This window comes from Triturus cristatus, chromosome 4_1 (assembly GCF_964204655.1).
Source record: "Triturus cristatus chromosome 4_1, aTriCri1.1, whole genome shotgun sequence".
Taxonomy (NCBI): Eukaryota; Metazoa; Chordata; class Amphibia; order Caudata; family Salamandridae; genus Triturus; species Triturus cristatus.
The window spans coordinates 1,245,026,911-1,245,171,089 of NC_140585.1; positions in this window are offsets into that span (position 1 = coordinate 1,245,026,911).

The window sequence follows — 144,179 nt, forward strand, 5'->3', positions numbered from 1 at the left end:
TGTTCCTTATCTAGGGGCATAGCTTCCCCGCCGCTTGTGTGCGCCACCCAAAATTAACAAGGAGAACACAGACACCTAACCCCACCAATACACATATTTAGTTTATGGCATCACGGCACCCTTGTGTTATGTTGTTTTACTGTTTCTTTATATCTGTCAAAATTACCTGCAACGTCCCCCATGGGGGGGAGGGGGTGATTGATATGCTGTTCAAGACTTGCACATAACAATACTTTGTGTATATGCTTGGAATGGGGATTTTTTCGAGCCACAGACCTTGAGACGAGATGACACTCATGCTAGCTTTCTGTAACTCCTGGCTCTCCCCCTCGATTTGCTCTGTTTGTATGTATTGTCTATGCTGCTTGTCTGTGGTCATATTAAAACCAAATAAACAGATTTTGACAACAAAAAAGAAAATGAAAACTGAATAAGGGATTAAACCTTGGATATCTTAACATATAAATAAAACTCAGCGAGTATGTAGAGCATAATGATGTAACTGATTCAGAGAAAACCTGTCAGATGTTTACATAATAAATCAAAATCCTAAGGTTACTAGACCTAAATATCAGGGATAATGGAGGTACTTCCTAAAAAGATTTTACATTGAATTTAAAGATCTTAATCAAAATAGGCTGCCCAGATTCTCTCAAACATCTTAAGTCCCCCAATTTGTGAAGGATAGGCTTGTTCGCTTTTTTTTAACTAGTTTCATTTTCCGGGCCCATTCATGGATAGATGGTATAAGATCTGATCTCCATCTCTGAAGCAGAAGTGATCTAGCTACGGCCATTGCAATATATAATAATTTAACAAGCTTGTCTGGAAGAAGGAGGTCTGGGTTAAAGCCAATTATTATTAGCCAAGTGCTCAATCCTATTGAAATATTGCATTCACGTTCCTAATGAGAGAAAATATCCTTCTGAAACCTCTGAATCAAAGGGCATTGTAATATACTGTGTGCCCAATTGGCTGAAGGATGGCTAGAGCAGCGGAAGCATTGCACTGATTGGTTGGTATACATTTTAGATAAGAACAGGGGAGTTCTATAGAGCTGCCATTTACTAAAAAAACAACATCCTTCGCCAATTGGCTCCCCTTAATGTACGAAAGTTAAGATTGTTAACTGCTGACCACAACTTGCTGAAATATCCAGCTCCTCGTGTTTAGCCCATTTCATAATAGCCTTCTGCTCAAGATCAATACCCTTGATTGAGGCTAAACACTTTTTCCATTCCCCAGGTTTCTTAAATGCAGTGTCACCTAATAATTAATCTACTATGTATTTCAGTTAACATTTCTGAGCCAGATCAAGTTTACTGAGGAATTTACTAAAGATATTATATGACCCAAGAAGAAGGAAGTCATTAACAATTAAATGAGACCTTTCAGCTATGCTCAGCCATCTATCATTCCTCAAAAAGTCTGAGATTTTCCGAAATCCAGCATTGGCCCATTTTTTTGTTACTACTGAAGATTCTCTGATCCCAGATAATGGGATAGGGCCGGATAGCGGGGTTGAGGAATTGATTAAGGTGATGGAATATCTTCTATAGAGAGCCTGTCGCTTTTGGAAAAACCACTGTAAACACTTATATTGTACCAATTTGGGTGATTTAAAAATTATTAATGGGGAGTGGATCTGATTTTCCTTGCAAATTAAGTTCATAAAATAGTTAATAAAAATATTTGATTGTTGTTGCGGCTTAAATCTGGCTATATATTGTGCAAAATATGCAAAGTAATAATCCCTAACATTCGGGAGAGCTAATCCTCCATGTTCCTGTTCTTCATATAAAGTGCTAAGTGCAATTCGCAGGACCTTTTTTGCCCAAAGGAAGGTCGGAAACATAGACTCTATTTTAGTAAAAAAGGAGCTTATTAAAATGCAGGGGATTGCCGAAAAGAGGAAGTTGAATAGTGGAAGGACAGACATTTTAATTAGTGCAATCCTACCCAAGATGGTAAATGGAAGAGAGCTCCATCGAAGAAATAAATCCTGAACTTTTCGTAGAAATGGGGCAAAGTTAAGGTTATATAAGTCAGTTATTTGCTCAGAGAAATAAACACCCAGATACCTCTTAGGTTTAGTATTTAAGCAGGAAAGAATATTGGGGTGTAAATCCAAAGATGCTCTGCCACACTGTATAATTTCGGTTTTCTTTTTATTAATTTTATATCCACCTAATGTTTCAAATTCCTCCCAGATCTTAAAAGTTTTTGCTTGGACCTCCTTCAGGGGCTTTATAATAAACATGATGTCATCGGCGTTTAATTTAAATTTTGCCATAGTTGGAACTGGGGGGCAGAAATCAATACTATTCCTGATTGCAATTGCTAATGGCTCGATAAAAAAAGGAAATAATACCGGTGACAATGGGCAGCCTTGTCTAGTCCCCCGTTTAACCTTGACCTGGCCGGCCTCCGAGGTGTTAATAATTACGTTGGCTTCAGCGTTAAGATATAAATTCTGAACCAACCCCGTAATTTTAGGAGGTATGACGAAATTTAGCACAATAAAAAATAGGGTCTCCCAGACGACTAGGTCAAATGCTTTTTCGGCATCTAAAAGGAGGACCAGTGCCGGCATCCTCTGAGTCTCAAAATAGTCTAAAGCTTCTGTTAAATAGTGCGTATTTGTGCCCAACTGCCTACCCGCTATAAAACCATATTGGTCAGGGTGAATCAAATGCGAAGCGTTTTGATTAAAACGATTAGCTAAAAGTTTGGTGATTATTTTATAGCCAGAGTTCAATAATGTGATGGGGCGGTAAGAATTTGGGTCCTCACTGTCTTTTCCCTTTTTTTAAAAACTGACTATATGAATGACTCTGGTATCACCCCTCCTTCTAAAATTGAATTAGCCAGCAACAAAAAAAAATCCAAGATGGCACTACAAAAAACTTTAAAAAATTCTGCCGGGCGGCCATCCGGGCCGCAGGCTTTTCCTATCGTAAGACTTTTTATGATCCCCTCCAGCTCGTCTTTTGTAAAAGGCCTTGCCATGGCGATTTTTTCAATATCCGAGAGTGCCGGTGATTCATTTCTCTGAAGGAAACCTCTCAGAGATGTAATATCGACAATCTGTTGTTGGCCATATATAGGCCTATAATGTTGTAACATTATATTGCCTATTTTTAATGGGTCATCAGTGAGGGAGGCAGTTGAAGGGCATTTTAATGCATTTATTAGATTAGTAGCAGCCTGCTCCCTTGCCTGCCAGTAAAATGACTTTCTTCCTAGATTTTTTGTCTATGATTCTGGTAGAAGGATTCGCCTTTAAGATAGTATCTTTCACTAAGGTCACGTTGAGCCTGATTGAGTTGCCGCTGGTTGAAGACTGTAGCGCTGCTAAGAAATGCATCGAGAGACCTTTATACTGTCTGCTCTAAAAGTCGCTTTTCTTTCTTAAAAAGTTTGGTGTCTTTTCCAATGGCCAGCCCCCGAATAAAGGCCTTGAGTGAATCCCAAATCATATTTAAAGGAGCAGATTCATGGTTGCGTACAAGGAATTCCCTAATCTCGGTTTCAATAAAAAGCACCCAATTCTTTTCTAATAGATATTGTCTATTTAGCATCCATCTTTTAGGGGTCCTAATATAATCCCTTAACTGTAACTCGAGAACCAGCATCGCATGGTCTGAAAATCCATTCTGAAGGAATCGCTGACGGCTGAAACTCAATCTCCTAGATATAAGAAAGAAGTCCATGCGTGATGAGGTATGAAATCTGCCTGACAGACAAGTATAGGTGATATTAGTTGGAAATGTCACCATCCAGGGATCTAATAGGTCTAGAATCGCGCCATAATTTTGTATAATTTTTAAGGTTTTAGGTTTCAGCTGTGTTTTGGATAGAGCAGAGGAATCGATTTTAGGATTCATAAAAAGATTAAAATCTCCCCCCTAGGATCAATTTGCCGGGTACTAGAATTAGTGATTGAAAAAATTCCTCATACGGCGTTGGATTATCCTCGACTGGGGCAAATATGCTGGCAAAAGTTATTAATCTATGCCCTTCTTTGCAAGTGACCCAGCACCATCGTCCGTTCTGGTCTTTTGCAGAATTGACCACTTCCGCCTGAATCTTTTATTTCGAAATATCGCTGTGTCCCAATGGGATGCTAAAGATGAAGAAAACCCTTTATAGGATGCCCAAGACCTAAACATAGAGAAGTCAGGTACTTTTGCTGCCTGTATATGGGTATCTTGTAATAAAATAACTGCTGGGATTTCGGTTTTAACACACGCCTCAATTGCCCTCATTTTCTTTTTGTTGTTAAGGCCATTAACGTTAAAGGAAGCCCCTTTAAAAATCTCCTTTCTAGCCATTGATAATAGAGATGATGTTCGACCACCTTAAGAGCATTAAAATACAGTATACCACCGCACTATGGAAACAATAATGAAGAATGGCCCCATTTGCAAACTTACTGAATATGAATCTGTTGACATAAAATGGATGTATATGTGTATGGATTTGAAAAAATGGACTTTGTTTTCCCCCTATGCTCCCTTTACCACCCTTGTGACCCCACCCACCCCTAGCAGCCAGAAAGAACAGAACGCCGCCACTGCTCGCCTCTGGAATGCTTCACCCCTCCCCATTTACTGGCACTATGACTTGGTGCCCAATGCCCCCGGCCTCACATCCCCCTCCCCCCTCTTCCTAGAAACAAAACTCAACAAAAAAGATGCTAAACAAATCAGTAAACAGGCAAAATAGAAAGGGGCTTTCCAACCTGTTTAACCTATCCCAAAAAGTCTTTTTAATTTATTTTTTTAACTCTAATCAGAGAGCCTGCCCACCAATGTTGATTTACATTGAGCCATATCAACCCGTCAATATCTGCAGGATCGTGAAATCTGGCTTTGGAACAGTAATTACCAGAACTACCAGAACTTTAAAAACCCTACCAGCTAGGGGATCTGCCCCGCTTCCCCCATCCCAAGAAAAAAGAAGATAAAGGACACCATCTTTACCTATGCTGCTGAACAAAGCCAAGAAAAAGACAGTGGAAGACAAACCTGCCCCAGAGAAATATGCGAAAACAAGCAAAACTCCAAATAAAGATCCAACCCATCTGAGGCCAAACATTCAGGAACATTTAAGAGCAACTAGAAAAAAACACATATTGACATACTATCATATCTTAAGACTGAAAAAAGTATTGGCACTTAGGAATTGCTCATAGAGATCTGTTGCAATAGTTCCTGTGCTTCTGAAACATCACGAAATATGTGGAACTTTCCTTTGACTAACACTTTAAGCTTGCTCTGTTGAGCAATCATGGCCTGTGCCCCCTATTCCTTGAATAGATGTAACATTTTTATGAATTACTTCCAGGTTGGCGACATTAATAGATGAGCAACACAAGCCTACTGTTAGGTTGCAGGAGTATGACTTTTTGAAGGATAGGTCTGACCTTTGGGAATGAGGTGTAGGGAATTTGCAGAATACAATAATAAGGATTACGGCAAACATGCATGCGATTAAGGGTACGCTGTGCTCAGACAGAGGAGGCATGCAGAGGATTGAAAGTAAGTAGAAGGTCATTTAAAAGAAAATGACAGACAATAATTATACATTTTAAGGAATGGTCGATTTTCCTATCAATACAGGGGAGGATTTTTTTAAGACTGTATGCAATCTGAGGATGCAAAAACTGTAAAAGGAAACAGCATTATTTTGACAGTGCTGTATTCATTACTTTTAATAAGCAGTAGGATCAGGGAAACATTATATTACCTGAAAGGCTACCGCTAGACTACTGCTTCAGCAGGAACAGCTGATAAGCTTCAGCGCTGAAGCGTAAAGTAATGGCTGGCCACATACATAGGGAATTCTTGGGAAGCTTAGGTTGTGCTCAAAGCATTAGTACCTTCATGGTCAAATCAAGATGACAGTATACGGGGTAAATAAAGCAGACATTGAAAAGGAGATTCTGCAAACGCTGGACTGGAAGTTTTCTGATGTTCCCCCTTAAAAGTTTGGCTCAGAGTATTATTTATTTATTTATTTTAAATATTTTTTTATTAATTTTCAAACAACTCAACATCTAGTGCAGCATCGCAATATCCAGTCGTACAACTGACAGCGCAACATATTACAAGCCGCTTCTTATTGTGGTTCCCACCCCCTTCCCGCCCTCCGCCATCGGTGCGCCTCCCTAGCAAGATTCATAAACAATTAGGTTGCATCAAAATGTAGTACAATAGCAATAATGAGCAATAGAATGCATTATAAGGCATACATTTGTATTAGCGATCACTACCCACCAATCGTAACTTGGTTCATTCTCCTTGCGCCTCGGCGCCAGTCGGACCCCTTCAGTCCTCCACGTCCGATCCCTCCTCCGAACCTATTTCTGGAGCCTGCAGTGTTGCAACTAGGGCCTCCCACGCCCTTGCCGCCTCTTGCGCTTTGTCACTATTGGTGCGTAGGGCCTGTTGTAACCTAAGTGTACCTTCACTCCGTGCCCACTTGCGTAATTCCGCCCGCCATCACCGCACTCCTGGTCCCCTCTCTGACTTCCAATGCAGTGTGATTTCCCTCTTGGCTAATACGAGGCCCAGGTCTAAAAATGTACTTGTTACTCTCGTTTTAGCGGTATGTGGGAACCAGTGCAGTAAACAAGTACCCAGATCTAATTCTAACGTACGATCAGTTATACTACACAGTAGTTCCAACATTTCTGTCCAATACGTTCCTAGCCTCGTACATCCCCACAACATATGTCGGAAGTCAGCTCCCTCCAATGTACATCTCGGGCACTGAGCGGCCGCCCCATTGAAATATTGATTAAGCTTGGCTGGTGTCAAGTATGCCGTATGCAGGACATAGAATTGTATCAATTGAAACCTAGCATTTCTCGTGCTCTTCCAGGCTCTTCAAAGGTAACTGAGTCCATGCTTTTTCAGGGATTTCCCTGCCAAGGTCCACTTACCACTTCCCCTGCAACGTGCGCAATGGTTCCAGGGCCTCAGTCAGCATGCGCCTGTAAAGGCACGTTATGGCCTTAACAGTTCCTGCTGCCATTACCACATATTGGCACACCAGTGTGGTCTGCGGTTCTGACAGGCCCGTCCCCCATTATCGCTGTATTGCCGAAACAAGCGCTGAATGCAGCAAATAATCCCGTCGCGGGAGTTCATAGTTATGTTGAAGGGTCTGGAATGTCAACAGGGTTTAGTTTTCGTAGAGGTCTCCTAGCACTTGTATTCCCAACTCTTCCCAATTGGCCAGTGCCGCCCAATCCCCACCATGTGGGAGGGCCGTACACATACCCAGTGGTATTTCCGGAGCATACGGGCGAGTGAATCCAGCTCGGCGTTGGCTCCGATTCCAGCACAGCCGCAGCGCCCTCTCTTCAGCGGTGAGCAGCTCAAGACGCATCTTCTGCTGAAGCACTATAAAGGACAAGACATAGCGGGGGATCACCCGCCCCTCGGGACCATCTGGGCCCCGGAATTCCCGAGCTACAGCCTGAGTGAGCCACTGCAACTGCGCTGCCAAATAGTACCACTCAAAGTCCGGCACCGCCATACCTCCATCAGCTCTCGGGCGCGTCATTGTTGCCATAGCAACCCTCCGTCTGCCCGACCCCCAGATTAACCCTACAGCCATAGAGCGGAGTTGTCGGAAGATGGATCCCAGCACCCAGATTGGCAATGTCCGAAAACAGTACAACAAGCGCGGGTGCGCCACCATCTTCAGGAGAGCCACCCGACCCGCTACCGATAATGGTAACGTACTCCAAAACTCAAAACTACCCTTAAGTCCGTGTATGGCCCGACCCAAATTACCCTCCAGCAAATCCTCAGTGGTATGATAAACGTTGGTGCCCAAGTAGGGCAAACAGTGGGTTTCCCAGCGGATGCCCGCCACCTGCGACGGGTTCAGCGCAGCCGGGGCCACCGGAAACAAGCAAGTCTTAGCCCAGTTCACCTTCAGCCCGAGTACTGCCCAAACACATTGAGCAAGTGTTGTACGCCCTCCAAAGCCGTATTCGTACTAGCGAGAAAAATCAACAAATCATCTGCATAGAGAGAGATAAACTGCATATCCCCACGGAGGTATAAACCAGGATAATGCCTCCCCAGTCGGGCATGGGAGGCCAATGGCTCGATGGCCAAAGCAAACAACAATGGAGAGAGCGGGCATCCCTGTCGCGTGCCCCGCCCTACCCGGCACGCGGATGAAATCGTCGCGCCCGTCCGCACTCGCGCCGTCGCTGACTTATAAAGGAGCTCCGTCCACCCCACGAAGGAGTCCCCAAGTCCGAACGCGTGGAGGACCCGGTACAAATACTGCCACTCTAAGCTGTCGAACGCCTTTTCAATGTCAACTGAGAGCACCACCGCAGTCGGGGTCTCGCTATGGTCCTCACCAAAAATCCGCAAAAGGCGCTGTATATTAGTTGCGGTATTACGCTTGGGGATAAAGCCCACCTGGTCAGGATGTACCAGGTGCATCATATGGGGAAGAAGCCGAGTCGCAAGTATCTTACTTAAAATCTTGTAGTCAGTTAACATTGATAGTGGGCGATAAGCTGATCTTGACAACGAATCCTGGCCTGGTTTCAACAATGGGATAATGATAGCCTCGCACGTGGATACTGGCAATCTTCCCAAATCCCAGGCTTCCCGATAAATCGCCAGCAATTTGGGGGCCAGGATATCAACATATGTCGAGTAAAATTCAATCAGTAGACCATCTGCCCCCGAAGTTTTCTTACGCGCCATATGTTGTATTGCACTACGAATTTCCCACACTGTGATCTCCTGCCCCAACGCGTCCCCCTGGTCGGCCTCAAGATGCGGAATTCGTACTTCAGCCAAGAATTCATCCAAGCCATCACCCGCTCCCCGCAACGTACTCTCGTACAGGTCCGTATAAAATGTCAAGAACATCTCATTAATCCCTTGCTGGGTATATTCCGGTGTTCCAGCTGGGGTAGTCAATGCCGAAATGGGCGTACCCCTCGGGGCCGGGTTGGCCAGCCACGCCAGGAGGGAACCCACCTTGTCCCTCTCTGCATATGCCCGTACCAAATACTCTTTATGGTCAAAGCAGCGCATTCTCTCTACCTGCGTCGCCATTCCTTCTCTTGCAGCCAAGAATTCGTCCCGTGCTCCCGGGTCCCCCGGATGGGCTATCTCTGCCCGACGCAGCCGCAGTTCCACTCTCTCTATATCCTGCAAAAGCGTCTTCCGCACTCCTGCTGTTTTAGTGATACATAAGCCCCGTACCACCACCTTAAAGGCGTCCCACTCTAGGCCCAGAGTCGAAGCTGTCCCCTCATTCTCGAGAAAATAATGCTCTATGCCCTCCTGCACCTCTACGCGGAACACCAGGTCTTCCAAAGCCTCTGGGCGCAAGCGCCAGGTAGGGATTGCGGGCCGTCTCCGAGACCATCTCAACGCCAGGAGTAGCGGATTATGATCCGATATTGTCTTCGCCAGGTACTCACTATGGTGGACCAGCGCATGAATGTCCGGGTAACACAACACTGCGTCCAGCCGCACATGCAAGTCATGCAAGGTAGAGTAATAAAAATAGTTCCGCTCCCCCACATGGTGCACCCGCCATGTATCTATCAGCCCCCATTCGGTCTGCCAATCTCTCCGGAGTTTCGAGAGCTTATGTATGGGCGCCTGGGGAAGTGGAGGATGTGACCTGTCCATCTCAGTATTTGTGACTGAGTTGAAATCGCCTGCCAAAATCATTGAACCGGTCAGGAATTACGCCAGTTTCCCTGATATTCGGGCAAAATAAGCCTTCTGGTCCACATTAGGAGCATACACACTGCACAAAGTCACGTCTCTCCCATCCAACCTCCCCATAACAGCCACAAATCTCCCTTCAGGATCCACGACCTGCTGAGTTGACTGGAAGGGAACCCCCGCCCTCCCCCAAACTAGTGCACCCTTAGCAAAAGCAGAATACGTTGTATAAAAAAGCTGTCCCCTCCACTGGCACTGCAATGCCCGGCCTTCAACTCGGTCCATATGAGTTTCTTGGAGGAAAGCTATCTGTACTCCTCTATGCACTAAATAAGCATGAACCCTGTGGCGTCTCAACATCGTATGCATCCCCCGTACATTCCAAGTAATACATTTGAACTCAAGCGATGTCCCCATTGTTCGGATTATCTCTATTCCAGAATTGCACTTGCAGCATTGGCTCACCGGTGGCTCTAACTACCCCAAAAACCATCCCCAACTTCCCTCCCAACAATGAAACAGCTAGTACCCATCCAAACTATCCACTAACAGTCCCTCTGGTAGCCACCAGGGATTCACTCTAGGAGTGAAACTAAGGGGGGAGATCTATCGCCAAGAAGATCTGGTCCGGAGCCTCACTGTGTCCAACCGCCAAACCCACTTTAACAAAAGGAATTCCCCTCTCCCTTGGGAGGGCCCCTAGTCGAGGCGGCCAACTGCACAGCGGAAATTACCACTCCCCCAAACCCTCCTAACACCGAGTTTCTCCCAATCAACCCATCTAAAGGCTACAGAACCAAGACCAATCAACCCCCCTTACTGGTCACTGAGGACACCTCACAAGTTCAGGCATCATCGATCTCGTCCGCCGTTCCCGGTGTGACATGTGGTCGATCAACACTTCCCTCATCCGTTCCATCAAAATCTGTTCCTGCGGATCCTTTTTTCGAGTCGGTCACCTCCAGCCATGTTGTGCCGCTCGCCTGTGAGATCTCTGTCACAGCCTGCAGGGCTGCTGACCTCTCTCTCTCCGTTTGTGTCGTGGAGGGTTTCTGTGTCCCAGGACGTTGTCTTCTGGTACGCCTTGTACGGCGCGGTCGCGGTGCCTCCGTTGTCGGCCTTCCAGCGCCCCCCGCTCCGTCTGTCCCCACCCGGTAGGCTTCCAACCAGCTCCATGCCTCATCAGGGTCATTATGGAATAATGTTTTGCCATCCAGGGTCACTCGCAAGCGCGCCAGGAACATCGGGGAGTATTGAATGCCCTCGTCTCGGAGGGCCTTCTTAACCGCCAGAAAAGAGGCACGAATGCGTTGTACATCAAAAGTGTAATCTGGGAACAGTGACACGTTATTATTGTCCACTCTATAGGGGCCTGCGTGCGTGCTTTCTGGAGCAGGAGATCCCTGTCTTTGTAATGGAGCAAGCGGGCCACCACAGGCCTGGGTGGTCTCCCAGGCGCCAACGGACGAGCAGGCACCCTGTGCGTCCTCTTCAGGGTGTAAAACGGCATCAAGCCCTCTGGCGCAACCTCGGTACGCAGCCACCGCTCCAGGTAGTCTATCATGCTGCCTCCTTCCACGCATTCCGGAAGGCACACTACCCTTATGATGTTCCATCGATTACGCCCTTTGGCATCTTCAGCCCTCCTTTCCAGCACTTGGAGCCTGCGAGTGATCGGTCCCAGTTGGACATCCATCGCCTTCTGAGCCGGTTCTAAAACCTCCAGGGTGGCCTCAGCTTGCTTCACTCTGTCGGCCAGCTTCCCATGAGCTGCCCGGAGGAGTCCCAGCCCAAGCAACACCTGAGCAATGTCCTGTTGGAGCGCCTCTTTTGTGTCTGTAATAGCTCGGAGGATCTGGTCTACCTGCTGTTGCAGCAGCCCCTCCGGAGGCGGGTCAACAACGTCTCGTTTCCGCTGCTCCACCGCATCATCCCCTGGCTCCGGGGGAGACCCCCCTGCCGGCACCGCGGCTTCCCCATGGGAGTCAAACTACCTGGTCCTCTTCCCCAGTATCACCTTCCAACACCTTCCTGAGTCCGGTGATGCGGGTCCTCCGGCCAGATGGGGGCACAGGGTCTCCCAGCCACCAGCCCTAGTCATCCGTAGCATTCCCGTGGGTTCTACAGTCGGTCCCTGCGTCCAGTAGGCGGCCCAGCCGGGCAGCCCACTCTTAGGCGAAACCTCCAGCCGCCAGACGAGGGAGCAGCAGGCCTAACAGGACCACAGCAGCCTTATCAGCAATTCCTCACACTCGAGGTAGCTCAGCGTAATTCTCCGGTTTACAGATCCAGTTGCCTGCAATCAACTCCTGAGCAATGACTCGTGGCTCGAGGTCGCTTCAAGCCAGAGGGGGTAACCACTCCTGCTCGGCAGTGTCGCCACTCCCTCAGACACCACGGCGCACCCAGCCGGGCACGCCCCCTGACCCAGGGCACCTCCTGGGACCTCAGGCTACTCCTGTGCTGCCAGCCGGGTAGCCGCGCCGCTCACAGTCCCCACAGTCGGCCTCAGAGGTCAGCCCTCAGCTCCCAAGCATCGCCAGTGCCATAGTCCATGCACACTAGGGTGTCCAGCAGGTCCGCACTCCTGTTCACCTTCCAAGCTGTGGGCGGCACCCCGAGCTCACGAGATCAGGGGCCCCCAGTGCCGTGCTGCGGTCCTCACCGCTTGTCTCAGCTTGCAGGGCAGAGCGGGGCATCACAGCAGCCGGTCCCAGATCTCAGTTTGCTGTCAGACGGCCAGGAAGCAACTATTGCATTCGCCTCTGCCGATCATAGAGGCCCATCTCGTCACCGGTATCAGTGTAACTACCGGTCATGGGCTTCCAGAGCCGAAATCCTCATTCGTCCCGCGAAGCCAGGCCGCTAGGCAGAGCGAGGTCCTCCCCGCCTTTCCTCCACTGGTAACTCTGTGCTCTGCTGCAGTCGGGCGCTCCCGGCACCCCCCCAGGGGCCGCACCACCAGCAGCTGCCACACCGTCCCTCTAGCTTACAGGGGAAGCAGACTCCCGCTGCGGCCGTCCTGCACTGATGCTCTCAAAACGCGAAAGTCCCCACCCCTCCGGGGGTTCCGTCTACACCGCTCACACTGGGTTCCCCTCACAGGTCCGACTGTTGAGATGGCCGCCATTTCCGACTACGCAGATCGGGTCGCTCACCTCCGATCGCCGTGGCTCGGTGTCAGGCAGCAATAAAGCCCTTAATCACGGGCAGTGCAGGTCCCCGCATCCGGTGGAGGCCCCCCGGGTCACAGGGAAGCCAGTCCCGCCCCCGTGCAGGATAATCTGTGAGGTCGGCGCGGAGCCCTCTACTCACGCGACCGTCCTCATCGGCATTCAATCCAGGCCCTGTTGGACCCGGCCTCGTAGCATGGCTCTACTGGTCCCCGCACCACCTAACCTGGTACCTGCAGCCCCGAGCCCACGGCCTAGCCGATCCTTTCCACCAGAACACACGCACCCGACCCGGACATCCTCGTCCATGGCCTCTCTCCCTTCGGCCACCCCGGGCCCGCGTGCCCACTACATGCACCAAGATGGCCGCCCGGCCCCAGCGCGACCCGGGCCTAGCGGCGCCACTCCGGCTGGAGGACACCACGCTTGCCAGGGGATGAGAGAGGGAGGAGCAGTTTCTATCGCACCTCTGAACTCCCCTGGGACGATGAGTTTCGATCGGCCCTCCGGCCTCCCTGAGAGCTGGCTCCACGCCTGCTGGGTGTCTGGGACTCCTCCCGACCCGGCCCTGAGAGGATCAAAAGACAATGGCAGGAAACCCCGACAAGCGACCCCCAGGTGACAAGACCCCTGCCTGCACAGACTCCGGACATCAAAGAGGGGTCGACCTATAACAAGGGGTGCTCTGAGACTGTCCGGCAGATTCGACGCTGGAACAACGAGAGCCTGCTGACGCGGTCGCGGCTCCTGGAACTTAGAACCCCCTGAGCCCTGCTGAGTGACTCGCGGCTCCCTGAAGATCGTAAGACCTCCGAACTGTACCTGAGCCCTGCTGAGTGACTCGCGGCTCCCTGAAGATCGTAAGACCTCCGAACTTGTACCTGAGCCCTGCTGAGTGACTCGCGGCTCCCCGAAGATCGTAAGACCTCCGAACTTGTACTTGAGCCCTGCTGAGTGACTCGCGGCTCCCTGAAGATCGTAAGACCTCCGAACTTGTACCTGAGCCCGCTGAGTGACTCGTGGCTTCCACAGACTCCACTGGTCCCGCCGGACCCCAACGACAACAAGCCTACCCCCCAGCTCGAGGATTGTGAGCTGTGCGCCGGGTACGTCCTTGCCTGGCAAGCGACGGGATTCGGGCCCATCACCTAGAGATCGTACCGTGAACGACGGACGCACTACCGACAAAGATGGTAGAAGGAAACGTCATGATCCCCGCAGAAACCAACGCCAACAGGGTGTTCCAGGTGGAACAACTAGAAGAATACACGCACAAAGAACTAAAGCAATTCTGCAAAGAACTTAAAATCGCTACCACCGGTCTCAACACCAAAGAAGATTTGCAGAAAGCACTGAAAGCTTGGGTGGATGCCGGGGCCTCCCGCCCGGAAGGCACGGGGGAGCGCCCCGACGAAGCCGAACCCCCCCAAGGCGAAAGCAGCAGCAATCAGGTGCGAGGCATCGTACCAGACGGGGGCCTATCCCCGGAAGAACTCGCGGACAGAGAGAGAAGCCGCAATCACGAACTCGAGTTAGCCAAACTCAAAATCGAAGGCGAATTAAAGTTAGCGGAAAAAAAGCTAGCAGTAGAGCAAATGCGCGTGCAAGGCGAGCTAGAAGAGAAGAAGCTCCAACGGGAACACGAAGGAAGGAAGCTCCAACTAGAGCACGAACGCAGCTTGAAGGAAATCGAGCTCAAGGCCAGAAGCGAGGAAGGGAGGCCCCCGGGAAACCGAGAGGCGGCCTCCCCAGCGGAGCAGAAGGTCCACATCCCCAAGGACGTGGTCAAAGAATATTATAAAAACGATGACATTCAACAATGGTTCAGGGCCTACGAGGTCGCCATGACCTCCCATCGGGTCCCGCAGAAGGACTGGGGGGCGGGGTTGTGGGGACGGTTTCTGAGCGAAGGAAGAGACACCCTGCTCGACCTACCCATCTCTCTGCAGACCTCCTACAGCCACATGAAATAGGCTCTACTCACAAGGTACGGTCTCACCCCTGAGATGTACTGTCAGCGATTCCGGGACTGCAGGAAAATCCCGGGCACCACCTGGGTGGAATATGTAAACTTTTTCAGTCGGGCCTTCGATGGGTGGATCAAGGGCAGCAAAGTCACCACCCTTGAGGAACTCACCAACCTCATGTTGTGGGAACACCTGGCTGCGAACTGCTTTGTGGAACTACGCCAGCACCTGCTTGACAGCAAACTCACCGATCCCAGGAAGCTGGCGGTGGAAGCAGACCGCTGGACCAACACCCGGGTCCCCCGGGGCATGGTAGGAGAATACCCCCGAGCCAGTCAGGGACCACCCCGCCAGAGAGGAGGAGGGAACCAGGGAGGGCAGCGAGAGTCCCAGCCTAGCCCCCCAAAGACCCAACCTCCACCTTTTCCAGCGCCCCCCCCACCAGTAACCGGACCCCCCGGGAGACGGGGACACCGGGTAACCGTCACTTGCTTTCGCTGCCAGAAGCCCGGGCACTACGCCAATGACCCAGAGTGCCCCATGGCCACCCAAATCACCCCTGCAAGACAGATAGCCAACATAGCTCTGGGGGAGGAGGTTGAGGAAACCGGGGAGTGGGAACCCGCAGCTATGGCCCTAGTATCGCTGGGAGATAGAGAGATGGTCCCTGGTAGCCTCCTGCCCTCCAACACGAAGAAATACGGGCAGCTCGTCAAAATCAATGGCCACCAAATAGAGGCCCTGCGGGACACCGAGGCAGCATCACCGGTGTCCTCAGGCACTTAGTCCCCGAGGAGCAGATCCTCCCCAACGTCTTTTGCCCGGTAATTTCCGCAGATAATAGAGAGAGTATGTGTCAGGTAGCCCTGGTGCCGTTTGAGTGGGGTGGGGTGACAGGTAAACTGAGGGTTGCCGTAAGAACGTCCCAGCCAGTCGACTGCCTCTTAGGGAACGACCTGGAGAGTTCTCCCTGGAAGCACGTCGAGCGCAAGGCCCACCTAGGAATGATGGGGCTCCCCGAGTGGGTGTGCGCCACCACCCGATCTATGTCAGCTCGACTTCCCCCCCTGGGAGAAGTCGAAGACGCCCCGACCGAAGAAGTCAGAACAGTAACCCCCGAGGGTCCTCCCGTCCCCCCATCGGAAGAACCAGTCGCCAGTGACGAACCCTCACCGTCCGACACCGCCCCGGTCCCCGAGTTAGGCGATCTACCCGAATTGGCCCAATGGCGCCACGAGGGCGGGCCCACCCGGGAGGAATTTTGCCGGGAACAAGCCACTTGTCCTTCCCTGGTCGGACTGCGGCGCCAGGCCGAGGGCCAAGCCGCAGGCGACCAAACTGGAACGCACCGAATTTATTGGGAAAATAACATTTTGTACAGTGAGCAGAAGTCGGTGGAGCTGGGATCCGGACGGGTGCTGGTGGTACCCCTCCGCTTCCGAGACTTCCTCCTGGGCTTAGCCCACGACGTCCCCCTCGCCGGCCACCTGGGTCAAGACAAGACCTACAGCCGTCTCGTGACCCATTTTTACTGGCCTAGAATGAGAGCAGCTGTAGAAGCCAGTCCTTTCCCACGTGCCAAGCTAGTGGGAAGAGTGGGGGGAAGCGCAAGGCTCCCCTCCAACCCTTCCCGGTCGTCAGTACCCCCTTCGAACGAATCGTGATCGACATCGTGGGGCCCCTGGACCCCCCCACCTCCCAAGGTCACCGTTTCATCCTGGTCCTAGTGGATCACGCCACCCGATACCCTGAGGCTATCCCCCTACGCACCGTCACGGCCCCGTGGTGGGCCGGGCCCTGATGGGGATCTTTTCCTGGGTGGGTTTTCCCCGCGAGGTCGTGAGCGATCGCGGCACTAATTTTATCTCGAAGTACATGACGTCCCTGTGGCAACAATGTGGAGTGTCCTATAAGTTCACCACCCCGTACCATCCCCAAGGGAACGGCCTAGTAGAGAGGTTTAACAGGACTCTGAAAGGGATGATCACCGGCCTAGAAGAGCCCCTCCGGCGTAAGTGGGACGTCCTGCTCCCCTGCCTCTTGTTCGCTTACCGAGAAGTCCCCCAGAAGTCCCTAGGGTTCAGCCCGTTTGAGTTGCTCTATGGACACCCCGTCCGAGGTCCCCTCAGTTTGGTTAAGGAAGGGTGGGAGGCGGCACCCCAGACCACCCCACGAGATGTGTTCCAATATGTTCTGACCCTCCGGAACCAGACCAGGAAGTTCAGAGCACTGGCCGAGGCCAACCTAGAGGCAAGCCAAGAAGAGATGAAGCGCTGGTACGACCAGAATGCCACTCTGGTCAAGTTCCAGCCGGGCCAACAAGTATGGGTCATGGCCCCCGTGAAGCCAGGCGCCCTCCAGGACAGGTGGACCGGGCCCTACAAAGTGATTGAGCGGAAGAGTCAAGTCACATACTTGGTGGACGTCCAGTCGCCTCGGGATCCCCTTCGGGTCCTTCACGTGAACCGCCTCAAGCCTCACTTCGTGCGGACAGAACTGAGCCTCCTGCTGGCCACCGATGACGGGGCCGAAGATGAGTCCGATCCCCTCCCGGACCTCCTGTGTGTCAAGGAGCAGGATGGCTCCGTGGAAGGAGTGAACCTCTCCCCAGCTCTCACTGCCCAGCAACAAGAGGACTGCCGCCAGCTCCTAGGACAATTTGCCGACCTCTTCTCCCTGATCCCCCGAGTCACCGACTGGTGTGTCCATGACGTGGACACCGGGGACAGCCCGCCGGTGCGACACCGAGCATACCGGGTCCCTGACCGGGTCCGGTCCTGCATTCAAGCTGAAGTCTCGAAGATGTTGACCATGGGGGTAATCGAGCCATCTGACAGTCCCTGGACCAGCCCCGTGGTCCTGGTCCCGAAGGCAGCGGCCCCCGGTGTCGCCCCCGAGCTCCGATTCTGTGTGGACTACCGGGGGCTCAATGACGTCACCTGAGCCGATGCCCACCCCATTCCACGGGCCGACGAGCTCATTGACCGACTCGGGGCAGCCCGGTTCCTCAGCACATTCGACCTCACATGCGGATACTGGCAGATTGCGCTCACCGAGGGAGCCAAGGAGCGGTCCGCTTTCTCCACCCCAGATGGGCATTACCGCTTCCGCGTAATGCCCTTCGGAATGAAAAATGCCCCGGCCACCTTCCAGCGACTGGTGAATAGAGTCCTGGCCGGGCTGGAACAGTTCAGCGCGGCCTATCTAGACGACATCGCCGTTTTCAGTTCCGAATGGAGTGAGCACCTCCAGCACCTCCGGAGGGTGCTAACCGCCCTGCGCCAGGCAGGCCTCACAGTAAAAGCCAGCAAGTGCCAAATTGGGCAAGGATCAGTAGTCTACCTGGGGCACCAGGTCGGGAGTGGCCAGGTCGCCCCTCTACAGCCGAAGATCGACGCCATCTTGGCCTGGGAACCCCCCACCACCCAAACGGAGGTCCGAGCCTTTCTGGGCCTCACTGGCTACTACCGAAGATTCATCCGGGGGTATGGCAGTCTTGTCGGCCCCCTCACAGAACTCACATCCAAAAAACAGCCAAAGAAGGTGCAGTGGACGACTGCCTGCCAGGAGGTGTTCGATGCCCTAAAGAAGGCCATGTGTACTGCCCCCGTCCTCCAGGCTCCCGGCTACTCCAAGGAGTTTGTAGTCCAAACCGATGCCTCCGAGCATGGCATTGGGGCCGTCCTGTCCCAGGTGAATGACCAAGGCCTAGACCAGCCCATCGCCTTCCTCAGCCGGCGGCTGTTGCCCAGAGAACAGAGATGGAGCACCATTGAGCGCGAAGCCTTTGCCGTGGTCTGGGCACTCAAGAAACTACGCCCCTACCTGTTCGGCACCCATTTCAAAGTCCAAACCGACCATCGGCCCTTGCGATGGCTCATGCAGATGCGAGGAGAAAACCCCAAGTTACTGCGGTGGTCAATCTCCCTCCAGGGGATGGATTTCACCGTAGAACATCGCCCTGGTACGGACCACGCCAACGCTGACGGCCTCTCCCGGTTCTTCCGCCTCAGCGAAGAGAACCCCCCAAGATGATGGGCAGTTCTCTCCGGCTTTCAGCTGGGGGGGACGCGTGTTGGACCCGGCCTCGTAGCATGGCTCTACTGGTACCCGCACCACCTAACCTGGTACCTGCAGCCCCGAGCCCACGGCCTAGCCGATCCTTTCCACCAGAACACACGCACCCGACCCGGACATCCTCGTCCATGGCCTCTCTCCCTTCGGCCACCCCGGGCCCGCGTGCCCACTTCATGCACCAAGATGGCCGCCCGGCCCCAGCGCGACCCGGGCCTAGCGGCGCCACTCCGGCTGGAGGACACCACGCTTGCCAGGGGATGAGAGAGGGAGGAGCAGTTTCTATCGCACCTCTGAACTCCCCTGGGACGATGAGTTTCGATCGGCCCTCCGGCCTCCCTGAGAGCTGGCTCCACGCCTGCTGGGTGTCTGGGACTCCTCCCGACCCGGCCCTGAGAGGATCAAAAGACAATGGCAGGAAACCCCGACAAGCGACCCCCAGGTGACAAGACCCCTGCCTGCCCAGACTCCGGACATCAAAGAGGGGTCGACCTATAACAAGGGGTGCTCTGAGACTGTCCGGCAGATTCGACGCTGGAACAACGAGAGCCTGCTGACGCGGTCGCGGCTCCTGGAACTTAGAACCCCCTGAGCCCTGCTGAGTGACTCGCGGCTCCCTGAAGATCGTAAGACCTCCGAACTGTACCTGAGCCCTGCTGAGTGACTCGCGGCTCCCTGAAGATCGTAAGACCTCCGAACTTGTACCTGAGCCCTGCTGAGTGACTCGCGGCTCCCCGAAGATCGTAAGACCTCCGAACTTGTACTTGAGCCCTGCTGAGTGACTCGCGGCTCCCTGAAGATCGTAAGACCTCCGAACTTGTACCTGAGCCCGCTGAGTGACTCGCGGCTTCCACAGACTCCACTGGTCCCGCCGGACCCCAACGACAACAAGCCTACCCCCCAGCTCGAGGATTGTGAGCTGTGCGCCGGGTACGTCCTTGCCTTGAACCTTTTACCAGAAACTGTCCCGCTACCCCCTATCCCTTCCGAGACTCATTGAGCCCGCGCTCTCCTTGAACATATTTGCAGTGCTAACCTGTTTGATAAAGAGTGATTCCTAAGAACGCACGGTGTGGTGTTTCTGTGTCGTGTGGTGCCAGAAGTACGATCCTCGATACGGGATTCCTCCTCCTGAGGAGTCTCCCGCCAGTGCCCGGCTACGATACTTTGAGGGTGGGTCTCAGGGTAGTCAGGACCCCCTTTCCGGGCTCCTCTGAGGTCGCCGTCTAACAGGCCCCCTCAGAGTATTATTTATAATAGTGAAGTGGAGTCCATTTTGAATTCCCCTGGTTATGGTAAAGCCTAAGATGGGAGGGTGTATAGCTTGATTAACATATGGCTGCTCAGAATGGATAGCTTGCCCAGACAGTGCAAGTGTATTACCTGCATTCTTGTGCTTGGAGGGTGGAGACCCGGACATTGATTGAGGAGGAAGTAGGGCTACTTTTAGCAGTTCTGTTAAATTAGTTATCAAGGTATTGCTAAATAGGTACTTTCTGAGCTCTGTTTGAGAGATGAAGGCATGTGGTGGGAATACACTTTCTGTTGTTCAAGGCGACGTTTCTAAGCCTGGCTTGTTCTTTGTCTGCCCCTGATTGCTGCTTCAGAAATGTTAATGCTAGTCAAGTACAGAGATTTCCCACTTCATTGTCCTCATATTGTTATGGCTGTTCCCTTCTGTTGCTGGGACCTCAACATTTCTTGCTTGTGTGACAAACAAACAAAAATTACAACAGAAAGAACACATTGAATGCACAATAGGTCGCATAAAACAGTTTGCGCAGGACCACTACTTAAAAATGGTATGCAAGCAGCCAGTATAACAAAAACAAACTACAATAATTTATTACATCTCAAGAATGCAAAATGGCCCTAGATAAGCAACTTAACTGTAAGGTCTTTGTGGCAGATCTTTAGGTCCCAGGTCAGTAAAGGGATGTATTTTTCATTAAATGCTTTGCGCATATATTTACATGAATCTGTAACACGCAACTATATGTACTGTGTAATATTCACGTTAAAGTTGACCATAGTTAATGTAAGCCTCAATTTAAAATGGCTCATGATCAGTTGCCACGTTTCCCGCCTGTCGTGTGTTTTTCTCTTTCTCATTACAGGAACCAAGCTGGACCACCCAACGATAATTGAATGTACACATTGTTTTTGTTTTTGTGTAAATATTTATCTGTGTAGGTTCCTCGGAGAGTGAAATAATGAGCAAGCACCTGGGAGTGAGAACATCATGACCGAATTGTACCATCTCGCTACAGATATCATCTGAAGGTCCTGCAGCAGAGACTCCATTGTGTGTTAGCCATGGAGATGAACTTGAGTTTTCTTTATTATGACATGCTCGATCTTGATTGTTCCCTTCATGGGAAAGGTGCAAAGATGTAGATGTAACATTTTTGACGAGAGGAAGATTAAAACTAATGAACTGTGGAGTTAGAAAGGAGATGCTTTCCTTGCTCCCTTTAGAGATGATATCCTGTCTTCTCGCCCAAAGGAGTTAGACTTCTGGGCAAATCCCTTTCCCGCTTACTCGACTGAATCTTTATGTGATTGATTTGATTCTGCCTTTAGAAGCTTCTCATTCTGACAACTTTGTCCTGACTTCACCCCAAACTTCTTGACTTTCCTAGTTTAGCTAAATAGGGAACTTCCCTTAATGGGAAGGCTAGTCTGCTTTGATATACTTTATGATAACTTTAAAATAGTCTGGGTACGTATTTGTGATTTTGAATTGATTTGAATCATATTGACTAATGCATTCATGCACTGATTACTGATTTATAAATAATTTGAATAATCTGAATTTGTAATTTGCTGATCTGCTAATAAACCTTCATGTTTTTTTGTGACGCAAAATGTGCATCACATTATTTACATGTAATTGATTGCATTGATCCTCAGTCTAGAACTAGAAGGCCATCCGCTTGAGTTCTGTTTGTACTTGAGTTTGCACCAGAAATCTGCATGGTATAAAGCAGTGAAACACCAGGATTAGCTATACACAGGGGCTCTTGAATTCTGCGATTCTGCGGTTGTTGTGTTTTTTGTAAAAGTATAGATTAGCTGCATTTGCCACATAATCTATAATCTGCTGCATAATCTGTATATTTTAACAAAAAATGTGTTTGTAGTTCAAATGTATCAAAAGTTACTAAAAATGTGGTGACTTATGTTCATGCGTACAGGAAGGCCCGGTCATATTTCATTTACTTATTGCTGTATTTGGGTGCTAAATGGGTATTATTAGTAAGTTGAAAACTTTTCCTAATTAGTGTTTCCATCTGTAAAAATGCTAAAACAATGAGGTAAAACTATTACAAAATGTGCCGCATTACAGAGCGTAATTTGTTTCTTGGCACATAATTTAGTCAACCCTGCCAAATACTTTTATCCTCATCTGCCACATAATTCCAGTGGCCCTGGCTATACATCCTTCCATTCAAGTACAAGGGAATAAAAACTCCGTTCGCATTGTTTCAATTATGTAAATACAGCCTGATGTAAGGCATCCAGAGCATTTAAAAGTCCCCTCCGCTCTTTTGTAGACAGACACGCACCACACTCACTCCGCTGAAGAAGTTATCCATTGTTGCCCGCACTCCCCTGCACTCGCACAGCCTCAGGCGATGATGTTACTGCGTCACGCTTAACCGTGCTACACTATGACGTAGCTAACCCTGGGCGTAGTGGGCGTAGCAGGGCTATGCGGAGGTCCACGGAGTTGCGAACAAACACTGTGGAACTCCGCTACGCTACGCCAGCTGCCTCCAACCCCCTATATTAACATTCTACATCCCTTAAAAGGAAATTAAAACCGCTTACCTGTACTGTGGCATCCCCAGGCTGCCCTCCTCCTCTTCCTTGCCATCTGGGTAATGCTTGAGAAAATTGCGCATGCGCGGGCGCCTGCGCATGCGCAGTTTTCTCAAGGATTACCCAGACGGCGAGGAAGAGGAGGAGGGCAGCCCAGGGACGCCGCAGTACAGGTAAGTGGTTTAAATTTACTTTTAAGTAATGTAGAATTACTTGTTAATATAGGGGGGGTGGAGGCGGGGCTGGCCAACTCCGCTTCACTGCAGTGTGTGTGGAGATTTGCCTTCTTCGCGTTCTCTGCGGAACCCGGAGGAGGCAAATCTCCGCACACTCCGCGGGCAGAGCGGAGGTCTCCGCCCGGGCTTAGACGCAACACCAAATCCGTCGACGTGTTGCGTTTTTGGACCAAAACACACTCATATTTGTTTCACCAAAATAAATTCTGTTTGCTGAATTAGTTGAAATGCAAAACTTGAAATGCACATCTAAGAGCAACACTGCGCTTCTTAATATAATAATTTACGATACACGAGGCTCCAGCAGGCACTTGTCTCTTGAGATAGGAATATTAGTGTTACTATTGACCAATACAATCAACTGAATGCCTAGTGCTGTGAAAGACGGGACAGTGATTCGAACCTGCCAGGCGTTAGACCTGTAAACTTGAGAATGACAGATCACTAGAGCATGAACATTAACATGCCGAGCTATCTGGCAGGGAAATTCGAAATGCAAGCTTTACACAGATGTGTCCAGTGCACATTACCCCATTGACTAATGTTGGTGTGATTTGAACATATGAAATGCATCTCTCCTACACTTCTTTGGAGCAGGTGTATTATCCTGCTGAGCAACCCTACTAGGATTGGTACAGATCACATGTACGCTACATACAGATCTCAACAACTCAGTGGAGCTGAGGCATGTTACTCTGCAGGTTACACTCGGATCTACGCAGCAGGCGTTCAACCGACTGAATGTGCCATCACGTGGACTGTGACTCATGCACAGGCATGCCTGTGTGCTTCTGAAGACTTAAAACCGTATGAATCGTGTGTCCTTTGAGGAGTCAGCAATCATTTCACCACTTAAAAGGCAAATTTGTATGTCGCGCCTTTCGCCAGGACTCCAAGATGATTTCGAAAACAGAAGGTCTCAAACAATCCTATCGGAAAATGTCAAGTGCTATACATTTTTGGACTTTGTAGCACCGCCTCTAAACTTTATTCAGCCCTCTCAAAGACCCTCTGCCGGCGAGCTTGAACCCTTGCGTCCATAGGTGCCAGCATACCTCATAGACAGCCTGACATCATGTGACTGACTCTGACCCCACCCGACCACCTTTCAAACACCGTTTGTGTCAGGATAATGTTTACTTGCTTTCTAAGCCAACGCTCGCACCTTGTCAAGCTCAACAACTCAACCTCAAAAACAACTCCAGTCTGATAAGTAGTACCCCAAGGATCAATGCTGTCTCCCACCCTATTCATGCTTTATATAGAACCCCTTGCAATGATCCTGAAGCAAGCCAGAATAGCCTACCATCTATATGCCGATGACACCCAACTCTAAATGAAAATCTTGTCATTCAAAGACATTCAGCACCTAAATAACACTTTTATTGCAGGTTACGCCAGGCTGACCAGCAACCACCTCAAACTCAACCCCAACAAAACTGAACTTCTCATAAAACCTTTCCCTTAGGCACCTGGCTCGACAACTTCACGGCATTAAACTGCAAACTGTCTAACTTCAACTCTGATAAATCCCTGGGGATTACATTTAACTGCCACCTAAGCACGAATTACCATATCAAGGCCTTTGCAAAAAGAGCTTTCTGTCAGCTGAAAAACTTTGTAAAAGTCAAACCCTTTATCCCCATTGAAGATTTAAAGATGGCAGTGCAATCACTAGTCCTAACCAAGCTGGACTATGGAAACGCGATGGTCAGGGACACCCCAAAATCCTACCTAGCCCCATTGGAAGCTACTCTCCACGCTGTAGCCAGACGTATATCAGTTGTAAGGCTCTTTGACCACATCACTCCCACCCTTAAGCAACTCAACTGGCTGCCAATTGAGTCTAGGGCCATCCTAAAAACTACCTGCATAACTCACAAAGTGCTCTACTCTGAAAAACCAATCTTCCTCACAAGTAAATTATCAAAAGCCGTTCAAAAAAGCCCTCTACAAAGCTCAAACAGTCTACTCCTGATTCCCCCAAAATTTAAGAGAGAGAAATCTCACACCCGCTTCTTACTGGGAATGCTCTTAGAACCTGGAATCCCTGCCTCAGGACCTGCCGGAAAATCAATCCCTCCCTCACGTCAAGAAGAAACTGAAGCTTTTAATCTTCAACAAATACCTAAATCCACCCCCTTGAACCACTCTACCCACACCCTCTAAATAAATCTGTGTAACACTACCTCAGGGAAAACTGCCTGTAATCCGTCTTGCCCTCACAAGGCCTTACCCAAACCACCTCAGAGCTACATCGTCTAGCTCAAAGACTGATCGTTCTTGCTCAACTGTTTTTACTGTTACTATGTACTTTTCCTTTTACCTACCCCTCCGGCAATATCGTACAATTGCTGCAATGCCCTGCAAAGCGCTATATAATTATGTGTACCGTAACTACCTCAAAATTATATTGGCATCTTTCCCTAATGTTCTTGTATATCTTGTCAGATACTGTCACCATGTATCTATATTCACTCCAAATGTATCTTACGTACTGCTGCATATGCAATTCTGTATATCTCGTCACTTTCTGTGGCTATGTATCTGTATTTACTCCAAATTAATCTAAGATATTTGCTGCTTGTGCGAACTCTGTGAAGAGCTCTGATGCCCTCGGGTCAAGTCCGCACTATATATAACTCAATAAATAAAATAAAATAAATACATTCACATTTCCTTACAGTGCTGTGTTGGGATATGGAATGTCAATTCTCACAAAGGACTGAGGGGAGAAAAAGTAATGCATGACCCAAGTGGTATTGGCCATGACGTGATTGAGTAGTTAATAAAAGGACCCGAGGCACGCACTTTATGGTCATTTGGTATACACCAGCACATGTGGTGGTGTCCATTCATTCTAGATAAGCGCTGCGATTATACACACAGGCCGCGCTTATCAAACCCAACAAATTGGCAACGAGCGGGTGTTGTTCATTCCCTGCTCATGTACCCGATCTGGCCAGTGGCTCACTTGTTGTTACGCTGCTCCTGGAGCTGATTATGACCTGTGTATCGCTTCTGGCGGCCGGGAGTGTTCTTGTTGTCTCCCACGGCCTAGCCAGGCACAGCACGCTGCCTCCCACCAGAACCAACTGGTGCCCTGTACGTCACTGCTGCTGGCGCCAGGAGCATTCCCCTCTGCTTTGCTTCGCCGCATGCCACGGTCTGCAGTTGCTCGTGTCGCTTTGAGGCAGGTTGCATTGACCGTGCTGCCTGTTCTTGTCTTTTGGCCCCATTCACCACACCGGCTCTGGCCAATATAGGCAAATCATCCTCGCATCATCGTGCTGCTTGGAACATTGGTTTTGCTGCCTCCTTAGAGGAATGAGGTGAAGCAAAGAATGCCAGAAGGGTGGTTGTCTGACCGACATTAAAAGGAATGACTACTTTGGGTAGATATGAATTCCGGTTCATTAAGCCAACATATCAAGAAAGATAGTATTAGGTGGATTGGCATGTCTTGACAATGTTATGGCAAAGAGAAAGACTAAGTTTAAGTTCAGAGGTCTCAATGGACAAAAAATTGACAATTCTGCAGTGGCTTAAAAGAGCTGCATATCAAGAAAGTGAGGACTAAATTCAAGTCCCACTGGGGCATCAGAAATGGGTTTGGTGGAAAACAAATGTAAATCTTTCAATAACCTCATAAGAACGGATGATTTGAATAACAAAGACTGATTCAGAAACCACAAGAAGGTCCAAAGAGCCGATAAGTACCACTTAACAGTGCCCTTGCTGGGTTAGGGACAGAATAAACAATAAAACTTCAGACAACTTTGCCAGTAAAGGGTCAGTTTATCGGGTGCCGCACCAATCCACAAAGTTGTCCCAACTGATGGTGTACACTGATTTTGTGGATGAACACCTCACCGCCAAGATGACATCGACAACCCCAAAGGAGGTCAAAGGAGGACAACTGTCACCCCTCAATCTCCAACTATGGCGATGCAACCCAGTGCCCTAGGATGACTTAAGCCAGGTCATTCCTGATTTTCTTCAGAACTCGGGGCAGGAGACACAGTGGCGGAAAGACATACAAGAGTCCAGAGTTCCACTCTGTGCAGAAGAAGTACAAGCTACAGCTGCTTTAGAAAGTGCAGTATGAAGTGCTGACATTGTACATGGAAAGGTCAGGGAATGGAGTAGAGTAGTCAATCATTATTGGAAAGCGTGTTGTTGTCCCTCATCCCCTATCTGAGATAGCTCAGATCGGATTAATCGCAATATTGTGAGGTAATATGTGTAGGTTAGTTAAGAATCCTGAATGCAGCTGACAGGCACATCAGAAATGAACCCTAGTCTGTCTACAAGGCCCTGTATTCCAGGGAGAGAGTAATCTTCTCCATATTAAGGAAGTCCCAGTCTCACTCCAGTCCAGCCATGCCACGAGGGCACTCTTTACCACCCCCACAGGGCAGGACACATTTGGAGCTCTACCCCTAGAGCCAACACCACTTGGTTACCCCTGGGAGATGTCAGGGAAGCTCGACTAGTCCAGGTTCACAAGAGGGGGAGGTTCAAGGATGCTAAACAATTCACTAACATAACAGTAAATAATTTAGCATACAGGTTCAATCAGTTGACTTGAGTTACAGTGCTTGGGTTCTTCCACAGGTTCGGAGACATATATATTTACTACATCTGGCGTTGATTCCTTGAGGAAACCCTGATCACCAAATAGATGAAAGAAGCATGTGAAGGTTGGGGTCAGTGATCCGAAGTATGTCTTATATAAAATGGCTGAATACACTTCAGGACTTGAATCGTTGCCTTTCTTTAGCATCCTAATACCTATGAAAATGCCCTCTATCATAAGAGGGTGTCCAGGCTACTTGCAATGTCTGCTGTCACTGTAGATGTTAAGTGTTCTCCTGTATAAATTCTATTTCCATCCCAAGGTCTGGGTCTCCAAAGCGCAGGTATTGGTAGAAGCAGCTGTGACCACGATGCCCTCATCACCACATACTATTTCCCCATATGGATCTCTAAGTTCCATAACTCCCTCTCCATGACTTGGGACTTCTACTGAGCAGCCAGGAGCCTGGCTCTCAGTTTCCAGATACATAATATTTTTGATTAGGGGAACCTAATATATATTCCTCCTTGTCCTTATGCTAGTCCTCTATTGCTTCTTTAGGGCCTGTATCTTATGTGAGAGGCTGGTGGACAGTGTGTGTTTTTGTGTTGATTCAAATTCCCATAGTTTGGATTCTAGCAGTGTTCTCTTACCTGCCCTCAGCAGCAAATGGTGGGCTTCTTCCTCAATTAATTTACTCCTGAGGATAACCTTCAGGGTGTCCCACAAAGTGGCCATTGACGTACTGTCTCTATCGTTGTCACCTATGAAATCTTGTATGGCATTCTTTAGAACTTGCTGAAGGGCTGCAGGAGTTTGCTGCTCAATCTCCATGTCCTAAGTCAGACTGAGACCATGTCTAGTTGTAAGATGAATAAGATCAAGGCATGGTCTGTTAACGCTGTATGTCATATTGATTAATCACTAGTAGACTGTCTTGACTCGTCTTTTACCTGAAAGCGGCATCCCCGGCATAGGAGCTGTGAACTGCTGAGTAGAAACTGTAGTCTATGGCCTCAGGGTCGATAGATATCCATGTGTCTGTCAGACCCATAGTAAGTAGCCAATCTGTAAATGCCTGAGAGAACGTTCCCCCTACCCCGGCATCAGGATTGGTCTATCCTTGGTATTTTCCATAACAGTGTTGAAATCCCCTCTGATCACTTCACTCTCCGCTACAGCTAGGATCAGTGCTTAATTTGTGCCGGTGGTTTCCGGTGCTCGGCACCAGCACTTAATTGTAAGCACCGGCTCTAGTGCCAGTCCACCACATAGTGGCGCTGTCTTTTTAAATTTTGAGATGAGCATTACAACCCTGTTTATTAAGTCAATACATTAGAAATTAATGATATTACTCTCTCCTGACATTATTATAGCTGAGTGTTGCCTGAAATAGTCTGAATTGTCACACTTGTAGGAGTGTGAGGGTAGGTGTTATGTCGGTACTGCCATTGGCAGCGCTGGCAGGGTATGGGTGGAGCAAGTTGCAGTGGCCTTCTGAGAAAGGCCCTGGCACTTCGCTTTTTACAAATTAAGCATATTATAAACAACACATATGGTGTTTTTCTATTGTTATTGAATGGATGCTAATGTGAGTCTGTGTCTCTTGACTTTCAAAATCACACACCCTGACCTGCCTATTGTATTTCTCTCCACTCTTTTATTCTTGTCCAAAAAATTGGATGAGTAGAGAATTGCCATCGTTGCTTTCTTGCTTAGACTAATGAGAAATATTGAACCATTTTTTTTGTACTTTATTAACTCAATGTAGGGATATCTGGATCCCAGGATATCCTCCAAAAATTAGCTTGGACTACCTTATCACTGCCACGTAAAGTGCAGTGAAACAGGTAGTTGCCTGACTACGTATGAGAGATGTTGAACCACTGTGATTTTATTTTGCCCTAGTAACATTTAGATAGATGTGTCTTCTGGGGAAGTCATATGTCCCCTTGCACATAAGCCAGAAACATGTGGCACCCAGTAACACAGAAACTATTCCTATATCCTTATTTATGAATACATTTATACACTGTAAGTTATAAATGTCAAGGTACGGTCTATATTTATATACAATTTTAAACCATAGGTGGATAGTACTACAACCCTTCACCAATTCTTACAGATTTTAAGAACTTGAGCAATTGACACAAATTAGATGAGGTTTTTGGGCAAATCCAGAGGTCTAGTCAACACGTGTTTTGCAGCTCATGGGCTGCTTTGTCGAGGCTGAAAATACCAAACTAGATCATATGGAAATGTCTGATATATTTCATTCCATTGTTACCAATTCGAACAGATTTGAAAATGATGAGAGATTACTTCAATACATGTTTATTTAAAGTCGCAGTACAAGAAATAGTGATCAAAGAGAGGAGAGAGGAACAAAGATATCATCAGAGGTAACATCGTACAAAATACCCATGTTTATATACTGGTTGTTCGAACAGTATAATTATTGAGGCATGTTTGGTGTAGGTTTAGTCAGAAGACCTTTGGCACAGCACGTCAACATCCCCACCATGTGAGTGGCCTTGGCATTATTTTTCTATGGCACAGTTGCAGCGAGTTAGCATTAATTATTTTTCCCATTGAAAAACAAACAATTGCTTACCTCTGTGTGTGGCAACACTGAATTGACATAAATGAGAGTTTCTGTACTGTGTAGAAAATGAGCCAGCCTTTAAATGAAATTATGTCCATGCAACAGCATATGACTCGACCATTCTGCAATATAAAGAAAAGGAAGCAATTGCCAATATGCACTGTGAACTCTCATAGTAAAATGTTCGTATTTACAAACTAAAAGATTATAATGATTCAATGTACCTTAATTATGTGCAGTGGAATAATTACATCATGTTGTCACTGAGGGTATCAAAAGTGGCAACTGTAATATTCTTCATTAGATTTTGCATATCCACTACCATTGTTTGTAAGATCCAACCAATGGTCCCTATCGTTGATGAATTAGCCACAATTCTCACTCATGATTAAATAATGTAGATACTTTTTTTCTGGATCTGTATTAATTAACAAATAAGGTTACAGATGTAATGGCATATGCATGTTACATGTTGCACTCTGGTGGCCAAATATAGACTCTAATTATGCAATAGCAACATACATTTTCATTATCAGTCAAGGGTAAACACTTATATGAAGTTGCAATATAGTAATGCTTATCAATTACAGTGAGAACAGTTATATATAAATTGCATTATTAAATTAAGTTTCCAAACATTTGTAACATAAGATACTTATCAGTAGATAATTTGAATCTCTTTATTTCAGAAAGTCCTATTCAACCTGTTTAGGGAGTTTGCATGTATTTCAGAATAGCACAGAAACACCTATCACGCGGTCCTATAATCGAACACAGAAATATAGACGCAACATAAACTCTACAGCTGAACAATGCTGTAAATAAGATCAATTAGAAAGCATCAGGTTAATACTGGAAGAGCTTCCCAATATGATACAAAGTAGCAATGCAATCAAAATGAAAGTGTCTACTATTAATACCTACAGGATACACTGAGCATTGTGCCAAAAGTCAAAAGTCCTGGAACTAAAGAGCCCTGATTGTAGTTTAGAGTGGCAGATGGGGGTCTTAATTTAAAAAGTGTTAGTAAAGATTACAAAAACATAAACCATTCAGATTGTAATTACATTGAAAATCAAAACACATTAATCCCACAACTGTTTTTTTTTTTAAACAAACACATGGTGAAGCTTCATACTATAACAACACCAGACAACAGATTTGAACCCTAATTATCTGGATTGAAATCTAACTTTTAACTATGAATATCACCAACACAGCCGATGCAGAGCAACAGATTATTACAATATCTCTGGAAAATCTAAACATAGCATATACTAAATGTCACAGGGACAGCCGGGACTACGTCAGTAAAGGGGGTGACTGGTGGTCTCCTCGAGATCTGAACGGTCATGTGCTTTCTATCTCCCAGGATCCGTGGACCACCGAGGATTCAGACCCCTCGAAAACGGGACTCTGTGCCTTTAACTGGGACGCCTTCCATGACAGTCCCGCCCTCTATTCCAACGTAGAGGAACAACCGCCAATAAGAGGACGGGAGAAGAGAACCAGGATGTGTGACGACACCGGAGGGAGAACGGAGAAGGAGCACGACGGTGAACCGGAGGAGGAAGACGGGATCGAGGAAGAGGAACAGCCGAGGAGAAGCAGAGACCGCAAAGAGGATTGGAGACCGGAGGCAGGAGACCTCGGACCTCACGCTCCGCCGAGCCACGCCCCAGGAGGAGGTGCGTGGCTTTCCCAGGTACGGGAACGCTACGCGGGTTGGGTCGGGAGGCGGGAGAAGGGAGCTCGCCACTGAACGCCAACGCTCACCACCTCAAAAGACCACTAAAACCCCCCCCCCCCCTTCACTCACTCCTTTGTGTCACGAACGCTGGTCGAGAGCACTGCAGCACCTGTGTGTTTCCCTCACCCCCGTCCCTCAAGTAGAAAGTCAAGGAAGAGTAGTGTCCTAACCCTCGCATCTCTCTCTTTGTTTCGCATGGCCCGGAGGGAGACCTTGACCCAAGAGCCAGACGCCTAAGGGGAACGAAGTTCTACAAGTCACGGACGAAGAACCGAGGGCCAAGACCCGAGATACCGACACCTGGGGACCGGAGACACCCTGTAACACTGTGAATCCTCAATAAACAACCACAGCAAACACTTCAGCGTCAGTGTCCTCATTGCAACCCGCTTACAGTGGTGGAGAATGCCGGCATAGAGGACCCATCTGTAACTCCGAAGATGGACGCATTGATACAGCATATGATTAAAGGGCAAGAGAAGCTGGAATGGGCCGTGGAACGTCAAATGGCCTCCGCCAGCGCAGATCGTGAAGTCTTTAAGGACACGATAGCCGCGCAGCTTGAGGGACTACAAAAAGCGGTAACCGACCCCCTTAGCGCCTCAGGACGCGAGATACGGAGCCCTAGTCACCCCACACCAGCCGGGATCTCTTTACAGAAATACGTGTCGGGGGAGGACCCGGACGCCTTCCTCACAAACTTCGAGAGGGTCGCCAGGGCATGTAGCTGGCCACTGGAGAAGTGGCCCTTCTTTCTAGCCCCTCTACTGACCGGAGAAGCACAAGCAGCTTATCAGGTGGCTAACGCTACCGGAGATGCCCCATATGGGTCCATCAAGGCGCTTATCTTAGATCATCTGGGCCTTGATGCGGAGGCCTACTGGGTAAGATTCAGGAGAGAGAAGGGGGCACCCGGGGAAAACCCAAAGACCCTGTATTTCCGATTAAAAATGGCTGCAGATAAGTGGCTGAGCCCAGGTACCAGCACAAAGGAGGAGATCATGGAAAAGATTTACTTAGAACAATACCTGGAAGCCTTACCTTATCACACCCAGAGATGGTTGAGGCAGCATACGCACCTAACCGCGGAACAGGCCATTGAGATGGCCACCACGTTTTCCAGGGCCCAGCCGAAAGGATATGTTGGGGACTTGGAGAAAATGCGGATCACCGCCTTCCGGACAGAGAAAAAAACGAAACTACAGGAACAGCCAAAGTCCCATCCCCAGAGATATGAAGTCCCCATCCTGAAGGGTCCTCAGTGCTTCGACTGTGGGGAATGGGGTCATATAGCCCGAGCCTGCCCCAAGAAACGAACAATGGAGGAACCAATGGAAGTAGTGTCCAAATCAATCCTCTACACCGCAGAGGTGGGGTCAGCCTATCATGTACAGGTACAGGTAAACGGTACTTCCCTCCAGGCACTCCTAGATTCAGGATGTAGGCAATCCGTTGTTCAAAGCATATGGGTATCACCGGATCAGTTGGTACCAGATTCCTCGGTACACATTCGGTGCGTTCACGGAGACGTCAAACCTTATCCCGTGGCCGACATCCCTGTAGTCCATCCCTCAGGGGCCCAGGGTCTGGTGAGAGTAGGGGTCCTGGATAACCTCCCAGAAGACCTCATCATCGGAACCGATAACCCGGCATTCCAAGATATGTTTCGCCTAGTTCTAGGGGGTCTACAGGGAGGGAAGAAGGAGCAGGGCACCAGAGAGAACCCAACGGTGAAGGCCCTGATCACACCTGAACCCTGGCTGTTGGACCGTAGTTTTAAATTCGCACAGGCCAACGATGCCACTCTCTTCAATGCCTGGGAACACGCCCATAGGACTCTAGACACTGACACATGTATATATCCCCGCTTTCTTATTAAAAACGATTTGCTTTATCGCCAGGGAGGTCCCTCAGAACCACATCAGCTTCTGGTTCCCCAGTCCTTCAGAGAGCAGATTCTGTTCTTTGCACACACCCACCTCACGGCAGGTCACTCAGGCTCTGAGAAAACCACGCAAAACATACTGAGACACTTCTACTGGCCAGGCATATATAAGGATACCAAAGCCCACTGCCAGACCTGTACGGTCTGTCAGAGAAGAAACACCCGGATACCCCCAGCAGTACCCCTACAACCGCTCCCAGTGATAGGAACACCATACGAAAGAGTAGGGATGGACCTTATAGGACCGCTGCCCTGGACAAAAAAAGGCCACATGTATGTCCTAGTAGAGGTGGACTACGCCACGAGGTTCCACGAAGCTTTTCCGCTAGGAGCCCCCACAACCCGCAACATCGCCGACCGCCTTGTGAAGCTATTTTCTAGAGTCGGTTTCCTGAAAGAAATACTCACGGACCAAGGCACACCGTTTGTATCTCGCCTGATGAAGGAGGTGTGCCGGCTACTCGACGTTCGACAAATCAAAACTTCGGTGTATCACCCGCAAACCGACGGGTTGGTGGAACGCTACAATGGCACCCTCAAAACCACCCTCAAGAAGATGCTCAACGTAGAAGGAAGAGAGTGGGACCAGCTACGACCATTGGCATTGTATGTCATAAGGAGCCAAGTGCAAAGCAGCCTAGGTTGTTCATCTTTTGAGCTACTGTACGTTCGCCAGCCACGAAGTCTGATGGACATGACGAAAGAAGCCTGGGAAAAGGAAGAGAGCCAAGAGTCCCGAGAGATGCTGGAATATACCCAGGGCCTACAATCAAAGCTGGGAAAACTTTGTGACCTGGCATACTCCAACCTGGAGAAACAGCAAGAAAAACAGGCATTGTTTTACAATCGAGGGAAGAAATGGAGAACCCTAAACGTGGGCGACTGGGCCTTAATACTGTTGCCGACCTCCTCCCCGAAGTTTCAGAAAGAGTGGAAAGGTCCGTACAAAGTGATAGAAACCATCGGGAAAACAACATACAAGTTGCAGATTACACCCTGGCGGACCCAAGTATGCCATATCAATATATTAAAGAAATGGATAGGACCAACCCCCAAAACAACCAGCCTAACGGTACCCACGCAACAGAAGGATCAGGCAACCCTTCACCACCTGGTCATCAACCCCGAGATAAGCCCAGACGAGGCCAGAGAACTGAGCGAGGTTTTGAAGTCCCATGCCTCACTCTTCTCCAACATCCCGGGGAGGACCCATCTCGCGGAACATCAAATAGAAACCGACCCAGGGAAGATCATCAAACTGAGGCCGTATCGAGTCCCTGCAGCCCGAAGAGAAGCGATACGTCAGGAAGTCCGGGATATGTTACAACTGGGTGTAATACGGCCGTCCCGCAGTGATTGGTCCTCGCCAATAGTGATGGTACCGAAGCCGGATGGAAGCGTGCGTTTCTGTATGGACTTCCGTGCTCTCAACAACATCTCCTCCTTCGACGCCTATCCCATGCCTCGTATTGACGAGCTGATCGAGAAACTAGGAGAGGCCGTGTATATCACCACACTCGATCTTACCAAGGGCTACTGGCAGGTGCCCTTAAGAGAAACAGACCGCAAGAAGACCGCATTTTCAACTCCAGACGGCCTTTACGAATTTACGGTCCTCCCCTTCGGCCTCCATGGAGCCCCGGCCACCTTCCAGAGGCTGATGAATACCATCTTGAGGGAACATCAGAACTTTTCGTCAGCATATCTAGACGATATCGTGGTGTTTAGCCCTGATTGGAAAACGCATCTCCAGCATCTACAAACCATATTTCTCGCCCTGCATAATGCGGGCCTTCATATAAACGCAAAGAAATCAAGGGTAGCCTTTCAGAAGGTGAATTACCTGTGATATGTCCTGGGTCATGGTCTCATTGCCCCCCAGTCGTAGAAGGTTAAAGCAATTAGCGATACCCCTTTCCCGTCCACCAAAAAAGAGATGAGGGCGTTCCTGGGTCTGATCGGCTACTACAGGCGATTCATCCCTAATTTTTCAGAACAGGCTGCTCCCCTAACAGACACCCTTCTGAAGCAAGTAAAACCACACATCTTCCAGAATCCCACACCAGAAATGAGAAACGCATTCAGGGCCTTAAAAAACATAATCACTTCCAGCCCGATGTTAGCCTCCCCTGATTTCGCCAGACCATTCATCCTGCACACGGATGCATCAAACCACGGCCTAGGGGCAGTTCTATCCCAAGTGACAACAGATGGGATAGAACATCCCCTGTTGTACATTAGCAGAAAGCTGTTCCCAAGGGAGATGAGATACCCCACAATTGAAAGGGAGTGCCTCGCGATCAGGTGGGCCGTAGACAAGCTCCGATATTATCTGGAGGGGAGGCACTTTACCCTATATACAGATCACGCCCCACTTCAATGGATGAGTCATAACATCTCCAACAACCCCCGGGTGCTACGGTGGTTCCTCGCTCTCCAGCCCTTTTCCTTCACCTTGAGGCATAGGAAGGGGTCCGAAAACGGCATCGCCGATTATCTCTCACGGACATCCCCTCTCCCTGAGCGGGAGAATCCAGGGGTGGAGGAGTGTCACGGGGACAGCCGGGACTACGACGGTAAAGGGGGTGACTGGTGGTCTCCTCGAGATCTGAACGGTTATGTGCTTTCTATCTCTCAGGATCCATGGACCACCGAGGATTCAGACCCCTCGAAAACGGGACTCTGTGCCTTTAACTGGGACGCCTTCCATGACAGTCCCGCCCTCTATTCCAACGTAGAGGAACAACCGCCAATAAGAGGACGGGAGAAGAGAACCAGGATGTGTGACGACACCGGAGGGAGAACGGAGAAGGAGCACGACGGTGAACCGGAGGAGGAAGACGGGATCGAGGAAGAGGAACAGCCGAGGAGAAACAGAGACCGCAAGGAGGATTGGAGACCGGAGGCAGGAGACCTCGGACCTCACGCTCCGCCGAGCCACGCCCCAGGAGGAGGTGCGTGGCTTTCCCAGGTACGGGAACGGTTCGCGGGTTGGGTCGGGAGGCGGGAGAAGGGAGCTCGCCACTGAACGCCAACGCTCACCGCCTCAAAAGACCACTAAAACCCCCCCCCCTTTCACTCACTCCTTTGTGTCACGAACGCCGGTCGAGAGCACTGCAGCACCTGTGTGTTTCCCTCACCCCCGTCCATCAAGTAGAAAGTCAAGGAAGAGTAGTGTCCTAACCCTCGCATCTCTCTCTTTGTTTCGCATGGCCCGGAGGGAGACCTCGACCCAAGAGCCAGACGCCTAAGGGGAATGAAGTTCTACAAGTCACGGACGAAGAACCGAGGGCCATGACCCGAGATACCGACACCTGGGGACCGGAGACACCCTGTAACACTGTGAACCCTCAATAAACAACCACAGCAAACACTTCAGCGTCAGTGTCCTCATTGCAACCCGCTTACACTAAATAAAGAACTAAATGCAAACATGAAACCCGTTAATGCAAATGAAACATATTTAGGTTACTCAAAGATGCCACTACTATACTAATCACAGAGTCACTTTTTATATATCAATTTACAAAATCTCTTATACTTGAGTCTCACTCAGATCTCCAGATTTCATGTTCTTACTGTTAAAAAACATCGTAAATGTATATGCTGTACAGTAAAAGTTTAAATAGAAGGAAGCTCAATTGATCCAAAAACAAAATGTGGATAGGGTAAAAACCGATTTCAGAATGCAGAAAATAAGTTTACTGTTTACTCCCAACACCGGTTCAGATTACGAAAACAGAAATGTATTGCTTTGCCAAAAGATAGAAAAAACCTAGAAAAAAATCCCATCAAGCTTGAACTCTCATCTCTAATTTAGAGATTGTTAACACCATTAGCATTCCAAATTCAAATCCCTTATTTTAACATATGTCCATTAATCAAATTTATAAAGTCTGACACAGGGGTTCAAAACCTTGGTGTCCAGTCTAAAGACACGTTCACTAGCATAGAAAGCATACCAATCACTCATGATTGGGACACATATGTGTAATTAAATAATTTTGAGCTCAAAGTTACACATAGTCCTATTAATTCATAGAATACCAGTGTAAGGTAAGCATTTCAAAAAGTATTTGAACATAAATCCCAAGTCTTCATTCATTAGGAAAATGAAATACCACATGAAGCAAAAATTTGACATTTTCTCACATATTAAAAGCATTTTATTTGTAAGTTTTATCAGGCGACACCATATTGGAAAAGTTCTAACCTTATTTAAAAGTCGAAAATTGTGTACTGGGACTACAGGAATAGAATAGCAAGGGCTCAAATGCCTCTGAAAAACACAACAGTCCTAGTAGGTCAATACATATTCAGGCACATGCATCAAGCCAAAATGTGCTCGCAAAATTAGCGAATAGCAATTTGCGAGCGCATTTTACCGTTTCCCAATGCATCAACCAAATAACCACAATTCGCAATAATACCGACTCGCTAATACCGGGAAACAAGAAATAGCGAATCGTTATCAGCGACAATAAGAAAAGCGCGAGTAAATAAAGAATCGCAAAAAAAATTCGATACTCGATGCATCAAAACTCGCAAATAGGGATTTTCGAGAAAATCGCTATTTAGCAAGTGCAGATTAAGGGGAATCAGAAGCAGGTGGTAAAAAAAATAAAAAATTTCACTAAAGCTGATAAGCTGCTGAGGGCTATTTAAACTGACCAATGATGCCATAGAGGCCGCACACAATGGCGGCACTCTACGTGTTTGCGAGGAGGATGAGGATCCATGCAGCAGGCCAGGGCAGAAGGAGAATCCAGGAGAGGATATTCCGCCTGCGCATCACTCTGTTGGGACAAACTGATGAGGACATATATGATAAGTACAGGATTAACGCTGCTATGATACTTTACCTCATAGCTGAATTAGAACCACTAATGCAGCGCCAGACACGTAGGACCCATGCTATCCCTACCCATGTCCAGGTGTTATGTTGCCTGCACCTACTGGCATCAGGAAGTTTCCAGGGGGTAGTGGCAGTAGCTGGAGGGGTATCACAAAGCTCCCTCTCACGTTTCTTTAGATCCTTCCTGGCTGCCATGATGACTCTGATCCACAACCACATCACCTTCCCCACAACCCAAAGGGAATTGAACCAAACAAAACTCGATTTATATCGATTAGCCCCGTTCCCTAATGTGATAGGATGCATAGATTGCACCCACGTAGCCATATGTCCGCCAGCGGTCAATGAGTATATCTTCGGTAACCGGAAATCGTATCACTCCATCAATGTCCAAGCAGTGTGCAATGGGAAAAACATCATAACCGACATCGTAGCGCAATATCCTGGGAGCACCCATGAATCATACATCTTCCGACACAGTGGCATACACACACGCCTGCTCAGGTGGGAATTTGGCGAAGGACACCTGCTAGGTAAGACAAAATACTTATGCACACTAATTCATTCTGAAATGGCAATGCATACCTGACACTAACACATTGCATACTACCCTGTAGGTGACAGTGCATACGCCGTGAGGAACTATATCATGACTCCATACTTGAACCCAGGCTCCCCACAAGAGCAGCGGTACAACACAGCACACACCAGGACACGTAATGTGATTGAATGGACATTTGGATTGCTCAAGAGTCGCTTCCACATCCTGCACAAAACTGGTGGTGCGATGCTGTACCAGCCGGAAACCTGCTGTAGGATAGTGGCAGCATGTGCAATGTTGCACAACATAGCTACCAGGAGGGGCATACCCATAGAGGCGTACGACATTGAGGACAACCAGCCCTCTGTACACCCACGACACCCGCATCCTGCAAGCTCAGCGGAGGGGCAGAGGAAACGTGCAGACCTCACCCAACATTACTTCAGAGGTACGTAATAATGAGACAAAAATTAGCTATCTTGACCTGCACAGTTTTAATTAGCACGTGACCAGGTACTGTTGTGTGGCTAAACATAGACGTAGCTTAAGGGTACATTCACAGCATGTACCAAGGCACAAATAAAATAAGCATTTGGACTTCCTATGTATGTCCTGAACATGGTTACGCCACCATGGCTAATTGTCCGGAGGTATGTTTGTGCTTAGCGCTTCCTCCCACGCACACCGAGACGTCTTTCGCCTGTATCGGCATCCCCACCCATGGGTGCAAGTGTAGGTGTTGAGCGACGTGTACTACACCTCCTGCCAGTGCTGACTGGCGCTGACATGCTGCTCAGGCTGGATGCCCCCTCACTTCCCGCATCTCCAGTGACATTGCTGAGGCCACCAGCACCAGCCTGGAGCTGTTCAACGGATTGGTAAACAATGGGGTAACCCAGTATCCCTCAGAACCTGGGCAATCTTATGTCAAAGAAACAATGGTTCTGTTGGGTGAAAAGAGACCTTTTTGTACAAATAGTACGAATCATACGTTATTAAAAAAATTACAATTACTCATAGGCAACACACAAAACAAAACAATTTATAGGGTAATTAGCGATTTTGATATAAATTGCATCATTCATATATATACCCAAAAGCATTTAGAAAAGCCGTCAAGATACAAAGTGATAACAATTAGTGACAAGGTGACAATTGGTGCTCAGTGATATAGTGCATGCTATGTACAAAGTGCTTTAAAAGGTTGGAAAAATATTGGTGGCCAGAAAACAGGTATTTATAGTAGATCTGCGAAATAAATCAATTCGTTTTGCGCAGGCTCTAGTCACTGGTCCAGGGGATAGTGTCGACGTTTCAACCCAGGTACTGCACTACTATAAAGTCAGTGCGGGTCTTCATCAGGACGGGGGCAAAAAGATGACGGCCTAATTGTGATACAGGGTTAAGTGTGATGTGATCACACCTGAACCCTTCGAATAATTGCGAAACCTGGACATCCGATGTGAGTCTCAAGATGGAGGCATTCCAGTTCTGTCTTTGTTGAATTTAGATGTGGAGGCGGCTGTCTCACACCTACACCCTTCTAATCACGGTGAAATCAAAACATCCAATGTAGACATCATATAGAGTATTCCAGTCTTTGTTCAATGCATGCACTGAGGCGGCTGGCCATTACTGATTCGGGCGCCTCAAACGTTGTATCTTAATCAAACGTTGAGCATCGGGCGGCAGGCAAACGTCCTGGCTCGTCCGCAGGGATGTCCGGGTTTCGCAATTATTCGAAGGGTTCAGGTGTGATCACATCACACTTAACCCTGTATCACAATTGGGCCGTCATCTTTTTGCCCCCGTCCTGATGAAGATCTGCACTGACTAGGAAATAGCGATTCTTTATTTGCGATTCCTTAAAAATCGCAATTAAGGACTCGCTATATCTAAGCTTGATGCATGTGCCTAAATATCCCTTATCAATATTTAAACCATACCTAATTCATTGTGCGTGTATCCATTTTGGATCAGCCCATCTCAGCCTTAGTTCTCTATCATCTCCTCGATGGAAGATGTGCATGTGCTGTATCCCCCAAAACTTTACATTTGGAAGATTATGTGCATCATGTATTGTATAGAAATGTCTGGCCACTAAACAGTTTTTATTCTTGTTAAGAAGAGGTCGAATATGCTCCGTCAATTTCAGGACTCTTTTGGTGAAGCATAAAGGCATTTTTCGCATATAAAGTAAATAATATAGACACAAAAATATGTTTTGCAATAAATGAATTCTTCGATTTCGAAAGTCTAACATTAATCTTTTGTAGAAACGGTTTTTTATTTGTCTTTGGTAAATCTACAGCGTATGCATCCTCCACATTAGTGGAACCCACTGGAACTGATAGTTAACCAACATCTAGATTTTTCTTTGCCATATTTAAGGGTGTCACAAGGGCTTAAAATCCATGATAATGAATCACTTTTTCTTTATGTGATCATAGTTTTTTTTGTAATACCTCAACTTAAATCAGAGACAAGTTTCAACAGACACCGTTCCTTAAAATGGAGGACTGTTTATACATTTCCATGCTATAAACTATGAGACACCGTAAGATTTCATTTTTTTTAGTATCTTAGGATTCTTTAGCTTTAAGCAATTCAAAGCAAATAACCTTTTTACATTTCATTTTAGCATCCTTAAGTATTTTGTTCACAGTAGCCTCCCTCTCTACATGTAAGGATCATGTTGTCTTCTTCCTTATCATATTCTTCCTGGATAGTACAGTTTCTTACTTTTGATTCTCAGAAATTCTGTTTGCGATCTAGTAAGAAGAATGAAATGAACTGGTACACAAAGTGTTGTAATTTGCTGCTTCTTTAATGGATTCTACATTGTAATCTTTTGTTCTCCACATATAGTTCTGGATCTAGAAAGACAATATTTTGGCTCAAAACTCAAATGAAAATCGGGCATTATAGTCAATTAATGAAGACATTAATGGTAAGTCAATAATTGTTTCTTAGTATCATTCAAGATTCGTTATTTATTCTGTGCTGTGTCTTCAGTCTTCCCAGGCATGCTTAAAACAGCCCATGAATAGGTAAGCATGAGAGGGAACAAACCTAGAAAACATTGCCATAACTGTCAACTGATGATACATTTGCAATTGATACAACAAGGTGTTCCTGATGACCAAGTCCATTAAGATTTGAGCATGTTTATAGTAACTTGCAGATCCAGTATACAGGAAAGATTTAGTGGCTGCTCGTCCTTGTTTGTGGTCAATAATAGTATACAGGCTTTGCACATCCATGTTTACTAAAACAAAGCTATCTCCCTATGGGATATCACAGATGAGTTTAAGAAGATGTTTAATTTCTTTTATGTAGAATGTAAGATTTGGGACAAAAGATGCCAGGGAATGGATAGCAATATATTCAGAAATCCTTTCAGCGCATGGATCTGTTCCAGAGATGATAAAGTCACAGGGGCAGAATATGCCCCCTTTGTGAATTTTGGGTAAGAAACAAGTTATTGGAATGCAAGGGAATTTGATGTTGAGATGATTATATTCACCCTCACCCATCAGTTTCTTAGAAAGGTGCAGTTTTAGTTTGTCTTGCAGTGATTTGTTAACTTCAATCAGCTCTCATTTTCCCCTGGACCTGCTCTCATACGAGTGGAGCGCATGCCTACTAGGATTTGCAGGATGAGTATCATGTGCCGATTCAGCAGTCTTGTTAACGATTCCTAATGCTTGGTCTCTTGAACTTTCACCTTCAGTTCAGGATTCTTCCCTTAGGCTTCAGTACATATACAACTTGGATCTTCACAATTGTATTGGCTCATCTTGCGTGGTCATTACATGGTGAGGGCAAATTATTCTTCCTGTACATTGACAATCAGCTGTTGCTCTTTGACTCCAGAGAATTAACCAAAGTGAACATGCTGAGGTGTAGGACAACAATGAAAGAGTACGCATCTCTAATCAAGCCTTGCCTACTACAATGCCAGGATGTGCATTTCGGTAGGCCTGCTTCAAGACCCACCTGTGCTTTGTAATTCGCACAGATGACAGGATTGTTAAATTGAGCTCAAGCCAATACATAGCTCAACGAATGGAGCATTCACTGTTGAGATCTGTGTGTGATCGGAAGGTCGCAGGTTTGAATTGTGAGACTGAGAAGTTAGACTCTCAATCTTTCAAAGTCTGTAAAATTTCTATTGAGTAATAATAATTTGGAAAAACGTTCCATGAAAAGTGCTTTGGATAAAATCACGATATAAATAACAGACTGTATTATTGAAGTGTCACCTCACAGATTTGCTTCTGGGCCATTTCACTTGGCGATAGATTGGCTTCTAGAACATGAAGACAGGGCGAGTGGTGCAGTCAGTATTGGTTGGTGAGTCTGTTGAAGATGACGATCTTAAAATGGTAGTACAATCACTAGTCCTTTCAAAACTTGACTACGGTAATGCCATCATCACAGGAACCCTGAAATGCCACCTCACCCCCCAAGAGCAGTCCTCAATGCGGCTGCCAGGTTCCTCACAGGTACTAAAGGGTTTGATCACGCCTCACCTGCCCTCAAGAGCCTCAGTTGGCTTACCATTGAAGGAAGATGCATCTTCAAGACACCTTGTATCACTCACAAAGCTCTTCATACAAAAAAAAACAATTCCCCAAATACCTTGAAACCAAACTTTCCAGAGCAGGAGGAGGCCAGGAATTGAAAAGCTCCAATTCTCTTCTTCCCATCCCTGCTAATCTGATGAAGAAATCCTCCCAGGCATGCTTCTTCTCAGGCAATGCTCCTAGGATCTGGAACTCACTCCCTAAAGATCTCTGCTGCAACCGTCCTTCTCCTGCTTCAAACAGGACCTCAAATCTGTGTTGCTCAACAACTCCTTCAACACATGCACAAACTGAAATACAGTCCCCTAACCCCTTCGACTTGATCCTCCGAGTCATTTCTGACTTGCTCAGTATCCCATCTGTCTCAATGAGATTACCTTAATGCTGTACTGTTATATATCCTGGTGACAATCTTCTAATACCTTTATTATGCAAGTTTTTTTTGTGCCCCTTTTATGACTGACCCTGACCCACGCAAATTCCCTCATGTTCATTTCGAGTAAACCATTATCATAGCATGTAAAGCTCTCTGATACCTTCGGGTCTTACTAGCACTATACAAAACAAAAAATAATAAAATAATAAATAATAATAACATTACAAAAGCTCTTGTGCTACTTGGCTGCTGTACATTATAAAGTACTAAAAACATCCAAATTCGTGGTAAAAATGTTTTTCAACGTCAAAACAAATATTGCAGATTTTGCCCCCCACCACCCATTCCCAAGATTGAAAACACAAATGTAACAAACACTTCTGGGGATAGTATAACAAAGGATTACCAGTGCATGTTATCACAAAGAGCCAGGAAAGATGGCTAGGTGAGGCAAACAGTAAAAGATCTGCTTCCCTAGCTCATAAGCAAACAACAAAGGTTGATGGATAAACTTAACCTTTAATAGAGGGAGTGAAAATGATAAATCAGAGAACCAAGGAGTCAGGAGATTACACAAAAAATGCCAAACAAACATTGTGCAAATTAAAGATAAGGTCCTGCACACCAGAAACAAGACAAAAAGGCAGTGGTGCACAGTTTGAGTTACAATAAGACTGCAGTGGTAAATTGAGTGATCCACTATAATCTGGAATTGGCAGTTATATCCATTTAGTGTACTCAACAAGACTTGAGGTGCACTGTAAAGCATAGGCATCTAGGGGCTATACTTTAAAGAGGCAGGCTGTAGGTCGATGAGTGTCCGAGGTTCCCATGCAGCAGGAACATAGGAAGGAGCATAGAAAGGAGTGTGACCGATGGCTAGTTGCATTGTTTTCTTTCCATTGTAGTAAGATAAACAAGGGAACCCTAATCCTTGAACCTGGGGTGATATAATGTATTAGGAAACACTGGTTGCTAAGTGGCCAATGGGGTCCGAAGTAGATGCAAAAATTGCATTAGAAATTGATTAATATGACTCAATTAAAGTGGACACATATGGTAATTAATGCCAAAGGGAGCATCACGGAAGTATGTTGCCAGGGACACACTCAAATTATTTTCAACAATATGCAAAAATTGTTCAGGTGCTCACATAAAAGTGACAGCAAGTGTGATGTGGTGAGTGGGGGTGACTTTAAAGTATATACATCGCATTGACAACATAAGGTGGAAGCTCTTAATTGGCAACTTATAAAAAATGCAAGGAGTTCCTTGTTGTAGGGGGTCGACGGCATTTTGATCTCAATGACTTGAGATCATCTTCTGGACAGAGCATATGTGAGCAAGAAGAATCTATAAAAAAACTTTACAGTATGTTAAGTTATGGTCCCTGGGTTCATGTTCTATTATAGTACATTATTTTAATCAAGTGATGTTGTGCTCCCAGTGAAAACAATCTGCACAACTTGGCTAGAAAATTTACTGCTAAGTGACATTCAAAGTCTGAATCAGGCAAAAATTAATTTATATGAAAAATCTTTTAGAAAAGGGAGAGATTTTGCAAAAGAATAGCATAGTAGTAAAAACCGCGTGAGAAATACAAACGCGTGCAAGAAGCGGATTGTAGTAGAAAAGATCAGGATGATTCAGTTGGAAGCGCTCATTAATAGTACCAAGCGCCTTACTGAGACAACCAGTCAAAGGCGGTATTACGGAAGATTAATTCATTCAAGGTGGACGAAGTGAGTAGCTTCTGGCGGTATATAGGATAATTAGCCGATGACAGGTGGACTCCTTGGTGGGCGTCTGAAAAAGGGCGGACTGGCCCAGGTGACTGCAAAGAAAAAGATCACTAATGAGGGCTTAGGGGGGAAACGAATAATTAGCGCAAGCTGAGGTTAATGATAAGCAAACTTACATGGTAATGAAACCTGGAAGGGTGGTCGAATTAGGAGCTTAATCGCTGCGGCAGATAACCTGCAGGGGACAACTCTTAAGTCAACTCGTTCAGTCCTAGTATCCGAATCTGAAAGGTAGGGAGTGATAATTAAGGCAAAAGTGTGGCAGGCATCCTGAAAATTGCAGGGGCGGGCGCAGAGCCAGAGAGTGGCCACACATACTTGAGGCAAGACCGCATGAGTCGGTCTGTGCTGGCTGGACAGGCCGTTGCTCCAAGATTCCAGGCACGCTGAAGAATCATAGCGTTAACAGCGTGCAAGGTGCTGGTTAAATGAGCTGCCGGTGAGCGCGTGTCAGGTTTCTGGGCGGCGATCACGCTATCTGCGCATCGAAGCGGAGAAGCCCTGGGAGAAGAACTATGTTACCCAGAACGCCGAGTGAGACGCGCCGTGCGTCAGGCTGCGTCAGTGTCAGAAACCGGAACAAAAACCCAGGACGCCGGCCCTCGCGGCCGATTATTCACGCCAGGTCCGTGACTTCTCTGGACGCCTCCAGGTGAAGCTCCACAGCGGTAAGAGTGTCGGCTGACACAACTCAAGGACCGCTATCCCCTGGCACCCGGAGACGTATTTCCCTGGTGAGCTTTTGACTCCCCTGTTGGCGGAGACCGGCAACTTCCGCGGTCTCGTGCAGGGGAGTGTCGGCGCACTTAGCGACGCTTGGGCGGCATGAATTCACCCTGTTGGTAGAAACCAAGCGTGGTTTTGTGCAGGGTGATTGTAGCGCCCGCGAGGCAGAGTCAACTACCATAAGGTAACCCGGTATGTGTGTGGGTATCTATAACATTGGGCCAAAGATACGCGACGTGCATTACAGTTGGTAGTATATACCCTAAACGAGACATTGCTATTTAGAGCTTTCCGAGCGAGAGCGATATTCTAGCGGAGTACCGCAATTAACTAACCGGTACCTTACAGGCTACTCATCTGTGTGACGGAACACAGTTCAACAGCGACCCGATTAGTTCGCTGTGTTGGGTAGAGTCAAAACCATGAATACAAAAGGATGGTATGATTACCAATTGAAGGAAACAAGTTGGTTATTCCTTTATACTCTCCTTTTCGCTAACAGGCAAGATCCTGTTATCCAGCAACATCCTGCAATATTGCCAGTACTTTGTGTTGCTACGTTTCTTGTGTTTGTTTGTCTGTTTGGTTACTGCACACAGGAGTCAGAGCGTCTAGGACACCACGAGAGCATAATCCAGACTGGGCCCACACTGCATCAACCAGAACCTCCTTGGTGAAAGGTTGCACTAGTGGCGTCTTGATCTCCTCCAGTGTGCGGACTTCTCTTCTTTTCTTTTGCAGGTAGGAAAGGGTAAATGAGGGGGTTTTAGGGGGAATAGCGAGTAGTAGAGAGTGTGTTGCAGTTCGTCCACTTATGGTCTCTCCTTGTTTCCCTCACAGGTCTCCCTCCCCGCTGTCCCTACCCTTTCCTCCCCCCGCTCAATTGCCCCAAAAGTCTGTGTGTGTTCTTACGATCCAGACTTGGGCCAATTCAGAGGTGGGCCCCATTTGAGCATCGACACAGCCCCGAGGAAACCGGACCGGAGAGCACGACAGCGCGCATGGCGTGCAGCAGCTCGATTGGGTCGGGAGGGTGTCAGTTAAGCCTGTATGTTCCATGGAAAGGCATGCAGTGTTGAAAGGCTGTTGAGCCTAGTCAAATGGGTCAGGGTGTTGTAGATAACCCCATGTGTGCCTAACAGGGCGCGCACTGTTGTAAGTTAATGCCTCAGAGTTAGAGAATTAAGTAAGGCAATCGCCACAGATGGAATGGTAGCTAGAATTATGGTGAAATTAGGTGAATCATCATTAAGGTAAAGCAGCATTTGAGTGAAGCAGAGTAGATATAGAACATATGGGTGAAGATCATTATAGAGGAATTAAGAGTCAAGGCAGAGAGACATATTTAAGCACAAGTAAGATAACAAAAAATAATAATAACTAATGAAAATAAATAATAATATTGGCTCCAGAGAGAGCACGGTTATTAAATAAGGTTCAGTGGAGCATTCATGGCGGAATTTTATACAAGACAAAGTCTACTGCACATCTCACGTTTGTGATGAATAAACAGTGGTTAAATAATAGCGTTCCATTTATCCATTGAGTTTAGTCCATGCTCAATAGTGCAACAGTTAAAGATCCATTTGCACTCCAATCTGTTCAGAGTCTGCTGTTGACTGCCACCTCTGCAGTTGGTGCGTAAACTGTCAATAACTTGCCATGAGAAATCAAGTTCAGAAAAGTCCTTCTTCAAGAAAATGTTCCACAAGTGGTGCTGTGGTGATCCTGCAGCGAATCCGGCTCATGTGTTGTGATATCCTGGTTTTTATCTTATGGGTCGTCTGTCCTATATACAGTAGTTTGCATGGACATGGAATGTAGTATATCACATTCTGTGAATTACAATTGGAAAATAATTTTAGTGTGTGTTTTACATCACCATATTCAAGCACTTTGGTATTCTCCGTAGTCACATGCCTTGCAATTATAACATTTGTAGTGACCCTGTAGTAGTGGCCTGCTAAGCTAAGATTGAAGGGAATTGTCTCTACATGTGGGTTTGTGAGCCCTAACATAATGGTTTTTGATATTACGGCCTCTTTTGAAGGGAAAAAGGGGGCTCCTGTTGTCAAATCCAATGGTGCAAGAACTGACCAATGTTTTTTAATCAGTTTGGTCAGCTTATTGCTCACGGGGCAGTATGTGGTGACACGTGATTTTAGAAGTAGGTGCTTTCTGTTTAGGTTGCAGCAGGTATTCATGGTGCGAGTACCATGCTCGTTTCATGGAGCGTTTGACTAAACGTTTGGGATAGCCTCTGTCAGTAAGTTTTTTTACCAAGGGTCTCAGCTTCTCTGAAGAAATCCTCTTTAAATTTCCAGTTACTGCGGATTCTGAGGAATTGTCCGTATGGTAGTCTGTCTCTGAGTGCTCTAGGGTGTGAACTATTGTACTGGAGCAGTGTATTATGCTCAGTTGGTTTTCTGAACAATGTGGTGTATAGTTCTCGATCCAAACATTTGACAGTCACATCTAAGTAGTCAATTTGTGTGTTGTTGTGACCTTACGTAAATCTAAGGTCAGGCACAAAAGTAATGTTATGCTGTACTGTCCCCTAGCCAGACCATGAACACGTCATCTATGTATCTTCGCCATACCCAGATGTTTGGTAGGTATGGATTGAGTATGTTGAGAATGACGAAGGTCTCTATATTGTCAACAAACAGAATTGCAAAGTTTGGGGCAAAAACTGCCCCCATAGATGTGCCTTTGCACTGTCTGTAATATTTATCTTGGAAGAGAAAGTAGTTTCTTTTCAGGGCTATTTCGAGAAGTGAGATAATTAAGTCAGTAGGGACTTGGTATGGACCAGGGTGTTGGTTGAGGTGATTCCTAATGACATCAATACCCTTGTCCTGGGGAATATTAGTGTACAGTGATTCAATGTCTAGGGTGAAAAGTAGTTCATTTTGAGGGTCAAAGGTTTCCGATTCAATAAGGTTTATAAAATGAGTTGTGTCCTTCACATATGTGGTGGTGCATTGGGCCAGGTCACGGATGAAAAAAGTCAATCTATCTGCCCAGGGGTTCAAGGAAAGAACCGCAGCCTGACAGGATGGGCCTACGTGTTGGGGCTTCCATGTTTTTATGTATTTTGGGCAGTTTATACAATACAGGGGTCCGTGGAGTCTTATTGTTAAGAAATAAGAATTCATTCTGGCTGATAAAGCCTTGTTCTTCAGCTTTTTTCGTGACATTCAGGATGAGATCTCTGATCTCCTGGAGGGGATTACGGGTCAGGTGTTCATAATGTTTAGTGTTGCCAAGCTGACGTAAAATATCATTATCGTAGGCTGTTTTATCCTGTATGACTATTCCTACACCTTTGTCACAGGGCTTAATGACTATCTTGTCAAGTGCTTTCATTTTGGTAGGGCTCTGTTTCTCTTATAAGCTAACACTGTATGGAGTAAACTTGCATTCTTTCTGAAGTCTATCCAAGTCTTTAAGGACTAGGTGTTAAAATTTTATGACCTCAGGTGGGATAGAGCCACTCAGAGGGTTAAATGTGAATTTAGGACGTAGTCCGGTAACATCTGTCTTGGTGGTGTTGTCTTGTTATGGAAGAAGGAGCTAAATCTTACTTTTCTAAAAAACTGAAAGATTTTGGTCTGCATAAGGAACCAGTTAAGTTTTTCAGTTATGAAATAGGACAACCCTCTGCTCAGAAGAGCAAAGTCCGTGGAAGCCAGCTGGTGTTTCGTCAGGTTGAAAATAGGGATTTCTTCCATGCTGGGTGTAGGCGTGGAAGGCACAAGGTCTAATACTGGTACCCTCATTGATAGAACTTGCGTCTAGTCTGACGCTCCTCCGGTGGGAATTTGCACCTGGTTTTTCCTCTGCCCCTACTTCGGTCCCCTTCAAACGGTTGGCTCTCCCTAAAAAATTAGGGTTGTGGGTAGAGGTAGGACCTGCTCCGGGGTCAGAGTAATCAGAGTCAGCTGAAGAATCAGAGAAAGTTACAGGTTGTCTATTTGTTTATCACCCCCAGGTTGGGTTTATCTCCCCCAGGTTGGGTTTCTCTGATGTTCTTGTGGGGAGGCGGTGAAAAAATCTTACTGTAAATTGGGATAGGTTCTCTCCTTGTAGTTTTTTATGTCTTTCAACACTTTTGTTGATTTTGTATGATGCTCAAAGCTTTGAAAATCAAGTATGGTGCGTTCTAGTTTCTCTTGGACTGCTTTAGCATCCGCTAGGCTGTCTAATTCTATTCCAAAGCAGTGTCAATCCCAAGCACCATCCAATGGCGGGAGCACTTGCTACCAATGTGTGCAAACCCGTTCTTAAATTTTGTATCTTGGGGAAAGATTGCTGGGATGTTACAAACCTGCAAGCCTACTGGGATGATATCTGCTTTCAGATATTTACTTAGCATACGTGCATGCAGTTCCGTACATATATGTTTCTTCTTTAGTCTGTCTAAGGCCGTTAATTTTTCGGTGGCCAAATCTGTGGGGGTAGTGATAGTAGAAACTGTAGTATGAAACAAGGAGGGACCGCTGAGTATTCTAGCAATATACTTCTCAGTATAGGTAGGAATAACAGGTGTAGACATAGAGGGGCCGATTCCGATCTTGCTCGGAAGGGCTCCAAAGGCGATCCGGCCGGAAAAAGTACGAGCCGTACGCGTGTTCTCCGCCCGACTCGTACAGCTGTATGAGCGAGCAAGTACGATGCGAGCAACGCGAAATTCGCAGACCGAATCGTTTCCGGGTCCGAACTGCTCCGTACGTCTCGTCCGTAAGCAAACCGTGCCGTAAAATGGAGGCGATTTCCGACCGAGCCAGTATGATGCACGCGTTGGACAGCTGGATCGAGCTGAAGTTTCCGGCTCGCAAAACGTCCAGGAATCTGCCTTTGGGGGTCTGCGTCAGACCCCCCGTCACCCGCAGCCTTATGACTCGGACACAGGGGGAGACTCAAGGGTCTCCCCAACACAGGCATGTATGGTGCGGATGGCACCAACGCATACCCACAGTAGGGGGCGCCTTTGTGCGAGATGTACCCATTCGGTCAATGCGAGCACATGTACGCGTTGTACGACCGGCTCCCATTAACTTCTATGGGAGCACGACCGAACCGAGTCCAGCAGCATGCGGCCGCATCGTACTCGCTCGGGTGGACTGCAGGAGTCCGGCTCGGTCGGAAAACACTCCGGTTCGGAGAGCTTTCCGACCCAGATCAGAATCGGCCCCAGAGTGTATAAGTAGCTAGGATGGGATCGAGGTACTTCTTATGTTTAATGTGGAAAAGAGAAAATACATATGGAATATTTGCAAGTAAGAAATAGGTAACATACTTCCTTGCTGCTTCCTTTGTCATTACTTACCATATATGTCCACTTTAATTGAGGCATATTGATGTATTTCTAATGCAATTTTCGCGTCTACTTTGGACCACTTTGGCCACTTAGCAACAAGTGTTTCCTAATACATTCTTTCAGTTCTAGCTAAAGCGCCCCAAACGTGAGATCGTCATTTGCAAATATTGGGGTCCTGGAGCCAGGAGAAGAGGTTAGCACAGCTGTTTGAGAATGGAGAGCCACAGACACAGGTAGTTGGTGATATGATGTGAAGATGGGTCCACAGCTGATTATGATAATTAGAGTGGTGTTGCTGAAGAAACTTAGATTAGGGTCTGAGCAGTGTCATGGACGGGGGAGTCTACATTATCTCCAAAGATTAGGTGGAAAGTTGGTTGTGAGCGGTGGGCCCAGCACCACTTGTAAGGGAGACCTCCAGCTGCATCTACAACGTTTCCTATGTGTACAGGGCAGTCAGGTTGATAGAGGGGAGTCTGGCTCTTAATTTGCGTGCAGGAGTCAAGATAAATGCAAAGCCTGCCAGATATTCGACTCTGGTTGAGCACTCAATGCAGTTCCGCAAGCTGGCACTGTGCCAGTGAGGAAAACACATGAAATGTTGACAGCACTTCCATGTAAACACTGGAGAAGGGGGGTAGCTTAGTCAGTGAGATTCTGAGGATGGGGGGGGGGGTGTGAACCTCAAATCTCCAAATAAAAAAAAGTGGGCAGCAGGGGTGAGATGATAAAGATTTCAGATGGACTGTCTCCATGATGAACAGGGTCAGTACTGATTTGCATTAGGTGGATCTCTGTCTAAAGAGGCACAGCGGGTGAAAAGCGATGGATCGGAATGTTACCCTGAGCGATTGCCACTAGGCTATTTGCAAGGATTCACCCCATCACCTTTAGGGTGTTTGATTGCCAGTAGTGTGACTCAAAATCTGAGTCTGGCGCAACTTTCCAAGTCTACTGCTTCCAATGTTTGTGAATTCTACAAAGTAGTACATTTGCACCCATTCAAGAAGTACTTCAATGGGTGAAGGTTTACTATTTTTTAGTAAAGCAGTCACTGTATGAGGCTGATTCTCAAATGTAATTTACACTTTGAGTAATTTACACTCTTGAGTAAGTTTACTACTTTTTGGCTAATCACAAAATCAAGTGTAACTTACATGTCTCCTCTAAATTGAAGGGCCTGGAGGCTATTCACAAACTGTACTTCTTAGTACGTTTTGAAATACTACAATTGTACTAGAAACACACTAGAAAACAGTATTCACAAACTGCACTTCTGAAGTGCTATTGCAATAAATAACAGTAGTACTTTAGAAGTGCAGTTTGTGAATAGCATTTTGTAGTATGTTTGTACTACTAATTTAGTAGTATAAAATGTACTACAAAATACAGTTAGTGAATAGCCCCTAGCCCTTCATATTAACTGTAAACTAGTCATGTAGGCTCTAAACGTGGCCTAGAATCTGACTGTAGATGGAGTAACATAATAGTCTATTGAATCAATATTAAGAGGTGCTTGTACAGCGCACATCCTGAGCACAAGTATTTAAAAGTGCTCTCATATGTAATAATAAAGTAAACGGAATCCCTTGAAAAAATGTCTGAATAGGATCATGCAATTCCAACAAGCAGGGAAGGAGGTATTGATCCCAGGTTATCTGGTTTCACACTTTGAAATTCCGCCAACAGATTATGGGCAACATGTATCAAGATTTGGAATAGCGATTACTGAAAATCTGCCACCAGACTATGGGCCACATGGATCCCTGACAGAATATCGACAACACTAAAATCGACCTACAGAAATATGGGGACATAAATATCGTTGTCAAACATATCGACTTCCTATCTTCATAATGGTAAGTACAAAAATATCGGGAAACAAATATCGTTGTTAAAAATATCGAAGTACAAAATATTGATTTTTTTATATGTATAAAAAATTATGTAAAAGAAATTAAATAATGAATGTTACTTAAAAAATATTTAGATTTATTTTTAAATGTAAACAATTATAAGTATTAAATTTAATTTAAAAATAAATTAAACATACATATATGAAATATATTCTATATATTTACTTAAAAATAATTAATAAATATTCATTTTAATTAATTATAAAATGTTAGAAATATATTACAAATAAAGATAAATATATATATATATATATATATATATACATACATACACCTGTAACAAACAAAAAATAATTGTAATATAAATGAAAATATTAAAGCATGTAATATTTTTTAAACCTACATTTTACACTACATTTAGTGCAACAGAAGGGAAAGTGTTGGATAGCGCAGGGTAAAAAATTACTATTCCCACTCCAGCGAGTACAACAGTAGGGAAAGTGTTGGATAATGGAGGGGAATAATTTACTATTGCCACTCCAGCGAGTGCAACAGTAGGGAAAGTGTTGGATAGCGGAGGGGAATACTTTACTATTCCGACTCCAATGAGTGCAACAGTAGGGAAAGTGTTGGATAGCGGAGGGGAAAAAATTACTATTCCCACTCCAGCGAGTGCAACAGTAGGGCAAGTGTTAGATAGCGGAGTGTAAAAAATTACTATTCCCACTCCAGCGAGTGCAACAGTAGGGAAAGTGTTGGATAGCGGAGGGGAATCATTTACTATTCCCACTCCAGGAAGTGCAACAGTAGGGAAAGTGTTGGATAGCGGAGTGATAACAATTACTATTCCCACTCCAGCGAGTGCAACAGCAGGGAAAGTGTTGGATAGCAAAGGGGATAAAATTACTATTCCCACTCCAGGGAGTGCAACAGTAGGGAAAGTGTTGGATTGCGGAAGGTTACAAATTACTATTCCCACCCCAATGAGTGCAACAGTAGGGAAAGTGTTGGATAGTGGAGGGTGTTCATTTACTAGTCCCACTCCAATGAGTGCAACAGTAGGGAAAGTGTTGGATAGAGGAGGGGAGTGGTTCCCAAACCTTTGACTCCTGAGGACCCCCATTGAGTCACCACTGGAAGCCGGGGACCCCCAAGCAATTTGTAGGATTTAAATTTCAAACATTTAAACAATAATTCGAAAAAAAATAAACACACCTGTGCACAAAAAACAAATACTTGAATTACTAAGGATTTTAGGAGCATACTTACAAGCCCCTATCACCTTGAGAATGTCTCTTTTTGCGATGTTCCCGTGGCGATAGGGGCTTCGCCTTATTTACAAGGCAGCGTTAAGCCACTTAACATGGGGGAACCACCTTTACAACGCGGTTATTACACCGCGATGCGGTTACATCGCAATCGTTACAACGAACGCGATGTAACCACGCTATGCCATGACAACGCAAGTCTTTACATCGACTTGTGCTAGATGGCGTGCTAACATTAAAAATAGTGTAGTTTACTATCCCAACACCTTCCCTACTGTTAAGTGGACTGGAGTTGGAATAGTAAATTACACTTTTCTAATGTTAGCACGCCATCTAGTGCAAGTCGATGTAAAGACTTGCGTTGTAATGGGATAGCGTGGTAACATCGCAGTCGTTGTAACGGCTGCGATGTAACAGCACGCGATGTAACAGCACGCGTTGTTACGTCATACATCCCTTAACATGGCTTAACACTGCCTTGTAAATAGGACCCCCTTTCACTCAATGCTTAGCGTGAAAGGGGTGGGCAGTGGGTGTTGCGGTGGGCGTTCCACCGCAACACCCATTGATTTTGACACTGCCTCCTATTAACAAAGGGCAGCGTAAATGGAAGGTAGCGCCAAAATTAAGACCAGGGAAAGCCTGGTCTTAACTTGGCGAAACAAGGAGAAATGCTTTATTTCTCCTTGTTTTTGCCAAACGCCTTGGATGGTTTATGTTCAGAAAGGTGACCCTTCCTGCACATAAACAATCTTTTAAAAAAATGACATTTTGTAACTTCCATGCGTGCTGCATTAAGCAGCACATATAGAAGTGACGGCATTACATAAACAATCTTCCCCTGCACGCAGACACCCTTGCACTATGGTGCAAGGGTGCCTGCGTTGGCGCTACAAGGTTAAGTGTAGCATGAGCGCAGGGGAAACGCAGCGCTGCATCATATTCTTGTAAATATAGGTGCAGCTCTGCGTTTCTGAAGTGGATGAGCGTGCCGTTAAGCCAAGGAGGCTAACAAAACTCTCCGCCACTTCTGTTGTATTTTATATTGAAAGAATTTGCAAATAATGAAAAACAAATAATGGGAAGGTTGGTGTTGCATCTCCGTGACTAACTTTTTAATGGTTGGTTTTATTTTGCAGTACTAGGCTCCTGCTCCTGCCAGGGTCAGAGTGGAAACCCAAAGCATCCTTGCAAATGTTTTCAGACCAGTCCCCATACGGTGCACACCAAGGAGCCGATTCCAATCCTGGAAAAAGGCCATACGAATCGTTGTACGGAGCGTTTTCTCCGTACGACTCGTACCCGGTAAACTGTCCCTACAACCTAGGAAGTACGATTCGTACAGAAAGCCTGTTTCCGTACGAATCGTACAAAAGACAGAACGTGGAAAAAATACCTACGATTCTGATCAGGAACAGCTTGTATGCGACGTCCGGACGTATTCAGGCAGCGGTTTCCAGCCCAGCAAGTACCATTCGTCCCTACATCACTCCGTACGGCTCCTTTTTAACGGGAGTCAAACACAGCCGGAAAAGCAGAGTCCGACAGGAACCGCTACGCAACGGAGCCCCGGTACGCGACGTACACGCCATGAACCCTGTCACACGTGTCATCCTGGTCCTCTTGGCCTATGACCTGGTGCACCGCACCCGACGCACACGCCGCAGAGGGTGAGAACAACACCCAGGGGCCAGGGTGGGGGTGAGGGGCAGGAAACAAATCCCATACTCAAAGCCAAACCTATAATATGGAGGCCATACATTACCACCAGGGTCTGGTCACTTGGGGGGTGTGGCCAGCAACCCCTGCGTACCGCAACAACGGAAGTGGACGTGTACGGTGCGTTCCACATGTACCCCTACGGCACCATTAGAACAGTGATACGGACCGTACACACGCAATGAATGCGTGGGTACGGTGCGTACCACAAGTACCCCTACGGCACCATTAGAACAGTGATACGGACCGTACACACGCAATGAATGCGTGGGTACGGTGCATGTCACACGTACCCCTACGGCACCATTAGAACAGTGATACGGACCTTACACACGCAATGAATGCGTGGGTACGGTGCGTACCACACGTACCCCTATGGCACCATTAGAACAGTGATACGGACCGTACACACGCAATGAATGCGTGGGTACGGTGTGTACCACACATACCCCTATGGCACAGTAGAACAGTCATACGGACCGTACACACGCAATTAATGCGTGGGTACGGTGCGTGTCACACGTACCCCGTTACGGCACCAGTACATTTGGGATACGAGGCGTACACACGCCAGGAATGTGGGCTTAGAATACTGGCCCAGCATGTTACCTTCATATTGGTGTGTGTGTAGGTCCAGGCCAGCAGTGTACTGCTCCAAGGGAGTGCGTGGGTGGGTGCATATGACTCCCAGCAGTGTCCACACATATGAGGGGTGGGTGCATATGACTCCTAGCAGTGTCCAGACATATGAGGGGTGGGTGCATATAACTCCTAGCAGTGTCCAGACATTTGAGGGGTGGGTGCATATGACTACCAGCAGTGGACAGAGATATGAGGGGTGGGTGCATATGACTCCTAGCAGTATCCAGACATATGAGGGGTGTGTGCATATGACTCCTAGCAGTGGCCTGCAATATGAGGGGTGGGTGCATATGACTACCAGCAGTGGTCAGAGATATGAGGGGTGGGTGCATATGACTCCTAGCAGTGTCCAGACATATGAGGGGTGGGTGCATATGACTACCAGCAGTGGCCTGCAATATGAGGGGTGGGTGCATATGACTACCAGCAGTAGCCTGCAATATGAGGAGTGGGTGCATACGACTCCTAGCAGTGTCCAGACATATGAGGGGTGGGTGCATATGACTACCAGCAGTGGACAGAGATATGAGGGGTGGGTGCATATGACTCCTAGCAGTGTCCAGACAAATGAGGGGTGGGTGCATATGACTCCTAACAGCGGCCTGCAATATGAGGGGTGGGTGCATATGACTACCAGCAGTGGTCAGAGATATGAGGGGTGGGTGTATATGACTCCTAGCAGTATCCAGACATATGAGGGGTGGGTGCATATGACTACCAGCAGTGGCCTGCAATATGAGGGGTGGGTGCATATGACTACCAGCAGTGGCCTGCAATATGAGGGGTGGGTGCTTATGACTCCTAGCAGTGTCCAGACATATGAGGGGTGGGTGCATATGACTACCAGCAGTGGACAGAGATATGAGGGGTGGTTGCATATGACTCCTAGCGGTGTCCAGACATATGAGGGGTGGGTGCATATGACTACCAGCAGTGGTCAGAGATATGAGGGGTGGGTGCATATGACTCCTAGCCGTGGCCTGCAATATGAGGGGTGGGTGCATATGACTATCAGCAGTGTCCACACATATGAGGGGTGGGTGCATATGACTACCAGCAGTGGCCTGCAATATGAGGGGTGGGTGCATATGACTCTTAGCAGTGGCCTGCAATATGAGGGGTGGGTGCATATGACTACCAGCAGTAGACAAAGATATGAGGGGTGGGAGCATATGACTCCTAGCAGTGTCCAGACATATGAGGGGTGGGTGCATATGACTACCAGCAGTGTCCACACATATGAGGGGTGGGTGCATATGACTCCCAGCAGTGGCCTGCAATATGAGGCGTGGGTGCATATGACTCCTAGCAGTGTCCAGACCTATGAGGGGTGGGTGCAGAGGACTCCCAGCAGTGGCCTGCAATATGAGGGGTGGGTGCATATGACTCCCAGCAGTGTCCAGACCTATGAGGGGTGGGTGCAGAGGACTCCCAGCAGTGGACAGAGATATGGGGGGGTGTACATCATCATCAGATGACCACACCTAAATGGTGGTATGGACGCATCCCTAACTTTGGACTATGATTTTAGTGCTATTACAACACATCACTGACAGCAGGGTCCCACTCCCAGGACGATGGATGTCTGTCACACACTGCATGACATACCACATGTGGGTGTGCGGACATATAACACATGCATACCCACCCATGGCGGATGCAGCACAATACACACCCTGATTTCATGTCAACAGACTGTATAGTCATGTATAGTCATGCATACAAAACTAAGATAGCCAAAGTGAACACACACTGTCACGCACATCCCAGGAGTGTAAGGAATGTACAGGTGCTGGTCCAGCCACCAAGATGTTGTCTCTCATGGAAGCAATAGGGTTCAATTCCACCAGATACAATGCCCACAATGGTGAGTCAGGTGCCCAAATACCCTGCATAAGAAGTACCATGTGTGTGGTAGGCCGTGATTACACACATGCATAGTGCTGAAAAGGGCCAATTTGTCCCTGAAGGCATTCCTACATACCCAAAACACAAGTACAGTGACTAGCAAGGATGGCACAGACGATTCAGCAGGAGACATCGGTGAGCAGGCATGGCCGTTGTTGAAGGGATCCGTCACCAACAAAGGAAATGTGGACACAGGTCAGCACAACAATTGTGCAGCTATTTGCAGGGAAGATGTCAGGTGCCACAGAGGAAGGAACACTCCTTGGGACAATGTCTCCAAACTAAATGAACACACACTACCAATGATTCTTTGCAGAGACATTGTGATGGCACACAGATACCATGGTACACCTCATGACCATCATACAAAAACATTTCTCAGAACCCTAACACATTACCAGAACACCGACTCCTGGAGCCTCATCACCAACATCAAGTACCTGAAATGCAATAGTGTTGAAAGTAAAAGAAAAGGCTTTATTCAGCACCAAAAATAAATTAATGTAAAAGATACTATGTACAAAGGCCAATGGGCAGTCCATTTCTCAAGTCCAAGGGTGGACGTAGCGGACCGCGTCCACCCCTACCTTGCCTGCACTAAGGAACCTCAAGGTTTGTCGACCGGGGGGGGGTATCATCTGTGGCAGGACCAGGCACCGCAGGGACATGGGGGGGAGGGATAGGTGTGGTGGGTGCAGGGGTGGACGTCTCCACCACAGGGGGTGGGGCAGCGCCAAAGGTTGAGGTGAACTCGGCACTGCACACTGCTGCTAGGGCCTCCATCCTAACCCCTGCACCTGAAGATACCCCAGGGCCAACGGAGGGTGTGGTGGCCAAGGGATGGGGTGCAGCGCTCTTGGGGGAGGGGGTGGACATGGTGGGGGACTGTGGGGTGGTGGCTCAGTGGGGGCGAGGCCCAGCTCATCATACAGGTATCCTTAGGTGACAGTGTGGCAGGGGAGCTAAGGGGAGTGGTTTTGGAGGAACAGGGTTGTGAGGACTGCGGACTGCGACTGTGGCTGCGTGTATGTCGTCTGCCCCCAGCCCCTGTGGGTGTGCCTACATCCCCCTGAGTGTGCGTGCCAGGAGGTGTGCGCTGTGCCTTACTTGGTGTGTGCTGGATGTGTCTGTGTCTGGTGGGGTGCGTGCCCGTGACTGTCTGGGTGTGTGTTGGGCAGGCATGGGAGAGGGCAGTGTGGATGGGTGTGGGGTAGGGGGGGGACGGAGCGCTGCAGGAGAGAAACTGCTGCTGTCAGGGAAGAGTCAGGGAAGAGTCCATGGACCGCAGAAACCTGCGTTGGTCAGACATCGTTGCTGACATGCCCTCCATGAACGACACCATCTGTGTGAGCAGTTTAGTGTGTCCATGGAGGACAGTCAGCACCGATGCCTACCCAACCTGCAACTGCCGCAGTATGTCCACAGACTCTTCACTGAGGGCAGCAGGGGTGACAGGGGCAGGGGGTGCGGTGCCTGGGACGAAGGAGACATGGTGGGTCTCTGCACGGACAGAAGGGACGGGAGCAACTGGGAGGGCGGAGATGGTAATGGAGGAGGCGGGGACCCATGTGGGGATTCTGCCAGTTGGTGTTGCAGCCTCCGCCTCCTCAGGGAGGTCAGCATCAGACCCGTCGGCGTCGTAGCTGGAATCGTGTCCAGACAGGTACTCCGACTAACTCCCCTCGCCCTCCGTGCCACTGGCTCCTTCTGACTGCCCAGCACTGGTGGCACTACCGCTGGGTCCCTCATCCAGGTCCATGCAGGTGTCTCCCTCGGTTGCGGATGATGATGCTGTGGGCAAGGAGAAGAAACCGAAATGCATCAGTCACCTGTATACATCTGACACATGAGCACAAGAACAATTGGTCACAGTGCATATCAGGCAATGCATCATGAGTATACCACACAAAACAGGAGGTAGGGTGGAAGAACGGCTTCAATCAACTAGCAATTGCTGAATGTTTTAAAGAAAGCACACACGTTTTTTGAAAACTGCCCTCACCCACAACGAGTTGTGGCATGCTTCATCATCGGGCTGCCACTAACGCCTCTGCGTAAGCCAACGCTAGAGGCGGAGCAATAGGGAGGGGTAGACAGTACAACAATGATACAAACAAAAACAAAAGAAGGCTGGATCCTTTAGTGCAGAAAAGATGAATCTTAAAACTGACCCAGGGATATCTCTCTAATAATTTTATTCCTGGATTCCCCTGTCAGATTAAAAAGGTATATATATGTGAAAAGACTATATACCAAATGGATGGTGGTGGAGTGAGTTAGTTAGGTGCTCACCACCCCTCCATTCTGCATAGCAGCCGACATGTTTCTGCCGGTTCAAAAAACTAAATCTCCGGCATTCCTCAGGACAAATTAGATCCACATACCCTTTTGCCAAACCCCTGTTATTTCCCACTGTTGTGGGTTATACTCCACCTGTCAGTCTGGAGTTCCTCTTATAACTTACTCCTTCAAAGATTAGGAACTGAAAGAAAGAATACAAAAGTAACTTCCACATAAAACGAAAAATAAAATAAAATCTTAATCACGTGTGCTCTCAGACAAACAACAGAAATTGCCAATCACCCATTTGGTGTAGCCAGAATTATAGTCTATGTGGTATTAAATCTACCATCATAGTGTAACAGGCAAACAATAGCCCTCCCAGTGGTATCTTAGAAGCACACTCTTTTCTGTGCTAAATACCCATTCAGATAAAATTCCTTGTATATATAATTTTTGTGCATCACACACAAGGAGAAACATGCCGAAACACATGTGATAAAACATCTCTCATCACCCCCACATGTATTCCAAGGGTATTCAGGTTTTACTACCCTCATATTAGAAAGAAGATCTTAAATATATTCATCTGGGATCATGCGATATCCAGATTTTCCCATTGCTTACCAGAGTTTATTAAGCAATTTGCTTAAAAAGGCACTGGAGTAGAGAGCGACCCTCTGTAGTCAAACACTGCGGGAGGGAAACACAATGTGTATTCAATTCCTAAAATTGTAATTCATACCGGCTGGCATACACCTACACACGATATTTCACTCGTGTTTCAAAATTCCCTCAATGTCGTGTATATGCCAAACCTCATATCTTGTTTGTTATTAGGAATATGCAACGTTACCCTGTTTCACATCCCGTTGGGGCCCAGATGACTCTTATGTGTCCGGATAAACATATTTTTATATATATCTATCCCCCCCCACACGCACACACATATAGTACAGGGGCAGAACTTCACTATCCATAATGAGGCCTCTATGTTATTACCGCATACTCGAGTGCAGAGATAGTATCCTCGAGTAACTCCGGCATAGATGTAGTTAGCCCCCCTCAATTACTGGCCAAATATCCCCTTACTTCATCAAGAGTGGTGCGCTGCCTCCTGACTCCGTCTCTCCTGGTGCCGTGTAGACTGCCTGGATATCGTGCCCTCCGTATTTACACTTCCGCTATCGAATCACGTGATGCGTGCGAGTGACGATGCACGCAACACGTGACCTAGCGGCAGAGCACGCAATAATCGGTGGGACTATACCGCTAACCTCCCTAGTATGAACCAATGTGGCGGAACAAGTCTTTGTCTGTAACGACCTCTTATCACGGAGTGAAAGAAGAAAAGATGAAAGCCTCGCATTTGGAAGTAAGCTCATAAATCATGGATCCTATCAAGGCACATATCACCTCAGAGATTAGACCAATATCCTTCCTAGTATGAACAAATGTAATTTCAAAATGCCTTTATGTGCATAAACCTATTGTCACAGGATGTTAATATAAACAACAGCCACACCTCCAGGGATGGGCTCATTAATCAAGTTATTGATTGCAGGGACAATCTTGCCAAGGCTCCTACTCACACATTATTTGATGGAATGTTTTTAAAGATGTTAGTGCTTCTATTCAATCAAAAAGCCCATCACCTACTATTTCAGTACATTCTCACCAACATGTTCTCTACTCCACAGGTTCACCCAATGCATTATTTCCTGATCCTGGGTTATTTTCTCCCTAGGGTAGACCACGGTATATCGTCATTAAGTCCCGTTTCATGACTCCTAGTACGATATACCCACTTCTGCTCCCGTATGAAGAGGACTTGTGAGGGATCCCTTATCGAAGGTCTAATGGTGGGTTTATCCAATACAGTCCAAAATATGTCCTGTGTCGTGTGCCCCTTCTCCGAATAATGTAGAGTGAGACGTGTGTTGGTCCTGGAGCACCTGATGTTGCTCCTATGCTCCATGATTCTCACCTTGACCTTTCTGCAGGTCATCCCAATGTAGATGAGGTTACACGGGCACCTGATCATGTAAATAACATTTGATGAGTTACAGTTGGTATGTACTCGCTGTTGCCAAGGGTATTTTAAGCCCACGTCCACCTCTTTAGTATTTCTGGTCAGGGAGCAGACATCACAAGATCCACATTGCGTATGTCCCGTGACCGGTGGTAGAAACCCGCCTACCCGGGGAACCCCCCGGGCACTGTTTTGTGGTCGAGAATGTACTAGTTGATCCCTAAGATTTTGGCCCCTCCTAAAAGCAAAGAGGGGTTTCTCAAGTTTCAGGCCACTGGAGTTCAATATCCGCCAGTGTTTCAGAATGATACGTTTGATAGCCGTGGAAGAGGTATTAAAAGTCGGCACACAGACTATCTTATCACTAGTTGGTTTTTCTACTTTGGTTAGTAGTGCCTCTCTAGGGCAGTTCCATGCTCGTTTACGAGCTCGCCTGATAATTTGTTTCGGATACCCTCTCTCATCCAATTTACCTGCTAGGTGTGCTGCCTCTGTCTTAAATTCATTAGGTTCAGAACAGTTCCTGCGAAGTCGCAGGAACTGACCTACCGTAAGGTTTTCCCGTAGGGCTCTGGGATGAAAACTCCCAAAATGCAAAGGTCCGTTCTTATCCGTGATCTTATGATGGACTTTTGTAGACAATTTGCCCTCCAAAGGGGAGATGACCAGATCCAAAAAAGGTAGACTCTCCTTGGTGATAGTCTTGGTAAAATGTAAAAACTGGTTTTGTGCATTTAACCATTGCATGAATGCCTTTATAGATGACTCGTCCCCCCTCCAAATATGGAGGACGTCATCTATAAACCGTTTCCAGACCCGTATGTTATTAGTCCATGGATTTTCTGCGTTGAAGATGTATTTTTGTTCAAAAGTTGCCACATAGAGACCCGCTAGACTGGGTGAAAAGGCACTACCCATTGAAGTACCATGGGTTTGCAAATAAAGTACTCCATTAAACTCAAAAAAATTTCGGGTTAAAGCTAACTCAGCCAGATGTAAAATGAATGGTCTAGGGGTCTGGTACTGCCAATCCAGGTCAAATAAGAGTTCCTCAATCATACTCAACGTTTCTTGCTGCGGAATATTGGTATAAAGGGACTCAATGTTCAATCCCACCAAAAATTCCTCGTCTGGGTTAAAGGTCATATCCGTTAAAAGATTGAGTACTTCCGTTGTGTCTTTGAGGTATGCCCGTCTACTCTGCACCAAAGGTTTGAAGTAAAAATCACAAAATTGTGACAAGGGCTCCAATATGGAGTTTATTCCTGCCACAATTGGTCTTCCTGGTGGAGGTCTAGTTACTTTGTGTACTTTAGGCAGAGTATAAAATGCTGGTATCATAGGATCTTTCTTTGTTAAAAAGCCTGCCTCATGTTCCGTTATCCAGTCATTGTTTAGGGCTTCTTCTACCATCATTCCGATCTCTCTTTTTAGTCCTGGGGTAGGATCACTCAGAAGAATTTTGTAATTCCTCTCATCTCCCAATAATCTCTTACATTCATTTTCGTATACCTCTTTCAGTTGAATCACTATTGCTCTCCCCTTATCGGCGGGTTTTATAGTGATATGTTGATTTCTCTTAAGATCATCTAGGGCTTCCCTTTCTTCTCTTGTGATATTCCTGAAAGGTTGTTTATGGGTATCACCCAATTTGTTTATGTCAAATACAACCGCCCTTTCAAAAGTGGTAATTTCATTCGGTAATACCGAATTCATAGGTGTGAAAGTTGACTTTGGGCGAAAGTTCGTGTCCCCTCTTTTCTCTGATCTATCCTCCTGATCTGAAAAAAAGACATTAAGTCTCACGGAGCGAAAAAAATCGGAAAGTTCCTGGCGTACCCTGAAACTGTCCATAATATTCGTGGGGACAAAACCCAGGCCCTTATTCAGTACCCTTTCTTGTATTGATGTGAGGGGAAGGTCCGTGAGGTTCATAACTAGGTTGTTTCCCTGCTGGTTCCCGGTACTGGATCCCGTGCCATGCTCCGGGTGACTCTTTGATTCAAATCTTCCCATTGGACACCCAGGTTGCCTCTCTGCCTCCCCCTGCCTGTTCTGAACCTAATGAATTTAAGACAGAGGCAGCACACCTAGCAGGTAAATTGGATGAGAGAGGGTATCCGAAACAAATTATCAGGCGAGCTCGTAAACGAGCATGGAACTGCCCTAGAGAGGCACTACTAACCAAAGTAGAAAAACCAACTAGTGATAAGATAGTCTGTGTGCCGACTTTTAATACCTCTTCCACCGCTATCAAACGTATCATTCTGAAACACTGGCGGATATTGAACTCCAGTGGCCTGAAACTTGAGAAACCCCTCTTTGCTTTTAGGAGGGGCCAAAATCTTAGGGATCAACTAGTACATTCTCGACCACAAAACAGTGCCCGGGGGGTTCCCCGGGTAGGCGGGTTTCTACCACCGGTCACGGGACATACGCAATGTGGATCTTGTGATGTCTGCTCCCTGACCATTAATACTAAAGAGGTGGACGTGGGCTTAAAATACCCTTGGCAACAGCGAGTACATACCAACTGTAACTCATCAAATGTTATTTACATGATCAGGTGCCCGTGTAACTTCATCTACATTGGGATGACCTGCAGAAAGGTCAAGGTGAGAATCATGGAGCATAGGAGCAACATCAGGTGCTCCAGGACCAACACACGTCTCACTCTACATTATGCGGAGAAGGGGCACACAACACAGGACATATTTTGGACTGTATTGGATAAACCCACCATTAGACCTTCGATAAGGGATCCCTCACAAGTCCTCTTCATACGGGAGCAGAAGTGGGTATATCGTACTAGGAGTCATGAAACGGGACTTAATGACGATATACCGTGGTCTACCCTAGGGAGAAAATAACCCAGGATCAGGAAATAATGCATTGGGTGAACCTGTGGAGTAGAGAACATGTTGGTGAGAATGTACTGAAATAGTAGGTGATGGGCTTTTTGATTGAATAGAAGCACTAACATCATTAAAAACATTCCATCAAATAATGTGTGAGTAGGAGCCTTGGCAAGATTGTCCCTGCAATCAATAACTTGATTAATGAGCCCATCCCTGGAGGTGTGGCTGTTGTTTATATTGACATCCTGTGACAATAGGTTTATGCACATAAAGGCATTTTGAAATTACATTTGTTCATACTAGGAAGGATATTGGTCTAATCTCTGAGGTGATATGTGCTTTGATAGGATCCATGATTTATGAGCTCACTTCCAAATGCGAGGCTTTCATCTTTTCTTCTTTCACTCCGTGATAAGAGGTCGTTACAGACAAAGACTTGTTCCGCCACATTGGTTCATACTAGGGAGGTTAGCGGTATAGTCCCACCGATGATTGCGTGCTCTGCCGCTAGGTCACGTGTTGCGTGCATCGTCACTCGCACGCATCACGTGAATCGATAGCGGAAGTGTAAATACGGAGGGCACGATATCCAGGCAGTCTACACGGCACCAGGAGAGACGGAGTCAGGAGGCAGCGCACCACTCTTGATGAAGTAAGGGGATATTTGGCCAGTAATTGAGGGGGGCTAACTACATCTATGCCGGAGTTACTCGAGGATACTATCTCTGCACTCGAGTATGCGGTAATAACATAGAGGCCTCATTATGGATAGTGAAGTTCTGCCCCTGTACTATATGTGTGTGTGTGTGGGGGGGATAGATATATATAAAAATATGTTTATCCGGACACATAAGAGTCATCGGGGCCCCAACGGGATGTGAAACAGGGTAACGTTGCATATTCCTAATAACAAACAAGATATGAGGTTTGGCATATACACGACATTGAGGGAATTTTGAAACACGAGTGAAATATCGTGTGTAGGTGTATGCCAGCCGGTATGAATTACAATTTTAGGAATTGAATACACTTTGTGTTTCCCTCCCGCAGTGTTTGACTACAGAGGGTCGCTCTCTACTCCAGTGCCTTTTTAAGCAAATTGCTTAATAAACTCTGGTAAGCAATGGGAAAATCTGGATATCGCATGATCCCAGATGAATATATTTAAGATCTTCTTTCTAATATGAGGGTAGTAAAACCTGAATACCCTTGGAATACATGTGGGGGTGATGAGAGATGTTTTATCACATGTGTTTTGGCATGTTTCTCCTTGTGTGTGATGCACAAAAATTATATGTACAAGGAATTTTATCTGAATGGGTATTTAGCACAGAAAAGAGTGTGCTTCTAAGATACCACTGGGAGGGCTATTGTTTGCCTGTTACACTATGATGGTAGATTTAATACCACATAGACTATAATTCTGGCTACACCAAATGGGTGATTGGCAATTTCTGTTGTTTGTCTGAGAGCACACGTGATTAAGATTTTATTTTATTTTTTGTTTTATGTGGAAGTTACTTTTGTATTCTTTCTTTCAGTTCCTAATCTTTGAAGGAGTAAGTTATAAGAGGAACTCCAGACTGACAGGTGGAGTATAACCCACAACAGTGGAAAATAACAGGGGTTTGGCAAAAGGGTATGTGGATCTAATTTGTCCTGAGGAATGCCGGAGATTTAGTTTTTTGAACCGGCAGAAACATGTCGGCTGCTATGCAGAATGGAGGGGTGGTGAGCACCTAACTAACTCACTCCACCACCATCCATTTGGTATATAGTCTTTTCACATATATATACCTTTTTAATCTGACAGGGGAATCCAGGAATAAAATTATTAAAGAGATACCCCTGGGTCAGTTTTAAGATTCATCTTTTCTGCACTAAAGAATCCAGCCTTCTTTTGTTTTTGTTTGTATCATTGTTGTACTGTCTACCCCTCCCTATTGCTCTGCCTCTAGCGTTGGCTTGCGCAGAGGCGTTAGTAGTAGCCCGATGATGAAGCATGCCACAACTCGTTGTGGGTGAGGGCATTTTTCAAAAAACGTGTGTGCTTTCTTTAAAACATTCAGCAAGTGCTAGTTGATTGAAGCCGTTCTTCCACCCTACCTCCTGTTTTGTGTGGTATACTTAATTATTGAGGAGGTTGAGGTAGGGTTTGCACCTTCTCCCCCTTCCCTGTGTTGTGAGTAATAAAATAATGCATCATGAGTAACAGCTAGATAACTCCGCACAGATGTAAGCCCTGCACTGCCCAGTTGGTAGACCCACTATGCCACTTGGACACCAGGAAAAAAATAACACAAAAGGCCACAACTTGAATAAGAAATACACTGAGAAGCTAGTGTCTGTGAACCGGTGAGCACAGCAATACAATGAAGTCATGCCACCTCTTGTTTACCCTGAAAGAAACAGTAGTGGTGCACCCATTGTAAACTGACCCACCTCAATACTCAAGGTGTCACCACACTCAGAGACCTGTAAGTACTTTGGAACACAAAACCAAAAAATGTAGCTACCTTGGCACTCACAATACTTTACACAATCTACATGTTTTGAATGTGCCAATTCGCCATTTCGTGAAAAGAACACTCATGTGCCTGCATGAAATATGTCGCACAAAGCAGTGCACACAAAAGTACATTGACACTGTCATTGAAGAAGCTGGCACCTTTTCTAAGAAGCCAGAATGTACACACAGATGTCATCACACAAAGACCAAACAGCGTTGCATCTGAACCACACACAGGTGCCAAAAATGTATGAGCAAGAATCATGTTTTTAAAAAACTGACACAGGCTGCAAAGCAGGTAAATTAAGCACTGGCCAGCATCACAGGGGCACTGCACGGTGATTCTTTGTACAGCCAAGTATCACACACAAGTCAGACTTGGCAATGGAAAATCAGGGTTGCACATGTATGCCTCTCCTGCACACCCCACCCCATGCCTGAGTCAATGTGATTGATACAGATCAAGAAGTGACACCTCTTATTCAGGGTTACAATAACTGTGCTGGAAAAATAGCTTAATTTACACATCACCTCGTGGGGCTGGCAACACATATTTGTGACAAACAACCATCAACAGATTGTTGTGAATAGCCACACAGGCACTGCCCAGTGTGAATATGCACAAGCAAAATGGTGTATCCCTTTCCAGTGGACACATGTAGCACATATTTGCTAAATACTAACTAGGCCAGGGAACAAAGCCACAGAGGCAGACCTATGCTAAACACACAGAGAATGTGCACAGTGTTGGATGACACACATGATTAAGAGGCCAGGGTGTCTCAGGGGACTGTAGTGGGCACACTGCTCCGTGGTCCTGGAATGAGCTGACTGTACCGTGTTCAACCGTCATGGCAATATGCATATCTCCCACTCATGCACATCATGTCTGAGGCCACAACATTGGTCATGCATGCTGCAAGGGTGTTCATTTTAAAGCTCACACTCCTATGTTGAGGATCATCATCAGTGACAACAAATATGGACCCCCAACATAGGGAACAGGTCATGGCACAGGCAAGGTACCAACACAAGTCACAGACCACCATCCCACATGATGCCGAAAGCAATGTGCACTTAGATTTACTGGCACCCTAGATGACCATGTGCAAATGTGATTACACACACACCAGGGGACACATGTCAAGGAGGGGAAGGGATGAAATAGCCCCAGGTGACATTGGGGTACCGAAAATGCACTGCACATATTAACTCTGGGAGTGTATCCAGGCTACAGAGCACTTCCAAAAGCTGGCGACACATAACACGACAAACAGCCATGTACCTACCCCCTCCTTGCTGCAGTCTCTCCTGTAACTGCCTATCGAGCTCAGGGAATACCACCGCCAGGACACGTTTCATGTGGAGGGTCCAGCACCGGATGTCCTGCCACCTCTTGCGCACCTGGGGCAACTGCCGACGACACTCCCCCTCAGATCTCACGGCCCTGACAATGTCTTTCCAGATCACGCCCTTCTCGTAGGCAGTTACCTGTCAGGATGACAAAGTGACACAACATCAATACACCTGCTCCATGTCCCAGAGACACACATTTGAACATCATTGAAATGTTGCACAGGGCATAGGATGCAGACAGGAATTACATCATACACAATAAGAAATTGGCCTGTGTGCAAGCCCCAATGCACTACATGGCATTGAAAGTCAACAGGTTGGCATGAGGGGTGCGACACACTCACTGATCATGCCACACACTGTGCAGCACATGCACCAGCAGGCTGAAGGGCAGCACGTGCCAAGCAGTCACATGTCCCACTCCACTGACGCACCATCAGCATATTAGACAGACACACCCAAGCACAGATCACTCGCCTGTCTTTGACAACAGCGGATACAACCCTCACTCTGCACATGTGCCACTTGCCAGTGAGGTGTCACAGGTGTCATGCTAGCTCTGTAAGTGAGACACACAGCACGGCTTACTTGTCACATCCGATGGGTTGATCTGTTGCCTCCTCCATGCAGCTGTGGTGCAACACTTCACATAGACACTCACCCACATGACAAGCAACATTCACACACATCACTGTCCATGAGGTCGTACACACCATTTGGACACTCTCACCACAGGGCCACTCAACTCATACACATCTGTGGGTACAGTCACCTGTCACACCGGGGGACCACTGAATCACCTCAGGACAATAGGAAAAAAAGCCACCAAGGATTTGCCAGGCTGAAAGTGTCATGCACTATGCAGTGAAAGTCACAGTAAGCACAATGCAAGTGAGGAGTGCACACAGGAACTACATCATGCTCTGCATGAGAGACATCAACATGCCCCCCCCCTGGGACCCACTCTAAACAACATTGCATGTCTGTCCCACCTGGACACAATATTGACACTCACACAACAGGTGCATAGGCAAAGTTAGTGGACTCAGCACTCACCTGCTCCCCTGGTCTCCCATACAGCGTGGTATACTGTGGGAGGAGGACGTCCAGCAAGGCTTCATTCTCCTCCTGGGTGAATGGCTGGGCCCTCTCCACAGTACGTGACATGGTCCAGAGGAAGCAGAGACAGCAGCAGTGTGGTCGACAGGAAAGTTGTGCAGGCAAGTGCCCTCTCATGGGTTCTGGCTGCCTTATATCTGTCTTGCTGAGGGGCATTCATTTAGAGGAGTACATAGTGATTGGTCAGACTCATTCGTATCCTACTTTTACTTCAATCCCTTTAAACATACACCAATGACTTTAAACATACACCAATGACAGCATTCGCATCGTTCAAATTTTGAGCATCATGTCAAGTCAACAACCATTTTGCAACATTGTATTTTGTGGCCAACTGACTGTTCCAGGACACATGATCGACACTTTTCAACTGAAAACTCTGTCTCCATGACAACCAGCATGCATTTAGGGCCTAATACTTGTCCCTTATATGTCCACTATGTAATGTTGAAATCCACACACAGGTACGGTGCGTTTCACACGTACCCCTACGGCACCAGTACAATGGTGAAACGAAGCGTACACACGTGATGATAGCGGGTGTACGGTGCGTTTCACACGTACCCCTACGGCACAAGTACTATGGTGAAACGAAGCGTATACACACGATGATAGCGGGTGTACGGTGCGTTTCACACGTACCCCTACGGCACAAGTACTATGGTGAAACGAAGCGTACACACGCGTAGGTTACGGGTGTACGGTGCGTTTCACACGTGCCCCTACGGCACAAGTACTATGGTGAAATGAAGCGTACACACACGATGATAGCGGGTGTATACGGTGCGTTTCACACGTACCCCTACGGCACAAGTACTATGGTAAAACAAAGCGTACACCCGCGATGATAGCGGGTGTACAGTGCGTTTCACACGTACCCGTGCGTTTCACACGTACCCCTACGGCACAAGTACTATGGTGAAACGAAGCGTACACACGCGATGATAGCGGGTGTACGGTGCGTTTCACACGTACCTGTGCGTTTCACACGTACCCCTACGGCACAAGTACTATGGTGAAATGAAGCACACACACGTGATGATAGCGGGTGTACGGTGCGTTTCACACGTACCCGTGCGTTTCACACGTACTCCTACGGCACAAGTACTATGGTGAAACGAAGCATACACACGCGATGATAGCGGGTGTACAGTGTGTTAGACACATACGGGTACGCACTAGTTCACACGTACGGGTACGCACTAGTAGTACAGTGCATTAGACACCTACGGGTACGCACTAGTTCACACGTACGGGTACGCACTAGTAGTACAGTGCGTTAGACACCTACGGGTACGCATTTCACACGCTTACTTTTTTTTTTTTGCAAAAACAATTTTTATTGCATAATTCAATTACAATTGTCATCCGCAACGACCAGCATATCCTTGGTCTTCTCCCAGTAATAAACACCATTGCATAGTACAGTGTAGACCACTTCCAACTACCAATGCACTGCCCCCCAACACTCCCCAATGCAACGCATTTCACACGCTTACAATGGTAATACAGGTGCACACATGCCAGGAATGGAGGGCTACGAGTCGCACAAGGATGTCCATCAAGTACTTGTCATTGCATACTGTTATGTGCAGGCCCTAGGTGTGTCAGCCTGTGATATTGCACAGGTCATCTCATCTAGTAGCACAATTGATGTGTGATGACCTGTGGACACATGTCATGTGTGATGGGGCACTATGTGGCACACATCACCTTGACACTTCCCATGTGTGTCTGTAGTCCAACTGTGTCATGTACAGCAGCAGTGGGATGGCACCAGCCGCACCTGTCTCCTGATGCCAGGGACAGGGACACTCTATCAACTGACATGTCACGATTTGCGTGCCCCTTTGTGACTGTGTCAGGTGTGTGTCATGTGTTCCCATGAGCTGGATGTCAGTGTTCCGTCAACTGCATCTGCTGTTGGTGCATCCAACATGGGTCTGTGTGGAGATGGGCATGGGACACATCTACGCACACCATGCCACATGTGGATTCCCATGGCTGTAGGGTCTGTGTGCATCGGACATCATATTTTCCCAGTCATACATGTCTGCGTTGTCTTTCACTTGTCACGTGTACCCCTTCATCACAATGTGTTTGATATGTACTTTTGACATTCCTTGTGACCTGTGCGTGTTCCTTGCAGTCAGCTGTGTGGATGAGATGACATCCTTCCAATGCAGCTATGTGGTTGTGTGTCACTCCGGTGATTACTGTGGCTCTTCACTCAGACTGGCCACCAACTCCTTTCAGGGCATGTCATGTAGACTTGACAATCAACAGGTGTATCTGGCTTTTTGTAGGAGTTCCAGCAAGCTGGCATATGTGTCCTGTATGTATTGGACTCCATAGTTACCTGATGTGTATTAGCAGTGTAGCATGTGCTATGTTCATTGACATTGATATTGGCAGACTCTCAATCTTCATTCTTCCAAACAATGTCTTTCAGGGCACCGCCTGTCCCAAGACCAATGCCAGACTTGGGTGCCATGAGGGAACGTGCCTGCATCCGACGTTACAGATTCACTCAACAGTTGATTGAGGACTTGACCGACAGGCTGGCACCACACCTCCAACCGCGACACAGGTATCCTACTGCGCTGACCCCAAAGATGAAGGTGATGGCAGCCCTACATTTTTTTGCCACAGATACGTTTCAATTCACCATAGCTGATGTTGGTGGCATGTCACATACAATGTTCAGCCGTGTCCTGCGTGATGTTTTAGCAGCCATGTTGGAGCACCTTGATAAATTCATCACATTTCCTACTCCTGAGGAGTTGACAGATGTCAAGGGTGATTTCTATGCCCTGGGAGGGATGCCCCATGTCATTGGGTCCATTGATGGTACACATGTGGCTTTGGTACCACCACAGGCACAGGAACAAGCCTATCGCAATAGAAAACATTACCACTCGATAAATGCCCTTGTGGTGTGTCTTGCTAACATGCTGATTTCCCATGTCTGTGCACGTTTTCCAGGATCAGCACACAATGCCTACATCATGAGGTGTAGCAGGGTGCCACAAATGATGCTGCGGCTGCACAACGAATGAGCATGCCTTGTTGGTGGGTATACTCTGTTGGTCCTGTGTGTTGCGGTATCTTTGGCTCTTACGGCATCTCCTGACCCACTTTTTTACATGATGTTTCCATGTAGGGGACTCCGGATATCCCAACATGCCATGGCTAATGACACCTCTCCGCAACCCAAGAACAGCTGCAGATCACAGGTACAACAATGCACACGGGCAGACCAGGCGAGTGATTGAGAGGACGTTTGGCCTCCTGAATAGCCGATTCCGGTGCCTGGACAAGACAGGCGGGTCCCTTCCTTATGGCCCGGAGAAGGTCTGCCGAATCTTCCTCGTGTGCTGCATGCTGCACAACATGGCAGTTGAGAAGGCAGTGCCACTCGTCCTGGATCCGTATGAGCAGGAACATCCACCCGTGGAGGATCAAGGGCTTGCTCACGAGGCTAGTGATGAGGAGAAGGAGGAGGATGATATCCGGAGTCAGCTCATACGCAACTTCTTCTCATAATGGTGAGTCACTGGGTATGAGTGTGCAAGCTTGTAGCATTGAGTGGCATGTGTTGCAATGTGTGTGTCCAGATGACTGAATGCAAAGTGACTTTGATGTGTGTTCTGATGTGTCACTCGAGTGATGATGTCATGCCACACAGTTTTGCGGAGAGACTTTCTTTTAAATTTACATGTGTCCAACATTGTTCATGTTTTGTAAATGTCCATGTGTGCGGCGGGAATTGTTTTAGGTGACTTCTTGTGTGTCTATCATTCCCAGGTTTTTGCGCCTGTTGTCTGCTCGTGTCATCTTGGTCCTGCTGCTATTCCTCATGAGGATTGCAACGTGGGCTGAATCAGCATTCCATGCACGGATATGTGGAAATGTCAGTTTGGGTGAGGATAGCAGCAAGGCATTTTGGTGGTGGTACGGGTTGGGAATGTGTGGGCCTGCTTCTGTGCATGTTGTGGTACCATGCATACATGTCTTCTCATCATGGAGCATATAACATGTAGCATCACTACCATGTCATGATAGTCACCCTTCTTGACTGTCATCTGTAGTGGAGTGTGGCGTCTGATGAAGGCATCAATGTGTGTAAACCTTGCCTCGGAAACATTGCGGATGCTACGGGTGGACATATTGTGGGACATCACAACAACAGACTCTATGGGGAATTGCAGCCTCTCCGTGTGCAGCAGGATTTGTTTGGCTCATCCCCTTGACTTGTGTGCCAGTTCATTGGGATTAAAGCGGTACAAAAGGGGGTGGTGATGGACGGAGCATCAGAACCAATCAAACACTCACACCCAGTCAACAGATCTGGGTTTGATCCATCACCGTTCTGCTCCGTCCATCACCACCCCCTTTTGTACCGCTTTGTTCTCCATAAGTTGGCAGGGTATGCTCAGACGTGAGTCCCTTGCTCACTTTACCACTGGATTCAAGCAAGCCTGGCTGAAGACGGCTGAAATGTCAGAAACCGGTCCTAGGAAGCTTATTTCCGGTCCAGGGAAGGCATGGCTTGGCAGTTCGGGCTGGACTGTTCCCATGAGGCACAGGGTCAGACTGATTTGCATATGGCCATGTCTGAACTGGGGTGGCAGAGTGGGCTAAAGAACGGTGATGGATCAAACCTGGATCTGTTGACTGGGTGTGAGAGTGTGATTGATTCTGATGCTCCGTCCATCGCCACCCCCTTTTGTACCGCTTTGTTCGCCATAAGTTGGCAGGGTATGCTCAGACGTGAGTCCCTTGCTCACTTTGCCACTGGATTCAAGCAAGCCTGGCTGAAGACGGCTGAAATGCCAGAAACCGGTCCTAGGAAGCTTATTTCCGGTCCAGGGAAGGCATGGCTTGGCAGTTCGGGCTGGACAGTTCCCATGAGGCACAGGGTCAGACTGATTTGCATATGGCCATGTCTGAACTGGGGTGGCAGAGTGGGCTAAAGAACGGTGATAGATCAAACCTGGATCTGTTGACTGGGTGTGAGTGTTTGATTGGTTCTGTTGCTCCGTCCATCACCACCCCCTTTTGTACCGCTTAGTTCATTGGGATTGACATCATCCGTGTCGTGAAGGGGAGGTCCAGTGTATGTCCCACATGTTCTGTCAACTGACCTGTGAGTCTGTTCACATGGATGCATTTCCCTTTATGTGTGTATGTGTAATAAAGGTGTTCAGCACAATCCAAAGTGCCTCATCTCTGTCACTGCAGTTCTCTTGCCAGTTTGCATGCGTCATCTATGGCATACTTGTCAAATATTGAGCATATGTGTATGTCTACTTCAGTAACATGCATGCAGTTCTTCATGGCTAATAATATCTATTGTGCATGAAGTCCCTGGTTGTGTATGTATTTGTGCAGGTTGTTCCACACAACGGGATGTGAACACATGCTGATGGTGTGTCTCCTGTGTGCAGCTCCGCATTTTGTTGCCTGACCCTGTGACCGTCATTTTTGGTGATTGGTCATACATTTTCTCGTAGTGACCCATGAGTTACCTGACACTCCTTCCTTTACATACACCTGTTGCACTGTGCCTTTCTGACCTCCTTGTCTTTGTGTGCTACTTTTTGCCTAGTTTCTCACCTCTTCCGCCTGCTGCTGCGTCACCTGCGGCACTGCCCCGCCGAGTGCCCTGATTCTGCAACCCACACGCCTCCAAAAGGCTCCTTCCTTCCCCCCTCCACCCATTCTTAATGCAGCCAGCAGCTTGTCTGTGCCACCGTTGCGCCAACGCCGTGCCAAAGGCAGGACCGCGTGTGCCTGCATCGTGCACAGTGCCCGAGCCTCTGGTCTTTGCATGACCCACGTCACACAACAGGCTCATGCTGCAGCCAACCTCCAAGCAATGTCCTCCACACAATCATCCACCTGCTATCAGGCAACCCCTAAGCGCACACACGACACCTTCGCATGCTGAGTGTGCAACTCCAACTGCCTACACAGCACTGCCCAGCCTAACAGACCCTGTCAGAACAACCAGGTCATGTGCCTCCTACTCTACACCCGCTCCGTCCACCAGCACGCCATTGGACTCTGTTACCTCCTCAACACAACAGGGCCACACATCACCTTCATGACAGTAACCTGGACATAAGCATCCTCAGCACACGACTTCTTCATTGCCATCTCAGACGGATACAAGATCACCCACAGGGACGGCAGGCCCAGACTGGTAATGCCGGGCACCGGGCAATCCCCCGGTAGGCTGCCAGGGGTGGGGGCCGGTTTTTTGTCAGGGGGCCGGTTTCATTGCGCGGACCGCGGTCTCAGTTCATGCACCTTAGGCAGGGTGGGGCGGCTGCTGTGTGACATGCGCATTGGGGTTAGAACAATAAAAGTGCGCGTGACCCCGACCAAGGAGCATTTTCCAGACCAACAACAACAACCAGCCACGAAGACAGAGACTACTGAACGAGGCAGGGGCACCCGGGAGGGCACCCCATAATTTATTTCTAATTGTAGCCTCTGCCTGCTGCCTGCTGCCTGTGACTGTCCCAGTCCCTCCCAGTACTACTACTACCGTCCGACTGTCCGCCGTCGACCCGTCGCCGAGGTGAGTCAGAGTCAGTGTGTCTTTAGACTTACTTTAGCAAATTATATCACTGGAACTGGAAGAAACATGATAAATTCGACAACATGGCATGGCATTGGTTGGCAATGGCATTAATTGTTTGGTACTACTGTGGGCCTTTCCCCCGGCGGCCCGGCCCAGGCCCTTGGCCTATCGTCGCATATTCCTTTTTATTGACCGGATCCCCGCCGGCCCGGCCGGTTCTGCGCAGCGCACTAGCACCCTGGGGGGCCCTGAGTCTGGAATGATTGTGGATTTAGAGTCACTGAGCAGGCAGGCCTCCTTGCTGTTCGAGAGCAGGGGCCAGGGGGGCGGACAACACAGCGGCGATGCCATTTGCCAACTGGTGCCGGAGCGAGGTGGTGGCTGGCTGGCTCAGGCAAGGCCCGGTTCTAGAGGGTCACACACAGATATGTTATTGTTAAGCTAATGTGGCGAAGGTAGATCAATCTTCGACAAAATAATCTGTTCAGTGGTCAGTGTAGGTTTCTAGAGAAGCATGCCACGTGACCCCCCGTGTGTAGCTGCGTCCAAGCAGTCGATCTGCTGTGTTCCGGACACTTTTAATCTAAGGATTGCTTTTTGCTTGATCCAAAGTATGGTGTCTTCAGACAGTAGTGCAGCAGGCATAGGCCTGGCTGCAACAGACTTCCTAGTGCCTTGAGCGGCTGGTTTTGCGAGTCCACTGTGCATTTCCTCCAGTTTAGTTATTTGGGTTCTTTCGGGTTTCACTGTGTCATGCCTCAAAGTTTCGAATCTGTGCTCTTCGACGTGGTTCAGGTCTACTAATATGTGCCCCAAAAGCTGGCACCCATCACAGGGTCATCCAGAAACGTTTTTTTCATCGTACATAGTCGTAGTACCAGTGAATAGATAGTGCAGGAGATTGTTAGGCGCTTCTTTTGCTGTTTTAAAGGGAAAGTACCTAGACTGAGACCGCAGTTTGACATAAGTACTCTCTGGACATTAACATTGAGCACAAAAGTTTAAGACATCTGAAATGCCTGGTGTCCTGGCATTTACACCCCAAAGTGCTGGAATTCCTAAGCAATACAGCCAATGACAAATACATTAAACATGTGACTTTTAAAGCATGCATAGAATTGTTTGTTCAACTCGAATGGCAGAAGCTCTTGTGCACCACATGTGGTGTTTGTGCTGCTTTTTTTCCGACGTTACTCGTGCTAACAGCACTAAATTGCAGTGCAAGCAGCGATATGTGCATATTTTCCCGCCCAGTGAAGTGACAGAACTCTGCAGAATGTTATAGCATTTTTTTATGTGACGCCGCAGAATTTTTACAGAGTGAAACACTGCAAGTTGTGCCCACCCCTAGTCTTTAATGTCTTCCCTTTGTCTTCCTACCTTATGAATTGCACCTCATTTGGCACACTTTGTCGTATAGTTCCTGCGACTCCTGCTCCAGATTAATGTGATTAGACGTGAAGGGGAGCATGGCAATTCTACTGACAAATGTTAGTGAATATCTACAGAGTTAAAGTATGGGAGTTTTCACCGATGAGGGGGTCATGGGGTGGGGGAACTACGGAGCGATGAGGGGCGCTGGTGGAGGGTGGCAGTGAGGGAATCTGAGGAGGAGGTCATGGGGTGTGTAGGAGCAACGGCGAGATGAGGGGTACTGGTGGAGGGTGGTAGTTAGGGAGTCTGAGGAGGAGGCCATGAGGGGGAGTGGCTACGGAGAGATGAAGAGGGTGGTTGGTAAGTTATCTACAGAGAAAGAGGTCAAAAAGACTTTTGTACCAGCACTAAAGCCGGCCCTGTCAGGGCCTTTCTGTTTTTGTTTATTTAATTAACAGTCGTATGATTAGGACAACTGTAGAGCATACTTTAACATGCATGCTGATTACATTTACTGCTATATTCAATGTTTCAAGTTTGAAGGTGATTTTACTTTTGTTTTTTACTGGGAATAATGAAAGTGGAACTGAATGGTGGCTGATATGGGGCTGGGTCCCAAGGTCAGCTGTGAGATAAGGTGTAATGTAGAGGGGTGGTAGAAAAGTGGATCATCAAGTCTGTAAGGGAGTGCGCTGCACAGTCATGTGTCAGGTGGAGGTAGTAATGAAGAGGGTTTCTCCCTGAAGGCTCGCACAGAGGGAGCCCAAGTAGAGTCACTTGCTAGATACTCCCACCTTAGAAACCTCCTCTTCCCATCAAAGGGACATTACATGGAAGAAAAGCACTTTTTTAGAGTGATAACATTTAGAAAGAGAGTGTGTTTTACTGTACCTTGTAAGACTAAGGAGAGATAAAAGGAGGGCCCAGAAGCAGGCCTGGCTAGATATATAAGCGATAAATCGGGCCAGCAGTGGCCCACCCGAATGTACCTTTGGCTCACCCAAACAAAAATTCCTGGAGCCAGGCCTGCTACCTACACCCCCCCTTTTGCAGGCAACCCTTTGGTTCCTCCTTCCACCGGCGGAGTCCACTGCTGCCGGAGTGAGGTGGTGGTGGCTGCCTGCCTGTGCCTGCGAGAGTGGCTATGCTAGTGCAGCACTGTGGATATGTGTGACTGTGCTCCCTGTGGTGGCGCTGTTGAGCTGCTTGACTCTTGGGGGGCTGTAACTGGGGCGAAGGTTGGGGTCAGCAAGTCTGCTTAAAATATATTTTTCAGCACAAGCCCCAACTTGGGGCTTGTGCTGAAAAATATATTTGAAGCAGACAACAGGGCTTTCTAGAGTTTATTTATTATTATTTTTTTTTTAACACGACTGAGTCTTTTTGTTTTGTTTTCCACTGGCCACTGCCTGGTGTTGCCACCGGGCTCTGGCACTTGCGCCGCTTAGGCTAACGCGGGGGGCCTTTTTTAGCTCATGTTCAGGACAAAGGCTTTGTCCTAAACATGAAAGATAAGTCTGTTTTTTTGGGAAGGAGTCCGAGTCATGTGGATTACCGAGTTTAACAGAACATACTGCCAACACGTGGCAGTCAGCCTGGTCGGCGCTGCGTTCAATCCTTACATCAGGGTGGTTGTTGTAGTGTAGTCCGCATTGTTTCCTGAATTAGGTTAGAGGTTTCAATTCGGTGTCAAATTATTGTGTGGTGCACATGGATTTTTCTTGTATCTAGATGTCATAGTGATTGTGCAGTCAGTATTCACGCTAAATAACCGATGTAGAGACAGCGCCTTTAACCGGCTGCTAACACGGTGCCTCATTTTGTATTCGCTGTAGGAAGTGTGCTTCATATTCAAGGCACACAGCGACAAGATGATGAGCTGCGCACAATATTTACATGCCTTTAATTATCTCAGTAATTTCAGCATCGCATCGACAATATCGGCGAGTGACCTCAACATAGAAGAGGGCATTGCATTGAAACACAGACATAGGCAAGTCAAAGGTGGCAGCTGCTTTTCTTTTAAGATGGTGTTTACTTTAGGGCCACACCCTTGCAGCAACATTCTCCTCTCGCTACCATTATGGGGATACATTAAATAAAAACAGTACTAGACAAATCACATCTCTCGGGAGAGCAGCATTTTATTAAAGCACTCCAAAGTGTGCCCCTCGTGCACGTTCTTATTAATAAAGTTTTCACCAACTAATGCGAACAGAATTTGAAGCTAGCCTACAAGAAGTGACTTATGGGCTCCAGGATCATTCGCGATTCTGATATAGGATTGTAATTTAACATCTTATGGTGCAGGTTATAGAGTAAAGGGCTTAGCGCTACTACCATCTTCTTCAATGTAACGTTTGACCTCTAATGGGCCTTTGTACCCTTGTATCAGTTCCATCTGTTGAAGGTCGCCCTCGGTGCGTTCCCTATGCGCTGCCTGGCTCAGTTGCTTCATGAATCATGACCTATATTTTGTTTAATTTTCCGGATTTCAGGCCGGATTTCACAAGAAAAGAGTTTGCGCTGGTAAAATGCGCACTTGCGTGTTCAGTGCTAGTGTCTCTTTTGAAAGTCGCATCCTGCTGCTAGGGCCTGCTCTTTTGCTGTGTGAGGAAACCGAAACGGCCCCAATCAGTTCCGCTTGTGTAGCGAGTTAGCACTTGGCAGCCATGTGCCAAACAACACTCTCCCTCCTGACCCTGGCGCACATAAACAGACACACACTCAGGGAGGCGGTGACGTGCTGGTGGGTGCAGTGAGGGAGGTTTGGGGGGGGTGCAGGGCATGACTATACCAGCAAGTAAAAGCCGAAATTGGTTGCTTCAGTGTTGAAGGGGAGGAAAGAAGTAATACCTTTCCAGGAAAGGTATTACTTTGTCATGATGAAACCAATTGCTATTTGACACTTCTCCAAGTAGTCGGGATCGTTCACTTCTATACGGTGCAGCTTTTTATGCGGTTGTACATTCTGAAGCAGCGCATTGATTCAACAAGATAATCTGCGACCTCCCCCGAAACAGTGGCTTCTATTTCCGCGCTGTGTTCTTTATCTCGCAAGTACTGCTACGCTACCTCGCTGAGGCCGGCAATCAAATATGTAATCACACAAATATGCGAAATCTATAGCAATTTTACACTGACTCATTCATGTGGCCTGCCACTACAAAATGATATAAATAGAACATCATGCTGCAGTAAGGAGGAGAGCCTGAGGCCAGATCACATTAATCACTTAAGAGGCTTTGATTGGCACAGGTACCGTACAGTAGCAGAAAACACGCAGTCTCGTACAAATAACACCGGCCTTCCACATTGTAGTTTCTACCTAACATTACAAAACATTCCCATTACAGTTTGCAGTATTGAGGAAGAGTACAGTATCATCCAAGAAGTTGAAGATGAGCAAGACTTAGACACCCATTATCTCAACTTTGAGGATGAGATGATACAGTACGCTAATGTTGGGCAAAAAAAGTATAAGTGTAAGACTTGCAAGGACTGTATTGCTTGCTGCTATAGTTTGTTATTGCGTTATAACCTGTACAGTAACACCTACTCTTCCCTCTTTAATGCCTATAAGTTGGCATTGACTCTTTCCTCCTCTCAGGTGGCTTGTGAAAGATCTTTTTCGAAGCTCAAGTACATCTTGAATAGGCTGCGTAATTCTCTCTCTCAGTCACGTTTGGAAGCCTTTATGCTTATGTCTGTGGAAAAAGATGCTTTAATGCGAATAAGCAATGAGAAAATCATTGATCTTTTTGCCTCCAAAAGCAAATTGATGCAAGGCATGTTAACACTTTAAAATGTGAGCTTAAGTTACCACATTTCTAAGCTGAGCACTTCAAAAAAAATATTTTCTTTGACGGTTGCACTCTGGACATGAAAAGCATTTGACATTTGCACGTTACCTTCAACATTTTGAGGGCCATTTATAAATATTAAACATCGCAGTGCAATAACCAGAGTTGACCTCCTTGCGTTGGCTCTCTTTGAGCCTGCTTTGCACCACGCACACACCTTTGTACCATAGTGAAAGGCTGTGAGCATTACGTTTAGCATAGGTTTTGCACTGAAACAACAAGTAATATACATCCACTACAAAATCCTATGCTTAGGAAAACTTTTAAATGTTTACTGTACTGTATTTATGCTGTAGTGTAGAGCATACATGCATTCTTGGAACATTTCAAGAAGGTGTCAGCTTTTGTCTTAAATCTAGGTCTACCTTTGTTAGTAGGTAGGGCTTTACATCAAAACCCATGGGTGGTTGCTTGGGGACTTGCTCCCACATCTCATCTGTGAAACACCCTCTTGACACAAACTAATGCAAAGTGCAACTGAATATATCACTTGTTTGAGAAGAAGTACGTTATTATGTTTTTACAGTGTTTCATATTAAGGATTTGCTACTACAGGCAGGTCATGTTAACTGTTTACAATGTCAATATGCACACAATCATAATGCACTTTACATAAGATGCTTTATTTTAGCACTATTTACAAAACTCAGGATATAAAAATCATTTAATGTTTGCACATTGTCTTGTACACTTTTTACTCTGAACCTTTGCACAATTGTTTGAAGTTAAGTGCGTTTTTAAATGTCTTTATGCTATTTTATATGAAGAATAAATTGGTTATATTTAAATTCATGTTTTGTGCTCGACATTTCATTTTTTAGTGTTCTCTGTAGGAATGTCTGTGTTTTATGACTGTGTATCTTGGTGCTCCTTAAGGTAATCATTTACTATGCTTTAAAAGTTAATACAATCCAATATGTAATGAAAAATGTTTTTTGGGGCCTTTCTGTCTCCCAAATTTCTTGTGTGGGGGGACAAGTTCAACCCCCCCAAACTCCCCCTAATAGTGGTTGCTCACTGCGCTTGCTCACTACACACCATGTGGGGGCTGGTCTCACTTTTATTTCTCTCTGATTTACTACTCATGCCTATTTTTGGTGCTCTCTGAAAGAATGTCTATGGGTACATATGACTGGGTGGGTAACCTGGTGCTCTTGAAGGTCATCATCTACTATTTACTGTGGTTTGAAATTTGATACAATTGAATATGTAATGAAAAATGTGCTGTAAAATTCACCATTTTGGTCGGTTGTTTTCCAAAATTTTCTTGGGGGGAGAACACCCCCAAACCCCCCTAGTAGCGGTCGGGCATGCTCGCTGCGCTCGCTCGCAACGCGCTGGACGGGGGCTGGTCTGCCAAATTTGACGGGGGGCTGGTCTGCCAAATTTTGCCAGGGCTGATTTCAGTTCCCAGTCCGGCCCTGAGGGACGGCACCAACTGAAATTGAATGAATGAATTGCAATTGATTCACAAGTACACCCTCAGAGTCACCAATCCGGGTTTGCAGCAACTCCCTGGCAACCCTCAGAGTAACACTCATCTACAGATATCCAGGCCTACATCCACAATTGCGCTAAGCCATCAACACGTAAATCTGCACGCACGCCCTCACCTCCACAGGCTACATGTGGCTGGGGGCCAGTAACTTCTGGCTGGAGGAGAACCACACCACCATCCATCATTGGTCCATCAACATTTTAATCGAAGTCTCCGACAAGCAACACACTGCCCCACACCCTGCTAACGATCCCCCAAAGATGCTTGATGTAAGTCACCACAGACAAGCTGTGTGGGACACTCAAAACAACACCAACGCAACACCCTGAAACCTCACGCACTGGATCAGCAACTGATCCAACAATCTTTCCACATTGACGGACTTTCCTGTGAAGCACAACAATAGTTAAGGCACCTGGGACAAGGCAGACCTACTGGACTCCTACAGACGTAGCCGGACTCTTGTGCACACCGTGCAACACAAAGAGCCATCATTTACCTTACAGGCCTGGAAAAGACCACACACAGCCACCACCATATCATCAGCAAGGACAAGTGGATATCCTTCAGATAGTGCTGAGACACCAAAACACAGGACATCAAGGAGCTCATCAGCATTGTGAGTGAACTGACAGCAGATCTCCATCCAAGACACCCCACCCTTACAAGGCAGATCACATCCCTTGCAACTTTGTACCACTGCTAGCTCATGGCCATACACAACAGCCTTGGCACACAGAGGCAGACAGCACTATTACCTGCAGGACAAACCCCCCTCAGGTTCTGAACTCCCGTCAGCAGCAAGTACACCACCTGGCTCATGTGCACCATCCATCAGGCCCCTTCCCACACAACATCTCAACCACATCATTCCCCATCCTTGAAACCCACATCCAGCGCGTCCTGAATGTCTCCTTTGAGTTGGCCACATTCCATGCAGAGACCCAGGCCCTTCTTAAACAACGGACGGCAGTACCGCAGGATCTCCTGGTACATCACCCTGCTTCCCTACCCAGCAAATGTCATCTGGAAGACACTCAACAAGCAACTGACATATTTCCTCCATGCAACCAGTTCCAGGCAACCGGCACCAGAACATATTCCACAGTAATCACACCACTGCAACCGTCATCATTGCCACCACCAATGACAACTTTGCCCTGCTCAACACTGGTGAGACCACCCCCCTTGACCTCAATGGCATTGTACACCATGTGCTACCACACTGTCAGCTCACACTGCTCCAACACTGGTATCCAGAGGAGGGCCCAGGATTCAATCAGAAAGTAGCTCACCAGCAAGGCTCAGGGAGTCTGCCACCACCCTGCAGCATGTAGTACACTGGGGTCATGTGGCACATGCCCCAGGGCTCTTCTCTCAGCGTGACGATCTTCAATGTCTTCATGACCCCCTTCTCCACCATCACATGTGCACACTGCACACATGCGCCATTGACACCCAGCTGCTCCTCAAACTCACCAAAAAGCCAGCCATTGCCAGATCCAAACTTCAAGAAAGCATGAGATCCGTTGACGAATGGCTGACCATCAGCCACCTGAGGCTGGACTTGGACAGGACTGAGGTCATCATCTGAGGATTGTCCCCTTACAGCTGTGTCAACTCCTTGTATCCCACTGGTCTGGGCACCGCACCAGCACCCAGTGGCCACGCACGCAAGCTGGTGTTCATCATGGACCCATCGCTGACAATTACCATGCAACTCACCACCCTCTGTACCTCATGCTGCAACACCCTCCGCATGCTGCAAATGATCCACAGATAGATCCACTACAAGGCAAGACAGACCGTCCCCCAGGGCAACGACACCAGCCGGCTCAACTACAGCACCGGCCTCTACGTAGAACAACAGCAAAACTGCAGGAGAAATTGTCCACATCCAGGGTGCATCCGCACACCTCATCTTCAATATCCCCAGCCCCAGCCACATCACTGTCCACCTGAGATAGCTAGAATGGCTCACTGTCTGCTGCAGGATCACCTTCAGACTCCTCAACCACACTCAGGAGGCAGTCCACAACCCCAGACCCAAAACAAACCTTGGACGTTTGTCATCCAACACCCCGTTGGCCCAACTCCGTGCAGCCCACCTTGCCCTGGCCACCATTCATCACATCCACATAAACACTGCATGCAGGAGATAGTTCTCCCACCTTGCCAAACAGACCTGGGACTCCCTCCCCGGGCACATCAACATGACCCATGACCTCTACACCTTCATGATACTCTTCCAAATTGGTCTGTCTGAGCAGTATTGCAAGCCCCCCCTCAGCAGATTGAGGCCATCACAGGTGAGTATTGGGCTCCATGTCTGTATTTGGTGATACATTGAGACACATGTGTGTCCTCGACCAGACTCAGATCCAAGTATATGGATGGCTGGAGTTAGTTCCACACTCAGGCATACTTTGACATATCCCCACACATATGTTGTGGACTCATGCTAAATGACTGCAACATCAAATTTCACGTATTAATTATTTAATTATAGGTCTGGGGCGTGATTTGTGCACTGAAAAAGGTGCAATGCAGGGACCATAGAATCCAAAGTTCACAGGGGGAGATGGGATCCTTGCCATTTGAAGTCATCAGAGTCCAGACCACAGTGTTTGGCATCATTAGTCAGACTGTGACCAGCAGGTCCATGTGGCAGATGATGTCAGTCAATGAGGTGATGCTGTCGCACATGAAGGCCAGGTGCCAGGCCAGGTGACCTGGGAGATGTGGATGGTCCGCTGCCTCTCACGGTCTTTTCCGTGGACGACCCACCTTCCTCCGGGGACCCTCAGATGTAGGCCTTGACGATGCTTGGGACGCTCCGTCGGACGAATCCTCCTCCTCCTCCTCTCTCCCTGTGGCTGGTGGTGGTCTTCGCCTGGTGGCACAGGGAGGGTTGCCCATGTTGTCGGCGATCCGACTGAGTGAATGGCTTATGTCCCTTTGCACCGCCAGGAGCTCAGCCAGTCTTGCCTCCATCCGTCCTTGGTGTTCTTGTTGACTGGCGTGTTGCTCGGCCTGCTGGTTCTTGATCTCTGTGAGGGTCAGCACTACCTGGCTGAACTCCCTGGTGTCACGCCGGTATGCCTCCATGATATTGTGTATGTGTGACATACCGGTCCCTTCAGCTGGCTGGTCAGGTTCTCGTCTCCGCCTGCCTCCACTCCCACCACCCCTGCCCACACGAGCCTGACCTGCCATTGTGGGCACAACGGGTCTACGGGACCCCTGAGGGATGACAGTGGCAGTGTTGTCTGCCTCCTCCTGGGTGCCCGGTGCTCCTTGTCCCTCCTGGTCAGACTGGCTCAGTTGTTCACTGCGGGTAGGGCTCCTTGGTGTCTCCTGGGATGTGGCAGGAATGGGGGTGGTGGTTGGCACAGATGGTCCTGAATCAGGTTCTGCAGGGGCTTGGACACCTGAGGGTCCAGGTCGGTCGGGGTCATCCGCGGAATGTTGAGAGGCGTCGCTGCCGGTGGGATCAGGGTCCTCCCGGGCCAGGGACTGTGAATCTTCACCCCCATTGTTGGGGGTAGATTCATCACGTTGTCCTGTGTGTGAGAGACAGACAATGTTAATGCTGTTTCATGCAACATGCATGTATCATACACATTCAAGTTGGCACTGTTCCTCCAGGTAGTTGTATGTGCCTAGCATTCTCCTCAAGGTTCACTTGTGGATGGGTATGTTGCGGGGGACAGATTGATATGTTCTCCTGAGTCTTTGACATGTAGATTTTTGGCTTGGATGCTTCTTTGGCTATGTATTGGTGTTGTTGTGTTACATGTCCATTGTGACAGTGTGTAAATCCATTGCCTGTCCCGGGGGTGTCTGCTTGTGTAAGGGGTGTGTGTGACAGGGCCTGCTGGTGGGTGTAGTGTGATTTGGCAGTGGGGCTCCCAGGTGATGTAGATGTCCCCCCATGGAGCATGCTGCCATGACAGTGAGTTTGAGTTCCTGTCCTAGATATCTGACCTTGTTGTCTTGGTGTTTGTGTTTGCACTGTTCACAGGAGGGCCTTGTGCTGCCTACACCCGGGCCGAGTGTGAGCTATCTTGTCAGTACTTTCCCAATCCCTGTGCATTGTGCATGGTGCATGGGTATGTACCTGGGCCATATGGGATGAGGGCAATTGTATCTGATTTGGAGTTCAACAATGTGTTTTGTGCCACCCACCCTCCCAGCATACGGGACATCCATTCTTGGGTTGCTGCTTCATGTAGCATGGGACATAGCATGGCCTTGCTTTCTCAATGGAGCATACACATGTTAGTGGCATTAGCGTTATTTTTGACTGTGGTTCTTGCCGGTGAGGGCTTGGGGGTAGTTGCGTGCATTTTGTGTAGTTGGGTTGTGGATGCCATTACCCCCATGTTACGTAAGTTGTTTGTGTACTCACCAGGCTCTGGAAGTCCTTGTAGTCCATGTACTCCCACTGGCGGAACACGCACACCCCCGATGCGTTGTGTATGTACGGTGTGTACACGGCCATTGCATATGTACGGTGCGTACACGGCCATTGCTATATACGGTGCGTACACCGCCATTGCATATGCACAGTGCGTACACCGCCATTGCTATGTACGGTGCGTACACCGCCATTGCTTATGTACGGTGCGTACACCGCCATTGCTATGTACGGTGCGTACACCGCCATTGCTATGTACGGTGAGTACACCGCCATTGCTATGTACGGTGCGTACACCGCCATTGCTATGTACGGTGCGTACACCGCCATTGCTATGTACTGTGCGTACACCGACATTGCGTTCGTACGGTGCGTACACCGACATTGCATTTGCACAAGTCATTGCCCGTGTACGGGACGTTTTCCGTACGAATCGTAAATCGGAAAGCCGGTCCGGATCGTACTTGTACGCTGGGACTGTCTTTTTACGATTCGTATGGAAAAGTGTCCGGGTCCGTCTCGTACAACTTTTCCAGCTATGATTCGTACAGATCGGGCCATCCGTATGTACTTTTTCCCGTACGAATCGTCTTTCACGGGTCGGACGTGACTTACGGATACGAGTCGTACGGGAAAAAAAATACAGGATCGGAATTGGCCCCCAAGTGCAGTAAGTGAGCCTTACTACTACAAAGGAGGCTTTGGGATGCTCTCCCCCCAAAAAAAATTAGGAAACAATGGTGCAATCTACAACACATTTATCATTACATATTGAATTGTATTAGCTTTTAAAAAAAAGTTAATTTAGTCCCTACTATGCATGAGAATACGACAATCTTTTTGGGGTTCTTCAATGATTTCCCCACTATCACCCTCCAACAGTGCCTCTCATCTCTCCATAGCCCCTCTGTCACATGTAATAATTTTTTTATAGCATCTCTCATACCATTGTAGGATGTCAGAGCACTTTAAATCACACACATATAGAGACAGTGAATCATACATGTAAATCAGTGTATACAAAATGTCAACTAAGGCAAAGGGGACTACAAGGTGGAGAATTCACATGTCATTCATACTGGTAGGCATTTTTTAAAAGTGCTTGGTCTGGAGAAGCACAAACTCAGAATTCAGAACATAACACAGTGGTTAGCATTGACTTTAACAATAAAAATGCATTTCCACCCAAATAAACCTTTTTAGCAGCATCAGGATAATGAAAGACTGCGAAAAAACATGTCACTAACTTGTACCTTGCAGTTTGCAAGCAGCTCTTTGATGACAGTTTATAGGTTACTGTGCTAGATTACGATTGTCACTTATGAACTGCACAGTAACAAAATTATCTCTGTGACAAAAGCAGTAACCCACTGACCTATTCACATAAAATACTGGTTTTTAAAAAGCATGGTACATGTTCTATGCAGTAGGCATATTAACCCTCTGTTCTACATTTGATAAGTCAAAGCTGCCACTGGACAAAACTCTCATCTCTCTCCAGCAAGTACATTAATCACTGGTGTTATCTCGTCACTTTTATTGTTGTTTGAAAACTGCTAATTATACAAGATACTTTGTAGTGCTTTTAAAACTGCTGCCTGCGGACCCCCTGAGAATGTGTCACGGACCCCTAGGCGTCCGCGGATCACAGTTTGGGAAACATTGGTGATAGAGATCAGGGTGTGTATAATATTCCCACTACCACAGATAGAGTAATCTCACAGTTACACGCACATACATTCATCATATGCTAGGGCCCATTTCACTAACATACGCTCAAATACTCTACCAGCAATAAACCTGTGGAAAGAAAACTCCTAGTCACCCTGCATCTATATCGAGGTCGATAAGACCTGGTTATTGTGACTGTCCATAAACATAATCTATACAACCTATACGGCAATAATCAAAATATAATACACAATAATTGACAAGAAATAATATCCAACACCATGTTCAAATTATATTGCTTTATCTAAAATTAGTCAAAATGGAAATCAAACAGAATAAATCATTTTTCTCATAATTACCTATTCTAGCTAATGTCAGAACGGGTCAGGACAAGTCTCTCGGTAAAGTCTCTCAAGACGAAGTCCCTTCAGCATCAATCCTCAGCAACGCAGATTCGGTACGCGGCAAAGGCAAATGGCAAGTGGCAAGAACCCTCTCTAGGCTAACAATTCTTATAATGAATCGAACAAAGGAAAGATACATAGAAAAGTTGTAATGTCCGCTGGACCGCTGAGCAGAGCAAGAAAGAAAGGATGTAACATTGCTACATTTGAAAATCTCCGCTCAGGAAAAATCACAAAATAAAGACTACGGAACAGGAACCAAGAAACACAAATGTATCTTGTTAGTTCTACTTCTCCTCGGCAATGAAACCACAGTTCAGAGTGTTTCTCTAAGGCTCCTTTGTTTCCCAAGGCTGCCAAGGACGTTCCATTTCACTTGAAGATTACCCAGGCTGCTGCTGTCCTCACGGAAATTTTAGCAAGGCAAGCAAGGACTGTGGTTAGCTGACTTCAGGAACATATTCAGCAGGGCTCTCTCCCATCACGGTTTTCTACTTTCAAATCGAGGCCAGGCTTACAAAATCGGCCATCTTTGACTAGGCCACCATAGGCCACAATAGACCATCTTAATTAAAAGAAACAAAAACAACGTTACCACAGCATAGTGATTAAACAGTGTTAACCCCACTAATACCCTTATGTGTATGCATCTATCTAGCACTTGCAACATAGAAAAGCATTAATTCGGAAAGCGTTTTGTGCTCAAAAATAAACAGCACATAGCAACGTTTAAACATGAAAACACGCACGTTATTGTTAAACAGCACATTTATGCGTACCCACGTGTAACTCTCTCTTATTAGGACAAACGGATTGATTAATATAAACACACTTGCACAAGACAAATAATTAATTATTAGTAATTAATAAATTAATATGACAAATAGACATACCAGAGCTTCAAAAACCAACGAATTTTCAAACAGAAAACTCTGCTCCAGCAATCCCCCCTTTGGTGATTTTATCACCAAATAAACCCAAAAAAAAAATTAGTGAAAATTTAGTCCCATTTTAGGAGAAATCGGAAATGTCTTTTTCGCCTTACACAACATTACACACCAGTCACTCTTTCATCATCCCTTTTTGTCTCTAAGTAAACACTCTCCCTCAATTCTTCCAATTCAATTTCTTGCGGTTCTCTTTTCAACCTCTTGTTTTTCTTCTCTTTTTTTTCTTCTCTTTATTCAATTTCTTCTTCCCTCCCCTGTTTTACAACACACACACACTAATCTCAGTATCAATAAAGCAACAATTATACAAGTTAAAGGAAACAATATTCTACCTATAATAGTACTACCTATTTTTGCAATAAAATCCTTAACAGCTATCATTTTATTAGCTATTTTAGTCCATAAATTCTCAGCTTCAAGTGGTACTAATTCTTCATGCAAATCAGTAATATTTTTGATATAGACCTTCAGGTCTTTACTTTCGTCTGGAATGTAAGTGCAACAATGTTGAACTTTCAGCATTCCACAGACTCCACCCTCTTTGGCCAATAGAATATCAAGGGCAAGTCGATTTTGCATAGACATGGCACGTACGGCACTTAATTCCGTATTCACCAAAAGAAACCCTCCAGCGGTATTTGTCGATAAGCGATCAACCACTGTGGACAGTTTCCGAATTCCATAAGCATTCAAAGAAATTCCCACTGCTGGAATCAAAACTCCAAAAATATCACCCACTATTTCAGACCAAGTTTCTCTCTTAAAACGCATTAGTAAATTAATATGTTCCACATCTCTTATCTTATCTATATGAAAAATCTTTGGAAAAACCAGGCCCACATAACACGTGCCATACCAATGGTCAGGCAACTTGTAATAAGCCTTGTTCCCACAAACATAGTATACTCCTGGAAAAATTGTATCTTCTCCACCTCTGAAACCCCAACCTGTTGCAATGAAGTATGTATCATGGCACTCACTAGTCCCAACAAAATATGTATCATATTGGGATTTCCTTCTTGTAATGCAAAGTTTACCCTTCTGTGGTGCATCTAAAGCTAAAGTTGGACTAGCCCCATTCTTCAACTCTTTTCCCATCTCAATGTCCCAAATTGTCTCACTCACTTTATATTTTCCTGCTTTCTCCTGCATGTTCAATCTCCTTTCCTCTACCATATCCAGGAAAGCTTTCTCCTCTCCTTTCAAACTGCAAGTTAAATTATTCTTAAAAATGTAATCTAATGTTAATCCTTTTTCTTCAATAAAAATTTCACCAAAAGTGTTAGCTTCTTTAGCTGGATTCAGCTCTTTGTTCATTGGCAAATGCCCAAAAATACTATCTCTGTTAGACATCTTATAATCTACTTTCCCTAACAAATAAAAAACACTACTTAAAATACTACAAGAAATACCATATGTAGCTGGTAAATGATAAGTAACACCCTCTGAAACGGATGCAGGTAATTGCATACAAACGTAGCAATCCCTCACTTCCATTGTTTTCACATATTCATATAACAATTTTGAAAAAACATTACTAGAAAAGTTATTAATTGACCTATCTTTGTGTATGTAAGTATTACTAATTCTAATCGGAACTACTTTTTGCGAATTTTTCTCTACATTTGTCACATTCTCTGTATGCATTTCAAACTCAACTTTAAAAGTAACTAATAAAACTAAAACACCCCATAGAAGCATTAATAATCCAGTACAGCAGCAGCACATTCTACACCACCTTTTAAAGAAGGCACATCTATTTCGATTATCCTCTATGTTAGCCATTTTACTACTTCAATTTAGCCTCTACTACTCCACTACTGAAATTGGAACTCTTAAATTCTTCAACAATTCTTTCCAAATTTTTCTTCAGTCTTTCCAAATGATCCTTTCGTTCACTTAATCCAAGTGAATCTTTCCTTTATTCAGTTTGGATACTTGTCATTCTTCACTTCAATTTCTTCAACATCAAATTGTATTAGATCTCCAACATCAAAATCCTCAGTACTTGGCTCTTCTCCAATGTCAGTCAAGAGTACTTTCAGAATTTCACCAGTATCTTCCTCAACCACTTCTCTCAAGATCTCTTCCGGATTATCTCGAGTCACTGTTTCTTCTTTTCCTTCTTCAGACAGTGCCACATAAGACCATTCCGGTGATCTGTACTTTTGGTTGGGTCTTCTTACTCTTTTTATTTCTACTGGTTCTTTTGATTCCTTTGATTCTTCTCCTTCAGCTTTTGAACTTTGACTCGATACTTCATTCACTTGTTCAGCTTTTGATGTATTTGCTCTTATTATTTTGTATCTCAGCCTCTTAACTCTGTTGTTAGGCCAACGATCTCCTTTTATCACCTTTTTCGGCTTTATTTCTTTATTACTTCTTTCTCCAATCCAAGTTCTCTTTCTCAGAACTCGACCCTCTGTTTGTTCATTCTCATCATCCAATTCTGCTTCAAGTGCCTTCTGTTTTCGTTTTCTAGCAGTTTTCTTCTTTTCCACAGATTCTTTCACCACTGTTTGAGATTTCCCTACTTCTGTCCCTCCTCGAGTCTCCGACACGCAATCTTCTTGCTGTCTACTTGTCCCTTCACCTAGCTCATCAAGAATGTTCCCTACACCTCCTCGGGGGTCTTCCGCAATCTTTCCCTCTCTATCTTCTTCTGACCCTACTTCTTCAAGTATAATCTTAAGTGGTTCCTCAATATCCTCCTCTTCTGATTCAGGAGTAGTCTCTGTGAAATTTCTCTTTTCTTTTCTTTTTCCTTCACTGCTTTTTGAAACTTCAGGCTTTCTTACAGAATCTGATCTGTTCTCTGATACTCGCAGTGGTTCATTCGAAGCTTTTCCTACTTCTTTCCCCACTGATTCTGTATCTTCATCATCACTGGAATCTGACTCTTCAAAATACTCTTTACCAGTCCCTTCTTTTGGGTTTGGAACTCTCAGAGTATGACTTGCATGTACCCAGTGTTTCACTCCAGCACACTTTACTGCAGTTGTCGTAGTCAGAATAACTTGTCTCGGCCTTCCCCACCTTGGAACCAAGCAATTTCTTCTTCTGTGTACCTTAATCCTCACCCAGTCTCCTGGACTCAGATCATGGGCTTGCTTCTTCTCAAGTGTGGTAGCTTCTTCTCCAACCTGGTGAAACACAGAATGAACTGCGTCAGCCAGGCCTTTACAGTAATCCAAAATCATGTCATCAGTTATTGTCACCAACTTATTGACAGGCACAAATGCATGGCGCATTGCACGTCCCATGATTATTTCGTGCGGACTCAAGCCAGTAGTTCTATCTGGAGTAGATCTAATAGTCATCAGCACTAGAGGTAAAACATCTGGCCATTTCATGCCAGTGGCTAAGCACATTTTTCCAATCCTGTTCTTGATTGTGCCATTAATCTGCTCAACCACACCAGAAGCCTCTGGTCGGTATGCACAATGTAGCTTCTGCTGTATTTTCAATGCTTCACAAATCAAACCCATGAGTTCATTTTGAAAGTGTCCACCTCTATCAGACTCAACTGTTACTGGAAACCCGTACCTAGGAATCAACTCCCTTAACAGTAACTTTGCCACTGTTATTCCATCATTTCTTCTAGTCGGGTAAGCTTCCACCCACCTTGAAAACAAACAGACTACCACTAGAACATACCTCAGTCTGTTTACTTGGGGCATTTCAATGAAATCAATCTGCATTCTTGTAAAAGGACCTCCTTCTCTGCCTATTGTTCCCAGACTCACCACTGTCTTTTTCCCAGTGTTAAATTGCTGACAAACCAAACACCTTTGACAGATGCTTTCTGCAATTGTCCTGAACTTTGCATTGTACCAGGTTTGTTTAAATGACCTAACCATCGCATCCCTCCCCAAATGTCCCTGGCCATCATACATTCTTGCCATTGACAACAAAATGGAGTTAGGCATTACTGGTCTGCCATCTCTGTAGACCCAAACATGGTCTGTTTCTCTTGGAGCACATCCTGCCTTAATCCAATCTTTTTTCTCTTCCTCTCCTGCCTCATCTTGCAACTGTTTCACTTCATCCCAGGTTTCTAAGACATTAGTAAACATCACAGAGAGAAAAGACATTTCCCCCTCTCGGTCCCGATTAATGGACTGATTTGTCTTGGCGCAGTTTTGCGCAACATCATTTGCGTAACGGTTTCCGACCGTTATAAAATCTTCTCCCTGTCCATGGGCAGCACATTTTACAACTGCTAACTCCTTAGGCAGCTGTATCGCCTCAAGCAATTTACCAATCATTTCAGCATTCTTTATCGGAGTTCCACTCGATGTCAAGAAACCTCTTTGTAGCCAAAGCTGGCCAAAGTCATGCACAACTCCAAATCCATACTGACTATCAGTCATCACAGTTGTCCTCAAATCTTTCCCAATTTCGCAAGCTTTTGTCAATGCTATCAATTCAGCAACTTGCGCAGATCTCACTCCTTTCAATGGTGATGCTTCCATGACCTCTGAAACTTTGCACACCGCATATGCTGCACATAGCACACCATCATCATTTCTCAGGCATGATCCATCCACAAACAACACATGATCACTCTCATGCAAGGGAAGATCCCTTATGTCTGGTCTCGGTTTTGTACAGTACTCAAGCACATCCAAACAATCATGATCATCTTCCATTTTTACACCCACGTTTTCAATATCCGGCAAGAGTGTCGCTGGATTCACATTCACACATCTTTCAAGAGTCACATTTGATGCTCCCAGAATCACTTTTTCATATTTAGTCAACCGACTATGTGACATGTACTGGGTTCTGCTTCTTGTCAAAAGAATTGCCACATTGTGAGGTACGAATACCCTTACAGGATATCCCATTATGATTCCCTCACTTTGTTCCAGACTTCTGCATGTTGCAGCCACAGATTTCAGACAACCTGGTAAACCTACAGCTACAGGGTCAAGTGTCGATGAGAAGTACGCAATAGGCCTTCTCAGTAATCCATGCTTCTGAATTAACACTGAAAGTGCACATCCATTTCTCTCACTGCAGTACAACTCAAACTCCTTTTCATAGTCAGGCATACCCAAAGCTGGAGCCTCACACATTTTACTTTTGAGCTCTTCAAATGCTGCCATTTGTTCTGCATCTAGATCCAATGGATCTGTCATCTCACTTTTTGTCAGTTTAATCAGTGGCTTTGCTATCAAAGAAAAATTAATTATCCACTGACGACAATAACCCACCATACCCAGGAACATTCTCACTTCCCTCTGAGTTTTTGGGGCTTTCATTTCTCTGATTATTCTGATCCTGTCATCCGTCACTTTTCTCAGACCCTTTTCAATATTGTGTCAAAGATAATGCACCTCTTTCTTGCAAAATTGCAATTTGGCTGGAGATACCTTTAACCCTCCATCGGCCAGATGATTCAGTAAAGCTATGGTATCTACTTCACAAGCTTCACGTGTCTTTGATGCCACAAGTAGGTCATCAATATACTGCACTAGTACTGAGCTCTCAGGCATGATCAAACTCTCCAACGATTTCTTCAATAACTGATTGAATATCGAAGGACTCTCCGTATACCCCTGTGGGATACGACACCATGCTAAGATACGCTGGCCAAACCTAAATGCAAAAATCGGCTGGCTATCATGATGTAATGGAATTGAAAAGAACGCATGACACAAATCAATTACTGTATACCACTCAGCATCATGTGGAATTTGATACAGGATCACTGATGGATTTGGCACGATAGGACAACATGCCACCACAATTTGATTAACTTTTCTCAAATCCTGTACGATCCTAAATTTCCCATTAGGCTTTTTTAGTCCCATTATCGGTGAATTACACGGACTACTCAGTAGTTCTCTCAGGACTCCCTGCTGAATCATTTTCTCAATTATAGGAGTTATTCCTTCAATTATTTCTGGTGTCATTTTGTATTGAGGAATGTTAGGATATGTAATTCCCTCTTTTACTGCAATTTTCACTGGATCTACATTATTCATCAATCCCACATCCTCTCCAGTAAAATCCCAAACTGTCCTTTTCACTGTGTCTCTCAGCTCTCGAGGCAAATCCTCCGGATTAAACACAGCAAATGCACCAATTAACTCACTTTCTCTATTCTCTAGAGTCACTCGGTACAAAACATCCTCATCTAGTGTCTCAAAGGCTATTCCATACGGTGTACAAAAAATTGTGCAGTTCATCTTGCACAACAAGTCCCTACCTAACAGGTTCACTGGACTCGTGTCACAGACAATGAATCTGTGCATGTCTGAAAATTTCCCTATCTGTACTCTTACTGGTTCAGTAAGACGTGTTCTGATTTGCGTATTGGCTACACCAACTACTTGGATTGCTTCATCCGAGAGAGGAAGATTTCTAACATCTGTTGACCTGACAGTTGATCTTGTCGCACCTGTGTCTACCAAAAAAGTAACACTCTCCTCATTTATTTTCCCATCCACAAATGGTCCTGCCTGGTCTATTTCTAGAGTTGCACCAAGTATGCACTCTTCTTCCTCTCCTCGGCACCGTCAATAATCACCCTCAGATTCACTCCCTTCACTCTTTAACAAGTACTGTTGTACCTTGTTTGAACGTCTTGGTTTGTTTACCTGTTCATCATTGTAGAATCCTGAATCCTGATTATACTTTTGTAACCCTTTATTCTGCGGCAAGGGCGGTTTTGGCTCTTGACTCTGCTGTCTCACAACTTTCTGTTGTTGCTGCTGTTGATTATTTCCTTCATTCTGCACCTGTTGATTTAAGGATTTATTCTCATTACTCACTAATGGTGGATTAGGACACTCCGATCTCCAATGCCCCAATTGGCCACAGTTGTGACAAGGAAACTTTTTTTTCGCTTCCTCAAGACTTCCTTTTCCTTTCCCTGCATATCTTGGTCTATTCCCTGCATTGTTTCCTGGATTATTCGCCTGTTCCACTAACTGTGCTTCCTGTCTTTCCGCAACTTTCACTTGTGCCCACATTGCTTTCTCTTTCAGCTTTCTTTGTTTCGCTTCAATTTCATCACTGAAGTATTTCGCATGTCTCAGAATCTCATCTACTTTCTTACTCTGCCAATCCACTGTATGCTCACGAATTCTCTCACCAATTTCAGGTCTAAGGCCATATACAAATCTGTATACAAAATGACTCAAATCTTTGTCACCCAGGTGTTCATCTCCACTGAATTGTTTAAATGCTAGTATCAGCCTCTCGTAAAAAGCATGAACTGATTCTTTCGCTTCCTGTTGTGTTCGATCTATCTTTACCCAGTCTGTCTCTTTTGCAGGAACTTTACTCTTCAGGTATACCATCACCTGATCATACTTTCTCATTACCTCTGGATCTGGTGCCCCTGTTCTTGGGTCTCTTGGATATTCCTCAGTAGGCCAACTCACAACTATTTTACACTCAGTCCACAAGTCTGCTGGAACAATTATATCAAACAGACTATTCAGGTCAACCCACAGCACTTTTGACAATTTCACAAACCTATCTATCTGCCTATACCACTCGACGGGCTTTTCTCTCAATCGAGGGAAATCATTCGTGAATGATAAAATATCCTGTCTGGTCCATGGAACATGTACATATCCTCCTCCAGGTATTTCTCTCATAGGATAATTATCCACCGGTTTCTCTTTTTCTCTCACTGGAAATGCTGAATAAGTTGTTCTATCTTCAGATTCCTCTCTTTTCTTATACCACCTATCCTTCCACTTTTCTACATCACCCCATCTTCGCAATAATGCTACAATTTCCTTAATCTGTCCTGTTCTACCAGTAGCATTCAAATTTTCAATATCCTTCTCTGTAAAATCCATCCTGTAGGTTTTTTGTAAAGCTTTCACTTTATCAATGTCAACTCCCTGCTCATTCGCTATTGCTCTTAGCCTGTCATGTGTATTTCTTGCTCTCCAGGTAATGTTCTTGCACATAAACATTAATTCACCATCATGATGACTCTTCAGAATTTCTGTTGGAACTGTTCCTGTAACAAGCTCTTCTAATTCTACACGCAACCTAGCCACGTCAATTACTTGTGAATCTTTATCCTTTTTCTGTAGAACTTTCATCCAATCATTCAAATCTTCAACTGTTATTTCAGCAGTTTTTCTCACTGGAACCACTCTCTTCTGCGGTTCTAAAATTGGCATCCCTGAACAACTAGCTTCACTAGCATCTAATATTTCACTACATGTGTCATGTCTTGATTGTCTCAGGTCACTTCTTTCTGCTCTTTTGCCTGAATCTCCTGAAGGACCAACTGAATTTGTCAAATTATTCCCAACATATGGAATCACCAGTCCATTCTCACCTGTCCTCTGTTTGTCAAACACAGGCATAACCGGACCTATAGTTACAGGCACCGTAACAGCTTCCAGATTCTTCGTTAACTCCCTAATCTTCTCAGTCAACTCTGTTGTAGTTCTGGCTAATTGTCTGGTATTCTCATCAAGGTAGTGATCACTTCTTAACTCAGGTGTCTCATTTTCTGTCTCACTGACACAAACTGTATCTCTTATCGGAGAAACAACTGGTGTACTCTTATCCGGTTCTGGTCTATATGGAGGTGGTCTCTTGTAAATCATGTCATTCAAGACCTCATCCTCATACTCATTAACTCCATATTTTCTCATTTCTGACTCAGGAACCCTTTCTGCTCCTCCTTCAACTGTTCTCATCGGATATAATCCCTCTGACATACTAACATCTCGCCACCTTTTCATTCGATCATGATGAGTCTCACGATCATGTCTCCTCCCAAACATGTACCTGTAGTACCCTCCAGATCTCTGTTTTTCTCGCTCATGTACTTCCTCTTCCCATTCCACTAAAGCCTCGAACTGTGTAGGTCTTGGTTTCGGGTCTAAACATAACATCTTTTCCCGTAAATTTCTCAACACGGCCAGATTAAATGAACCATGTTCTGGAAATGCTAGAACACCATCTTCTTTAGTATACCTAACCCAATTCTCCAACCATATACAGGTATGAAACCCATATTTCGCAGCCATGAAGGATGCAGGTGTTTTCGTTGGAGGTAACAACTCACCCTCTCTCGTTTTAACATCTTTATCCTTGTTAAACCACTTTTTAATTTTACCAAAAAATGTTTTCTTCTTTTTCTCTTCTTGGTAATACATTTTAGCGTTTACCAAAAACTCTCTACTCTTTCCGTATTATAAATATACAATACGAATTTTCAACCAATAGCAGCGCGACTCACACCAACGCACCAATCCTGGAGCGTCTACGTCACTAAATAGCTCTTCCAATCCTTGCGCGGCTCACACCAACGCACCAATCCTAGCGCGAACACTATTCTGATCCACTATCCAATCAGAGCGCGGTCTTTCTGACATCAACAGTCGCTGCAGTCGCTTGTCTCCTGTCTTCTGTCACTCGTCTACCCCTCCTTTACAAAATCTTTTCAGTAGACTTCGTGTCAAAATTTCTACAAAATCTATTAGTTACAACATAAAAACATCTCCATTGTCTGCTTCGCTAACCACAGAATAGTAAAAAAAATCTATTTCACAAGAAACCTCTCGTTGACACAGTAGCACATCCCTCTACTCTGCCCTTCTAACATACATTCATTAACTGTTTCCTCTAGGACTTATCCAAAGAGTCTTACAATCAATTAAATATGTATACATTTACGCACATTCATACAAGAAAATATAGTACATACACAGAATCCTGCTTCCCGAGAACAGCGGATAATCTGCTCCACTACAGAATTATAACATACATCAACTAAACAGCTTTCCTCTGTCCAGTTTCTCAAACAAGCTCAGAGAATACCTATTACTTCTCCCGCGATAAGCTTTAACGGTAATCCTTACGGATCCCTGGGACTTAAGACCAGAGTTTCACAGATAACCTTCACTATCATACACACTCCTTATATACCAGAAATATCTAATAGTAACATACGACGATGTCACTGATTCCGAACCCAGACAATGTGACGCGCAACTTCAATTGTCACACGTTATTCCTTACAATTCCGTCTTTCCCGAGAGCAGCATATACTTCCCTCTGCCCTACTACGGAACTGCTACCAGCTCCCAAGTTCCAGAAGCACTACATATAACTCAACATTACGACTCCAACATATAGTATTAGTACATATACCAACATCAACCAATAATCAATAATCAATAAGCTAATGTACAAGCAATCTTATCAGATCAAGACAATCATCAATAACCATCCTACTCTGCTACCAGGAAATTGATAGAGATCAGGGTGTGTATAATATTCCCACTACCACAGATAGAGTAATCTCACAGTTACACGCACATACATTCATCATACGCTAGGGCCCATTTCACTAACATACGCTCAAATACTCTACCAGCAATAAACCTGTGGAAAGAAAACTCCTAGTCACCCTGCATCTATATCGAGGTCGATAAGACCTGGTTATTGTGACTGTCCATAAACATAATCTATACAACCTATACGGCAATAATCAAAATATAATACACAATAATTGACAAGAAATAATATCCAACACCATGTTCAAATTATATTGCTTTATCTAAAATTAGTCAAAATGGAAATCAAACAGAATAAATCATTTTTCTCATAATTACCTATTCTAGCTAATGTCAGAACGGGTCAGGACAAGTCTCTCGGTAAAGTCTCTCAAGACGAAGTCCCTTCAGCATCAATCCTCAGCAACGCAGATTCGGTACGCGGCAAAGGCAAATGGCAAGTGGCAAGAACCCTCTCTAGGCTAACAATTCTTATAATGAATCGAACAAAGGAAAGATACATAGAAAAGTTGTAATGTCCGCTGGACCGCTGAGCAGAGCGAGAAAGAAAGGATGTAACTAATTAATTATTAGTAATTAATAAATTAATATGACAAATAGACATACCAGAGCTTCAAAAACCAACGAATTTTCAAACAGAAAACTCTGCTCCAGCATTGGCGTAGGGGATAGAAATTACTACTCCCACTCATGCGAATGCAACAGTTGGGAAAGTGTTGGATAGCGGAGGGGTAAAGATTACTATTTCCACAGAACAAAATTCTAATTTAAAAACAAACAAAATATCAACTACAATACAAAATATAATCAAAAACCCCAAAACAAAACATACATAAAAATATAAAACTTAACAAAACATATACAAATATTTGAATGTAGCAAAAATCTAAAATTGACAAAAATATACATTTTCTTAATTTAACAAAAAATTTACTAACAAATAAATATTTTGTAATAGAAATTAATTTTCATCAAAAAATTAAAAATGACATAAATGTAATATTTACTTTCCTACCCTATAACACCACACAATTTATAATACACATCTACATGGAGGTACACAAAAAAGTGTACCTCCATAATTAACACAATTAATTATCAATTAAACAAATATAATAATTATAAAAACACATTTAAAAATGTAAAAATTAATGTACAAACCAAACGTTACAGCTATTGAACCTAAATCCCGAAACAAAATAAAAATGTATTTAAACTAAATTACTTTCCACCCTCTACCTCAATAAACACCAAAGCACACACCTAAAAATATTTACACAATTTCCATAACTAATTTTACATTAACATCTTTCATGTGTCGGACAACCCCCCGGCCGTCTGACGTCACGGTGGGCGTGTGCGTCGGACGTCCTGGAGCCATCCGATTTGCACAGACGTGGAATTTGCCCGCACAGCGGGGAAATGTGCGCCGCATTGAATCGGTTAATAAATTAATATCAATTAACAACAAATCATTAATTAATTTGAAAACAATTACTTCCCACCATTTACCACTATAAACACCGCAACTCACACATCAAAATTATTACACAATTGGCATATTCAAATTTGAATTCATTAATTAGCATCAATTAACAAATAATTAATTAACTATAAAAGAATTACCTCCCACCATATTCCTCTAAAAATGCCACCACCAATTTCGTAAAACATGACACAATTAACATAATTAATTAACAATCAATTAATTAATAACAATTAACAAGCAAAATACAAATAATTATTAATAAATTAATTCACACAATTAACACTATAAAATAAAATTAATTTAAAATGATATTACAAATATTAATAAATTTATTAAAATTTAAATAATTCCCACCCTACTCCCCTATCAACCCACAACCCGCTCCTAAAAAAATAACACAATCAACATAGTTAAATAAAAATTAATATTCAATTTATTATAATTAAATTACTTCCCACCCTATTCCCCTATAAACCCACACCCCGCTACATAACTAAAACGCAAAATTTACTCAAAATAAAATTAATAAAGTCTAAAAATGTAACAAATATATAAAAAAACAAATGCAATAGTTAGACAAAAAAATAGGATGGCGGGCGGACGTAACCCTGGCGGCGCTGGAACCGGCCGCCAGTGGTGCGGCGGTCCCACACCGGGAATTAGGATGTCACTGCCAAAGTGGCGGTGGCATCACCCATCTACATCATTGTGGCGGGCGGTGCATACAGCAACGCCTGACACAATGCTGTGGCTGCACTCTGTTCATTTACTTGCAGAATGTGGCAGGCACCGCGCAGTTCCTGCCACGTTGTGCATGCAAATGCAGGGGGTACCATAGGTACCCCCCATGTGCCCCCTCACCCCCCCCATCATCCTGGGGGCCCGCAACAGGCCCCCAACTGCTAAATCCGCATGCCTTGCCGCCACGGAAAGGCTGATCCCCGCATGCATAGTAATATGGATGGCGGTGTCTAACAGACACCGCCACCATATTCAAACCTTTTCCGCCCAGTCGACTCATCGACCGGGAGGAAAAGCGGCGGACGGTCTTCCCATCCGCTGCGGTACCCCCGCCAACATAATCAGGCGGGGGGTAAATTGCATGCGGGCGGTGGATAATGGCGGGCGGATCGCCACCGATCCGCCCGCCATTATAATAGACCCCCACATTTTTTACAACTATATTTTTGCAAACGATATTAATGAGTTCGATATTTTAGAAAACAATATTGCTTACCTTAAACTCGATATTCTTGACCACGATATTCTTTCAGTCGATATTTATGTATCTCGATATTTTGCACTCGATATTAGTGCAAGTCGACATTTCCAACTCGATATTCTGACTCTTTACCGGGCCACATGTATCAAGATTTGGAATAGCGATTACCGAATTGTGATTTTCAGCGAATCGCAATTAGGTAATCACTATTCCAAATGTATAAAACTTCAAGAGTTTCATTTAGCAATTCGTAGGGGCTCGCAAATCGAGCTAGCTTATTTATATTAATGAGGTAGGTCGCAATTAGCGACCCCCTAGGGATCTTTAAAATCACTGGTGGCCTGCTGGGGTCAGCAGACTACCATGTCCATGACTGCTTGTAAATGAAGCATGCATTTTTTTTTAAATACAGACCATTTAAAAAAAAAAAAAAAAAAGGTTGCGTTTGAAAAACAAAAATGAAAAGTTTTCTTTTCATTTTTCAGAGCAGGCATTAGTTTCAGCACCATTCCCAAAAGGGAGGGGGGTCCCTTGGTGATGGTAACCCATTTGTGAATGGGTTACCATCAGCTTGAAGTTGGTGGTAAATTGTGAATGTTTTGCGACTGCATTCACAGTCACAAAACATTCATACATACCACTGCGATTCACTATGTGGAAGGGACGCCCTAAACATGCCCCTTCCAAAAACCGAATAGCTCACCAATTTTGGGATTCGATAACAGGTTACCGAATCTCAAAATAGAGTTTGATACATGTAAATAGCCTAATCGTCCCATTTGCGAAGGCAAAATTGGTTGATACATGTGGCCCTACATCTCTGTCTTTGTTTCCTGTCTTACAGCAAAGGTCACTCTTTCGTCTTTTTTCTTGGGCCACAATGAAAAACCAACCCAGACATAGCAGACCTGTCTCAGGGCCCCCTTATCCCAACTACCAGTTCAAGAATACATTTATTTGTGGTGTCACACCCCAAACACCTCTCCCCCTGCATCTAAGGGGCCGATTACGATGGCGGGTGGATCGCCCCCGCCGGGCCGGCGGTGGTCACCGCCGGCCCGGCGGGGGTGATCCGCCCGCCATCCTGACTGCATAGACTTCCCGCCATATTATGATGGCTGGGGGGTCCACGGCGGATGGAAAGACCGTCTGCCGCTTTTCCGCCGGTCGACTTGTCGACCGGCAGAAAACGGGTTTAATATGTGGCGGTGTCTTCCAGACACCGCCATCCATATTACGATAAAGGCTGTGATCAGCCTTTCCATGGCTGCATTGCCGCCATGGAAAGGCAGGCGGTTCCTGCTGTTGGGGGCCCGTTGTGGGCCCCCAGGGTGTAGGGGGGTGGGGGGTCAGCACATGGGGGGTACCGTACCCTCCTGCGCTTGCATGTACAATGTGGAAGGCATCGAGCGGTGCCTGTTACATTGTGCATGTAAAAGCACAACATGTATTTTTTACATTGCGGTGGGTGCTGCTTGCAGCACCGCCCGCTGCAATGTAAAATATACAGGATGCGCCCGCCACACTGGCGAGTGCATCATAATTCGTATGGTGGGACCGCTGCAACTATGGAGGGCGGTCCCTTTTGCAGCTGCGATGGCGGGCGGACTTGGTCCGCTAGCCATCGTAATCGGCCCCTAATTCCCTGCCCAAATATTTGACCCAGTGCAAAGGATTCCCTAAATTTCCTGGATGAGCCTTGCAATTCACATCTGCTGGCTGAGCTCTCACCAGCTCTCCACCTTAGATACCATGTGGATGTTGCCCATACAAGATGAATTACACATGGATACATGTACCCCATATGCCCCATAAACATATCCTTTATACATATAGAAAGGTACACACCTAAAGCACACATGTCCCACATGGATGGGCAAACCACCTGGTTGCAGGGACTGGTAGGCCACTTTACAAAAAGGCTAGAAGCCTAGATTGATGAGTCACACTCTATCAGCACAGGGGCATTAGCAACAAAAACAATGACAGAGGTCAGTAGGCAACTCTCTCTGGCACAGACAGGTGAAAAAGGCCTGCTCTACCACTGTAAACAGTGTTGCTCCCACCACTGTTAGTCCTTTACAGCAATCTTTTATTTTAAAGTTCAGAAACTTTTTATTTAGTATTATATACAGAAAAAAGAAACCAGCACCTTGTATGATAAAAAAGGCAGGTACCTGGTCAGTATGAGTTTCAACAAGAAACAAAAAGGCAGACAGCATCTAATGGTATGTGGAGTTTGTTGAGAGATTCTACATAGAGTGATGTGCTTGTAGATGGGGTGGAGAGAGGGGAGGAAGGAAAGTGAGGGGGATAAGACGGGGTGGGTGAGATGAAGAGGTGCTAATATAAAGGGTTTAATATCCAGATCATTGCATGTGGAAAAGTAATGTATATCTAGGTCCTTACATGTTCAGATGGGTTTAATCTTTTCTAGGTTAGTGTCTAGTTTGTTCCATAAGGCTGTGGGCCATTTAAAGGAGAAGTAATGATTATGCATATTGTTGTAAGCATTTCTTATGAAACAGACCCAAACCCAGCAGATGTGGTGCGAGATATTATTCATGTTTTCCAGTCAGACAGAATGGTTTTGACTACTATGGTTAATAACAGGTCCAGAAGATATAGGTCCCATTTTCTGAGTATAGATCGTAGGTTTGAGGTATATGGGTCTGGAGTAACTAGGAGTGAGTGTGGAATATCAAGTTAAGTGTGTGTTTAATGTTATTCTAATAGTCTTTGATGACCTTGCGATGGAACAGCAAGCAATCATAATCCCCTATGGCATCTGAGCAATGCCAACATTTATGGGCGTTTGTTATTCCCAGTTTGTGAAGCCTTTTTGGGGTCCAGAAACATCTATGAATTGTCCAGAATTTGAACTGGTAGAGGAGTAGGTAGATCTTATATTAGAAGAGGGAGTTCCACGTGTCCTCCCACTCAATCTCAGGAGGGAAAGGGGTATTACTAGCTACACAAGAACTTTCACATTTTCCTTGAACGTGGATATTGTTTGGTGTTGAGCTTTTGTCTATACATTTGTATATTCTAGAAGGTATGTGATCTTTGCATCAACTTTCTGAATAACCTTGGATACAATCAGATGGGTGAGTTTTCCCACTTTGAGGAAGCTATAAAAGTCAGTTGGTTGGAGCATGGCCAAAGACACGATCCAGTGTGCCAAGATCCTTAAACAATAAAATGCAAGCAGAGGCTCATTTGTTCCAAAAGACTGAATTACTGTCTATTGCTATTTGTAAGTTAAAACACAGCAAACAGCTCTCAGAAACTTTTGTTTTGTTTAGAAAATATTTGCGCAGATTTTTAATAGTGGCTACTGTAACTGTAATAATCAGGAGTGGGTGTGGGACTTTCAGTGTTTTTAGTGTAAGTGTGTTCATTAGGGAAAGGGACTTAACTAAGTCCAATTGGATATCAACCCATGGAGGACGAGGTGAGTCTTTGATCTTTAACTACCAGATTGCTTGTCACGCAAGGAATCTGGTAGTCCCAGTCCATCTTTCGATTTTTTAATTATGAGTTTCTTTTTTTTTTTTTTTTTTTTTTTTATTGGCATTTGTTATAATTTACAAACAAACAACAATCAAAACATGGTGGTCACAGCACAGCAGCACCCTACATCCATGTCACCTTTTCATTTCCTGGTCAGAGGACTGTTATACACATCTTCCGCCCCCTTGCGCACTAATCGTTCGCAGACTCTGTGGAAACAGTTTGCAAATATTGGGTTAGGTATACCCAGTAGTCTCTGGGCGCAGACCCCGCAGGGAGTTCCTCTTCGTAAGTTTTCAGGGTATCTCTGCAGTACGTTAAGTCTATGAGCCAGTCTTTCGGCTTCGGGCTCCTCCTCCCATTCCAGCATAGCGAGACCCTTCGCTTGGCCATTAGTAACGCAACCACACAGAATCTACGCTTTAGGGCCCGCAAGTCGGGCAGCAGCCCCAGCAAACAGGTTTTGGCCTCGCATCGCACCCCACCTCCCACCATGGCCCCCAGGATTTTCGTCACCTGCTCCCAGTATTCTCCCACTGCTGCGCAGGACCATGCCAGATGCAGGAAATCTGCCCCTTCAGACCCACAGCGTTTACACCTAGAGTCCCCACGCAGCCCATACCGGTGTAGTCTAGCCGGTGTGTAGTATGTCTGGTGTAGGTATTTGAAATGTAATATTCGGAGGTTGCCATTGGGCGTCAGCATCCCCGTCAGTGTGCAGGCCGTTGTCCACTCCTCCTCCGTTAACTGCGTGTCTAGGCAGCTGCTCCACTTGTCCATGGAAACGTGCGTGTTTCCCGCTATGTCCTCCTGCATTTTTATATATAGTGTTGATACTAGGTGTTTTTTTGCAGGTGTGGTTATCAGCCATTGCAGCGCTGTTAACGTCTGCGGTTCTAGGGGGTACGTTGGATACAGCTGCTTTACAGCTTTTTGTAACCTATGATAGTTAAAACAAAAAAGTGTAGACATATTACTAATGTATGTTAATTGTGCTAGTGTTTTAAACGTCCCCTCTTCGAACAAGTCTCCTACAGTGTCGATGCCTACTTGGCGCAAGAGGTCCAATCCCAACTTTTCTTGCGTTACCGATATGGACGGATGCCATTGAAGCCTGAGCGCCGGGGCATACAGCGGTAGTTTATTGGCCATTTTGCCCATGGCGTGCCACGCTTTATTAGTGGCGTCAACAGTATTTATGTCTCGCGCGTGCAAAGGGGGCCTACGGTGAGTAATGATCGCCTCAAGTGGGATTGGCAATGCATCTCCCTCCTCAATCGCAGTGTGGGTGAGAAATGGAATCCTATGGTACCAGTAATGTGCGTATTGCGCCTGCGCACAGAGGTAGTATAGATAGAGGTCTGGAACCCCGAACCCTCCCTGACTGTATTGTAATGTGAGCGTCCGCATCTCCACCCTAGCTGTCTTTCCCGCCCATACAAGCCTGTGGACCATCGAAGCAATCCTGCGGAATACCTCCCGTGGGGGGTGTATGGGGATGTTGACGAATAGGTAGAGTAACTTCGGCAGTACCACCATCTTTACTATAGCAATACGATCTGCCAGTGATAAAGGCAGTTGAATCCATCTCCCCACCTTCTCCTCCAGCGTGTCAATCACCGTCCCGTAGTTAGCCCTGATCACAATTTCCGGGTCCCTGTGAAACCATACACCCAAATATTTTACCGGGTCCGATTTCCACTCCAATGGGTAGTCTATGTGGTGCGGGTGCGTGGTGTCGGTCAAGGGAATAATCAGTGATTTGGCCCAGTTTATAGTGACACCAGACTGCCTCGCGAATTTTATGTATTCCCGCAGCAGCGGGTTCAGATTGGTCTGCGGATCTCTCACATATAGCAGCATATCGTCTGCATATAATGATATGTGCAATGGCCTTTGCGGAAACTGCAGGGCCGAATAGTGATGTCCCTGCCTTATCCTGCAGGCAAGAGGTTCCAGTGCTAATGCGAACAAGAGAGGGGATAGCGGGCATCCCTGCCTCGTCCCCCTCCGGATAGCTATGGTGTCTGAGATATAATTATTTACCTTAATCCTCGCCACAGGTGCATCATACAATAGATGAATCCACTGGAGAAACATGAGCGGGAAGCCCATCCTTCTCAGCACTTTAGTCATATATGTCCATTCTAACGAGTCAAAGGCTTTGGCCGCGTCTAGAAAGACCGCCGCGGCCTTCGTCTCTGGTGTCAAGTAATGGGAAAGCGCAAACAGCGTTCGTGTATTGTGCGCTGTGGAGCGCTCAGGTATGAATCCAGACTGGTCAGGTAAGACCAGTCTGGGCATCAGCGGGTTCAATCGGGCAGCCAGTAACTTGGCCAATATTTTGTTGTCTACGTTTATGAGGGACAGTGGTCTATATGAGTCGCAGAACTCCGGGTCTTTCTGTGGCTTGGGGAGTGCCAATAGTAAGGCTTCGCGTAGGGTTGGCGGCAGGCGCTGTTGCTCGTGGGCATTACCATACATTTCCACCAACCGGGGGGCCAGCTGGTCCACAAACGCCTTATAAAATTCGCACGTGAAGCCATCAGGACCCGGCGCCTTACCATTCGGCAGCGACTTAATTATTTCTGTGACCTCTTCCACCGTGACGGGCTGGGATAGGTATTCACGATGTGCATCCGAAAGCCACGCTATCGCCACATCGTCGAGGTACTCCCCGACTTCAGCCTCGGAGGCCGTAGGTCTGGAGGTATACAGCTCCCCGTATGCAGTCATAAATTCCCCTAATATTTCGCGCTCCCCATATTTCCGCTCTCCTAGTTGTCCGCGTATCACCTGTATGTTCTGCGGTGCACGTCCCTCGCATATGTTAGTCGCCAACCGCCTACCTGGCCTGCCGCCCTCCCCGTATGCCCTCGCCACCTGCCTTTTCATGGTATATTTAATTTCATCGTCCGCAAGCTTTTGGAACTCGGTCAGAGCTGTCCGAATGTCCCCTAGTGTCCGAGCATTTTGAGTGCGCTCGTATTCACGCTCCAGTGCTCGGAGCTCGTCCTCTTTGGCTCCGATTTGCTTTTGAATATCTTTAAGGATGCCCGCATTAGTGCTGATGCAGACGCCACGTATAGTGGCCTTACAGGCCTCCCATAACACTCCCGAGTCAGGCGCAGTGGACGCATTATTTTCAAAGTAGTCCTGTATCGCCTGCCCAATGGTATCAGCGTATAGGGGGTCTATGAGAGCCTTAGCATTAAATCTCCAGCTAAATGGAGGTGGCGTGTAGTTTGGGAGCTCCAAGGTGAGGAGCACCGGGTTGTGATCGGAAAGTGTTCTAGGGAGGTGACAAATCTCCCTCGTCCACAGTGCAACCTCCCCTGAGACCAACCAGTAATCAATACGGGACCAGCTACCTCGCGACGTAGTCACATGAGTAGCAGCCAGCTCAGCCGGGTGTCTACTCCTCCAAATGTCAGTGAGTGTTCTATCTGCCATTATGTCCTGAAGGACATGGAGTGCGCGCTTATGGGGTTCTGTAGTCGCCCCTGATCGGTCAATGGCGTCGCAGAGTGCAATATTAAAGTCTCCCCCCCACACCACGTGCGAAGTCTGCATGTCGCGCAGTTTGCTCCACAATGTTTGGTAAAATTGTGGATCGTCCACATTAGGCCCATACCAATTTACCACAGCCAGCCGTTGCCCCCGCAGGAGACCAGTTAAAATGACATACCTCCCCACGTCATCTCTCTCAACCTTCTCAATTGTATATTTAAGTCCTTTTCTGATGAGCACCATCACCCCCCGCGCATATGAGGAGTAAGATGAATAGTGCACTGATTCAGCCCATCGACGGCCCACAGGTATTCGGCGTGACGGTGCGCAGTGGGTTTCCTGCAGTAGTGCAATGTCTACGCGCTGCCTGTCTAGATATGCCAACGTGTGCCTTATTTTTTTGGGGTTACCAAGTCCCCGGACATTCCATGTTAATAAACGAATATATCCCGCCTTCAGACCTGTATCAGTCATTCCCTCGTGTCAGCATGTATGTCCCATGTACCCCCCCCTCCAGCGCGCTTCCCTATCATTTGCGTAGCGGGTAGTGACCTCCTGTTTTTTTGTCTCAGCAAACGTACTTGGATTTCAGCAGTGCGCCTCTTGTACCGTGACCAACATTTCAACTGCCCAACCAGATCCCTCTCCCCCCCACCCACTTCAGCACCCCAACCATGCCAAAGACATACCCCATAACTAAGTTTAAACATTAAAGTAACTGAATACGGGGATCTCCCTTCTTTTCGGGGGGACCGCCGAGAACACACCACTCCATCCAATTCAATGGATGTGGACAAGGACAGCTACTTGATCAGACCCCAGTGGGCCCCATCTCCGTGTAAGCATCCGAGTGACTTTCCCCAGGGCTCATCGCAGCTGCAGCAGCGTTCATAATATCCCATTTACAGTTTTACTGTCCTGCTGGCCAACTAGTTCTCGCCAGTCTTTAGGGTGGCCCTCCTCCCGCAGCTTACCTATGCATTTATGATCTAGTCCTGGGAGGCAGGAATTGTCTCTGCTGCTGCTCCTCTGGCGGGGCCATCCGCAGTCCCTGTAAAATCCCCTATGCTCTCCCAGCATGGATCGGCTGATCCCCACGCCACGCAGGTCCCATCCGGCAATGGAGTCCCACCACCGGTGGCCCGCAGGCATTAGGGAGGTCTATATCACCAAGACGGACATATCGGCCCCGCCATCGTCCATCCGTTCCTCACAGTCCCCAGCGTGTATGTACGCAGCAGTTGCAGCTTCCGTCTGTGCTTTGCCATAAGTCGTTTTACCGGCCATTGTGCCCTTCGCAGCCCAGTCCGTCAGGGCCATAGGCGCATCCCACGGTATGGAGTCACTTAGGCGTTCTTTTGGCATTTTGTTTTTGCACAGGCGTTCAGTCAGCGTCTTCGTGTGGCTCGATTCTCCTCTTGTCCTTTCGCTTAATACCGATTTTTTTGATCAGGTCATGCGCCTCCCGTGGCGAGTGGCACAGTGCCGCATGTCCCTCGTGTGTTATTCGAAGCCGGGCGGGATACAGCATGGCATAGTCAACCCCCATCTCTCGAAGTTTCTTTTTCGCCGGGTTAAACTCTTTCCGTGCTTGTTGAACTGCAATTGTAAAGTCCGGATAGAACGCCAGAGTGTTCCCTTGGTGCGTGATTTGTTGTTTTTCACGCGCTATGCGGAGGACAGCATCGCGATCCCTGTAATTGAGGACTCTGGCTACTATAGGCCGCGGGGGCGCCCCGGGCTTCGGCCTCGGGGCCAGTGACCTGTGTGCCCGCTCAATGAGGAACATCGGGGAGAGGTGCTCCGCGCCCACAACTTCCTTAATTAGCTCTTCGACGTACGTCTCCATCCGTCCAGTGTTGGTTGACTCCGGAACCCCCGTGATTCTAACGTTGTTGCGTCGTGAGCGCGCCTCTAAATCTTCTGCCTTGTTTCTCAGCACCTCCATCAGTCTCTCAGCCTCCGTGAACTTTTGAGTCGTGGTTTGCGAAACGTCCTCCAGCGCCCCAATTCGGGTCTCCGCTTCTGTCAGGCGTTCTCCGTGCGCGTCCAGTTTTGCCGCCATGTTGTCGACACGTAGCGTGATAGTGTCTAGTTTGCCATGGACATCTTGTAGGCTCCTCTGGATGGCCTTCAGCGTCTCCGCCATTCCCTGTGGTGTCGATTCCTCAGCGCCTGGTACTTCATCTGGTGGCATTACAGCGCCTTTAGTCTGGCGCTTAGTCTCAAATGGAAGCTTTGACTGGGTCTTCTCTGGTTTCCCCATTGTGCCCACTGGCGCCCTTGGGTCTCCGGGGCCAGCCGACACCGTCACCGAGGTAGGGGGTGTCGTGGTAGTATGGCCGCTGTTCAGGCTCTCACTGTGTTGCGGCACTCTGGGATCCAGCGCCGCCCTTCAGCACCACAGCGATCGTCGCGCGGCCCAGCTCTCACCGGCACACCGGCAGGCCTGCGTAGTCGGCAGCCCCCAGGGCGCGCTCCGTGTGATGTTCGCGGGAGCAGCGCCGCCCCAGCCCCCTATGTCTCTCACCAGTGTCCGGGCTGCACAATATCAGGCAGGCAGTCTGTAGTATCCTTCCACTCCGGCTTCCCGCAGCATCCCTCCGTTCCTACGATCGCTACCGCAGCCCAGCGTTACGCATTTGTTCCAGCCGCGCTGCCTCACCATGGCCCAGTCCTCATCTCTGATCGTCAATCAGCATTTCGCTCCGTCCAGGGCAGCGTCCGTCCGCAGCGCCACCGCAGCGCTCTCCGGTCGCCGTCCGAACTTTCAGGGCCACCGCGACTCGCCAGCAAAGGTGAGCTGAGGGCAATTCCGTGGCAGCAGCGCCCACATTGAGCGCTCGTCAGTGGCTGGGCCGCTACCTGCACGATCGCGTCTTCGCTTCAGCGGGTGCCGCCATCTTGGGAGCCGTTAGTCTCTCGCATCCCAGACCACCTTAGCCCGTGTTTTTAGGAGTTGCAGGGCAGCTGGGCTGTTTACATGCTCCCCTTCTGTTGCGGGCAGCTTCCGATCAGTGCAGGGACATTTCCTGGTTGCAAAACGTCCCCGGTCATGCTTTTTTCGCCATTTTCAGTCCTCGTCCGGCGGAGCTGTCTCAAGAGGCAGCCATTCCGCTGTGCGCCCTCTAGCGCCCCCCCAATTATGAGTTTCTTAAGGGAAATTCTATGACCTAACTTTCCAAATGAAATTTGATAACAGTTTGTTTATGGATTTATGGACGTTTAACAAAAGGAGTAGCGTGAACATCCATGGTATAAAGTTTATTAGTAGAGCCACAATCATTTTAACAGTTCTTATCGGACCCCACCATGTGATATATCTAGGTGACCAGGATTCTAACAGGTCTTTGATTTTGTTAAAAAATGAAGATTCAATTTTGACCCTAGACGTATACAGATTGTTTTTGAACTCAATGCCTAAGTAATTTAAGCAATTAGATTGCTATTTGAAGTTCAAGCGAAAGGCCATATAGAAGAGATTTGGGCTATTTAAGGGGCCATTTTTTGTTTTTTCTCAGTTAAGGGTATGTCCTGATACTGAAGCATATTTATCTACTATTTTTCAAATTCCTGGCATGGCCACTTCAGTGTCTCTAGAGACTATTAGAATGTGATCTGCGTATGCTGCTAATTTTTGGCAGCCAGAGGGAAAGGGATTCCCTTGAACATGAGTTATGTATGATATCATGGAGTAGGAGTTTCAATCATAAGGAGGAATAAGAGTGGGAATAGTGAACAACCTTGCTAGTGCCTTGAGTCAGGTGGGTGCTCTTTGAGGATGGCCCATTCATTTTAATTCTCGCCGAGCACTAGGAGTAAAGTGACATGGCCATGTGGATTAAAACTGGGAAAATACTGAATTTTCCGAGGGTCACCAAAGGGAAGGCCATGAGATCTTGTCAAAGGGCTTTTCTGCATCAAGTGCCATGGTCATCGCATGGGATGAAATGAGTTTGGCTTTTTCAATGACATGAAAAAATAGTCTGATATTGTTCGCCTCTAACCTTTCTTACATGCAACCTGTCTACGGGGCCGATTCCGATCTCACTAGGAAAGCCCTCCATACGACTCGGATCCGGAAGGCTTTCCTAGCGACTCGTGCTGTGAGGGTCCGACTGAATGAGTACGATGCATCCGTATGGTGACGGACTCGGTACGATCGGACTCCTATTGAACTCTATGGGAGCCTGTACACCGAACGTGTAAACAGGCTCCCATAGCAAAAAGGGGTGGGTGTGGAAAAGCATACACCCTGTGGCGGGCACCACACTATGCATTCTTGGATCGGGGGACCCATGAACACCCGCGTGATCGATTTGGAGGGCCCCGGGTGAAAAGGGGCCTGCTACAGCCCCCCGAAGTCCGATTCCCACAGCCGATTCATCTTGCTGAGATACGACTGTCTGAATCGTGCATCGTCCTCGCTTGTTCGGAATCCGACTCCATTGCGCGGCTTGATTCGGCTGCGAATGAGTCGGACGGAAAGGATCAGGTTCGGAAACGATTAGGTCGATGCGGACGAGATCTTCGCATCGTACTTGGTCATTCGGACCAGGGGACGATTTGGTCGGAAACATAGGCTCCGAATCGGATTTGCACGTTCCAGAACCTGTCTGGAGGCCTTCCTAACGACATCGGTGCCTATGTTGGGTTAATAAGGGTGGGAAGAATACGCTCCAGTCTTAAGGTAAAGATTTTGATATATATCTCATAGTCCGTGTTTAAGAGTGATATTGGTCCATAATTTTTATAGTCTAGGGGATCTTTGCCCTCCTTGGCGATAAATACAATAAAGCTTCAGAGGCAGTTTGAGTAATATTCCTGGATGATGTGCCATGCTCTAATAGTTCTTCTGGGTGGATCAAAAGGGAAGTATTGAAGGTTTTATAAAGGGATGCTGTAAAGTTGTCGGTACCTGGGGACTTTCTGTACTTCTGTACTTGAACGATTTGCTAGCTTCAATTATTTCTGCGTTGTCTTTCTTTTTTTGTTTTAGGTCTTTGTTCGCCTTGTCAGAGAGCACTGTAATATTAAAACTGTCCAGTTATTTTTGCGGAGATGAGTGTTGACAATCTGCTTGATGGATTGGGATGTGGCCTGAGTGATTGACAGTGGCTAAGATTAATTTGAGCATTCTATCCATCACCTTCTTGTTTTTCGCATTTGACACCCTACGTTCGCAGAGTATACCCAGATGTGGATCCTGGAATAACTATGCCACTGGAATCAAGCTATGCCTGGCTGAAGAGCCCTTATAAGGGTGAAATCAGTCCTGTGTTGCTTGTGTTTCGGTTCAGGGAGGACTTGACCTTGCTGTTCAATCAATCAATCAATCACTGCATTCGTAAAGCGCTCTACATACCCGAGAGGGTCTCAAGGCGCTGGGGAGGGGGGCCGCTACTGATCGAAGAGCCAGGTCTTGAGGAGTTTTCTGAAGGCCAGCAGGTCGTGGGTCTGTCGTAGGATGGTGGGGAGAGTGTTCCAGGTCTTGGCAGCGAGGTAGGAGAAGGATCTGCCGCTGGCGGTGGTTTTCCGGATGCGGGGGACTGTGGCGAGGGCGAGGTTGGCTGAGCGGAGGCTTCGGGTGGGGGTGTTCAGGCAAGACTGTTCCCATGAGTAGCAGGGTCAGGACTGATTTGCATATGGGTGGGTCCAAACTGAGATGGCATGGTGGGTGAAAAACAATGGATTGGGATGTGGCCCGGAAGATTGCTAGTGGCTGAGATTAATTCAAGCATTCACCGATCACATTGTTGTTTTTGCAATTTGAGATTCTAGCCTGTTAAATTTGTGATTTGTTTTCTTGTTTCTGGTAATTGTTTTTATTATTTAGCCTCTGATGGTGGCTTTCATTGTGCCCCAGATGTTTTCTGGAGATTGATCTGGGGATTCATTTTCTTTGAAAAACATAAGAATGGCATCATTTTTGTGTAAATTTTGGGCCACTTAGGATATAATCAGTCATTCTCCATGAACCATTGTTAGGTTTTGGTTTGGAGAAAGCGATGTCTAGGCATATGCAGGCCTGGTCTGAGATGAGTATAGGTTCTATATAAGGGTTGGTTGAATGCGAGATAAGCAGCTGGCTACATTGGAGCTAGTCTATTCTAGAAAAAATATTGTGTGGATGAGAAAAAAGGTAAATTCACTTTCTGTTGAATTAAAAAAACACCATATGTGAGTGTCTTCACATAGTTTTTCCATTAGGGCGTGTGATGTGTTTGCCTTATAATTACATGTGGAGTCTTGTCATGTAGTTCCTAGGAGTCCCCAAGGACCTGCGCATTTTGGATGACCTAAACTGAGGGTTTAGTGTCCCAACCGCTTCCATACACCCTCACAGGATATGTCAGCCGTTAGACCAGCTAGTTCTACAGTGCCACTACCACCCCCTGTATTCTACAGTGGTGTAGATAGTCCCTGGTAACCACTGAACATGATAACCCTGATTCCTCAGGCATCGTGGAAAACAGTACAGTACATTTCGCTCAGACACTCCTGCTTGCTTTGTTTCAGAAAACACACAGGATGGCGATTAGGACGTTTCAATAAGAATTTATTGGTCCAGCGACAGGCTTGTGTAAAAACATATGTGCTGCAACAATCAGAAACCACAGAAGCATACGAAAGAGATTGCTAGTACCAATATCGTAAATAGTAGATACATTTCTACCATAGTGCTAATAAGATGAACAGAAACAGTTCAGATAAAAACAGTAGCACTTGCATATTCCTAAAATGCACGCCCTAAGTCATTTTCTAAAATGTACCTAGCCTAACCTGGATGTGTAGGTGTATATGCGTATAGCTATGTGTATCTGTAGCCAAGAAATCCCTAGGGAAGAACCATCCCCCTCACCTGAAGGTTTGACATGAAGGACCCCGTCTCTACATCGAGGATGACAACCCGCATGGGATGTCAGACCGCTGCTTGTCGGAGACTCGGCATTCAGGACCCCCGTCTCAGCTTGGAAGGAATTCTCCTCTAATTTGTAGGGGGGAGTGAGGGTCTTTTAAACTAAAGTGGTCACTCCAGGGTTTTTTCTAGAATCAATATGTTTTTAATACAATCGTGGAAGTTTTGAAAACAATTACAAATGTTTTGAAAACAATCACCAATGCTATGCTAAACAAGTGTGAGCATGTACAGCTGGCTATTGGCCAAGGATTAAAAGATTGGTGACCCTTATACAGAATAAATCTGCCTTGCCTGGGAGCATGTTTATGCATGTCAGGTACAGGGATTATGATAGAATACTTAGAGCCTGGTGTTGAGGAGACAGGATCAAGCTACTAGGTAAAAGGTTACCTGTTTAGAATCGTTATTGCCGTTTGGATGGGACAATGTATGTAAAAATGGGGTATACATGACGGGAGTATCCTAAAGGACATGGCAGTCTGTCCACAGTGTAGGAAGCTGACTTTTTATGTAGTGCACCAAAATGAGGAACACTATGTAGAAAGTCCAGATGACCCTTATTGGTTTACAGGGCTTAAATTAATAATCCAGAATGCTCTCTTTGTGGTAGTGTTAAGCATTTGTTGTACACACAGAGTCAATAAATGAGACACGTACTCAAGAAGAAACTCGAGAACAATTTAGAAAATAACACAGATTGTTATAAAAATTTTGACACTTAGATCATTGTAATCAGGTAAGTACTTTAGATGTAGATTTTTACAGGAAAAACAGTGGAAAATCTCAGCTGTCAGATTTGAGGCTTGTGCCTAAAACGTGGTAATGTTATCCTATGGGAGAAACATTCACTGCATAGGTGCACTTACAAATGATTCTCAGGGTCACTCTTCTCTACTTAAGGTGCTTAGGGGCCAAGGTCCAAAGAACCACCAGCAGTTTAGATTTACCTGCTCTGGTGTGTCCGGGTGTAGAGTTGCTATCCGTGATTGTAGACTCAAACGCTACCCGTTAAAGTCATGGGGAAACCTGTCACAAGAAAACGGCTGCAAGTGGGGACTTTGGGACAAGATAGGCAGAACCCAAAGGGGGGCTTCCTTCTTGAGGGTCTATGGGTCAAGAGGGCACAGTTGGTTGGCTTGGACTCGGGTTGTGGTGCTCGGGTGCAGAGGTGTTTTTGCCCAGCAGGTCGCTTGTGTTGGAGGCTCCCACTTCTTGGTTTTGACCTGGTGATGGGGTGAAACAGGTCAGCAGGGCCACTCTCAATGCTGGCCTCAGTGATGACGACGTCCCTCATCCGTAGGTCGGCCTTGGTAGGGTTGGTGTCTGGACTGGACACTTAACATGCCTTGGCTTCTTCAGGGGTTCTGGTACCCTGAGTATTGATGCTGGAGTGCTCCTGGAGGGTCTAGCAGCTCGAGTTGGTGTCACGACCAGACACTTAACAATCCTTGGCTGCTGCAAGGGCTCTGGCACCCAGGGTATTGATGCTGGAGATGGGGATGACCTCTCTGAGCCAACAAGTCTTCTCCCTGGGTGCTGTTTTCTCGGTGGACCCAGTTGTCAGCATAACGGTGTACCGGGCAGATGTGGTTGGTGTCTGTGGACTGCAGGGAAGTGGCTCCTTTACTTCAAGGGAGATGCTGACTGGTTGGCGAAGTGCTGGCAGCTGTCCACGGCTATAGGAGGATGCACAGCTGAAGGTTGAGTCAGGTCTTTGCAATTGTCAGGGTTTTGCGCCAAATCCAGGGCTGGCCCAAAGTTCTTGTGTTTTCAGCTCCTCTTGATCCTTCTTCTGTTCCCAGTAGAGTAATCTGAGTTCCTGGTGTCAGTGAGCCACCTAAATACTGAATTTAGGGGTGGTATGGGGAGTGTAAGGCAGTAGCCAATGGGCTACCAACCCCTGGGGTGACTACACCTCCTCTACGGTGGACAGTGGACATAAACCTGACCCAGAGTTCCTATTTCCTCTAAAAACAAGATGGTGGAACCTTTCTTTCGATGTTCACTTCAGGTAACCCATCTTAGGGTTGTGACAAGCCTGAGAGTGAACACGCCTTCTGACTAGCTAGTTTTCCCACCTGTCTTGGTGCCAAATGGGCCTCAGGGCAAGGGATGGCATCTCCCAGGTCTGGGAGAAGCCGGGGTCGCATGTTAAAGATGGTGGAGGCTTTGAAGCCTCTGGCCTCGATATGATAAAATACTAGGCATCCTGATGGAGAAGGTGTGAACACCTTCCTCTGGAGCAGGCATTGTTTCTGACCTCAGAGAGCGCAGACTCTCACCTGCAAGGGGTCAGAAATTTGTCTGTGGCGGCAGGCTGAATGATACCATCCAGCCAGCACACTAAGAGAATAGGGGTTTCAGGGGGCAGCTATAAGGTGCCCTCTGGGTGCATGTCAGGACAAATCCTAAACTGGCATCAGTATGGATTTGCCAAGATCAGGTGTTTGATACCAAACACCATTATTTTCAGTGCACTCATCATGTAGCTGGGTAACTCGTAATGACCAGTGCCCCGTACATATACTTAAGGTGGCTTCCTGAACCATTACAATGTTGTGACAATGGAACCAGACATCACAGGGGCATATATGCTCATATATGCTCATGCAGATGTGTACTCACATTTAGTATAATGCACCCTGCCTTAGGGCCTTAAGGCCTGTTCTATTAGTGACTTCCATATAGTATATGCAGTGTGCATGGCACACAGGGAGTGTGCCACGTCGTGTTTACAAAATGGTTTTGCACAACTTCACGCATCCTGCAATGGCAGTCTGCATTGAATTTGTGTGTAGGTCCCGTAGGGTGACATAATACATGCTGCAGCCCTTAGGGGCCCTCTTTGGTACCCATGCCCTAGGTACCAGGGGTGTCATTTACTGGGGGCTTACAAGTGTGATAAAGTCCTTGCCAATTGTGCTACAGTTAGACATGTGTCATGTTATAGGGGAAAGAGTACTGGCACTTGGCCTGGTTAGCCGTAACCCAGTGCACTTTCAGTCGAAAGGTATTAGTACAAGGGCAAAAACTGGGAGTAGGGAAAATCTTCCTCAGTTTGGTAGAGGTGCTCTATAGCTCTCCTACGGCTCGAACACAAATTGGTGACATGGTCACATCCGCTCTTACAATATCGAGAGGCACTCAGCAGGGATGCCTGCTGTCCCCTTTGCTTTATGCCTTAGTGGCTGAAACCCTTGCATGTGCTTTAAGGGAATATCACATCCATAGAGTGATTAGATTTCCACAATATAACCTCATTGTCTCAGCGTACGCAGATGACACGCTGTTGATTGTTAGGGATCCGGAGATCAACCTGACCCCGATCTTAGATGAGGTTGTGCGGTCCGGGGAAATGAACGGACTTAAAATCAACTTGGCCAAGTCGACAATCTTCCCTTTGTCTCCCGCTATGACACCTGTTGGCCTAGACTACCCTCTACTGTGGACATTGGACCCGATCCGTTACCTAGGCATACAAGTACATATGGATTTGGCCTTGTTGATCAGCGAAAACTACGGTAGAGCAATCACCAGACTAGGGGAAGAAGTGGATAGGTGGATCCGACTCCCCCTGTTAGGACGCATGTCTTTAATGAAGATGGTGGTACTACCCAGATTCTTGTTTTCGTTTCTGAACATCCCGATCGTGTTACCTGCGCAGATTTTTAAGACAATTCGCTCACTACTGATGAGATTGGCTTGAACAGGGAAACAGTCACGTATTAAGTGGGACATTCTCACACTACCATATTTTATGGGAGGACTGGGGGCTCCGGACCTGGAGCTACATTATAGAATGGCACAGGGATCTCATGCTTTCCACTGGCTCCAAGAGGAAATGTGTCCTCCTCATTTACTAATCGAAAAAGTGGCTGCAGCTCCTGATTCAATGGCAATGGTGCTGTTTCAGGCACCCCTCAGAAGGACCAGTGTCCTGGACTCTGTTAATTCGGTGGCACATGCGTGGCAAAATCTGCTGAAAAGGCAGACGGGCACGATTTTATATTCTCCCTTGACCCCGATTGAGTGGTGTAACAGGTTGCCGATAAGCAAAGAGAAGGGGGTGGTACAGGCTCTTGCGACGCTTGATGTCACCAAGGTGGGGGACCTGTTCTCAGAGAGCAAGGCGCAGAATTGGGATGGGTTTGAAATTGAAGGCCGCGAATATACCCCTCTTGCCCGCTTTCAATTTAATAGAGTGAGACACGCGTTGCAAGAATTGCTGGGAGATGACATGTTGGAGCCGCCCGAGCTGGGGCACTTTCTCACCTATTGCACTGCACGACTCCCAGAAGGACCGTTTCTATTGCTTACGATATAATGCAGGATTATCGAAGAAATCACTATACTATGGCTAGATTGGAATGGCAAACTGATCTGGGGGTAGCACTTGAAGACACTGTTTGGCAGTATTGCTGTGAGGTTACACAACAAGTGTCTCTGAATGGCAGGCATCGTCTGATTTATTTTAAATATCTAAATTGAATCCACTATATGCCAGTACGATTGTTTTGTTATGGCTTACGGGAATCTGCAGACTGTGAAAGATGTGGAGCCTCAGCAGGGTTTCTACACATTGCCTGGATGTGCCCAGGGATAGCGAAGTTCTGGGAACAGATATTCAAAACATTGAACGAAATCACCGGTTTAGCACTTACGACGAATCCTCTGCTGATGCTGGGATATACTGGGAAAAGTGAAAACTCATAGGTATGGGATTGTTGCTTGTCAAGTGAAGGATTGCTATGCGATGGCGTGGGGACCTGTGCCTACCATAACTGATTGGTCCAAAGATGTGGTATATTGTAACACACAATCTGAATTGTGTAATGATTTGATACCACCCCAGAGCCACCCTTGAAGTTTCTGGGGACTGTACCAGAAGTACTTTGTTGGAAAAGAAACGGGGGAGGCTGAGGGTGGAGACCCTATTTAAATACGGCAAAATGGATGATGCACTGCAAAATAACTGAGGGCCCTTTCATATGCTGACCTGTTATGTAAGACAACGCTAGTGAAGCTAACTGTTATGAAGGGAGCAGGCAGGGAGACGTGGACTTTGGGCTAGAAATGTGATTATCCACTGGAGAAGATACCATAAATCTGTATCATATGAGGGGAGACTGCTCTGTAATGGGTCATGATGTGTACACATTGCAACTGCAAATGGTCACTGTATTTACATGCATATGAATATGGCTGGGTCTAAACTGGAATGGTATGGGGAGCTAGAAAACAATGGATTTAGGCCCAGATCTCTGTACTGGGTTGAGTGTACGACATTGTTCGGCATTCTGTCCATCAATTGTTCTTTTTGCATTTTTCACCCAGAGGGGGACGGGTATGCCCAGACGTGGGTCCCATGCTCTCTATGCCACTGGAGCAAGCTATCCTGGCTGATGAGGGGTGACACCCCGAAATTGGTCCTAGAATGCTTATTTTCAGTCCAGAGAGGACCTGGCCTGGCAGGTTCTTTTTTCATGTAGAACGTTGATGCATTGTAGAATAAGGTCCATATTGTATGAAGAGTAAGATTTTTATTTTATAGCAGAGTCAGGGACAGGAGGTTCCTGTTTGGACCTTTTCTGACTTTTTTGTTCTTTTTGGTCTTTGACTTCCTTGTGTTCTTTTCCTTTTGGGTCAGCCAACTTGAAACGCTTTTAGAGAAGCTCTTTAACCAAATGACACAGAGGGGGATATTCTCAAGAACATGTGATAACTACCGCAAAAGTAGCATAACGCAACTCTTTACATCGCAGTCCATCGCGGGAAAATAACTGTGTCAACGTGGTATTCCCAAGCCGGCGGCACCATGCGATAATCCCACGACAACGTGTCAAACCAACGCATTAAAATCAACACGACTACGCAAAAATGCGATACACCAACGCGAAAAAAGCGCCGATGACGCCAATCGCGATACAAAAATCAGCGAAAACCAGCCCGGCCTGCAATTCACATGCAGGAAAATGCACTACAAAAGGTGAAAAAAACACATACAAAAGCCAAACAACAGCGAAGCACAATGAAGTCAGCTGGAGCAAGTGCAGAAGACAACCAGAACCACACAAGCACCCCGGAGGACCAGCCTGGGACTTCGGGGTCAGGGAAGGGCAAGGAGAAGAAGAGAAGGAAGAAAAGGCTCAGTCCGCAGGAAAACAGGATCCTGATAACGGAGGTGATAGAACACCATCAACTACTGTTCGTCACCTCCACTGTGTCACTGGGAGCCAAAAATAGAATATGGCAGACCATCGTGGACAAGGTGAATGCAGTCGAAGTGCTGAAGAGGGCAATGGACGAGGTCAAAAGACGCTGGAATGATGTCAAGCGCAAAACCAAGCAGAAGCTCGCAAACAACCGGAAGGCAGCAATGCAGCCTGGAGGTGGGAGTCCAGCGCCACAGGAGGAGCTGGACGAGATGGAGGAAATGGGGTCCACAGTCATCAGTGGGGAGACGGTGGCAGGAGTTGGGGGCCAGACACTGCTCAACAGGACCGGACACAACAGCAACAGGGTGAGTAACAACCAGGGACTGGGGGGAAGGGGGAGATGGGCACAATAGCACACATGAACAAGTAAGCATAGCATATCTTCAGACAAACCATGCCCCAGACCCCAAACTCCCACCAATATACCAATGCACCCAAGAATGCAACATCCCAGCACTGTAGAAGCACAGAAGTCAGAGGCACACCGCATGTAAGGGATCAGAGGCAGCCAAATCAGAGCTGCAGGTGCGACTCCCCAAAAAGCGGCACACACATCACATGCAGACCACATCAACATTGACAACGATGTGGAACAATCCGCAACACGTCCACAACAGAACAGGGGGCACAATTGGTCCCGCTTGTGTGCACTATATGGCCAATCACATATAGCATCGCAGGGAAATGTGAGTTGACAATGTACAAGTACAAACACACATCCGTGAAGTTGTCGAAATGTCCACTGTCCCACATCACATAGGCAGCTCCCAACAAACAGTAACAATATACACTGTCATTCAGTCTGCATGTAAACATGTTATGTTATGTTATGTTAACCTCCATTTATAACGCGCACGGCTACTCGAAAGTGTCCCGGCGCGACATGTACAATGCGTCAACATACATGTGAACACAATGTTACACTGCATCTCCCCTTCACATTGCAGAGGTAAATTCAAAACCTCCTGCACAACAGTCCCAACCTCTCTTCTCTGATGATGAAGAAGACAACCAGACCTTCGACTCCGACACCCTCCAACAGCTCGTGGACAGCCTCCCAAGCCCACTTCCAGGAGCAGGCCAGCCCAGCTGCTACGAGGAGAATCCACCCCCTGCACAGTACACACAGCAGGCAGCACCCACCACCACGGCTGCCTCCCAGGATCCCCATGACGAACGCATGGCCTTCCAACTGCGAGTGTTGGGGTGCCAGAAGCTGGCCGAACAGGTGCAGGTGGGGTTCGACCGCATGGCAGGCAAACTAAACGCCATACGTGGATGTCTAAGTCCTATCAGGGACCACTCACAGTCCCTAACGGACACCAACAGTCCACTCCATGCTCTCCAACGAACCATGGCTGACATCGCCAGGGTCCTGACTCAGAGGCAAGAACGACTGGCCAGTCAAAGTGGCTCCAGCGAGCTCGCTCTGGAGTTGGGACTCATGCGGAGGCTCATGGACGATAGGTAGCGTAAGCGTGCGGAAAAAGCGGCTGACACGGCTGCACACCAGCGAGAGTTAGCTGGGTCCCTCAATGCCATAAAGACTATCCTCATGGCATTGCTGCCACAAGGCCTGGAGCTGATGCATTCTGCTGCTACCACTCCATCCACATCTCCGGCCCCTGATGTGTCACTGCCACACAGTGCTGGAGACAGAACACCACCACCCACATGTGCGGCACATGAAACAGCAGAGGACAAAGATGTGGATGAATCTGCCCCCGTGGTCAGAAGGAAGCGGTAGCATTCATGTCCGCTATATGGCCTGTTTCTGCTTAGTTTTGCCCTCAGAATCATCCCCTTCGACTGTCCCCCAATGAACTATGCGACACTCACCTTGGACCTCGACATGGACTGCCATATTCTGTATGTGCACCAATGACACAGATATCAGACTGCGGACTGAACTCCTCCACTTTCTGATGTACATGTCATTCCCTGAAGGACTCTGGCTGGCCCTCCACGGGCCAACGCTGCAAGGTGGGGTTTGCATGGCCCTGTACTACTCCAGCTACAACACTCCATTGAATGTGCATTAAACATTCATTTACACAACGGCGTGTCATGTCTATGATCTTGCAAGTGTGGAGGTATGGATGCATGTAGGGTCAATGATTTCACCTTACGTCCATGTTGTTTATGTTGTGGGACTTGGGTCACAGGGTGACACATTGCCGATTGCGCGCCGGGTGGCGCCAACACTAGAAAGGGGAAACACACATTCATAACTTCCTTGTCCAGGCCAGAACGGGAGCACGCACACAGCCCCGGGGTCATTATTCACACTCTTACGCTGGACTGGCATACGCCAGGCCAGCCCACTCCGCTCACAGGGGAAAACGACAATGCTACATGTCCCAGGTCTTCTCTGTAGGATCTGCTGCTCACAGGTCTAGTTGTCCGCATGCCACAGCCACTCCCTCATGGCTGGTTCACACCCACACCACACCCATTCGGCACCGGCATCACAGGACATGTGACCCTGCTAATAAAAAGGGCCTGGCGCACATGCTAGATGCCATTTCCACTCTCCAAATGGGTGTCTCCGTGTGGTTGTCCGTTATGCATGAGGGTCTAGGGCCCAGCCACGTCACATTGCCCAGTGCCGGTGGTGACATGATGGCGTCTGCACCACGGAACTCAATCATAAAGGGTCCATGGCTAGCGGTGCACAGACTTGGTGGCACCGGATGCACTGCGGCAGGGACGGTGTCTTTCAGTGCACTGAGATAGTGGCACCTTCAGTGCTGAGCGGGTGTGCAGCCTGCGATGATGCACCGTCCGGGCGGTCCGGAATGGTGGCATTGGTGTGAGCCCTGCAGGACCGCAGTGTAGGCCTAAGCCAGCGGGCAGTGCGGGCCTCCCGCCATGTGGCGTTGCCTCACGGTTCACAGAGTTGGTGGCACCTATTTGGCTGAGCGGGTGTGCAGCCTGCGATGATGCCCTGTGCGCTGATGTGTTCTCTGCCATTGCGAAATCAAGACCCAGAATCAGGTGTGTGACCTGGTGGCCAACAGTGCGTGGCTGCATGATGTGGAGGGTGCCATGATCGCGGGCCACGTGCTTGGAGCTCCCACCTGCACGTGGTGTGCCCTCTTGGAGACACGCCAGTGGCGGAAGGTGAGCCGTGAGGCCTGGTCGCGCAGTGTCGGGCAGTCTCCGCTGGACGGCGGGAGGGGCTGAGGTGCAGCAGCCTGTGTGCGCAGGGGCGGGCATGCGATTATGGCGTGTCCTACTGTATGGACTCTGCCATTCATATCTCTGGCAACTGTTTCAGATGAGTGACCTGGGGGACTGCAGTGTGTACTGGCACGTGGTTGGAGTCACACCGGTGGCTGCAGGTGAGCAGTGGGGCCTGGGTCCGCAGTGTCGGCACTCTCTCTCCCGCTCTCTTTCTCGTTCCCTCTCTGTCGCTGTCTTTCTCTCTCCCTCTCTCCCGCTCTCTTTCTCTCTCCCTCTCTCTTTCTCTAGCCCTCTCTCCCCCTCTCTCTGTCTGTCGCTCTCCCTCTCTGTCCTTTGATGTGCGCATGTCACACCGTCTTTCTGTCTTGTAGGCTGTGACTTACGGAATGCCCGGAGAAGACCCGCCGTGCTTCTTCATGATTGTTTTTTTTTTGTTTCATCTGTAATAAATGTTTTTTTTTGGTTATATGATGTGGATGTGTGTTTCCATTTTTATGGACACACCTGTATGTTAGGTGTTGTGGTTGTGCGACTTCAGGCGATTTGTTTGGGTCATGGTTTCGTGGAGTTGATGTGCATTCTCTTTTGTCAGAAGGGGAGGGTGTTGAGGTCCGGGGGGAGGGTGGCGGTGTGTGTTGTTGCCCACTTGGAGCTCCGGGCTGCATGTTCAGTTGCTCGGGGGATCTGTTGTTCTTCATGTTTGGCTATGGGCTGTGCTCCCTTGGCTGCTGCCAGTTGTCGTCCGACTTTGCACCAGGTCAGAGCAGGTGTTAGTTTCCTGCTGCTAACGCGTCTTATCGGCTGTTTTGTGTTCTTATCGCAGATCTGGCTGGTCGTTGTGAATGTTGTGGAGTGGTGTTGTCGCGGCTTTTTGCTCGGGAATGCCTACTCTGCATCTCATTACCGATAGTTGCCGGGGTCATCTGTGGCGATGTTTTTTGAGGATGCTATCGCCGGAAAACTGGTGGTATCGGCTGTTTGCACCAGCTTGTGAATGGGGTGGTAATTTTATCGCGACTTTGGCTGAGATAAAGTGCGGATAACTCGGCGATAGCTCCTTGAGAATATGCCCCAGAGGTTGTTGAGAGGATATTGTTCCACTGCTATTTGCTACATATTAGTAGTATTAATGGGGGAAGAAGCAGTAGAATAGTTGAGGTGTGATTTATAAATACATTTCGGCAAATCGAATTTAACAATATTTATCAGGGGTAAAAAATGCCCAGTAGATAATGGGACATTCAGATTTTGGTGTACCAAAATACACGTTATTTCCCATTATCATGGAAACACTCGAAATTGGATGCTAATTATGGTACGCAATGAAATCGACCCAGCAGATATGGATTTCGTAGGGTTCGATATATATCGCACAAGTTGCTGGGCAAAAAATAATGAGAGCATTAGTGTGCAACTTTTATTCAAACACTCACCCTATGACTTTGGGAACCCCTATGATTGAGATTAATTTTTTGTTTTCAATTTTTACATTTGCATTTCCCTTGGGGAATGTGACGTGCCTGCATGCTTGTTTCTACTTTAACACAATCAACTACTATGGCATCTGCAAAACTGCAAACGTGTAATTGTGCCACTCATAGTGACTGTGTTCTCCTGGGCTGTGATATGACCCTGACTAGTGAAGTGGGACTGCGCACATTATATATGTTGCCCTATTGCTTCATATACGGCCTTCAGACAATGTTAGGCTACAGGCAGAAGTCGCAAAGCCTCAATAGTCTTCCATTTCTCCCAGTTCTAATGACATGGCCAGCAAGGGTCGGTTCCCTTACTCTAGTCTATGTAACGTGAGTGCTGGACAGATTGCAAATAAGTTCCTTCAACCCATCTACCATTTGTCCAAGTTTCAAGGAAGGCTGCTCATTGAGCTTGCGGCAGTTTATGAGACCCATGTCAAACCCTACAAACCATCCAGCCAACAGAGGACTTACAATTCCCATCTGAGCCTAAAAGGAGCAACTTGATGTATGTATGTATGTATGTATGTATGTATGTATGTCTTATATAGCGCTCGACTTACCCTTGGGCATCTCGGCGCTTGCATTGGGAACCCGTCCTGGTTTTTCCCTGAGAGATAACCCGTACTGGGTATCCCCAAGGTGAAAGCCAGGCATCCCGCCGCGGGGGGCCGTTGTGGAGATTAAGCAAGCTTGTTGCCCAGAGCTGCATAGTGTGAACTCGTGCTTAGAGTGGGCACCGAAGCGAGAATTATCAAGTCCGTGGACAATTGGGCTCCGAACCCTGCCGCGTCGGGAATCGAACCCTGGTCCCGGGTCTGACCTCTGCTTCAGGGTATGCCTCCTCTAACCAGTGAGCTACACTTCTCCACCTCTGATGGCAAAGGGGAACTGGAAAGAGGCTCCAGTAGGATGGCAGGAGGCTTGCCGGACACGGATCTGGGAAACAGCTATGCCTCCAACCTGTTCCAGTGTAGTGTCCTGGGAAAAGGAATGAGATTTCATGTTTGCCACCTAGAGTGCCCATCTTTTAGAAACAGCGGATTACAGTCCAGATTTCGTGGTGGTCTAGGCATTCCTAGACAGACATAAGGACAACATTGTATTCTATGTATCTAGGGTAAGAGTTAGGCTACCAAACATGCATGCAATGCCAACTGAGGATCCTAAGTCATTTAAGAATCATCCCAAAAATTTTGATTTCAACTTGACCAACCTAACCAAACGTAACCCCCCTCAATGGGCTACAGTGAAAGTGGGGAATCCTAACATTTATCAAGGGTTAATGAAGATTAGTTTTCAGACTCTCACGAACAAAATAAGAAGGTTCTGTCATCTTCTTCAGGCTATACTTCCTTGGCATCACTGAATGATAGGCCATCATGCTCAATGCCAGGGTGTATGGCAGGCTGGCCTGGGGGCGGTCGGATTTTTGGTGTCTCCAATATGTTCTTGACCCTCTCATGACACAAATGGTATTCTTCTTTAACAGCTTGGGTCTAAGCCACCCCAGCTACAGATCTTCTTGGCTCCTAGGGTAGGTTCTCTGAGTCCCCATTGGTCAGCTGGGTCTTGGGCGTGTCCTCAAGGCCATGGCAGCCCCTCTCCTTCCCAAGCAGTTCAGTTAACCATCTTGCATGAATAGAGCATCTCTGTGGTCCTATGATACAGATGGCAGAGCAACATGGGCTTCTCTAATCCTGGTACATCTTCATCCTCCCAGTTTCACAGCTTCATGGCTAAATCAAGGTAAATACGTCCAAGCGCATTTACTTATTCATGAAGTCATGAAGGAAGTCAGAAGATTATCAATAAGTAAGCTGCCTTCAAATGTTATAATCCCAGCTGACCATAGCAGGAATCGTCATAAATTGTCTTATGCTGGACTACAGTAGAGGGTGTGGAGGAATCAATTGTTAATATGATGCATACTCATGACATATATGCCAGACATCCCATGCTCCTTTCGGTTGTTGCTGGGTACATTCAGATGCAGGACTGTCTGGGTACCCAAACCAACATGGCAGGCACCTCCTTCCATCAAGGTGAATAATAGCCTTATGGACTTCAAGGCACCACATAATAATTGTGAAAGACCTGAACTACTGGCTTATTTAAGTGCATGTGGAAAACTCCAGTAAGTACATTTCTGGCTGTTCTAGAATGCTAAAACCCATTCCGCTGTTCCTGCAAACTGGATTCATATAGATGTTGATATAGAGACGATCTCTGGGTCGCATGCGGATAGCAGCTCAGAAAGCACCATTGATAAACTATGATGGGACCCTGATGCAGGAAACTGCCATCTTGTGTGATAAGCAGGGTGTTCTCAAAGAGGATCCCTTCAGACTAGGGTGACCAACTGTCCGTAAATTTCACGGACCGTCTGTTATTTTAGTATGATGTCCGTAGGAGTCCGTAATTTTGGGAATTTCTGGAAGGCATGCTGTTCCCCTGTGAGAGGCCCCATGAGTTTAAAAGTTTTCACTTGGGGCCTCTTGCACTCCTTATTTAAACTGTAAAGGCTACCTGCAGCAGCCCCTCCCAGACCCCGCAAACACTGTGGACCGGCCCATTGTCATTCTGAGACTGCAGCTGATTATCACATGTAAAATGACAATGGGCCCTATTGTAGTGACAGCATGTGGTGTGCCTTCTCCTGCATCAGACAACGGCAAGGCATTCTGCTTTTGTCTTGGAGCCTTGCTGGAGAAAATAAAAAATAAAATAATTGTCAGAAGCAGAGCAATCATTTGTGCAAGGCCTCCATCTATAGGTCATTTACCACATTGTCAAGGTTGATATTTGTGAAGGGTAGAAGTGATAACCACTTTTAAAATTGTATTCAGTTCAGTTTCTGATGTCCCTGAAAATATTATAAAATAGTATTTAGTTCAGTTTCTGAGCATTTTGAAGATGATCACATAAGCAAACATGAAATATCTCGTATTGTTCTTCTGATGTGAGGTCACTAGGCAAGTAAAAAAACACACAAGGGCAGTCAAGAAAGCTCCAAAAAAGAGACACAATGTCAAGCATCCTGAGGTAGTAACCACTCCAGGCACCATCCCCCCTCCATGCAGCTACCCTTCCCCGCAATAAGGATACACATCCCCTGGAAAGGTTTTCTTTTCAATTCTCCAACCCTCAGATTTGTGGCAAGTCTGTTTTAAATAAAAAGCAAAGCTGTTTCAACGTTTCCCCCTTTTTTAATCAGTATTGGTGCAAGTCAAAACCATAAGTGAATTTAAACCAGGGTTTATTTTTTTTAAATCGGAACTTCTTAACTCCAGTGACATTACATCAGATCTGATGTGCAAGCTCTGCAAAACTTTAATGCCCATGGTTCAGAGAATGGCTGCCGTGACAGCGCCTGGCGCCTTCAGTACTATTCTGTCTGTCACAATAGTAATAGATGAAACTGCTGACAGACTGAAAGTCAGCGGTGGTACCCTGAGGAGGTCACCCACCTGAATCCCAAGAAAGAAGATCACACTTGTTTGTCTGGAGGCGTTAAGGCTGCAGTTTATTGGCTGCTTTCCCTTACAAGTGATCTTTTCAAATTCATTTTATGTTCCGTATTTAAATAGAAGATAGCTTTGTATTATTTCCTTTCTGTGAACATTCCTTGCCAGGCACTTCCTTCTCTACCGGCTGACCACAGCACTAGTGCCACGGAACACTTCATCCGATCAGGCATATCAAGGGGCTGTGTAGTTGTGACCATACCATACCTGTGCTTAATCATTCATGACAAAGCAACCACAAAATGTGGTCATAGTTTTCACACAGGGAAATGTCATGCACCTTCAGTTAATGAGGCTTGTCAGATGGCCGTCCACTTCTGGTAGCCATGCCTCAGTCAGACAGGCACAATGGGTGCGCCTTCCCTTCCTGTTGCAATGCACCTTCACTTCGAACAGTGGTACTCTATGGACTTACCACTCCCGATCTAAGCTAGCCATTACAGCTGAACGTTCAATGCCGGCATTACCCTTGCCCTATAATTCCTTTCATTACCCCCTTGAGACTCTTTGTAAGGCTGGGCTTCCTTGGTGCTGTCTTTCCCACCTGGGCTGATGGCTGAGCTTGCGACTGCAGTGGAATGACGTGTAAGATTTGACATGTCTTGCTGGTGGCTTCCACAGCCAGCAAGGCCCCCATGCTGCCTTTTACTCTTCCAAAGTCTATTAACGATTTATTGTGGCTAGAACACGATACACATTCTTGATAGACAGGGCCATAACCACCTTGGAGAGGAAAAGTACATTATGGCCTTTGTTTAAAAGGGCACTGAAGTTAGTTAGGCTATGTCTTACGTAACTCAAATCCACACTGTTTAGGAATTTAATCACACGCTCGTCTAACTTTCTCCTGGACTCCTCAACTTTTTCTTGTGAGTTTGCCCCATTCAATTACTGAGTAGGGATAATCCTGGAGCACAATAATTCTATGATACCAAGTAATCTGCTCATAACCACCACCAGGGAGCATCTCATCTTGTGCAGCAGTGTACCTGTGCCTTTCGCAGTGGCGTCATTGTCACCTAGGTGCATTACTATAATGCCAAGTGCCCGGGAGTGCCCCAAGTGTTGCTTGATGAATCCCTCTAACAAGTCCCACTGCATGTCCACCCTACCCATCCGCACTACTCCTGCACGGACAAAATCTTTTTCTACGGGTATTCATATATCATGTGGGCATGCTGAGCTGGCCCGGATAAATGTGAGTGTCCTTCATCCATAGCCTTACGTAGAGAGGATGGATGGACGGACAGACCGACTAACTGACTGGCCTAGTTAGATAGAGAGATAAATTGAAGTCAGAAGGTCTGATTAACAAATATTTTGCTTCATACAGGTCTGAATTAACCTTCTACATCTGGTTTACTGAATTCCAGGAGTAAGTTAGGAGTTAATAGGGAGCGCCTTAATTTACTCCTGAATACCATGAGTAAGCCAGCAATTAGCGACATGAAAATCTCTGTGAATCGGGACCAGAGCCCCTAACTTGGTTAACCACTTTCTTTTATTATCTGAGTGTACTACGTCTACAGATTTTACATGAATTCAGAATCCTCTTATACCTACTACAGGCTTTCGCCAGCAGCTACAACAATCAATACGCCTTCTTTCAGATTTACGGGGCACCATCGTAAGTGGATATGATTTTCCCCCCTAAGTAGTTGCCTCACCCAACTCAGCAAGTTCGAACCAACTCCTGACCATTACCTACCAAGCGAGAAATGACGGCAGAGCCCACGAGCACCCTAGAAACAGGCTTGCTACGAATTCAATTAGAAAACCAACCTTTTTTAGTTGTCTATGGCTCAGTGAGAAAGGCCACCAATCAGAATTACTTCGGGCTGAACGTGCAATCTCCTCTGTTGTCTTGCACAATCTACATTCTCTGGCACGTGCTCTTCTCTTGATCCTTTGCACTGTGGAAGGCTCGGCATACTTTTCTTCCAGGCCCTCCCCGTGCCCTCTTTTCTTTGGAATAATCTGATCTCATATATGCATGTTTCTTTCCTGTGGTGGCTTGAAAGAGAGGTTTCTCCCTCGCTGGTTTCAGGTTGCACCCGGGACCTTGGAGGCCCAAGATTTGGATGGAAGACAAGCCACTGTTTTATTTTATTTTCCTCTCCTTTGCTTGACTAGATTACATTTTTTTGCGTGGCCACAGGAGCTATTTTGATTTCTTCAGGATATTAAGTAAACTTCGGGACGAACCCGCATGTTCCCTCTGGTGCCAGCCGTACTGGCTACCGAAGGAGAGGCTGGGGATATGGATGGCGCCGCTCTGTGGTGGGCAGCAGGACAAGCAGAGGCCGCGCCAACACCCCTGAACTGACAAAATGCCCACTTGGCCTCATGCCAAATGAACAAATATATCTTCTGGAAGATTGTCTGCCCAGGAATTGAGCAAAATGTGGAAATATCTGGTTAACTCGTGGATTTAGTTGACAGATGAGCGCGGATATGTATTTCTTGACAGAATTCTATGTTATCTGACCGGGTACAGGGTGGGACTGGCTTGTAGGGCAATCAGGCAGTGCCTGAGGGGCTGGTCTGATAAGTCAGTGTGTGGGCCTTTTTTTGTAGGCTCGTGGGCCTATTTTGTGGTCTGTGAGGCCGGGTTTTGTTGTTGATTTGCCTCATGTTACCTAAAACTTTGCCTGTATAAGGTACAAATGCATGCAGCTTCCAGTACCTTGAAGAATACCTATATAAGGTTTCTTTACAAGTTCAAAACTGCCTTATCTGCAAAAGTGGGCCACTTTTTTGGCTATCTGACTCACTAATGAGGGACACTTTTATTTAGCTGCCCAGGCCAATTGTCTGTCCTAGTACCGACCCTGACTGGGTATTTCTGCAGTGAATCGTTCGTGAGAGGTCTGTGCGACTGCATCGCCACAGCCAACTGTGTGCCAATGATCACGAGGTGCCAGTATGCCAACGTCCTGCACCATCCTACTTCTTCAAGAGACCGAAGCTGTGAGAGGCCTGTGTCCCCATACCAGCAACTTTGTAGTTTCTTCATGAGACTTGGAGTGTAAGACGCCTGTGCACTTTGACCTGCCATACCAGGTTTTCCTAACAGCCATTGAGATGAACTGTGCCCCACAGAAAACTGGCTGTCGTGTGGTACTACTCTTGCTATCCCTGGTCTCGGGGTTCATTAAGATAGTGCCCAAAAAATTGAGGAAGCAGGGCCGCTTGGCCATGTTCACTTTTTGAAGTGTCCACCTTTTGCCTTCCCCAGACAATCAGCAGCAAAGTGGAGCTGTTGAGAAGTGGGCGGGGGCTTCAGTCCTGTGTTGCTATACGAGGTTGGAGGGTGGCTGATGTCACTTTCACTCCACATGGGGTTTAGGTGACCCGAACACATGCACACAGGCTCTTCACTGGAGCTCTGGAGATTATCCAGAGGGATCCAGTAATGTGAGTTTCCTCGAGCACTGACCTGGGAGCATTACACGAGCCTTGTACTGTTAGCCTCCTACAGCAATGTCAGCTTCTAATAGCAAAACCCTAACAGTGCTGTAGGGCACTGCATTAGAAACTCTTCTCGGGTATATCCTGTTATTGCTAAAGGACCAAGCAGTGTGAACAGTCCCTGGCAGTGACCGTCAGTCATGTAGGACTTAGCACAGGCCTCCACCAGCTGTGCGTTATCAGTACTAAGGACCCAGGAGTGTGAGCTTACTCCAGCAGTGTCTGTCAGTGGTACAAGGCCGGAGCAGTGTGAACATCCCCCTCAGTGTCTGTTAGTGATGCAGGGCCCCACTAGACTTGTATTATTCAGCAATCAGCAGTGTCTGCCAGTGGTACAAGGCCGGAGCAGTGGGAACATCCTCCTCAGTGCCCGTTAGAAATGCAGGGCCCCATTAGACTGGTGTCATTCAGCAGTGCCTGTCAGTGGTACGAGGACGGAGCAGTGTAAACAGCCCACTCAGTGCCTGTTAGTGACACAGGGCCCCATTAGACTTGTATTGTTCAACAGTGCCTGTCAGTGGTACAAGGTAGGAGCAGTGTGAACATCCTCCTCAGGGCCTGTCAGTGATAGTGGGACACCTTAGACTGGTGTTATTTTGCAGGGCCTGCCAGTGGTACAAGGCCACATTAGACTGGAGTTATTTAGCAATGCCTGTTAGTGGTACAAGGAAGGAAGGCCTGCAGCCAACTAGCCTGTTGGACACAAGTGCGCACAACTAGAAATGATATACATCACATAAAACATGAAACATGGCGTTCGGCTCTGATGAGGTTCGATGTTTCATGGCGTCCGGAAAGTGGCATAAAATACTCGCATCCGGGAGCAGCAGTGTTTGTCGACTTGAGATCTTGATGGGAAGTTTGCACGTCAGGAATAGGACAGGTGTCTTATATTCCACGGAATTTTGAAGAGTTAAAGCTATTAGTGTGGGTCGGTTTTGACTCCTATTCATGAAATTACAGCATATTCCAAAAAACTCCCCTGAAGAAGGGACAGCAGTCCCGAAATGCATTGGGCCTGGTTTTTATGCTTATGTTTATACCATGATGAAATGACATTGTTCTAGAATTATTTGTTAGAATTTTGACAGTGTTAATTCAACATTGATCTGTATGCATTGTTATTCCAAATCGCAAAATAATTTTGCAATATTTGAACTTCAAGAATGCAGTTTAAAACTCTAAGAGAAATTTTTTGAATGTCATGTTTTCATGTTTTATGTGATGTATATTATTTCTAGTTGTGCGCACTTGTGTCCAGCAGGCTAGTTAGCTGCAGGCCTTCTTTACCTTCAAATAGGTGCGGGAGGTACGTACAGTCAAGTGCAGCATACAGATCATTAGAATTTTGTCATTTACGGCAGAAAATAGTTACTGTGAGGTGTGCATAGTCTACACCACTTTTTTTGTTAGTGGTACAAGGCCACATTAGACTGGAGTTATTCAGCAGTGCCTGCCAGTGGTACAAGGCCATATTAAACTGGTGTCATTCAGCAGTGTCTGTCAGTGGTACAAGGCCGGAGCAGTGTAAACAGCCCACTCAGTGCCTGTTAGTGACACAGGGCCCCATTAGACTTGTATTGTTCAACAGTGCCTGTCAGTGGTACAAGGTAGGAGCAGTGTGAACATCCTCCTCAGTGCCTGTCAGTGATGCAGGGACACATTAGACTGGTGTTATTCAGCAGGGCCTGCCAGTGGTACAAGGCCATATTAAACTGGTGTCATTCAGCAGTGTCTGTCAGTGGTACAAGGCCGGAGCAATGTAAACAGCCCACTCAGTGCCTGTTAGTGACACAGGGCCCCATTAGACTTGTATTGTTCAACAGTGCCTGTCAGTGGTACAAGGTAGGAGCAGTGTGAACATCCTCCTCAGTGCCTGTCAGTGATGCAGGGAAACATTAGACTGGTGTTATTCAGCAGGGCCTGCCAGTGGTACAAGGCCATATTAAACTGGTGTCATTCAGCAGTGTCTGTCAGTGGTACAAGGCCGCAGCAGTGTAAACAGCCCACTTAGTGCCTGTTAGTGACACAGGGCCCCATTAGACTTGTATGGTTCAACAGTGCCTGTCAGTGGTACAAGGTAGGAGCAGTGTGAACATCCTCCTCAGTGCCTGTCAGTGATGCAGGGACACATTAGACTGGTGTTATTCAGCAGGGCCTGCCAGTGGTACAAGGCCACATTAGACTGGAGTCATTTAGCAATGCCTGTTAGTGGTACAATGAAGGAAGGCCTGCAGCCAACTAGCCTGCTGGACACAAGTGCGCACAACTAGAAATGATATACATCACATAAAACATGAAACATGGCGTTCGGCTCTGATGAGGTTCGATGTTTTATTGCGTCATGAAAGTGTCATAAAATACTCGCATCCGGGAGCAGCAGTGTTTGTTGACTTGAGATCTTGATGGGAAGTTTGTACGTCAGGAATAAGACAGGTGTCTTATATTCCACGGAATTTTAAAGAGTTGAATCTATTATTGTGGGTCGGTTTTGACTGCTATTCGTGAAATTACAGCATATTCCAAAAAACGCCCCTAAAGGAGGGACAGCAGTCCCGAAATGCATTGGGCTTGGTTTTTATGCTTATGTTTATACCATGATGAAATGACATTGTTCTAGAATTATTTGCTAGAATCTTGACAGTGTTAATTCACCACTGATCTGTATGCATTGTTATTCCAAATCGCAAAATAATTTTGCATGATTTGAACTTCAAGAATCCAGATTAAAACTCTAAGAGAAATGTTTTGAATGTCATGTTTTCATGTTTTATGTGATATATATCATTTCTAGTTGTGCGCACTTGTGTCCAGCAGGCTAGCTGGCTGCAGGCCTTTTCATTCAAAGAGGTGCGGGAGGTACGCACAGTCAAGTGCAGCACACAGATCGTTAGAATTTTGTAATTTAAGGCAGAAAATGGTTAAGTGAGGTGTGCATAGTCTACACCACTTTTTTGTTAGTGGTACAAGGCCACATTAGACTGGTGTCATTCAGAAGTGCCTGTCAGTGGTACAAGGCCATATTAAACTGGTGTCATTCAGCAGTGTCTGTCAGTGGTAAAAGGCCGGAGCAGTGTAAACAGCCCACTCAGTGCCTGTTAGTGACACAGGGCCCCATTAGACTTGTGTTGTTCAACAGTGCCTGTCAGTGGTACAAGGTAGGAGCAGTGTGAACATCCTCCTCAGTGCCTGTCAGTGATGCAGGGACACATTAGACTGGTGTTATTCAGCAGGGCCTGCCAGTGGTACAAGGCCATATTAAACTGGTGTCATTCAGCAGTGTCTGTCAGTGGTACAAGGCCGGAGCAGTGTAAACAGCCCACTCAGTGCCTGTTAGTGATACAATGCCCCACTAGACTTGTATTGTTCAGCAGTGCCTGTCAGTGGAACAAGGATGGAGCAGTGCAAGCATCCTCCTCAGTGCCTGTTAGTGATGCAGGGCCCCATTAGACTGGTGTTATTCAGCAGCGTCTGTCAGTAGTACAAGGCCACATTAGACTGGTGTCATTCAGCAGTGCATGTCAGTGGTACAAGGCCGGAGCAGTAAACAGCCCACTCAAAGCCTTGGTGATACAGGGACCCACTAGACTTGTATTATTCAGCAGTGCCTGCCAGCCAGTGGACCACGACCGAGCAGTGTAAACATCCGCCTCACTGCCTGTTGGCGCTATCGGGCCCCGCTAGACTGGCGCTATCCAGCAGCGCCTCACTGCGACCGCCCCCTTCACGGTGAACTTGCCCCAGCGCTGCCCAGCAGTGCTCAGCAGCTCGAGCCGTGCCCAGCAGTACCTGCCACTGTGCAGGACTCCAGCTGTGTGTACTTCCTGGCCGCGGTTTTCATTCCGAGCTTGGTAAACGGCTGCTGCTATTTTTACCTGCTGCGGCTGCTGGCGGGCCTGCGCCCAGAGAAACTGTTCCCCACAAGGACAGACCAGCGGGCCCAGCACCCCGAGCACCGCAGGCTGGAGTCAGACAGCCGCTCCCACAAGTTTTTTTTTAGATGAAAGCGGAGGATCTGTGCCAGGGAGCAGCCCGCAGAGCAAATCTGCTTTCTGTCGTGCTGAAAGGAAGCGCCTTTTCCACTGGCCTTGTGAGCTGCTGCTTGAATGCATCACTTCAGAGTGTGAAGACCAGGGAGGTCCCTGTGCCGGCACGGGCAGCACCCAAGGGCTGCGAGCAGCAGATCCGGGCAGTCCGCAGAGGAACGAGCTTTTAGATGTCAAATGTCACCCGAGATAAATACCTGCGCGGTTGGCTGTGGCACAAGCAGTCTTTGGTGATTCACAGAATATTTTCAGCGGCCTCATGGGAGAAAGGTGTCTGACCTAAAACGTTCATGAAATTGTTTGCGAATAACGCAAATATGATCACTTTTAACAGGGGGCAGGAGAGCAAAGAATAACAGTTAGCACTATTGTGACTCTGTTACACGAGGGCTGGCGACTCTTGATTGTAGTGTTGTTACTTTGAGGCGCACCAAATAAGACGCCCAAGGGAGGGGGATCCGGGCACTGTCATCTTAAGGATTTAGGGGGCCCTGGGCAAGACAAATTTGAGGGCCCCTATACAGAACACATTTTTATTTTATTAGCCATTCCATGCTAATTCGAGCCTGCACAATGCTAAACAGTACTAAATTATATGTTATCATTTAACGCAGCCACACAAAAAGCTGAAATATGTCTTGCCCATGAACCCAAAAATCCTTAAAATGATACAAGGTGGAGAAACAACGTCTGAGGTAAAGATGGGGAGATAGGGAGAGAGGTTTAGATAGAAAAATAGGATAAGCAGAGTTTAAATGGAGAAAAAAAAATAGAAAATTCACTTTTCAGGGGGCCCTTTGGAAAGTGGAAGCCCTGGGCAATGCCAACTTTGCCTATGCCTTAAAACGGATGATTCCCCCATGGGCATATTGTGTGTTGGCGCAGTCTGAAGAACAGGTCAGACAGTTAATTAAAAGCCCGGGGAGTACTGGGCATGTCCAGTTCAAAGACCATGAAATACAAGTGCGCGTGTGTCCTTTATTTAATACCAGCGGCGCCACCAGCACTCTACACTGGCAACGAGTATCCCAACTCACCTCACGTTTTGCAGCATCGACCGCACCTTCCCCAGCGGCACGATTCACCCTTGGCGCAGGAGCGCTCCCCTTGGCCGTGCGTGGTGGTCTACACGGTTTCAGGTGGCCTGCTCACCTCAACTGGGGCCAATTGAGAGAGCGCACCCTTATGCTGTGCACAATATCAAAATTAAAGGCATACACGAAAATCAGTAGCGTCCGACAGAGATAAGGATAGAGGGCCTGGGGGAGCGCGCAGCGGCTGGGGAGGTTTAAAAAAAAAAGACTTACCTAGTGCTGCCAGTGCCTCGGGCTCCTCTGTTCCTGGTCCGATCAATCCCTGGGACAGCATCACGGACTCCCCATCCAATCCCCGCGCTACTCTCAAGCATGAGAGCAGTGTGGGGGTTGGCCTGAGCGGGCTGGATTAACGCTCGCTCAGGCAGACTAAATGCGCATGTCAGTTTGGCAGACCTGAGACGGCCGGCCAAACTAACATGGGCCCTTAAAAAGTGCACCAACCACTCCTCCTCCCCCTCCCGTGACACGCCCCTCCCTGGACACGCTGGCTGGACCAGTGATGTGACGATCCTCCGACTTTGCAGACATTCTGTTTGACATCCCTATAAGATCCTTAAGTGGATGGCTTCTCCATCAAAGAATTTATCATTTCCACAATGTAAGACTAATATATGAAGATGTGTCACTCATTGCCATAACCCATGTCAGATGGCCAAGGGGCAAGCAGTTGCTATTGGGCCCAACCTTGGGGGTTGAAACCTTTCACTCCTGACTTCCCGGGGCCTGACCAGCTATGGGGCCTGAGTAACTGGGTCAAATACTACCTCTTCAGCACTTGATATTCAGTGGAAGCGCGATTCGAGCAGTTCAAGGTTTCTTGGGGGAGGCAGGTGCAAGGTTTACACGGGTACAGGGCTCAAAATACCCACAGCAACCTCTATAAATTAATGTTCTGCTAAATACTTGCTTTCATGAAAAAAGGTGGAATTTATATACAAACACAAAGTAAAATACAGCACACAACAAATAATATGCACAATCATCATAAGACCGACACACTAGCATTGTCCAGGCAAGATCTTGAGTCCCACATCCCTGTCTATTGATTGTAGTAATTCTCCATTTATGTGAAGCAACATTCAGTCTAGACCCCACAAGTGAGTACGAGGCTTAGAAGTTCCACAATAGCTTTTAAAGTCAACATGACTGCGGCTCCGGGATCAGTCTTACCCGTTCTCTCGTATCAGCTACCCACAGCCATCCCACGATTTGGCTTTGCAGTCAACATGAGCAGATGCAGGGCGATGAGTGGTAGCAGTGTCGCTGCAGGCAAAGCAGCTGAACGCCAACGGCGCTCCTTTGGTTGTGGGATAAGTCCTCCCCATGGGCTGCAGGTGTCGAGCAGCTTCTTGTTTACGATGGGAAAATTGATGCCCTGGTTACAAAGGCCACAACCCACTACACCTCATTTTAACTCACCTCACAGGGGCAAGGGCACCCTCTCTTTTCTGAGTCCCCCACCTAGCATACAGGGGTTGCAAACAGTGGCACACAGAACAACAGCCCTTTCAGGTCATAGTTCTGCACGGAACGATGGGCCTCCACGGTCACAGCGTAGTACCAGGGCATTGGCCTTTAATCTTCACAACCGCTCCCCTGGCATACAAGGTCTCTGTCTTGAGCGGCACACAGGCATATGGTCAGATCTGTGTGGCGGTCCCAAATGGACTGTGAATATCTCACTTCGCTAAAGGGATCACACAACAGGATCAACAGGATCCCCAACCGGACCTTGCTCCCTCCAGGCACTCTCCTCCTTCTCACATTGTGCTTTGGTCTCGGCAGGCAGATGATGGTGTAC